At 47.7% G+C, this 140,777-nt stretch overlaps 6 protein-coding genes and 1 long non-coding RNA gene across 11 annotated transcripts in view; 3 read left to right on the top strand and 4 right to left on the bottom strand.

The window, feature by feature from the left end:
• The first annotated feature begins 30,265 nt into the window (after nt 1-30,265).
• On the top strand, nt 30,266-58,258 carry Pmfbp1 (polyamine modulated factor 1 binding protein 1). Its single transcript, XM_055621320.1, has 20 exons — nt 30,266-30,356; nt 33,059-33,280; nt 39,371-39,541; nt 40,213-40,323; nt 44,371-44,497; nt 44,583-44,740; nt 46,111-46,336; nt 48,650-48,839; nt 48,980-49,133; nt 49,442-49,455; nt 50,073-50,217; nt 50,422-50,559; nt 52,902-53,066; nt 53,533-53,700; nt 53,991-54,158; nt 54,788-54,891; nt 55,316-55,390; nt 56,841-56,851; nt 57,213-57,497; nt 58,025-58,258. Exons 1-20 carry the CDS (start codon nt 30,318-30,320, stop codon nt 58,039-58,041), a joined length of 2,688 nt encoding a protein of 895 aa, XP_055477295.1. The 5' UTR covers nt 30,266-30,317; the 3' UTR covers nt 58,042-58,258.
• A 3,140-nt stretch (nt 58,259-61,398) lies between these two features.
• On the bottom strand, nt 61,399-79,783 carry Dhx38 (DEAH-box helicase 38). 2 transcript variants are annotated; one of them, XM_055621277.1, is made up of 27 exons: nt 79,546-79,783; nt 76,499-76,835; nt 76,007-76,194; nt 75,290-75,394; nt 74,378-74,525; nt 74,146-74,264; nt 73,922-73,998; nt 73,317-73,472; nt 72,701-72,862; nt 72,411-72,518; nt 71,944-72,056; nt 70,602-70,739; nt 70,064-70,250; nt 69,738-69,923; nt 69,340-69,480; nt 68,915-69,025; nt 68,709-68,825; nt 68,436-68,543; nt 67,947-68,059; nt 67,098-67,306; nt 66,855-67,009; nt 66,084-66,239; nt 65,814-65,948; nt 65,549-65,674; nt 65,031-65,126; nt 63,134-63,255; nt 61,399-61,921 (listed from the first exon to the last, which is right to left on the bottom strand). In XM_055621277.1, the coding sequence occupies exons 2-27, from the start codon at nt 76,819-76,821 to the stop codon at nt 61,837-61,839; spliced, it is 3,684 nt and encodes a 1,227-aa protein (XP_055477252.1). In that variant the 5' UTR covers nt 76,822-76,835; nt 79,546-79,783; the 3' UTR covers nt 61,399-61,836. The 2 variants fall into 2 exon arrangements, with proteins under 2 accessions (XP_055477252.1, XP_055477251.1); XM_055621276.1 differs by having other exon boundaries at nt 61,400-61,921; nt 76,499-76,840.
• A 170-nt stretch (nt 79,784-79,953) lies between these two features.
• Txnl4b (thioredoxin like 4B) lies at nt 79,954-88,227 on the top strand. 4 transcript variants are annotated; one of them, XM_055621575.1, is made up of 4 exons: nt 79,954-80,083; nt 82,916-83,123; nt 85,405-85,556; nt 86,895-88,227. In XM_055621575.1, the coding sequence occupies exons 2-4, from the start codon at nt 82,992-82,994 to the stop codon at nt 87,058-87,060; spliced, it is 450 nt and encodes a 149-aa protein (XP_055477550.1). In that variant the 5' UTR covers nt 79,954-80,083; nt 82,916-82,991; the 3' UTR covers nt 87,061-88,227. The 4 variants fall into 4 exon arrangements, with proteins under 4 accessions (XP_055477550.1, XP_055477551.1, XP_055477552.1 ...); XM_055621576.1 differs by lacking the exon at nt 79,954-80,083 and adding an exon at nt 80,119-80,238; XM_055621577.1 differs by lacking the exon at nt 79,954-80,083 and adding an exon at nt 80,263-80,405.
• Nucleotides 88,228-89,518: 1,291 nt separating this feature from the next.
• On the bottom strand, nt 89,519-94,783 carry LOC129687189 (haptoglobin). The gene is made up of 5 exons (XM_055621514.1): nt 94,690-94,783; nt 92,141-92,220; nt 91,798-91,899; nt 91,255-91,329; nt 89,519-90,447 (listed from the first exon to the last, which is right to left on the bottom strand). Exons 1-5 carry the CDS (start codon nt 94,692-94,694, stop codon nt 89,669-89,671), a joined length of 1,041 nt encoding a protein of 346 aa, XP_055477489.1. The 5' UTR covers nt 94,695-94,783; the 3' UTR covers nt 89,519-89,668.
• A 19,507-nt stretch (nt 94,784-114,290) lies between these two features.
• Dhodh (dihydroorotate dehydrogenase (quinone)) lies at nt 114,291-127,682 on the bottom strand. The gene is made up of 9 exons (XM_055621515.1): nt 127,361-127,682; nt 125,548-125,760; nt 123,317-123,516; nt 121,437-121,519; nt 116,688-116,875; nt 116,142-116,255; nt 115,355-115,508; nt 115,102-115,261; nt 114,291-114,654 (listed from the first exon to the last, which is right to left on the bottom strand). Exons 1-9 carry the CDS (start codon nt 127,379-127,381, stop codon nt 114,600-114,602), a joined length of 1,188 nt encoding a protein of 395 aa, XP_055477490.1. The 5' UTR covers nt 127,382-127,682; the 3' UTR covers nt 114,291-114,599.
• A 2,801-nt stretch (nt 127,683-130,483) lies between these two features.
• Nucleotides 130,484-133,703, bottom strand: LOC129687194 (uncharacterized). Its single transcript, XR_008721740.1, has 2 exons — nt 133,638-133,703; nt 130,484-130,671 (listed from the first exon to the last, which is right to left on the bottom strand). It is a non-coding gene; the product is annotated as an uncharacterized LOC129687194 (long non-coding RNA).
• Nucleotides 133,640-140,777, top strand: part of Pkd1l3 (polycystin 1 like 3, transient receptor potential channel interacting) — a 52,295-nt gene continuing 45,157 nt past the window's right edge. Inside the window, exons 1-3 of the mRNA XM_055621517.1 lie at nt 133,640-133,952; nt 135,469-135,591; nt 138,080-138,181. Of these exons, the coding sequence (XP_055477492.1) occupies nt 133,652-133,952; nt 135,469-135,591; nt 138,080-138,181 (526 nt within the window). The 5' untranslated portion in view covers nt 133,640-133,651. The remainder of the gene's footprint in view (nt 133,953-135,468; nt 135,592-138,079; nt 138,182-140,777) is intronic.

The following is a 140,777-nucleotide window of genomic DNA, read 5'->3' on the forward strand; positions in this document are numbered from 1 at the left end:
GTGTGTGTGTGTGTGTGTGTGTGTGTGTGTGTGTGTGTGTGTGTGTGTGAGACAGAGTCACGTATGATTCCTCGGGCACCATCCACCTGGTCTTTCATCGGTGTGGTACTCACTCATCAGGTGGACAATGCTGGCTGGCCAGTGAGCCCCCATGGACCCACCATGCTCAGCCTCCCAGCATTTGTACAAAGTTTCTGGGGATCAAACTCAGGCCTTCGTGGCTTCCACAGCGAGCACCATCTTCAGCCCCTCTGAAGATTATTGAAAGAATTAGTAAGCTAATATTGGTGAGGTTTATCCCTCATTGTGAGTGCACTGTGTGTTCAAAGAAAAAGATGGAGTCTGCCTGTCACCGGGCCCCTTTACTGGAAATGTCACCATGTCCCCAGGACACTCTGATCCATTGTTCAGGAATCCTGTCCCACTCATCTGGGTCCCAGTCTGGCGCAGGACAGCTCTCAGCAAATGTTTGTTAAATGAGTGGGGGATCATTAAGGGTGGATTTTTCCATGGCAAATTAGAGATCGTGGGCCTAGAATTTCCTCGGAGGTATTCTGGCGGGGAGTGGGGTTGGGGTTGGGGTTCTGTTAGGCAGCAGCACTTTCCACTCCCCTGATTTCTCCAGTTCTGTAAACTGATCAGGTGACAAGAACCCTACCGGTGCCAAGCCCAATTAATGCAAACCAGGCCAGCTCACGCTGTACCTTTCTGTATCCCATCAGTGGCGCTTTCTTTTCCATCCCTCATACCTGTTTCCTTCTCTGTGCCTAATGAGCTTCATATTTAAAACATGAAAAGCCAATAAAACACGAAACCCACACATCAACAGCGCTTTGTTCGAGGACGTCCTGTTTAATCAAGAGATGGTCTCAAGTAACACACTCAGTTTACTGACCGGGGGGGCCAGGTGGCAGGAGCCACTCTAGAGAGATGGGAGCCAGGTGACAGTGGGGCTAGACAGCACAGAAGATGAGAAAGCTGTGCTCTCTGCCCTGGAGGACTCACAGTGACAAACATGCTTAGGACACGTCATCCCTCCAAGGCGGGCAGCCCTAGAAATCAAAACCCACTGTTCATTAATGCATCTGTGTCTTTAATTAGCCCAGCTGAGCATAGAACTCAGTGAAATTTCTCACCTCTTTTGCTCCTTTCAACTAATCTCCGAACACTTCATTTTCTCATAAGCTTTCGCCGCATAACAAGCATTAATGAAATGACCAATATTAACCCATTGTTAGGTTAAACAGAGCCTGCCATTGGCTGATGACGTTCTGTATGATTGGGGTTTGAAAGCGGGTCCTAGCCTATGATGAAAACATTTAGTATCTGCCTAATGAGACCATTCTTGTACCTACCAAAAAAAAAAGACATTCTATTAAAATACTGCATGTTAATGACGACGGCATGTTCAGCACCTTCCACTCGCGGCCACATCTGTGGGTTAGGCAGGCTTCTCCATATTAAATGCTGCAGTTGGGGCCCCCCATTCATTGGCTACTCCCCAAATATAACTTAAATTGGCTTAAAATAGAACAATCACATGCTAACCCAGTAGCATTAGCAACTCTATTAACAGCCAATTTCACATCCACACCAGAGGGAGTAAAAGGTAATTTGCTCATTACCAACACCCTCCGGCAGTGGAAGGAAATGACTGTTCATCAAAAAAAAGTATTTTCCAATGTAACAATAGCCGCACCCACATGTAACCACCCCAACTCTCCCTTCCCAACCAGGACAAGATCCTCAGGAACAGCTACAAGAAAAGACTTGGAAATGCAAATGGGTTGCTATGATGGGCTGCTTGCCTATCCAAGATCCAAAATCCTCCCTCCCTTCATCTCACCTTTAACCTTTGTGGTTGCAAAAGAAAATGTTGATGAATCATCCTAAAGGTACAGGTGAATCCTGGTACCACAGGGATTGTTTAAAACAGAAACATTTCCAAGTTCCTGACACACAACTGGTACCTCTATACTGCTCTAAGCCAACAAGATGAAGGTAGATAATTCCTGGAGACCACTGAAGACCTGCTCCAGCCACACACCTAGTTAGTAAAGAAAATGAGCCATTCCAAAGGTGGTACTGTCCCTTTTAAATCTCACCCACCACCAGTCTTCATTTAGTAAGGATCCCTCCAGATACTAAGTATCTTTGTCTGCTTTTAATCAGTGCTTAAAAAACTTCTCTACAGGATGTACTTACATATTTGAATAAACTATTATACTATAACACTAGCCAAAAAAAAAAAGATTTCTTGGCTATTGTTGGCTCAGTTGGCTGTTTTTCTTTGAGAAAAGTCGTCTTCTAAGTCCTTAGGTCTTCCCCTTTTCTTCCTCATTCTGATTGCCCTGTCTCTTATACATGAGAATCGGGGCTAATCTGACTAAAGCAATTTTTTCTCATATGTATCTATATGTGATGTGTGTAGGTGTATGCATGGGGATGTTTGTTTCTGTAGAAATTTGAGGAAGTGTGTGTGTGTGTGTGTGTGTGTGTGTGTGTGTGTGTGTGTGTACACGCTCTTATGGAAGCCTGAGGTTTAAGTTGAAAGTTTGCCTTGGTAACTCTTCACCTTGTTCACTGAGGCTGGGTCTCTCTATTATCTCTCATGATTCACTGAGACAAGGTCTCCAGAGGGAACCCAAAGTTCACACACAGTTAATCTGACTAGACAGTTTGTTCTGAGGATCCTGTCTCTGTCTTTGGAGTGCTGGGATTACAGGCAAGCTGCCATGCCCTCCTGGCATTCAGGTGGGTTCTGGGTATCTGCTCATACTACATGGTGAGTGCTTTAACCATCTCTCCAGCCCTAAAGCAGATGTTGATGCCATTCCCAGGTTCAGACAGCTGCCAACACTCCCTGTTTCCTCTAGACAAATCCGAGACTCCAGATCCTAACATCTGGAACTCTCTATGCCCCTATTTCGCCTGCTCTGGTTGGAAATTATTTCTCCTCCATATCCTAGAATACAGCCCATCACCATTCATCAGAATCAAGAGCAAAACCAAAAGCAGCTTTCGCCACAAAAATCTTGCTTGATTTGTGATCCATTGTGCCTCTGAACAGCAATAGGCCTGCAACTTCAAAGGAATTTAGGAAGAGGGAGGCATCCCCTAGAATGTAAAATAAGAGAGACTGTTTGGGGAGAGCTAACGCATGACAAATTTGCTCAGGGTCAGAAGACCCTGGATGGATTAGAGTAAACAACAGAAGGGGAAAACCTAACGGTTTTGTGATAGAGAGGAAAAACAAAGTCACAGAGAGAATGGCACCTAGAGCCCCTCTAGAAATGTCCAGAAGAGAGAGTTTGGCATCAGCACCATTGTAAAGATCTTTACTATCTGAGACACTTAAGTGATTCTGTCTTAACCAGTGGCCATTCAAGTGGATTATTTCATGATCTTTTGCTTTGTCATCTCACAAACATCAGCTTCTATGTCAGTCTACCCCCAAGGAAAGAGAACGTAGACAGAGAATGCCAGTCTCTGAGATGGGGAATTCCTTCCAGCCACCAGTCCACTGGTGTCAGTTCTTTCGGCCAATATGATTCAGCATCAGCTGTATGACAGGTACTGTCTATTTGCTGGAGACAAGATGATAAACAAGGAACGCACAGTCCCTTGGTCTTCTCTCTAGAGGAAGATGCAGACAAGTATACCTGTGGTTCTGATGCAGTATGATGACTGTTTCGGTCAAGGGATCAGGGATCAGGATGGGAGCACATTTTTGGAGGAAGACCCAAGTCTTGGGAACCATAAAAGGCTTTACATTAAAAAATATACTTACCCTGAGTCCTGAGGGATCAAATGGACCCTTAGCACTAGCCTAGGCATGGTGGAAAGAGGGAGCAGGGCTGTTTGCGTAGCATAAGAAGCATGGGGCAAACGCACACTTCAGAAGAGACATGGGGGAGAGAAGTTATGGAAGGATGGTCAGAAACATGGCACAGATCAAGGAAGCCTTCCAAAGCCATTTGACCTAAACTTTACCATGACGTTAATAGAGAATGATTGAAAGGCTTCAAACAAATCAATGACCAGTTCATATCTAGTTTCTGGAATGAATACAGCCTTTGGATGAGTATAAATGAAGTGACAAAGGCTTTATTTAGAAAGTATGGTGGGAAGGACTTTGTAAGATATGGACTGAGAGAGAGAGAGAATGAGAATGAACATCAAGATGGTTCTGGGTTCCTGGACTTGAACAAATGAAGCAGGTGGTGGTTCTTTTTGCTGAGGCAGCATACAAGGCGTGGTGGTGAGTGCCAGCCTCTCAGAGTTGAGCTAACTGGGTTCCAAGCTCTGCTTTATCAAATATTACCATGTCATGGACAAGCTCTTTTACCTTCCTTGCCTCCATTTTTCAACAGAGATGAAAGTAATCACAGAACCTAGTTCACGGATTACATGGTTTAAGAGCAAAGTCTTTATTTGGAATATTATAGTAGGATGCGATGCACAGTACTCACAGAAGACACACGTGTAGGAACATGTGTGTGTGCTAATGTCTACATCTGTCCACATCACATTCAGTTTTCATGTTTTAATCCACTATGACAGGACCGATACATATTGTTTGTGGAATCGGTGTGTTGAATGTGCTGGTTTGACTCATTAAATGCCCAAATCCAAAATTAAATAGTTTGGCATTTGACAAAGGAAGACAGAGCAGAGGGGAGCCGTTCTGCTTCTGCGTAGCAGCTGCAGAGAAGTGTCTTTAGATCTCACTGGCACAAGTGCAGTGAGACTCCAGGAGCTCTCGCCGAACTGTGACGTCATCAGCTGCTGGTCTTCTCTCTTTCTTATATAATGTGTATTCCATAATATGTGTATATAATGTTAACATCACACTTAGAGGAACACTTATTAGACTTAGTACTGATGTTCCCTGTCTATTTTTTGATTCTTTTTTGTTAGTTACCTATCGTAGCTAGTTCTTTCAAAGTCTATAAACAAAGTATGTAAACAATCATACTACAGGTCTAAAAAGGATAAAGTTCATGTTGTCACTGTAAAAAAAAAAAAAAGGAGCAAATTCTTAGAACAGTGCACAGCACACAGTGTTATCCATATGTCAGATAAACAATTGGCACAAGGGAGAGGGCTTTGGAGTAGGGTTTCCTGGTAGAGCTGTTGAATTATAACAACAGCCAGGGTAGCTTCAACCGCCTAGAAGACAGAATCTCAAGCTCAAGAGCAAAGTCATGCCGGAGACTGTATGCTGGAGCAATTCTGATATGAATGGTAACTGACGTCAAGATGGCAGAAAGGTCTTTAGATGGTACAGAATGAGAAAGGAGGGGATGAGAGAGAATCGTGGAGACCAGTTGAGGCGCAGGCAAGAGGAGTATGTGCCAAGGACTCCAAGGACCCCAGAAAACTCGAGTTAACCTGGGACACGGTCGCAGAAACCAAAAATAGAAAGTGACCAGGGGATACTCTAGAAGTAACCTCTGCTGTCAAGTTGATCAAATGCAATAAGGACCATTTATTCAACAAGGCACGTGACGCACGGTCAGAAGGAGAAATGGGGACAGACTGGGGAAGGTCAAAAGAGATATGTTTTCTTTTTGTACAGTGGAAGATACCCAAACATACTTCACTGCTTGAATTAAGGTATGTCCTACCCACACCCCAAATTCATATGTGTAGTCCCAGGACCTGAAAATGTGACCTTATTCAGAATGGGGTAACTGAAGTAATAATTAGTTAAGATGAGGTCATACCAAGTGGCTTCAAGCTGTAATATACTTTTTTTTAAAAAAGCTGTAATATACTCTCACCACATTAGAGAAAAAATATTTAAGGTCAAGGTATCAGCGAGGTTGGTTCTTTCTGATGCCTGTGTGGAGAATCTGTTCCAGGCTCGACAAGATTTTCCACCATTTTCCCCTTATTAGTGAGCATAAGAGCAGGGGCCAATGGCACACATGAGCAGAATAACCCATGCAGTATCTCACAGAGATGTGGCTGTGGTGTAAGGAAGCTACAAAGTGCCACGAAGGTTGCCCAGAGAAGGTTGACCACACCCACACCTCAAAAGCCAAAGGAGGGAGCAGAGCTGAAATGGTCAAAAGGGCAACTGCATGGAAGGAGCCTAAGAGCTGGCATCTCCGTCACTCACTCGTGGGGACCTGCCAGAGCAGGAGCCGAAGGCCACATGCATTGTGCATAGTGCTCCTCCTCTCTGGCCTGCTGCTGCTGCTCAGCATTGGCCAAGCCAGACAGAGGCCAGGGTCCGGAGAACAAGGGTGCTCCATAAAGGTAAAGAGCTGAGACAGGAGAGCGACTGGAAAGCCCCCCCCCAAGGCCTTTCCACATTTCAGAGCCCTGTACCACAGTCTGTTTAAACTTTCAGAATGCTAATGCTGAGGAGGTAGCGCAGTCCGAAAAGCGCTTACTGTGGAAAAAGTGAAGGCCTAAATTCTAGCTCCAGAACCCACGTTTTAAGAAGTCAGGTATGTGCTCAGTGTCGCAGCCCCAAGGGTGTAGAGACACCCTGGACAGACAGCCCAGATGAAGCAGCAAGCCGTAGCCCGGTGAGACTCTGTCTTAGAAACCAGGCAATGACACTGATGGTGGTCTAGGCACACTAGCGTGAACACACATACACAAACACACACAGGGGCAGGGAGGGGGAGGCGGGGGATAAAAGGAACCAGAGAAAGATTCTAGCAGTTACGACGAGGTGCTCTGTGGGGCTGCCCTGCAGGAGGGACACGGGCTCTTTTTCTCTCTGAGTCGTATCTGTTACCGTACCTCTCCATGTCACCTGATACGTCCTGGGTCCTCAGAACTTCCAAACTGCTGAATGAACTGATAGTCTAGCCTGATTCTCTGACTTCCGTTTGTTTGTCATTTGGCTTGGTTCAGTTTGATACCGGGCCTTGCTGTAACCCGCCGTGACCTTGACCTCACAGTCTCGTTTCACCCTCCCGGGGTCACCACACCCGGTTAGCTTCCCTTGTTCCATCTTTAGGAACAACCCCAAAGGAAAACGTTTCCCCGCTAGCACTGCCTAATGTCTTGGCCTTTGAAGTAACTGGGTTGTAGCTCTTTGGATATGTGCCAGAACCCCTATGGAGAACAAGTCTGTGACATGAGGACTCATAGCAGAAAGTGAGTCTAAGCTTCGGTCAACGGCACAGCTGGTGAGAAAAATTCCTTTTCTTCATGATTATATGCAAATATTTAACTAAAGCTACTCAGAGAAACTATATTGTCAAAACTAATAACACGCTGGTCTTGGCGTGGGGGTGTCAGTGGCAAAGCACCTGCTTAGCATGTGTTTTAGTCAGGGTTCCTGTTGCTGTGAGGAGACACCATGACCACGGTAAGTTTTAGAAAGGAAAACATTGAACCAGGGCTGGCTTACGGTTTCAGACGTTTAGTCTGTTAGTGTCATGGCGATGTGCAGGCAGGCATGGTGCAGGAGAAGGAGCTGAGAGTTGTACATCTTCATCTGCAGGCAGCTAAGGGGGCCAGGTGCCATACTGGGCCTACCTTGAGCATAGGAGACTTCAAAGCCCACCCCCACAGTGACACACTTCCTCCAACAAGGACACACCTCCTAATAGTGCCACTGCCTATGGTCCACACATTCAAACACAGGAGTCTATGGGGGTCATCATGTTCAAACCACTACATTGCATGTGAAACCATGGGTTCAATCGCCAGCAACCCTTCCATATGAAGACTGCCACTCTCGTGTTCACAGCGACCACCTCTGAGGTTTACAACTTGGAAAAGCTGTGTGTGTGTGTGTGTGTGTGTGTGTGTGTGTGTGTGTGTTTCCTGGTTTTTTTATTTTGTTGTTGCTGTTGTTTTGTTTTTCACGAAAGAGGCCCAGCTATGTGGAAGTCTCTGTCTCTCTGGATTCGTTTTTTCCAAGTGAAAGTAAGGATTTGTTTTCAGTCATGGTCCACCTCAGAAATCTTCAGCCTCCCAGAAGTCCCATAGTTAGGGTTCTAAGCCATGGGTTCCCCAGTTATTGAAACTGAAAGATCAAATTTAATTAGACTTCAGCCTAACTCGTGTGAGTGCGTATCTAGGCACTGCATTATTCTTTAGTTGGGGAGAAAGGAGGGTGCAATAAAATATAGACATCGTCAACTGGAAAAGGCTGCTCATGGGCAAACCATCTGAGGAAAATCAGAACTGAGCTTTGACCAAATTTCTCTCTCCCATGAATAACAGGATTAAAAAGATGAGGGGAAAACGGGCCCCAGAGGACATCGGTGATGACAAACGGGGAAACCGGGTATGTGAGTGAGAGCCACCATCGGCGAAACAGAAATGCAGTACCGCGAGTCTGCTGGGGGAGACAGGTGAAAAAATCGACAGCGTCACGGAAAGAGCCCAGCAGGGACAGCGGGGTAAGAGGCAGGCAGCCAGCCTGGAAGCTTAGAAGCGCGAAGGGTAGGAAGAAGAGGAAGTGTCCGGTCCTTGCAGCGCGCTGCCAGCTCTTTAAGACCTCTTACCCAAGTGCTGTGACGCACAGGAGACTTTTCATTCCTTCCAGCCGGTCTGGGTGCAGGAATTCCCTTGGAGGCCTCCCTGTTGCTGGAACCCCGTCACCAGCCGTGTGTTGATGCGCTCTTGGTTACAAGGCGCGGGCCCGGACCCGGACCGTCGCCGCCCTCAGTCAATCGCTTTAGCCGAAGGCCTCTGATTTGTTCGCATTTACTACAACACATACAGAGGGCTGCAAGATTTTTTTTTTTTTTTTTTTTTTTTTTTTTTTTTTTTTTTTACTATTGATCTGGTGCTTTAAGAGGGGAAAAAATCTCCTTGGCTGTCTAAACACTATCGATCCCTGCTTGGGAGTCGCAGCAGAAGTGTAGAAAGGGCGTGGATGAATTGAAATTTCATTTCCGACAACTTGTTCCTGTTATTTTTACCCTTTTGGATGGGGAGAAACGCGCTGCCGCGGCTTCAGTCAATGTGGTCGATAGCTCCACTGAGAAACTCAACACCGCTTCTGCCAGGGGTTTGCCAATGAGACGCGATGTCGGATTTCAAACGTGTGAAACTGGAGGACGGTGGTAAAAGGCTTTCGGTCTCTTACCTACGCCAGACACACGCCAAGCATGTGGCTCTAAACGACCCGCCGGAGCTGAGTCTTCGGAGAGGAGGATTCTGGACGCTAACAACACTCCCATCCGTGGAGGGCCTCTATGACCATCGAAGGAGACATCCCGTTACACCCGCTAAGTTTTGGGCTCTGTATGTTGAGTCCTTACAGCAGGTCCCTCTGACATATGTGGGGAAGTACCTGACACTAGAGCTGCGGGCCTGGCACAAGCTAGTGGACGCTGCTGGCGAGCCTCGGGAGGCACCACCGGCCCCTGAGCACACCAGCGGGAAGGTGAGCTGCGTGCCAGCTGCACCAGCTTTGTTCTTTTATTAGATGTTCAAAGAATCCAGGAGAGGACCAGGCCCCTCTTCCTACTGGCAACATCTGGCGTTTATGTAGCTCTGCCCCTTTGATCTTTGCGGAGCCCAAAGCCCTTCGCAACTCACTGCATTGCCAATGGCCACAGCAACCACTTCTTAGGAAACCTGGCCAGACACCCCACCTCCCCCAGACCACCCCCTCTTTTCCATGCTGCAAGTCGCAATATGCAGACAAGTCTGGGTTCTGAGAGGAAAGGTTCCAGTGTGGATCTCACATCTCTATCTATCTATCTATCTATCTATCTATCTATCTATCTCCTCTTTCTTTTTTGTTTGTTCGATCCTGCCTTTTTAAAAGACTAAATGTACTCTGTAACAACTTCTTAATAAGCAGTACTTCATTTATGTCTCCAGTTCTTTTATAAGCCCGTTTCTGTCCCCCAGCCCCAGCCTTCTCATTGCAGAGAAATATGAAAACTCTCTCTCTCTCTCCTGGGAGCCAAGAATCTGCATTGCCGATGAGGTTGCAAATTCAGACACAATAAACAGAATTAAGAAAAACCGAGCTGGCATTTGACAGAAATTGTAAAATGACACTCAGAAATGTTGCTCTTGTGGAAATTACTGATATTAAAATATAAATCAGTGTCTTGTGCTTGCCATAGCACGGGGGCTCTCTATTAGGTTATGCGGTTTGATTGCTGAGCTGAACCTAAGAGACTTGGCAGCTCAGAGCTGAAGTTATCACAAAGTATTTAACCCTTCCCTGCCAGAGAGCAAGCGAGGAGCTCCGGGAGAGTGCCGGTTGGTGCTCCGACACCTGTTCCCACCACCAGCCTTGTCTCTTTTTTCCATGAGCTGTTTGAAAACCAGAAGCTAGAGGAGGGCTAAGATGAGAAGAAAAAAAGAGGAGGATTTGGAAAATCCTTTCTCAGGGTAGGAATCTTGTGTAACACCAGGCTGAAGGCCGGTGAAGGCAACACAAGAAACGAATTCTACCCTCATGAAGGCAAAAAGGAAAGAAAGAAAAGGGCGGAGGAAAAACATTCAAAACTTTAAGGTTTAACACCAGTCAGACGTGCGTTTCTTGTCGTTCTGGTCCCATCCTGGAAGGTGATCGTTGCCGTTCCAGTGGTCTCCGAGCAGGGATGCTGAGAGGTGAAGGGAGTTCATGAGGCTGCTGTTCACGTGAACTGAGTGAACATGCCTGACTCCAGGCAGAAGTAAGTGGGAGAAGGGGACAGGAAAATGCAACATAAGGCCGGAGCGTGCATACCGTGGCCCTAGAAATTAAGGATGTGCTACAGGAACGACGGGGCTTATTGAAAGGCTAACAGCCAATGTATAAGAAGTTTCAACGGTTGAAGCAAGAACAGTTGGGCAACAACATTAATAGTATTAGATTATATCTCATCAGCGCTTATACCAATGTAAATAAACAATTAAACAGGGATAAGGAGCAAACCAATAAGTAAATGTAAAAGGAATGAGGGAAACAGAAAGTCGATGTTACAATACCACAGTAATGGGGCTGGAGTGATGGCCCATGGGGAAAACACTTGCCAGGATCCACACAAAAGCTGTGCAGGCATGGCAGCCTTCTGTAATGCCAGCACTCCGCAGACAAGAACGGGGCAGCCACAGGGAAAGTGTCTAATTGGTGAGCCCTGGGCTCAGCAAGCCATCCTGCCTCAGTAGGTAAAAGTGGACAGCAATCAAGGAAAACATTCAACGTCAACCTCTGGCCTCCACAGGCACCCACACACGTGTGTCTCCACTCCTGAAAACACACATGTGCATTAGAGAGAGAGAGAGAGAGAGAGAATAATATAGTGATCATTGTTGTAAGAGAAATCTATCTTGCTAAAAAGAAAAATGGCGGATATAGTTTGAGGACAAGCACAATATTTGTGTCTCCCCAGATACACATTCATCAAAATGAGTTTACGGTAAAGAAAACCAGAAGAACCGCGTCACCCGGGGTTAAGACCATCAGGATGATCTTAACGTCATGAATATCTGCTCAGACGTGGCCAGGAGGCAGCTCAGTCTCCATGTGGCTCCCGCAGTAAGTGGAGCAGGGGCTGCCTCTGACATGGACTCTGTGTCCCACATTTTAATCACCTCCCCCTGGTGGGGGGTCCTCACCAAGGCCACAGAGGAAGAGGATCCAGGCAGTCCTAATGAGACTTGATAGGCTGGGGTCAGATGGTAGGGGAGGAGGCCTTCCCCTTCCTGAGGACTAAGGGAGGCCCATGGGGGAGGGGAGGGTAGGACTGGGAGGAGATGAGGGAGGAGGCTACAGTCTGGTTGTAAAGTGAATAAGTTATAAAAACTAAATTTAAATTTTAAAAAAAATGTCTATTCCAGTACTCTCTCCCTCCATTCTCCCTACCTGGTCTCTCCTGTTCTCATCCCCCACTCCCTGTCCACCCACGATGTCTTATTCTAGTTCCCCTTCTCAGTGAGAGTCATGCATCCGCCACCCCTTGAGCCCTCCTTGTTACCTAGCTTCTCTGGGTCTGTGGTTTGTAGCAGCATCGTTATCTTTTACTTTACGAGCTAATGTCTACTTATAAGTAAGTACACACCATGTTTGTCTTTCTGGTTCTGGGTTACCTCACTCAGGATGATATCTTTTCTAGATCCATCATTTAACTGCAATTTTTATGATGTTATTTTTTTTTTACCAGCACAGCAATACTCCGTTGTGTAAATGTACCACGTTTTCTGTATCCATTCTTCAGTTGAGGGACATCTAGCTTGTTTCCAGTTGCTGACTATTGAATAATGTTGCTATGAACATAGTTGAGCAAGTGTCCTTGTAATCTGATGGAGCATCCTTTGGGTGTATGCCCAGGAGTGGTATAGCTGGATCTTGAGGTAGATCAATTCCCAATTTTCTGAGAAACTTCCATATTGATTTCCAAAGTGGCTGTACAAGTTTGCACTCCCATCAGCAGTGGAGTAGCGTTCCCCTTGTTCCACAGCCTCACCAGCATGTGCTGTCACTTGAGTTTTTTATCTTAGCCATCTGACAGGTATATAGTCATTTTGACTTGCGTTTCCCTGGCGGCTAAGGATGTTGAACATTTCTTTAAGTTCTTCTTGGCCATTTGAGATTCCTCTGTTGAGAATTCTGTTTAGATCTGGACCCCATGTTTCGATTGGATTGTTTGGTTTCCTGATGTCTAGTTTCTTGAGTTCTTTACATATTTTGGAAATTAGCCCTCTGTCAGATGTGGGGTTGGCAAAGATCTTTTCCCATTCTGTAGGCTGCTGTTTTGTCCTATTGATGGTGTCCTCTGCCTTAGAGAAGCTTTTCAGTTTCTTGAGGGCATCTCAGGGATGAGCCCTACAAACCGAGGGCAATGAAAACTCCCAGGAACCTACAACGGTAGCCGTAGCTTAGACTCCTAGCAGTGGGGGGTATGGAGCCTGAACTGGCCATCTCCTGTAGCCACGCAAGAGTTCCCGTGGAGGGGCTGGAACGCCAACCCACCCACAAAACCTTCGACCTACAATTGGTCCTGCCTACAAGCTGTGCGGTGGTAAAGCTGGCACAGCTTTAGGAGTGGCCGACCAATGACTGGTCCAGCTTGCGACCCAGGCCACTAGAGGGAGCCCACCCCAGACGCCTGGAGGGCCAGGACCCAGGGGCTGGATAGCCCAGAGGCCTAGGATAGAACCAAACACAGAAGTCAATGAAGCGATTCCTAATGATAGTCTGCTGTACTCATAGCTCGGTGCCTAGCCCAAATGTCATCACAGAGGCTTCGCCCAGCAGCTGATGGGAACAGACCCACAACCAAAGATTAGGTGGAGCTCCAGGAATCCTGCAAAAGAGGAGCAAGGATTGTAGGAGCCAGAGGGGTCAAGGACCCAAGAAAACCCACTTGGCTCATAAGAGCCCACAGAGACTGAACTGACAACCAGGAAGCCCACATGGGACTGACCTAGGCTCTCACACATATCTTACAGGTTTATAGTTTCGTCTTCTTTTGGGACTCCTAACAGAGGGAGCAGGGGCTGTCTCTGACTTTTATTTTAGGTGTATGCCTATCTGCTAGTATGATTTTTTTTTTTCACCATATGCATGCAGTACAACCAGAAGCCAGAAGAGGGCACTGGAACCCCTGGAGCTTGAGCTACTTCGTACATTCTAAGACCAGAACCCAGGTCCCCTGCAGTCCTCCTACCTGCTGAACAGTCTCTCCAGCACCCAGCCCAGAATGCAGTCTAGAGCTAAAAACAGAGTGGATTGTTGGAGAGGTCTCTCCAAGAGGAACATGAACAAGGGTTGTTTTGTCCGTTCACATTAAATTCAATAGCATGAAACACTAAAAAGGATAGCAATTACTTAAGTGACCAAAATTGCTCTGGCAGGGACATTCTACTTCACTAAGGGCCTAGGCTTCATCTCTGTGAACATCTCATGTTCCAAATGGCTGCTGGAGAGCCAGGCATTGAGGAAGCAACCCAGGCGATTGGAAATGGGGAGAAGAAACAGAGTTATGCACTTCTTCTGTTTAAGATGTCCTGGAAGTTGTCATAATGCTAGCCTCTTGTCAGCCAAAAACTAAATACAGAGCTGTACCTACCCGGGAGACAGGCTGGGAGCTGCAGTTCTCTAGAAAGTACATAGACACACATTCTAATAAAATCAGGGCTCTGTTACTGAGGGAGATAAGAGTGGATATTGGGACAGGCGATTAACAGCCTTTGTGAAACATACCAAAAGAAACAAGAGGTTTTAACCTAGGAGACAAAGCCCTGACAGATCTTAGAGCAGTCGGTTTCTGTTTCAGACGCCCCCTCTCTTCTCTCATCCCAACGTCTCTTTCTGGAAAGAGTTACCAGGCTTTGTTATCACAGGCCCCCCTCTTCCCTAAGTTACAGGACCTCACACCCTAGCAAAACCAACTTCCGTGTCAGCTGCCGCTGAGACTCCACTCCCGCCCCCATAGACAGGCCCTCCAAGACCAAGGATTTTCTTGTTTTATCACTGGGTTTAAACCCAAAGAATGAAGCTCTTCATAGCATGACTCCTTCCATACATTTTGGGCAGAAAAAGAAAATGATTGCACAAGGGATATCTCTGGCCATGTATGGTGGTCACATTTTTCTAAAGTCAAGAAAGCTTTGAACATCCAGTTATCATTCCAGTAATCAATGTCTCTGGGATTTATCATACTGATTTCACTGTTAGGACATACACTGTTGAAAAAAAAATTTAAGACCCAGTATGAATAGCTGGAGCTGAGCGTAGGTAAATCTAATTCTGATTAACCCCGGAAGCTTGATTTCACTTTAAGTTAAGTAGCACCTATTGCTCTAAAAAATCCAAAAATACATCTTAGTTGTGGAAAAATAAGTCCTTGATCTATTCTATCCAGGTCAAAAAGAACGAGCTTTGTGGTCATGCCTGCCTGTAATGCTAGCACTCATAGGTAGAGGCTGCATGATTACATTCATGGCCTGCCCAGATGGCATGGGGAGTTCAAAGCCTTCCAGATACATACCTGTGTTTTTACTGAACTTGTTCATCTGTTCACTTTTTCCTCCCTCTTCCCAGAACTACACAATGGCCTCTGAGCTAAGAAAAACAATGGCTACTTGGGTCAGAACAAAGACAAGATTATTAGATCCTAGTAAGAGATACAAGATGAGGCAAAAGTGGATGAGAACAATGGATGAGATGATCCTCCAAGGGTGAGACAGTACCAAGTGACTCAAAGACCCTAGGAAAGGAAGATACGGTATATGTACCCTGTTGCCCAGGGCCAAGACATCAGAGCACACTAGCCAGGGAAGATGCCTGTGGCCATGGACCAGAAGCCCCACCCCCATGATTCCAGGACCCAAGAAGTTAAGCACACTCTAAAGTGACTTTAAAAGGGTTTTTTAAATAACCTGATTTAATTTTTTTACCTGATAACAATGATGCTTTCTTAGAAATAACTAAGTTTCTGTTATGTGGTAGAAATGAGCATAGTAAAAAGTCTGAGTAATAAAAACTAGATGTTTTTTTTTTTCCTTGTATACCTGAGTTCCTAGCTGGCCCCCAGGTGGAAGGCAATATTGTTTCTTGCACGTATATATCAGTGCTCTGAGAAAGGGCCAAGGGGGAGCAAAAGCATCATTAGAATCTCTGATTTTTTTTAATTTTGTGTGCATGCCTGTGTGTGAGTGTGTGTGTGTGTGTGTGTGTGTGTGTGTGTGTGTGTGTGTGATATGGACAGAGAACATCCTCAGTTTGGGATAAGGTCTCACCTTCCACTTGTTGAGAAAGGGTTTCCCTGTGTCTTCCATGTAGTGTACTCCAGTCTAGCTGCCCCAGAAGCTGCCAACCGATTTTCCTGTCCCTGCCTCTCACCGAGCCATAGGATTGCTGGGATTAAAGATGTGCGCCACCATATCCAGCTGCCTTCTTTCTTGACGTGGGTTCCGGGGACCAGTCATCGGCTTGCGTGGCAACTTCTTTTACCTACTAGTCCCTCTCCATGGACCTATAAGCTTTTATTTAGACTATTAATCATTTTTCCCCCTGGGCACAACTGTCACCAAGAAAAAATACTGTTTAAAAAAAACAGATGGCAATACTTTGAAAATGAGAAAACAGTTCCCTGGGTGAGTGCGACAGATGAGGCATGAAGAAGCAATGAACTCAGCAGAGATGCAAGAGGTAAAGATGCCAAGCTTGAAAGGAGATAACATTAAAGAAGTCTCAGGTCCAAAAGAGCAGTAAACAGGCTTCTGGTAGATGACCCCACCCCCTCGGGGAGGAGTTTCCATCTGCATGAAATGCTTGTCTGTCATTCTCCTAAAGAGCATCGTGAGGGCTCCAGATGATTATTTATGAAGTATGGAACCTCCCTCTATGCTCTCCTTTGTAACCCACCTGGCAAGCAATACTGCCAAGTGCCTCTAAAGCCCTTCTTTCTTTTTCAGCCATAAGCGCTTCCAAATTGCCCACCTCTGTTATTGCTAATAACTCACAAGAGAGTCCTGTGTCTTCCCACAGGACAAAATTCCATTATTTTTTCCTCTTAGTTTTCACTTGCTATAGTCCAGTATATTTCATGTAAATAATGAAGTCGGCGCCTTCTAATTTTTCTTTGAAATACTCTTTGCAACCCACACAATCTAAAAAATTATTTTTTGCAGGTTTTTTCCCCCTGCCTTCTAGATAAGATTTTGAGACTCATCTGCCGATGACCCCGTGGACACCCCTGGAGAGAAACGTCAGTCTCAAAAACACATTTCTAGTGTGTGATGTGCAGGCCGAGTTTATAGCTCTTAGCAAATAGAGATGTCTCTCAAGGCAGAACACCACAGTGAGGCAGAGAGTTAGGACAGGTCGGGAAGGTCACTCGCTACAGCCTCTTCATCCCCAGAGGCAGAGCTGAGGGCTCAAGGAGGCCTTCCCATAGGACATGATTCGCGAGGTAGGTTTCAAAGCCTTGGTAGCCCACAGCCCTGATGGTTATCCTTGGGTTCCATGCTACTTTTAACCTTTTTGGCTTGCCTAGTGTGGAAATTATTGATGGTCTCTAATATTCCCACTGGAGAACAAAGGAAAGCTAGGTGTGGGCCTGTAATTTGTTGGGACCACTGAAACATGAGCAGAAGTGGAGCGCTTTCTCTTCCACTTTGTGAACCAGTATGTACTTCTCCATGCTCCCTGTCTGCTGTCATGGCAACAGACCACATCCTAGATAATAGAGGTTCCACTGACCAAGGAAAACAAGAAGCCCGGGGAGGACAATGCGGAGCATGGCTCCAGAGGATTCACCAAGGACATGTGGCCTGAGTGGAAAGTAACCCTTCCCGTTTTAAGCCTCTGAGATTTGTTAGTGTGAAATCACCCAACCCAGCCCTACCAGGTAAGGCTGAGTGATGTCATCGATCCCACGATGCATTTCTGTGCGTGAAGATGTAAGAGGACCCAGAACGCAGGAAATCAGAATACAACTCCATAAGACATTCCAAATTCCACGCATCACAACCATTCTTTCTTCTTGGCTTATATTAGGAATGGGGGATGTAGCTTATTACAAAGAATGAAAGTTGGGTGGCTTCTCTTTTTTGGAACCATTCTGCAGGTGAGTGCTTGGTGGAGATTCCCTCTGGCCCTATAGTTAGGAACATAATGAATTGGATTATTTTAGTTCAGTGCATTATGACATCAAATGCATCATCCTGTGGTTACACACCATTACCTGTGCAGCCAGCTTTGGTTTCATTGGAAGCTTTTTAATCCAGATAATTCTCTGCACATTACAAGATTTCTAACTTTACAGTCCCTACCATGGCAAGTTGATGCTTCAAAAAGACCCTCTCGTTGGACATTTCACATTTGTAGTGATAAAAATGAGTGGGCAAGCTTCATGAAGTGGTAAGAGAGCATTGTGACCTTGGGTAAGCTGCTTAACCTCTTTGGGCCTCAGATTTCCTCCTCTAGGTGATGGGGATATTAGTAGTTCTGGCATCCCACACCCAGAGTTATTGTGGGAATAAGTCACATACACCCTGTCTGGTTCATTAAAAAAAAAAAAGCAAAGTCTTAACTATATCTGAACCACAGAAGTCTGAAAAGAAAGCTCCACTTGGACCTTTTTATTCCCTAGCAGAGTGAATTTAGAAACTCTCTTGGTCTATCACATAGTGGCTTTCTGGGAAAGATGTAAAACTGTGGTCCTGCCTCCCTCCTCCCTAGCAAAGGTTTCAACACACGTGAAAACACAAACAGATGGGGTAGGAAAGTAGAGTATCGTAGGAGATTTTTTTCCCAACTCCCCTGCTGAGGGCACAGACCCAGCTGGGAAAATCTTTAAAGGGCTGGACTCATTTCTACTTTTTCCATTTTACACACTTGGATTTTTTCAGGTCTATGACAAAGCTCACAAAAATGCTAAAGCTTAAAGGACTGTCGCAAACTGCCAAGGAACTGAAAGATGAGGTAAGGCTCCCAATGTCCTGCATGTGTGAATGTGAACCTTGGTGGAAGGAGATTTTTTTTTCAAGCTCCATGCCTCCAAATTCCAGGTATACGCATCATAAAATACCAAGGACAGAGCAGGCATCAGAGAAAACATTTAAGAGCCCAGATTCAAACCTCAGCAGCTCTGGGTCCACATCCAACAGGTGGGTTACCTGGACCATGTTACTCATACTCTCTGAGCATCCCTTGCGTCACCTAAGAAGTACAAAAGCATTCCAAATGCTTGCTAGGTAGATTATCAGGTGCTATGTGCAAAAAGCACCTAACTGACTTTTCCTATTGTTGCCAGAATTTCTTTTGACCTGGTAGGATACATAAATGGAGTTTTATGCTTTTTATAATAAAAGAGTTGGCCAACTTCTATGCATCTATCCCTTCATTGTTCCACAAAGGATGTAAAAGGTCTGTTGGGATAAGCGTAGAGATGTCTCATGTGGTGTGTGCTTCCGTCAAGAAGTAAGCTGCTTCTAAAACAAGCATCTCCGCTGCTTTCCTGCTGGTCACTGCTGCTATATAAGAACTGCTGTAGGACAAATTTTTAGGCTATTTTTTTTTCATTTAACTTATGCCTTTGGAACATCTTCAGCGTGCCAGGCATTGTTCTAGGAGATGGAGGCTCCATAAGTAGATGGAATAGAGATCCCTTTTCTCCTGGAGACTACCCTCTTACAGAACATCTCCTCAGGACATAATGGCCCAAAATATAAAGGAGCCACTGAAGGGCCAACAAAAGGCAGCTGCATTCCATCGGTAGCCAATAGCTGCCATGTACCATGTGTCTTAAAATACCTACTTGCCCAGTGTGGTAATGTCGCTGGATTTAGAACACGCTATGCGAGGAGAGCTGTTTCTAAAATTTGTGCTCACAAGGCAAAACCTTAAATGACTGCCCACTAATTTCCATTAAAAGTAAATGCAAAAACTGCAGTGTCTCTATAAAAGTAAACTTGGGACCTTAGTCCCAAGTCAGCAATATCAGTGCTAGTGTTTGGAATTGCTGTAGATAACTGCAACCTCAATTATCACAAGTAAAATGTAAAAATTCTTGAAGCAACATTAGTTTTTGAGGCTTCCTGATTTTGTAAAATCTTATTACATTTATCTATTTATAGAGGCAAGGTGGAGCGCAGAAAATAGCTTCCACCATGTGCGTTCCTGATCTCAAACTCAGCTCATGAGGCTCAGTGGCCAGTATCATAACCTCACCAGTCCAAGCTTTCTGCATCCAAAAGTAGAACTCTCGCCATAACCTACTATCTATCCAGTGGCGGCTATAGTACTGGTGAAGGTTAAGAGTGGTTTTCCATTTTTTTTGTCGAAGTTTTATCTTTATCTGTGGACAAGTAATTTCCCGGAGACAGTTAACTGGGTTACCATTTAACTCCAAAGTTACCTTAAAAACTACAACTCCAGTTTTTCCAAGCCTCCTTATTGAAGTCCCCAAAGCCTGAGAGTGCCACCACTTTGAATATCACATGTTCTCAGCTATCCAAGTGCTGCTGAGTCATAAGCTTAAGTCTGACTCAGCTCTCCCCAGGAATAACCATGAACTGTCAGTGCTTTAAAACTCAGAGCAAACTGTCTTCCCTCTTGAAATCTATGTTTAAGAAGGCATAGTAACTGACAAAAGGCTCATTTAATCAATACAGAATCCCCTCTCATTAAATAGCTTATTTTCCAATAACTACCGTGCTTGTGACAGTAACTGAAGTGTTAGCACTCACTCTTTTGCCTATGGATCGGTAGCTTGGCCAGCATCGTGTGCTTCTGGGCAGAGTAGCCAGGTTCGAATCTTCTGTCAGAAAAACTGGGTAACTGCCTATTGAAACGAAACCTCACTTAAGCATCAGTGCTTTGCTGTTCCAGCCATCACTAACAACTTCAGATCCAGGATGGTATCACTACAGCTCTTGGTTCATCTCCTACCCCTGGTACTGGTTATGGGGCTGTGATTGATGAAATGTCAGATTAAATCTATGCGTAATGCATATTGATACTCTAAAGGCATCTGCCTGGAATTCATTCTCCATAAAGTACATTGGCTTATAAATAGTTCACAGCTAATGTCTTGGGCAAGGTATTAGAAAGAAATTAGATTTACTAGGACCTCAGGAAAACTTGCCTTTTCTGAGTTTCTGACACAGCCTCCTCTCACGGCTAACAGCAATAAAAATGGATGCTGGGGAGCATCTCATTGCTCCTCACGCGCCTTCACTCTTCCTCTGATACCTCAAAACTGCGATGATTTGCTGTTTAGGAATGAATGGCTACATTTTTATTTTAGAGGCAAATTTCATCTGACATCTAGCAAAACACATTTGTTATTTAACTGGTTTAGAGAACCTTCAAAGGAAAATGATTTATCCCAGGCCTCTTGTTTTATGAATGAAGACATTTCCTCAGAGACTCCAAGCTGATCCTAAAGCTCCAAATTAGATGACATTGAAGGCCCGGCCCAGAAGTCCCGGTGGTAGAAAAGAAAGAGGTAACATTAGGCTTCCTACTCAGACAGGAGCCCAACCTAGAGAGAGAGGGTATGTCCACCAGCTTGAGGGGGTGCATTCAAATGTTAACTTGAGAAAGTCCAAACACTGTCTCAGTGGCTTTGTCATCATGAGCCCTCAGTGGACATGGCTCCTTTCAGGGACTGTGGCCCTCCTCACCTTAAAACAAGATGAGCGTCAAGACAGGCAGACAGAGCGTTCTCAGACTCTCCTGCCAGGCAAGGATGGCAAGGTCACCTACCTCACAGATGATACAAATGATCCGGCATCCAGAGAAGGAGGGGATCCGGAGTGTCCAGCACCCCCGGCACCCCTCCCTTGTACTGCAGCCAATAGAAAAGACATCTAAAGGAGCAGCGTGAAGCAGAGGCTCCCTACTGGGATCGTGGATTTTTGTTTTCAAGTTAGAAATCAGTGACTACACGTCAATTTTTTAAACCACTCTACACGCGGTCTCTTAAGAGAGTCCCTGGTAATTGTCTTAATGGTAATTACACGCATGGCGCAGTTGACACCCACTGTTATTTTTCTGAAAGTGAGGAGTGAGGGGACAGGAGCTAGAAAGGAGGAGGGAGAGTTTTGAGATAATGAAATCCTTTTAATGACAGCACCATGCCGTTAACCTAATTAAACCGTAAAGTGGGAAGGGAAAAAAAAAAAAAAAAACTACAGGTACTAAATGGAAATGAAGAAGTGAATCAGCTGAGACAGCAGTGCTTCTGGGAACCGTGTGGATTCCGGGTACTCTGACATTGTGGTTCGGGTTCCCACACTGTCCTCTGGCCCACCTTGGTCTTGTTCAAAGGTCTCCTAAATGGACCTGTCCACTAATGCCTGATTTACTATGTCCATCCCCAGTCTCTGGTTCCCATGGGAATGTGTCTTGTGTGGCTTCTGTGTTTCAGAAGCCAAGTCAGTGTGAAAAGGTGGCAGAACCCTGACTCTATGGTCACGGCGACCAGTGTGAGCTCCGGCTCTCCTCCTCACTGAGACTTTGGAAAGGTAGCTCAGCTCCCTCCCTGAATTTCTCTTAATACAGTTGCTTTAAGGCCACTGAGGTCACTTCACCTACAAAAACAGAAGGCTGGGAGCTCACATCCCCTGGTGCAGTCCTTGGCTACCGCGTCACTGAAGTGGAGCTTGGGCAGCTTGGCTTTCCTTCCCACTAACCAAGATCGACTCAGATGTAATTATACTCTGCAGTCTCCTGTAGGATCAAGCTAAACGTCAGCAACCGAGAGACCTTTGTGTGAATGGAGCCTGCCGCCTTGCTGGTTTGCTTGGGAGAGGCCGCCCCCGCTTCTTCCTTCTTTCCTCGTGAATGTGACAAAGAGCTGTACAGTGATAGGAATGAAGCCCACAGAGGTTCACAGAGCGCTTCCTGTAAACCCCCGCTCACATTACCACTGCTGGAAATGCGGCATCAGGAGGTGATGGAAAGCCCACCCATCTGCCCATTGCTTTGCACCCAGCCCCCTCCCCACCCAAGTTGCTACACTCTACACAATTTGTTTTGATCTCAATCACTACTTTCCATTCTGACCTAGCAACAATTAGCTAACCCTTCTAACACCTAATCAAAGACAGGGGATATTACTGATCAGGCCAGGGCTTTCTCTCTTGCTCCCATTGGTGAACCCCTGTAAAGAAAAGCACTGGGTTTACAGGCAAGAGGGGAGTTGGTTAATGGATAAAGAGAAAGTTAAGAGACTCTAGAGTCCCTCGTCAACTCTATCACTAATTCACTGTAGTCTTGACAAGTTCATTTGACATCTCGATATGTTTATTTCATCAGTGGCAGAGCCATTAATATTTATAGACAGTTCTCTGGGTGCCTGGAATCATTCTAGCCACTGACTTCCTCTTGAAAAACAGGGGACTTGTCTGATGCACCCACAGCAGCGTGGCAAAGATTAATTAATATAAATAAGTAATTGTCTGAATAAAGCAGGACGCACAGACACCTCACAAATGGATCCTGTGTAAATGTTACCCAAGATGAGTAATAACTGCCGAAGCTCAATGCACAAATTTCCAGCAACTTCAGCTCCCTGTCAACCCGTTAAGTGAAGGAAAGCAAGCGTTTTCTCAATCATTCCTAATTGATGCTTTTTTTATTTTTTTTTTCTGGCTGCCTAGGCTGGGGAGAGAGACAGAGATGTGAACACCCTAAACAGCAAGCTCTTGAACCTGCAGCTTGACATCAAGAATCTCCATGATGTCTGCAAGAGGCAAGGGAAAACCTTGCAAGAAAACCAGCTGTGCGTAGAGGAAGCTATGACCAACAAGAGCCATGTAAGGCACAGGGCAGTGACGCCTGCCCCTGCTCCCTTCACCACTGTCACTGTCCTATGGGAACATGGAACAGGCCCACTGTGGGTCACACTCTGACACAAAGAGAGATTGTCCTCTCTTTGAGGTTTTTCAGTCTAGCTATTTCCAACATTCCCAGGATACTGGGTGTTAGCTCTATTCTTACCTGGATTTAGCTGGTCCTGAAAATACTACATCACAGGGGTATAAGGATGAGTCTCAGACAAACTTCCAAGTTAGCCATGGCAAGGAGAGCCACTGCACCTGCTGTGCTAGAGTATGCCAGGCGCTCTTAAAGCCATGCCTGTGCCTCACTGAGAGCCGTTCTTCTGAAGGCTGGAATCCAGTCACTCCGTAGGCTAAAGCGCCAGAGGGTCCTCAGCCAAAAATAAATAGGGAGAAGATTGATCAAATCACCACATCCCTTTCCCCTAAGTCCAAGTTAACTCAAGGCTGGCTCTTTGCTCTCTCCCAGAATTCCTCAACGGGACCGAGCCCAGTGGCGCAGGCATAACCAGCTTTATCTGCTTCTCACCCTTCCTTGTGTCAGTGCCCCAACTTGTCTGAGTTTTCTACAACCCTGTCCACTTACACGACCTGACACTCAGAGCCTTGTCACAGGGCCTGATTTCTCAGCCCAAGCAAGTCACTCGGTGGTCCTATTGGAGTGCGGAAAGGGCGGACCTCGCAGCATGACCGGCTCTCTCACAACTGACTTTGACTTAACACTAACCTATAGGTCGGGGCCATTCACCAATGGAACAATTCCACTTCAACCTAAGGTTCTCTTTCTCTTAAAGAACGCTAAGCCTGAAGTGTTTAAACCAACCTTTACGTTTAAATTGGGGAACCAGATGGAATGGGTTTTTGGAGAGTTCCTTACAAAAAGTTCCTTTGGCCGCCTTCTCTGTTTATAAACTGAGTTGCATGTAAACAGGAAGTAGTTACTGGTTGCACAGGCCCTTGTTGATTCCCTGGGTTAGACCCTCAGTGGCTGCATAGGTGCCCAAGGACCTGGCCTCTCCTCACTGTGTCTGTTAGCATGCCCCCGGCACTCACCATTGGACAATATAAACCACATTGCATTCTCTGCAGCTGCCCAAATACGCTACCAACGAAGCGGTTCCACTGGGTCTTGCTGACCTTGCCACAGGAAAAAAAAAAAAAAAAAAAAAGCCACTGGTTTCCCTAAATCAGTCTCAGGAAGATGATCGTAATTTATTTCTTCCTAAATATTAACATTTTAGGATATTTCCACTGCAGCCATCCTGAGTTTACTTATCGCCCCCATCAGAGAAGGCCATGTGGTTTATAAATGTATCAGGCAACTTAGAAGGAGAAAGGCATTAAATTGCATTTTATTATTCTAATTGCCCAGAAGAAGGTCTAACAGCTTGAGACAAGCTTTAAAACAAGTTCTTTTTTTTTCCCTAGCACTTAGCGCAAATTTAAATTGCAGACTATGCATACAAATACACAATTACACTCAAACCTACACTCATCTCCTCAAAACCCCTTTAAGACCTGCCTTCCATGGGGAATGTACTATGATGACAAAGGAGAAACTCCAGGCTTTCTGGAATTTTGACTCACACTGATGAGGAGCTGGGGAAATAGGCAGGTCATGATTGAAGACCACATTTAAGGGGGAAAAGTAAAATATTATATCAGATGTTATGTGTAACAAAAGAAAACGGACGGAGTGAAATGGGTGGTGGAAGAGAAAAGTACATGGCCCTGTAAATCAAAGGATACAGATTCTAAAACAACCCAGGAACAAGCAGAGACTGTGGCAAAGAGAATGAGGTTCTGGGGCCGGAGAGGTGACTCAGCCATTAAGAGCGTACACACAGTCAGACATACATATACACAAAATTACAACGTAAAATAAAGTATTTTTTAAGATAAGGAATTATTTTAAAGTAGGGTTCCCAGGGTGCAGAACTTACGGGCACTTCACCCTTTGGGTACCAGCCTGCACCTGCCTGACCATAAGACGGAGTACCTCCTTCAGTGTATGCCTGATGCCCCCTCACTGTAGTCAAAGAGTGACTCAAAGTGAATGAAGAAAAACGAACAACAGACATATTAAAATAACATGATCAAAGACTGGGTATTGTGGTACACACCTGAAATCCCAGAGCTAGGAAGCTTGAGGCAGGGGAATTACCAGCCTCAGACCATCCTGGCCTGTGTAGCAAGTTCTAGGCTAGCCTGAATTACACAGCAAGACCCATCTCTAAAGACAAGTCAGAAGCTGGAGAAACAGTTTACGAGGTAAAGTGCTTGATACAAAGTATGATGGCCTGCGTCTGGATCCTTGGAACTCATAAAAATCATGGCATATAAAAAGGACTCGGACAAAACGCTGTGGCAATGAGTGCCTACATCACAGCACAGGGGACCCCGAGCCTTGCTAGCCAGCCAGTCAAGCTGAATAGGAAAGCTACACATTAGTGAAAGCCCATTTCTCAAAAACTAAGGTGGAGAGCAATTGAGGAAGTTGCCTGACATTGATGCCTAGAGCCTCCACACCAGTGCACGCAGACACGACTACCCAGAGACGTACACGCCTGCACGGCTGAAACCAAATAAATAATATTGAGCCAGAAAAGGCGGGGCCTTAAAAGCAACTTACCCAGGCTTTATTCATTGGTGGGGGCTCAGGGAGCATCCTATCGTTGCTTCTATTGTTGAACTGATTTTGGACATGTATGGAGGGCACCATTTTTAGCATAAAAACATACAAAGCAAATGTTATCCTTTCAGGTAAGGGTAATTAGTTGACTATCTGAAGATTAGTAGAAGCCTGGTGGGCATTATCATCAGACATCGTTTTGAACCATCTAGGTAATGAAGGCAGCTTTAATGAATTTGCTAAATGTAGTGGTCCTGAATTGGACCCTAGAACAGAATTAAAACTAAAAATACATGTTAAATTAAAAAAAAAAAAACAGAATCTAGTTTCATTCCTAATAACCTACCAGCATTAATCTCTTAGTTCGGTTGTCCTGTTTTTGAATTTGCCTGTGAATAGAAAATCGTTCCAAATGGATTTTTTAAATGGGTCCCCTGTAAGCAGAGGTCTGGCGAGAAGAATGTCTAAACCACAAACATTCATTTTAATAAAATGCCTGTGGCTGAGCACGCAGCTCTTCTGTAGTCAACAAGGAGAAGTGCACACGGCTTACAGGTGACACAGGAAGTAGCGGACAAGCCTCTCTAGTGATGGAGTTAACCTGGAGCTCCAAGGGAGTATCTCACTCAACACCTCAAAGACAGGAAGAGAAGTTCATGGCGATGACTGGGGAGAAGATGAGGAGACTCAAAGTTCTTAAATGGATAAAGGAAACTCATCAGGGACACAGTTATCAGAACAATGCCAACCTTTGACAGGAGAACATGCAAGCCTGAAGAGGGAATAAATGGTTAAAAGGTATTTTGAAAAGCTGGCTTTAGGCAAATCAGCGGGGCCCGACGACATTCTTCTAAGAGTGCTTAAGGAATTGGCAGGTGTTATTACACAGCTGCTGGTGATTATTTTTGAGAGCTCAAGAGGATAAAGAAAGTCCCTGTAGACTGAAAAAGGGTAAATGAAGTGCTCATCTTTTTTAAAAGGGAGAAAGGACAATCCTGGTAATTATAGGCCTGTCAGCTTCACTTCAATATCAGGGAAAATATAGAACTTAACATCAATCAATTAGCATCAACTTCAAAAGCACAAAGTGTTGGGTGGAAACCAATGTGACTTTTCAAAAAATGAATCACGCCAGGCCAATTAATTTCCTTCTGTGATCAAGTGGCCGCATAGGCAAGGAAGGAGCAATAGCTATAATCTCTTTGACCACAGTGGGGCTGAAAGGTTGACTAAATACGGGAACAGGTACCTCTGGGCAGCTAGAGAGCTCCAGCTTTTCATGTGGCTGATAGCGGGCCGGAAACCCAGCTGAGAAACCTGGCAGAGCAGGGAGCTGGCCTCCGGCGTCACATCCGACGCTGGAAGGTTGCCTGGAGAGCTAGTGTCGCCATTGTAAGACCACTTCCTCCTCGCTTGCTTTTCCATATCTCAAACTGGAAGTCAAGGAGGAGTATAATGTGTTTCTTCACTAGGGGGAAAAAAACATTTAAGGAAGGAAGATGGGGCCAGGGAGGTGGCTCAGGGAATAACGTGCCAGCAGGAGGACCCGAATTCATCTCCCGGCACCCATGTGGCGTGGGGGCACACGTCTGTGGGCCTAGCCCAGCGTGGGGGAGGGGATGGCAAAGTCCCGAAGCTCAGAGCTAGCTTAGTCGAAATGGCAAGCTCCAGATCCAATAAGAGACCCTGTTTCAAAAGACTGAGGTGGAGAGCAATCAAGGAAGACACCTGACATCAACCTCCGGCCCCACGTGTGCACACACCCACAGGCGAGCGCACAAACACAGGTCTGTCGGCATACAATGGAAAGTGTGGTGGTGAGTTTCTGAACTTGTCCTTTGGCACACGCCTAAGTAGAGTGTGATTTTAACCTTATTGTTATTGTACATTTATCAAGAGTTAAGAAAAATAAACATTTAAGTATATAAGGCAAGTAAGTAGAAATTTAGTAGGTAGGTCCGAACTAATTTTAAACATTTCTCATAGTCTTTAAAACTTGGCTTTTCCAAACCCATAGGTATCAATAATACACAAATATCTGGAATTCCCATCCCATAAAAATCCCGTCTTCTCTGTGGATTCAAGCACCTCTTGGACCTTCTTAATCAGCTACATCAGTCCAGGTGCAAGAGTTCAAAACACCCCCCATTATCTGTCTGCTCTGTCCTGTTATCTCAAACTAAAGTAAAACCCAGAACGATTCCACGTGACCTGTGAGGAAGAGAAATGCCTCACAGTTCATTAGTATGGCTGCCAGGGCACGGAGCTTCATACACAGAACTCAGGAAAAGACATTCTATACCAACAGAAAGCTTCAAAGCTGGCGAGCAATTCTGAATTCTCCCAGCATCCCCAGGTACGGGGAAGAAAAGCCTGAAAGACAATTTTGCTTCTTTCAAACGGAGAATGTTTTTCTCATCCTTTTGGACAATGGAAAGTGGAGACATAAGAAAGGGAAGTGCAATGAAGGAATATGCACGCAGAGACGGCAGCTAGCTTCCAGCTGGGGCCTCCATGTCCAGCAGCAGAGAGGCCAATCCAAACCTGGTTACACACTGCACCCAAGCCTTTAAGCCTCAGCAATCAGTTGGCCTTCAAAAGAGTGAGGCTAAAAAAACAGATGATCTGGGCAAGAGGAACAGGAGACTTGGGGGTATTTTCTTCACGGAAGCAAGTCCCTCAAAATCAACACCAAAGTGTTCACACCTCCCTTTAGTTCAGTCCACATTAAGTTTTTAGCTGCGATAAGTTTTTTTTTTCCAATATTGCTCACACACACACACACACACACACACGCATGCTCAACTCCATCTTCTCCAAACCTCACTTACAGATGAGTCATGAGTACAGCAAATCCTTAGCCTGGGAAGACTGAAATCACCTAACAATATTTCAGACATACATAGACAATTATCAGCTACATGCTCTAAATACAAAATTCATCTCATCGCCTTCCCCGGAGCTGCATTCATGAGTTCCAAGGTCCAAACATTGAACTCGTCTTCGCTGAACATTTCTGTCACTGGGGATAACAGAGGTCCATTGCTTGTCCGTCTTCTCGGTTCTGAGGCGTGTGGGTGAGAGAGATGTCACGCGGTCAGCATTTGTGTTTCTGGCTCTCAGCTAGACTGTCTTTATAGACCACTGCCCTTCTCGCTTAGGCTTTCTTTCCTCAGGATCTCAGCTAGGTTTCAGTAAAACTCCATCCCTCCAGTGACTCGAGCTAACCCCTTAAGATCACTGTCTTGGATGGCTATGATTCCTACACAGTCCAACCCTAACTCAGCAGTGAATTCTGGAGGCTCTCTTTTCAGAACAGATCTAGAACCAATTTCTCCTAACTTCCATTGCTACAATCTTGTCTCATACCTCTCTCTCTCTCTCTCTCACACACACACACACACACACAGTCACCTCCTGTGTGCTGTCTCTACTCCTGTCTTACAGCTGTAACTTTGTAGAGCATGCCATGTCTCCTTTGTAAAATCCTTAAGAGTTTCATGGCACTTTCTTGAAAGGAGCTAAGGACTTCAAGATGGCCTCTTTACCTAAGGACTTCAAGATGGCCTCCTTACCTAAGGACTTCAAGATGGTCTCCTTACCCTACAGGTCCTTGTTTCCCTTTTCTCAGCCTACCTAGCACCACCCCTCTGCCTTCACTTTCTCTCTTTCAAGGAAGTACAGTGGCGGCAGCTTCCCCAGGCATCTCAAATAGCACCAGGCAGATTTGCAACTTCTTCTTTGTCTATGAACTTGCTATAATCTGTCTCTGGAACATCGCTGCTGCTTGCTTCCATCAATCTCCTTTCCATCTCCACTTAACCATCTTATCTATGAACTGGGGGGAGGGGGGCAGCTTTCTTCAAGACAACCAGAAGGTCACAAGGAGTGAACACTGTCTCTGCCTTCCATGCTCCAGCATCCCAGACCCCCAGAATCTAGCCATTTTGATGCTCTGTTACCTGGTTACTTATAATAACTAAATTCAGCTCATGAAGCATTGGCCAAGATGGATTTCCTCCTAGGCCAAGCTTGGCGATTTTCTATACATAGGTAACACACAAGCAGGACTTCAGGAGAGCAGTAAAATGTCTAGAAATCTCTCGGTTGGTAAAAACATCAAAGGGTGGAGGGCTGAGTGTAAATGGTTGAACACATGAAAAAAAAATGACACAAACAAAACAAAAAGCCAAAGGATGACTGCGTCCTCCGTGGCTTTCTAACCCCATTCTGTACATCTGTGCCACAGAACAAGACACAAACCGAGACAGTGGTGTTCAAGGAGATGGCGACGGACTGCAATCCCAATAAGCAGTGTCACCTGAGGCAGCTTCAGCAACTGAAGAAGAAGCTGCTGAGCCTTCAGCAGGAGCTGGAGTTCCGCACCCAGGAGCTGCAGGCTTCCTACTGCTCCCTCCTGCAGTACCAGTCCATCCTGGAGAAGCAGACGTCTGACCTCATGCTTTTCCACCACCACTGCAAACTTAAGGAGGATGAGGTAGCGTGCCATTATCTAACCTCTGACACTTCCCAGGCACCCTCGAGCCTCCAGCCCTCAGGGGCCGCACTGCCTTCCGGAGCAGGGGCTTTGCACCACCTTGAGGAGGCTCAAGAGCCTTCCCTCTTTAGATCATGACCCCCGACCCGTCGGAAGGTTAGCAAAAGGAGACTCGGTGGACCAGGGTGGCCAGGTTGAAAGAACCAGTGTTGATGCGTGCGGGGTGTGGGGGTTCTTGTGTACACATGTTTGGTGTGAAAGGACAGCCTCTCCGTATTGTTAGGGCTGTTAAAATACAAGAGACCCCAGGTCTCTCAGAGTTTAAAAAAAAAAAAAAAAAAAGGTAAAAGGCCCATTGAATCCCATATTTTCAGGAAAGTCGGCTCCCCCGGCACCTGCACAGCTGGTAGGATGCTCAACCCTTGGTTCCGAGGGGTCACCAAGTTCCATATTGTTTCTTCAGGCCGGGGTTTTAGAGCCGAGAGACTTAGTTTTAAGTGCATTCTGGACATTCACTTATATTGATGCTCTGGAGATACATATATATTAAGCAAAGAACGGCATGCCTATGAAATCCCAAGGAAATTCCAAAGACCCACAGAACTAAGACGGGTTTGGCAGGAGGGACACAGACAGCCTTAGCACCGTGGTTCTACGAAATAGGGCAGGCGGACTGATGGGCGTGCCTTCCCCTGACAGTTTCTCCTTTCAGACATAAGGAAAACTCCGAGGAGTATTGTAGATGGTGTTTTCAGTTAAAGACTAACTCCAGGGACTTTAAAGGGGGCCTTAGAGAGCATAGAAAATTCTTTAAAGGGCACAGTATGGCCTAGAAAGAGTCTGCAGAAAATGACTGGGAAAGGAAGGAAGAAAGGTTATCCCACAAAAATGTCATCTGGGGAGAATCTGTGAGCTTCAGCTGTGGTTTAATAGAGCGCTTAAGTGTTCAAACTGCCTGTTCACTACACACCCTCAACCGGAGTCCGGCTTAGATGAAGGAGCCCTGGAGTTCGCTGGGAGGCCACTTAGAAATCAGGGCCTGAAAGAGCTATTATTAATGATAGTCAGAGACAGGTGATGTGTTGCTGTGATGGCAACTCCATGTGTCAACAGGAACCAGGAACCCGAAGTCTGGCTTTTCGCTCTAGCACCACACCTGCTCAAGACAGCCATTCCCTGGGTCGCCTGAGGTGGCTGTCAGAGCTCCAGCAATCACATCCTTATACCAAACAACCCGAGTGAAAGGGAAGACAGGAAGAAAGTACATGCTTCCCTATTAAGGACGATTGCCAAAAGTTACACACACACACACACACACACACACACACACACACACGACTCCAGCTAGTTCCTAGGAAGCCAAGAAATGTCATGCTTAAGGAGCCATATTACTGCCCCCAGTCAAAATCAAATAGATGTCTGGTTGCTAAGGAGGAGGAGGCTAGGTATGGGATCCGGCAAGCAACTGTCACCGCCAGACCTCAGTCTGGGAAAGTGTTGTAAATTTTATTCTAAACATTCTGCCCACCTCTCTCGATGCCATCAACACAGAAGTATCACACAGCCCTACAGAGGGTTGGCTTCCACCAACAGCAGACCCTGAGATGAGCAGCTGAGCACCGTCAGGTACTGAACCCAGGAAGTGACTCTAAGAAACCCTCGGAGGTGTGGTCACAGAAGGGCAAATACCTAATGGAGTAGCTTACTTGCTCTAGGCAGTGGGGCTTCAAGCCCTGGGGCGAGCATATGGGCATGTGTGTGTGTGTGTGTGTGTGCGTGCGTGCGTGTGTGTGTGTGTGTGTGTGTGTGTTTATGTAACACACATACACACATTTAAAAATAGTGAGTGCTACAGGAATGTAAGTAGGATCAACTCCTTCTGCTATAACACATGAATAGCAAATACCTCTCTCTCCTCTCTCCCTCAGAGACACCTTAAACTAAATGATCCTCTCCTCAGAGGAATGTCACACGAGGCAGTTTAGTTCAGCCAGCTTAATTAATGGGCCAATCTCTGTCAGATTTGGACAGTTTGAAACAACATGAAGCCCGGCACGGTGGCTCTCCTCTTGACTCCTTGATCACGTATAACTCGACATGCCACCTAGCACACTCAACTACATGAAATCAGTTGCCAATTTCACCTCGGCCTTACGAGAGATGTGAAGCCGTGCCCCCTGTATGTATAGCTGAATCTCGCCCAGCCTGATGCATCCTAGAGATACCTGTGTCAGTGGTCACAGATTAGAAAAATAACTTACATAAGAATCGTGCAAATCTCAGGCAAACCTCGGATATATGGCCCCTCCCTTTCCCTTGGGTACTTGCTGGCCGAAAACTGCGTGCAGACGGGACTCTATGCTTTCCAAGTGAGATCTCTAGAGAGGGCCCGGGAAGGAAAGGACTTGGGCATTCCAAGTCCTTTCGGGAAAGCTCAGACTCATTTTTAGTCATCATTAGGTGTTTATTCTGTGCCTAGTAAATGTCAGAGAGACTGGGAGAAGACCCAGAAGGCACTAAGTGAGAAGTCAGCCTGCTCAGTCCTTCAGTCACACACAATTTATCCTAAACACTGCAGCCTTTAGACCCGTGCCTACCCTGTTCATCTAGGCATACGGTTTAGACGCTATGGGCTCTCGTGCTCTCATCCTTCTCTTTCCTGTTGGCGTGGGTTCAGTGTGGCTCCCCTCCTCCACTAACAGGTCACTCTCTTCGAAGAGGAAATGGGGAAACACGACAAGAACATGGGGGAAAAACTCCATCTGGCTCAAGAGCAGCTTGCCTTGGCAGGGGACAAGATCCTCTCCCTCGAAAGGAGCTTAAACCACTACCGGGACAAGTACCAGACGTCCCTGAGCAACATCGAGTTGCTAGAGTGCCAAGTGAAGATGCTGGAGGGGGAACTCAGCGGAATTCTCAATAAGGTAAGACCGAAGCCAATCCCTAACCCTGGAACCCTGGCGGGCGGACATTTCACCGGGTTCCCTCCACTGGTCCTAGCTTCTTCCACCCGAGACTCAAACCTCCCACCAAATGAGTTTCCCTGACCCCGAATATTGTACCACTCAGTTTTTTATTAACTTCCAGCTTTTATATCTCCTTTAAGATGACTCCTAACCAGGGATTGGGGTAAGGTGGGTGTTGGCTCTCAGTTGATAGAGTTCTTGCCTAGTCTATACAAAAACCATGGCACTACAGAACGCCCGTTTATCCCTAACATTACATAATGAGTTCAAGGCAGCTTCATTAGTCCCCATCTCAAAAAAAGGGAGGAGGAGAGAGGAGAGAGAGAGAGAGAGAGCCATTATTACGGAGACTGCTACATCAAAAGATGTGCTCGTTTGGAGTGATTGCCATGCAAACCAAAATGGTTCTATCATTTTACACCTTTATCAGCAATAATTAAAAGAAGCTTTATAATATATTTTATACCCTTCTAAGTTGTATTAAACTAAAGAGTAGGGCAAGAAAAATTTCCTCAATACAATCCTCATTTCCTTTAATCTTAATAGAAGCCAATTGGGTTCTCCAGAGGGGGAAAAAAACAAGCCTCGATGGATTTGCACCCAAGTGTCTGTAGGCAGAGATCTTGGCATAACCACGCTCAGGAGAAGGAGGAGCAGAGCTGGGCTAGACAAAGAGGAAAAGAGCTTTCCAGGCAGTCTCCCAAAGGCCTTGGATTACTCCAGGGGACACTATGGAGCAGCATGGACCTCCAGAGCAGGAGCTGAGGGAAAGATTGTCAGTTTTCTTCAAGCCAGGCAAGGCCCTTAGAGGGCCTGCAGCTAACAGCAGCCCTTGCAGCAGCTGGACAGGAAGCCCCAGGAAGCTGCTCACTACCAAAAATGGACCCAGCTTCCACCGAATTATAGTTTTAATTCTTCCCTTTAAAACACACACACACACAAAACCAAGCCTGTGTCGTTATTTTTGTATTGATTTATGGAAGCTGCTTAATAGCTGTAATAATAATGCCTTGCTATGCTGCAAGTAGTCTCCGCTGCCCGTACCATTTCACTTAACTTTATTATGACATCTTTACCACGTACAAGCTTTAAATATTTGCAAAGTCAAAGCCTCACGCCCCTATAGATTGCACGCTTTACACCTTGCCGTGGACGCTCATAGAAGTTTATCTCTTTTGTTATTTTTTAGCAGTTTTGTAAGTTTTCGTTTTTACGTCATTAGTACTCAGTCCATATGTGCATAGGAAATAAGATGCGGATTTAATTTTGCACTTACCTAAGTGATTCTCCAGTGGTCCCCCAACCATTCACTGACCATCCCAACCCTCCTGCAGTAACTCAGGCGCCTACCTGCCGGAGCACAGCCTCCGTACACAAGGCTGCCAGGACCCACGCTTCTGATGGGCTTTCCTTCCGCCAGTGTCAGCTGGGCTCCTGTGACTGACAGCCCGTCTGACAACACCTCATGGTCCCTCCCCCTTCACTGTTTGGATAGCTCACACGGTTCCCAACCATTCTTAGACTTCTTAATGAAATTCACACTTACGCTGGCTAACATATTCTATGTTATTGTGGAAGATTAGCAAGCCCTCTGGAAGATGATGTGTTATGATTTCATTCATTTGCTCTCATTAAGGGTTTACACTTCCCTTTATAGGCACATATTTTTTTTTCCTGAGTTTATTCCCGGGGATATCACAGCGGTTCCTGGTTTTACGAACTGGAGTTCTTTGGGTTTTGAGATATGGTCTCCTTATGTAGTGCTGGCTAGCCTTTCTATGCATAAAGGCCCTGAACTAAGTGCTGACAAATATGAATGCTCCAATGTCCAGCCTGAAGAGAAGCTTCTATACATTTAATCTCAAGGATTATAGGGGCTGGAGAGGCGGTTCAACAATTAAGAGCACTAACACTGGCTGCTCTTCCAGAGGACCCAGATTGATTCCCACCACCCTCATGGCAGCTTGCAACTGTCTGTAACTCCTTTTCCAGGGGATCTGATGCCCTCTTCTGTCCTCACTGGGAACTGCACACAACTGTGCACAGATACACTTGCAAGCTAAACATGCCTATACACTTTTTAAAAAGAATTATTACTGGTGTGCAAGAGAATTTATCCCTTACCAGACACTTTATTGAGCTTTCTTGCTAGATTTGCAACTGAATACCTGGATTTTCTAAACCTCACACTTTCACCTTCATATGTTACTCAAGCTAGGCACAGTGACATAATCCTTTAATCCCAGCACTTTGGAGACAGAGGCAGGTGGATCTCTGTGAGTTGGAGTCCAGCATGGTCTCTGTAGTGAGTTCCAGGACAGCCAAGGCTACATAGTGAGACTCTGTCTCAAAAAAGAGAGAGAGGGAGAGAGAGAGAAAATGGGAAAGAGGGATTGATGAGCTTGTGTTTGTGTTTCATCTCATCGGACTGAGCTACCTGTCAGAGCATCTTTGTTCCTAGATCTTACCATTAAGCACAAAGCTGTTCTCAGCAGCTTGCTAATCACCTTTCCTCAAGTTGAAGGTATGTCTGTTTATGTTGCTGCCAGACATGGTAGCACATGCTTATACTCTCAATACCTGAGAGGCTGAGGCAGGAGGATTGCAAATTCAAGGTCAGCCAGGGATAAAAAGAAAATTCAAAGCCAGCTTGGGCTAGACTTGTCCTTTAACAAAATAGGTAATATTTCTTCATATTAATAAATTTCAATACATAGAATAATCCTGTGTTCCTGGAATAAATTGTGCTTGACTAAGTTGTCACTTTTACAACTTTTTTATTATTAAATTTAAAGACACAGATTAGTTTGACAGTTTAAATTTCTTTCTATCTTATCTAGCTATGTGACAAATATAAATATAAATAGACATATTTATATGACTATATGACTATCTCTGTATATCACTATATGGCTATCTGTCTTAACTATTGATGTGATTATCTATTTATATGACTATTATAATATTGACTAGCACTCTCTCTCTCTCTCTCTCTCTATATATATATATATATAGCTATATGACTGACTATCTATATTTTTTACTGGGAATCAAACCCAGGACTTTGCACATACTAGGCAAGAGCTCTACACTTGACCTATGACCTCAGCCCCTTGTGTTCTCATCTCGTACTGGCATCTGACCTATGCCAGTTGTCCTAAGATGAATGAGGGTGCTTCCTGGATTTTTCTAAAGCTTTGGAACAGTCCCTATCACCTAGGAAATGGCTGTTTCTTTAAGACGACAAAATGACTCCAATGTTTGCGCGTCATTGTGCCTAGTCATGTACTTCACCTATTCTCCATTCAAAGACTTTCCTTTCTTTTGTTTTTGTTTTTCAAGACAGGGTTTCTCTGTGTAACCCTGGCTGTCCTGGACTCGACTTGTAGACCAGGCTGGCGTTGAACTTACAGAGATCCACCTGCCTCTGCCTCCCTGAGTGCTGGGGTTAAATGCGTATGCATACGCCACACCCGGCTGACTTTCCTTTCTTTCTCTAATAATCTCTTAATTCTTTCAAAAATGGCTATGAATGGCAAGCTTTTTCTCATCTGCCCAAAGACTGTTTGGACATAAACTCAAATGCTGGTCAGCTGGATGTGCAAGCTGACCAAGTCATCTTCGCTGGGGTCGCAGAGGGCCTTGCTGCATGATTTTGTGCTGCTTGGGACCAAAACCCAACCAGTGACGTCAACCCCTAGCTTGTGTTTCATAGGCCATAGGTCTTCTCTTTGCCCTGACCCTGGGGGCAGGACAGGCTAAAGATGTTTTGATTTAGTCTTTATTATTAAGCACTTCTCAATGCTTAACGAACTTTTCATCTGAAGATCTATGTTCAGGAAAATTTTCTTTTATGACTTAAATCAATTTCCTTTTTTTTTTTTTTTTTGTTCTACAGCATTAAGATGATATTAGATCCTGTAGGAATTTTCTTGCTGTCCTCACTTTGCTCTTATGTATCCCTGTATGGTAAATTCTTTACATGAGCATCATAAATCATCAATTTGGGATTTCTGGCTTTACCTTTCTCCAGCCTCACTCGGGGGCAGCTTTCATATCCAACGAACATAAGCTACTTCTAACTCTGTCTAAAGTTAGAGTGCTTCAGGAGTTAGGGAGAAGACGCGTTTAATGGAGACAAGCTCTGCCTGCACCCTGAGCTATTTTAACTGTGTGCCTCAGTTCCCCCGTTCCTACTGTGGACTGATGATAGGATGAGCAGTAAACTCCACACATGATCTCAGCTGTCTAAGGAAAAAATTTCATTGTAGCGGAGCTGAGGAGGTGGCTCAGTCAGGAAAGCCCTTCCTGGCACAGGGACCTGAGTCTGGATGCCCCAGAACTGATGGAGAAGTGTTGTGTGTGGTGGAGCATGTTTGTCATCCCAGCTTAGGGAACCAGAGATGGGAAGATCCCCACAGCTCACTGGCCAGCCACTCTAGCCTAACTGCAGGACAGTGAGAGACCCTGCTCAAAGGAGGTGGGAAGGGTTTCTAAAGATAACGCCTGAAGATTTCCCCTGGCCTCCACACACACCTGCACGCAACACACACTAAAAAACTAAAAAACATCTTGGCAAATAGTCCTATTGATCAGAGTGACGAGTGTCGTAGGCTCCTCAGAGGACAGTTATGTAAGTATCTTGGTTTCGGTTTGGGCCATAAACAACAGTCCCAATTCTAGGAATTGAATCTACACACCCACCAAAAAGTACTCGAAGGTACTCAAAAGACTGATGTGCAGTTCGGCTTCAAATTGCATTTTAAAGCAATTTGAAAGGACAGGATAGAAAAGGGATTTGAAAAGACAGGATAGCACATATGCCATGAGTAAGTCTCCAGGACAGCTTAAGTTTCAAGACTCCATTTTTATGTTTTACGAATCCAGCACAATCCATTATCCTATAGATTCAATACAATGTAAGAGTAGAGATAAAAGTTCTGGAAGGATGTGCCCTGTTTGTGCTCTCTGGAAACTGGAGAGGGTACAGGACATAGGCAAAGAGAAATAAATGCTTGCCCAAAGTGTCACAGGGTTTTCTTAAAAAGGAGACAGACACAAATATTTGTTGAATTTGACATTAGTTTTAAGAAAATAGACTGGGAGGCGACGGCTCAGTGATGTACTTACCCTGCAGTCATGGTGACCCAGGCTTAATTTCCCAGAGCCACGTAAAAAAGTCAAGCTTGAGAGTACTCTGGTACTTTTTATTTATTTATTTGGTTGGTTGGTTGGTTGGTTGGTTGGTTGGTTGGTTGGTTTTTTTGAGACAAGGTTTCTTTGTGTATCCTTGGTTGTCTTGGAACTCACTTTGAAGACACGGCTGGCCTCCAATTCACAGAGATCCTCCCGATTCTGCCTCCCAAGTGCTGGGATTAAAACCCTGTGCCACCATGCCCAGCATGAGAGTGCTCTTGTAATCCAATATTGAGGAGATAAGAGACCGAAGAATCCATAGGGCTTGCCGGCCAGCCAGTCCAGCCAGATCAGTGAGTGGCAGGTTTAGTAGGAAATTCTGTCTCAAAAGATAAACCAGAGACGGATAGAGGACGGCACGCACTAGTGACCTCTGGCCTCTACACACGTGAGCACACACGGGCATGTGTGTGCATGCATACAGAGAGAGAGAATACAACAGATCTACAGACAACAGCATGGAAAATATCCTCAACAAATTGTCAGGTGAGGACAGCCCTCACGACAGCATGCAGTGGCAGCCTCAGCTGTAACTTACGTAACTGTCCAGATGTGCACACAGATATGCCTAGAACATCACTTCACAGCTAAGAAAAGCACTGGCAACACAGGGTGTCACAGGGTCGGGGGGAGGGACGCGAGCCACAGAAGACACAGAACGTCCGGCCTTGAGAACTGTCGGGGACTTTCAGCTTGAGTCCCCTCTCTGGCTGGCATTTTTTTTTTCCTTTTGTTGAGGACGCCGTGCTAACCGGAGGCGAACCCATGCTTTTAGAACACGAGTCTAGTAGGACCCGGGAGTTGACTCACGACTTCCAAACAAAACCAATTCGTTGTCTCACAATGTCCCAGGAGCCCGAGAACAAGGGCGACCATCCGAAGGTGGGCTGCTACACGTCTCCCTGCACGGCTCGGGAGCACCAGGAGACCCTGAAGCGGCTGTCTCAAGTCTGGCAAAAGGTTTCCGAGCAGGATGACCTCATCCAGGAGCTCCGGAATAAACTGGCCTACAGCAACGCTTTGGTAGGCGCCTGACTTTAGAACACTGTCCTACCAGACTCCCCCTAGAGCCGGAAGAAAGGAAGAGAGGGAGCCGCCTAAGCTAACCTCTTTAACCGAGACTCCTCAAATACCGTGTAAATTTGCTCCCACCTCTTGCCCGTATTTTCTGTGGCGTGTGTGTCCTCATCATGTTCAATATTCTAATGAATCCAATATTCTGTGAGTTCAAAGACAGACTGGTCTACAAAGCGAGTCCAGGACAGCCAAAGCTACACAGAGAAACCCTGTCTTGAAAAAAACCAGAGAGAGAGAGAGGGACAGCAAACACAAATTGCAAGTTCTTCACAATCTTTAAAGTATCCATACTTTCACCCACTCCACAAGAAACTTCCTTAGCAAGAAAACCCTGACTGTGGCCTCTGAAAGATGAGGCACTTTCCCCCATAGCCTACCAAAGCCTGCTTCATAAAGCATGGGATCTCAGAAAGGGTCCAAAATGAGGCCACTGATAGACATGAGGCAAAGCACTCTGCCCGACATAAGACTGAGAGCACAACTCCTTTTCCATCCTACAGGATGGCACCGTGAATTCCATAACCCTACCACAAGTCTATGCTGCAGAGACGAACCCACCGCAAACACAGGGCCAGGAAAGCATGTGTGTTTCCCTGACCGGCCGTGTTCTGTTACAGGTTCTGGAGCGTGAGGAGACTCTGGTAAAATTACAAGCCGACTTCACTTCCTACACGGCCACCCACAGGGATCTCTCTGCCTCCTCGGATGAGTGTGATGACATCAAAAAGGTGGGGCTCCTTTGCTTCTCTGCGGGAGCAGATGGAGGGACATCGCTTCCGGTTTTCCCTGGTTGTTCTGTTTGTTTGTTTGTTTGTTTGTTTGTTTGTTTGTTTTTGATGCTGTAGTTTGCAAGTGTTCTGCACGTATGTAACCTTGGTCAGCCTTGCCAAACTGAAACTGGGCACAATGTACCCGACCCCAGAGACCGTGACGACGTCAGGTAGATTGTGAAATTCACACACCTCTTAAATCCACTTCTCAAGTCACATCCAAGCGAGACAGTACTCCTGTCGGCTTGACAGACTCAGAAAGACGTTACAGACTTCTAGAATCTGCCTAGAGTTGAAAAAAAAATATGGAAAAAATTATCAGTACAAACTCATTAGTCTTTTTCTTTCCAATTCTGATTTCTGTAACTTCAAAGCAGCATGAAAACTTGGCCTAAAGAAATGACTCAGCAGTTAGGAGCACTCAAGTTGCAAAGGACCCAAGTTGAGTTCTCAGCACCCACATCAGATGGTTCAATACCTCCAGTAACCTCCAGTACCTTCAGATACAGAACTATAACCTCCACAGGCACTAGCTCTGGCACACACAAGCACTTACCGACACACAAAATCACATGCAGACATGTGAAATATTTTTAAAGCAGTATCACAAGTTGATTCTATATTAAACAAGCAGTTAAGCCATATCAACAAACAGCAAGCTTTGATGAACCAGTAGTCAAAAATCATAGCTCCCATAGGCGAGCTCTTAAGTCTATCATGCTTAAACATGAGGTCCATGTTAACCTCAGGTTAACCAGCATGGATAACATACTGTAGAGAGTTAACGCAAGCCTGCATGGGCCTGGGTAGAGATGGGGTAAGCTATAGGAGCGAGAAGGAGCTAAGAAAGGAAACAACACACAAGTTCTCCAAGATGGCCTCTAGTGGACTCTTCAAGACTTTCCAATTCCAGAAAGTCAGATGACTGTGGCATGAAAACTGAACTCTGAAGGGCATCCTTGGAACTTTGAAGGTCAACCCCAGGTAGGGAAACAATGACGAAAAAACACAGACACTACCAAAGTCCAACTTAGTAAACAGATGAGTTTTATTGAGGTTACTTACAAGAATATGGGTGAGGGGTTATTTACTGGAGCATAAATAACTCAAAGATAGATGCACCATCAAAGCCTACCCCAGTATGGGTAACAACTCACAAAAGCTGGGTACCTGAGCACGCTGCACAGCCTGTAAGCAGCTCAACAGGTTGGATAGTGTCCTTTCCAGGTGACTCATTTGGTCTAACCATCCTCCAGATAACTTGGCAGGCTTCTGCTTCTTCCAGGCCTAGCCTCGGGGTCTTCTTTGCAGGTTGGCTTATCTAAAAGTCTTGTCTAAGACTCTCAGCTGACAACGAGGGGCCTAGTGAATCTGGTCAGTTTCAGGGACTTCCTGCAGCTATTTTGAATTGTTTACCTTCTGTCTTAAGAAACGTCTTGCATCCCTGCAGGATGAAATGTTTCGATCCTGGAGGAAACAGTTACACAATAACATCTCATCAATAGCTACTTTCTCATGACAGTGACCAAATGCCTGGGAAGACCTACCTTAAGGGAGGAAGGTTTATTTTGTCTCACAGTTTGAGGATACAACCATGTATCCTCACAGCAATGAAGTTATTGTGGCAGGAACAAGGCACGGCTTGGTCACACTTGAATCCATAGTCAGGAAGCAGAGAGAGAAGAATGCTGGTCCTCAGCTCACTTTCTCCTTTTCATTTAGACCAGGACCCCTGCCCAACATTCACAGTGGGTCTTCCATCTAAGCTGAACATTTCTGACTCTCATAAACATACCCAGGTTTGTAAGTCTTGTCACACTGACGTAAAGATTGGCCATCACAGCCTGTCTCCCACAATTTCATATTCCTACCCAAAGTTTTCACCTGTCAAGATGTGCTGCCCACAAAATCAGCTTCTCTCAGAAACCTCCCCTTCCCACGGTTGGCAGAGGCTGCAGTGAGCCTTTGAACCCTCACAGTGCCCACACAGGGTCACTGAGACTGTCCTGCATTTCTCCAGCTGTCACCTCTGTCTTTATGCTGCAGCTCTCCTTCCTGCTGACTTCAAAATCGAAAATCCCTCGGCACCCTGGATGCCAGGCAGTTCATCTCTGTGCCTCAACCCTGTGCCCTGCTTCCTCGGCACTGGGAAGACACTGCTTTCTTCAGAGTTGAAGGAAGTATTTGAACAAACTCTGAGCCTGACGCAACCGGATGAGCCAGAGTTCTTCATCTGCTCCCACTCTCCCCTCCCTTTTCCTGTTCTGGCCCCTGTGTTGTTCAACACAGAGCCTCTGTGTTGTTCCTTGTCCATGGCCAGTAGTCAATCTCTCTCTGTGTCAAGGCTCTCCCATAGAAGGGGCTGGAGAGATGGCTCAGAGGTTAAGAGCACTGGCTGTTCTTCCAACGGCTCTATATTCAATTCTGAGCAACTACATGGCAGCTCATAACCATCTGTAATGAGATAGGATGCCCTCTTCTGACATGCAGGCAGAATACTATATAAATAATAAATAAATCTTTAAAAAAAAACCTCTCCCATAGATATTCAGCATGCCTTCCCCAACCCTTCTCCAGTAAGTCTATACAGGGGTCCCTCCCAGTGAGGTCAACCCACCATCCTACTTACAATAGCAGCGCACACTCTGCCCGGCACAGCCTGTGTCCTCTCCTTCCATGTTCACTTTGCTCTGATGTGCCTTTCATAGCCTCACCAACCTCTGGCCACTTCTGGAGTCATTATCGTTATCAGGGTCTCACTCTGCTGATGACCAGCTTCACAAGGATTTGTGTCTGTGGTCTGCGCACCACTGCCCCTAGTGTTAAGGTCTGGAGCTCGGTGAAGAACTCGAGAGTATGCAGACACCAAAGATCGTTCTATTCTGCAGAAATCCAACATGTAATCATCACCATTCAGGCAAAATGGCAGCCCCTGGATGGGGTCACAGTGCCAATATAAAGCCAGTTAGAGAGTTTCCAAAGATAGTTAGGTCATCTTTATTCTGATTGGTGTAGGTTAGGAGCTTGGGTACGGGTGTTTTGGGGGGATAGGATTGAGCCAGGTCAGGAGGTTTGGGGGGATATGTTTGAACCAGGTCAGGAGTCAGTCATATGTTGGGGGCGTGCAAAACCAGCACTGAGCCACCTTAGTTCTCTCTGGCCAGATGTCCTGCATTCTTTGTGGTCATTCTTGTGACTGGAATTCCCATTTCTGAGAAATGGAAACTTGGGCCTACTCTGCCTTAGTAAAAGAATGAGGCCTGTCATGGGGGTCAGCCAGGCATATTTAACTGGGCCCTCTTACCAGTACCTGGGATGGTTCCTCGCTAAAAACTCCATTAGATATTGTTGCGGGGAGGACATTCTATTCGAACATGAGAAGCCTTTCATTTCCTCTTAAAACTATTTCTTTCAAAACATCTGTCAGATTGAGATGTAATTGATAAACCACAAATTTCACCAGTGGGTGTTGGTATATTCACAAGGTTGATCGTCATTGGCCCTGACCATCTCAAACCACTAGCAGTCTTTCCTCCTACCCTCACTGGCCAATTGGTACCCTCTTCTGTGCTGTCTGTCTCCAGGACATTTTGCCTTTAAGAAAGCACCTTTCCCAGGGTTACGGAGGTGGCTGAGTCAGTAAAATGCTTGCTATGCAAACATGGGCCCTTGAATTTGTAGCCCAGCACTCACATGGAGTTACAATGTCTGATCCCAGAGCTGGAGAAGCAGAGACAGATCCTGGGAACCAGACTAGCCAAGTAGGTGAGAGTCAGTGAGAGATCCTGTCTCAAAAAAACATAAGGTGGGAGAATGGTTGAGGAAGACACCCGAAATCAACCTCTGGCGCACACGCACACACACCACACGTGCAAACTCCTGCCTGTACGCACTTACATAGTACACTGAATAAGTAGAAAAGGAAGGGAGAGGTGGAGAAAGGTTGGGAGGGAAGGAGGTTGGTTCCTTGGTTCTCACCCTTCTCTGCTTCCATCCAACGCTTAGCTTCTGAAGCACCTGCAGGAACAGAAAGACAGCCAGTGCCTGCACATTGAGGAGTACCAGAACCTTGTGAAGGGCCTGAGCCTGGAGCTGGAAGCTGTGTCAGACCAGAAGAAAAACATCATGCAGGGTAAAACGGGACTGTGGGCCACGGCCGGGGAGTGGGAGGGCACCCGGCCTCCGATGGGTGAGGTGTGTTGTCCTGCCCAAACCAGACATGATGAAGCTGGAGCTGGAACTACACACACTGCGGGAGGAGGCAGCAGCCCATGTTGAGAAGAAGGACACGGATGTCGCCATCCTGTATCAAAGCCTGCTGGACCTGCAGCAGCAGTGCACAGAGACACAGAAGCTGGCCCTGAAGAAGGACCAGGTGAGCTAGCACCCTCTGGGTCCTGGTGGGAACAGCCAACGGGGCAAGGGTGAAGCCAGGCCTTGGGCAGAAGCTTCTCCGCCTGCTGTCTACTGTGGAAGTCTCACAGTCCTCTCCAATAACACCCACTTGTTTCTAATAACAAGAGAGCTGGGTATAAAGCTGGACACGGTGGAGCATGCCTGTAATCCCAGCACTTGGGAAGCTGGGGAAGGAAGGTTCTGAGGTCAGAACCAGCCTAGGCTCCATGATGATTCCCTGTCTCAAACACACACACTCTCTTGCAAATATCTTTTGAATGTCTAAACCAGAGAGTGCGAAATGTTAGTGCAGCCATCCTGTAGCCTACGAGGTCTATAGTCCCTATCATAACCTTGTTCCTGGGAAAACCTAGAACCAGAGCCAAGAACAGGAAGAATGTGAAACCATTGCTAGCACTGCTGGTCATCACAATCCGAACCTTGTACATTCCTCAGCGCTACTAAAAGTAATACAGTTGGTTTCCAGTCATTAAAACCTCTTGTGTTAAAATAAGGCTGTCAGAATAGAAGCATCTAGAAAAGTGGAGGAAAAAAAAAAAAAGCAAGAAGTCTAGAAATGCCTTCAGCATTCATCCGGCACTCTTGAGTGCCTAGGGTATGCCAAACACCGTTCCGTGCACTGAGACTCGTGCCACAAACATGAAAACGGCCCCGTCCTTGTGATGGATACCAGGCCATGGGTTCAAAGAGAGTAACAAAGTTAATGTGTGATCTTGACAGAGTGGTGGCAGAGCCTGATAAATTTCTGAAACGGCTTTGGTGGCTGTTTTACTGAGTTGTGATGGAGGGCCTCTCTGAGGAGGTGACACTGGGCAGAGATTTGAATGCAGTGGCAGAACTGCCAGGTTGGTCCCATGCTATAATGGCTAACACGGAGAGAGAGCTGAAGGCAGGGATCTTAAGGAAGAACAGTCCAGGCAGAGGGCTCGGCAAGCACAGGGACCCTCCGGGTGCGGGAGGCTAGCTGAAGCTGAGACAGGTTGGAGTTCCTGGACGCCAAGCCAGACAGGCAGCCTAGGTAGAACCAGGTCAGGCGCCTCCTAGAACATGGGTGTAAAGACTTGGGCCTTTTTCTAAGTAAGGCCAAAGCCTGCAGAGGGTTTTGAACTCAGGCAGCTCTGGCTTACAATCTGAAAGGTCCCCTCGGGCTACTGCACTGAGAGTAGCCCGAGGGGACCCAAAATGGTGGCAGGGAGCACAGGTAGAAGGTTCTTGGGATATACTGGCAATGGCATGCTAGTGGCTAGCATGAGGACGCCATACAGTCCTCCAACTGGCCCAATCGCCAGTGCTCAGGCCTCCCTCAGCACCCTTCTTTGATACCATCAGTTGCTCCAAGACAAAGATGAGAGACTACACGAGCTGGAGAAGAAACTGGCAGCAGCACAGAACACCCTCATGGAGAAAGAGATGGAGCAGGAGAGGCTACGGCACATTATAAAAGACCTCCAAACCCAGCTCCAGGGGACGACACCAAAGACATGCAAAGTGGACTGTGAGGCCCAGAAGCTGAAGGAGTGTCTTGAGGAGACCAAGGAGCAGCTGAAGGTGGCAGGTGAGACCCAGGCCCGCACTGCCCCACCACACTTCCAGCCCCGTCTCTCCAAATGGCTGCCATGGCTTCATCTCGTATCGATATCCCGGAAGTTCCCTTAACCGTCCTGAACTCTGGCCTCTAAATTTACAGTCCTCCTGCTCCTATCCTGCCCTCAGCCACCTTCGATGAATGAATGCCCCAGTCCAGTTGGCAGCAGAGACGATAGGCTCGCGCATTTCCTTCCTGATGTAACATTTTGGCTCTGTCTTCTCCAGGCCCTTCACCACACAGTTTCGTTTCTCCCTCCCTGGTTTTCGATCCCACCTCCCCCTCTTCACTTTCAAATATGCTCTGCTCTGTAGCATGTGCTGGGGACCTAGTACTCACCTCTCTGAAGAGACTGCTCTCTCTACTCACCAACCTCTTCTTGCCTTGGGTACAAGGTTTCTTCAGGATGATTACGATGTCTTTGGTTTTGGTTTAGTTTGGTTTGGTTTGGTTTGGTTTGGTTTGGTTTGGTTTGGTTTGGTTTGGTTTGGTTTGGTTTGGCTGTTGCTGTTTTGTTTTTGTTTTTGTTTTTTTCAAGTCAGGGTTTCACTGTGTAACAGCCCTGGCTGTCCTGGAACTCGCTTTGAAGATCAGGCTGGCCTCGAACTCGCAGGGGTCCACCTGCCTCTGCTTCCCTGAGTGCTGGGATTACAGGGGTTCCCAGTGCTGGGATTCCCAGTGCAGGGGTTTGCCTGGCAAAATGACAGTGTTCTTAACTTGATTGATAGTCATACTGCTGAGCTCATTAAACACCCAATGTGTGAGCCACTCTACAGGACAGGAAATGCTTGGTGAATCTGCTCTCGACATAAAAAGATCCGTCTCAACTCCTCTCTCTCCAGCTCTGTCCTGACATTAGCCACCCACACTCAGCCCTCAGTCCCACCAAGACCTCACGAGTGTTCCCTTTTCTCCAGGCTCTGACCAGAGACCTCCCTCCCTGAAGGTGCTTCCTGGGCCCTATCTGGTTCTATATCCATTCTTTAACCAGCTTCCTCCTCAGAAACTTTGCAGCTCTGATCAGTCCTGCCATGGAAGGATAGCATCCCATTTCCTCCTCTCAGCTTTTCCAAACTGGGAAATAATCTCATCCATGTTTTTTTGTTGTTTGTTTGTTTTTTAAATCTCCCTGTCTCCCTTTTACAAAAATGTATAATTGCTACTTCTTTCTTCTGGTAGACCAGAACAGGACACTTCAAGGAAGGAATGGGAGAATTGTGTTTAAAGAAGAATAGCTGTAGAGTGAAGGAAACACACTACAAAAAATATATATATATACCAGTGACAACTCAGCAGGACCTCTTCCCCCAGTGGAGGCAGGAAACTGAAAGGATATTGATGGAAGTCTTCTCTAATTGAATGCATTCCTGTTTGTTTGTTTGTTTGTTTGTCTGTCTGTTTGTCTGTTTGTGTTTGTTTGTGTTTGTGTGTTTGTGTTTATTTGAGGCAGAGTCACACTATGTAGCTTTGACTGGTCTGGAATTCCTTATGTAGACCAGGTTGGTCCTGTGGAGCTCTTCCTGCCTCTGCCTCCAAAATACACCACCGTGCCCAGCGGGCACTGTGATTTTCCTAATGTGCTCTTTCCCTTACATAGATCTCCGAGTACAGTGTCAAGTGTAAACATTCCTCTCCTGCTGTTAATCTCCTGATCCCTCTCTGATCCACCTTCTTGCTCAGCTGCAGCCTACCATCCCTCCCAGTTTCCATCCCAGCTCAGCTAGTCATCCTTCACCCACGCACTCTCTCCACATTCCCTTCACCGCAAATTTGTTCCCACAATCCCCTCCTTCTAAGGCTGTGTCATCTTCCTCCCTCATCACAAGTCCATTCACAGCTGTCACAGCTGCGTCTGTGGGCAGTGTGAGTTTTAACACTGCAGAGTTCTTGGGCTAGGAGGTAGCTTGGTGCTAGACTGTTTGGGTCCCCAGCACCCAAAAAATAAGTCAATAAATTTCAGTGTTCCTTATGATGGACAGCCAACAATAGTGCTCACCAGATTAAACCCCTTGAGCCCTGGGATTTGTCCCTAATGACAGAAGGAGTCACACAGGAGATGCTGAACAGTTTTTCTGAATTTGTTTAATTTTAATCAGGAAGGGATCCATGGCCAAAGGGTGGTTGAAGACAGACAATTTAGCAGAACTCCTGATGGCATCAGGAGAGGTGAGGATAGGTTGGCAACTGAAGTATGTCACAGAATAAAAGACTTAGTCTTTAGCGAGTCCTGACTGAGCCTTCTACGTGCTCCCTCTCACATGGAGCCTTCCTTGGCTGCTTCAGATCAGAAGCTAAACCAGTGTAAGGACGAAGCACAGCTGGCCAAAAACAACCTTCAGGACGCTCATCGGAAAATTGAGAATTTCCTTCTCCTGGATAAGGAGAAGACAGATGTCATTGAAGAGCTGCAGAGTCAGGTGCAGAAGCTGAAGAAGGAGCACAAGGCGCATGAAGAGGACCAAGCAGAAAACAGGTACCCCAGCCCCAGCCCCAGCCCACAGGTTGGCAGCTGCTCAGCAGTAAGATAGTGACATGTCAGGACCTAGGGTGGGACCATCGCCACAATCCATCAACACAGGCCCTGAAGCTCCCGCTGTGGTCACCTCATTATAGGAAGCGGCTCGAGGAGCTGGCCTCAGAACTCTGTGAAAGCCAGAGGAAGCTTTCAGTTTCAGACAAGGAAAAGCTGATGCTTCAGAACACCCTGAATGAAGATGAGAGGAAAAGAAACCAGTTGCTTGATGAAGCCAAATGTAACGATCAAAAGGTAAGAGAGAGGCAGGCAGCCACCTCCAGCACCTGCCCTGCCTGAGGCTAAGTGGCTCAGTCTCCACTAACTTCCCAGAATTTGTGTTAAACTGTTTCACCAGCCATTCAGGACTAACAGCGAGCATTTTCAAGGATTATGCTTAGACATCAACGTAACCAGAGGACTGATTGGGGTGTTGTATTGGTTGCTTTTCTGCTGCTGTAACAAAACAGCCTAGCCAAGGAAATTCGGAGAAGAAAAAGTTTATTTGGGCTTACACTGCAGAGCATTCCAGTCCCTCAGGACAGGGGTGGGAAAGGCTGCAGCAGGGTGCTTTGAGGTCTCAACCTGAACCACGAGCACAAAGCAGGGACAGGACAAGGCCTTACATTCCCAAAGCCCATCCCCAATGACATACTTCTTCCAGCAAGGCCACATAGCCTAACACCTAACCCAAACATTGCCCACAACTGGGGACCAGGCTCCTCACGTAGGAGCCGATGAGGGATGTTCTCATTCAAACCAACACAATTGGTTCATTCATTCCTTTGTTTGTAGTAAATGCTCAACCTCCACTGACCTATTTCCACTGCTCTTCTTCTGATGACTGTCCTTGTCCATCAATTGAAAGTCTTTGATCCCTGATCCTTTTGTGCTCTTCTGAGATTCACTTTATTCAAAGAGGTTTTTGTGTAAAGAGTTAGTTAAGTGGGCAAGAAGGTCTGCATTATAGAAACCAGACCCATAAACTGGTTTAGCTAAACAAAGAAAGGTGTCTCAAAACATTAAAGCGAATGTTCCCACCTCATACACAGGGAGGGAGAGCTGAGAAGTCACCCTCAAAGTTGTTTCCACCCTTCCCTGGATTTTTTTTCCCAAATATAATAGTATAGAACTGTCTTCCAGCCTACTCTTCCTCCACCCCTCCCTTCAGCAAAGGGAGCTAACAAATGCCAGAAACAAGCTAGAAGAGGAACTTCTGGAGGTTAAAATATTACTGGAGGAGAAACGGGAGCAGCTGAAAAAGAGCAAAGATCAGGAAAAGTTGCTGGAAGCAGAAATCGAGGCTTTGCAACAGGAAGCGAAAAAGAGGGAGAAGACGGTGAGAGAGAGAGGGAGACCCTGGGAAGACTGGGCTGTGAATTGGGGGCTGAGAGGGTGGGCAGACAGCCAGGAAGCTCAGCAGAGGATGAGAGCCCAGAACAACCAGGGCAGAGGAGGACCAAAGGGATGGCAGTGGGGGGAAGAAGTCTCAGAGTAACCCCTCTCGGGGGGCCCGGGGGTGGTCTTTGCTGTTTACTCTCAGGCGAAGGAGCACCTGAGGAAGCTGGAGGAGGAGAAAGAGAACCTGCAGACGGAGCTCAACAGCTGCTCCTCACACCTGGAAAGCGCTACCAACAAAGTCAGCAACTGCAACAGGGTCATCCAAGAGCTCAACGCAGAGGTGAGCAGAGAGCAACCCCAAAGAAGGGGCCATGCCTCCCCCAACCCGACTTGGCATTTGTCCTCTCCCCGGCTTGGCTGCCTATACCTGCTGAGGCCCTGGCAGCTCATCTCTGTCTTTTAATGGGTGGCAGGTTGCTACAGACCCTGGTATCTGATGGGGGGCGGGGGAGTTCTTCCTTAAGTAACCATACTTGGGGAACCCTGCCCCCACCAAAAAAAAGAGGAACACTGCATTCCAGCTCCAGTTTAAATATGCAGAAGAAAGTCACGGGGCTGTGACATGGTCTAGGAACTACACTGGAACTCAGCCATTCTCTTTACATACCTTCCATCCGCTTCGCTCTCAACAACGTATATACCACTGTGAGCCCCCATTTGCAAAGGAAGGAAAAGCTGAATCCCAGGGCCACTAATTAGTAAGTGATGGGATGAAGCAGTGTTTGAACCTGGATCATCCAGCTCTAACGCCCTCCCTTTTTTCCAGCACACACAGTGATGCTTTCCCACAGCAGAATATATAATATCATCTTTTCTCCTTAACTCAATACTATGGTAAAAAGTAATCAGAATTTTGGCTCATCGTTGTGTTTCTAGTTTGAGTCCTGCTTGTGTGTGTCTCTTTTTTACATGCTTGGAATAATCTAAGAAATGAAATAAGGCCGGTGCAACTAGAAAGTACTGATAAGAGAGACAGGTGTACGACAAGACTGGAAAGATAAGTAGAAACGGACCTCGTGGCCTCTGTTAAGAAATTTTGAGTTGTATTTTAAAAGCAATGAAAATCTATTGGTAGAATTTCCTCAGAGGGACAAAACATATGGAACTCTGACTAATGTGTTGGGGGAGAGGTGAGTGTAGCATTGAGGCAGCCGTTTAGGAGGATGACCAGATTAGGGTGGCCCTAGGGAAGATCACGGACGGGCCAGCCATGGGACAAAGCCAGGAAGCAAGGATAACGTAGGGTCTACACATCCTTAAGGTTTCCCTTCTGCTTCCCGACTTAGAAACACAGCTCTCTGTCCCGGACTTAAAGTCTACAAGGAGGTGACTCACTTTGTTCATAATAATTCACGCCCGTGTGGTCACAGATAGGCTACAAAGCCTTTTTACGTGCGTCGTCCCGGTTGTTCTTCGCAAACACTGTATGAAATCGCTGAAAGGTTCTCAGGCTGTGAAGGAAGGACCGAGGACCTGAGAAATAAGTGATGGGATCTGGACCTAAACCCAGATTGTGTGATTCAACATCTCGACTGCCTTTAACCACTCCGGTGTACTCATTGCCAAGTGTAAAATGTAGGATTGTTTTAAATACAGTTCGGTCAAAGTTGTGTTCGTTGGGCCCCCTTATACCATACAATATTTGAATCTCCAAATAGACAGTATAACTTTCCATTCAACTAAAAAATTGAAGGTTTATTATATGACTGTTGTGTGGCTACTTTGTGTTGTGCTCTAAGGTCCAGCAAGGACGTAGAGACGACTAAAATGCATACAACTAAAATGCTCTATCATCACTATTAGCTTGGTGTTGGAGTCTAGATCTGTGTGTGTGCAGGCGCTCACGGGTATCTGTGAACATGTGTATGTGTGCAAGTGGAGACCAGAGGACAACTTACGGTGTCAATTTCGTGTGTCATCAGTCTTTCTTGTTTTGGGACAGGGTTTCTTGGTGGCCTAGAAATCACCAGATAGGCTAGTCTTCTTGGCCCGCGAATCCCAGGGATCCTCCTGTCTCAACCTCCCCAGCACTGGGATTAGTTATAAGAGCATACTGCCATAACCAGCATCTTTTTTTTTTAAATTTTATGAGTGTGTGTGATTTGTCTACATGTATGTCTGGGTAGAACACAATGCCTGTGGAGGCCAGAGAAGGCCTCAGATCCCCCAGGACTGGAGTTACAGATGTTTGTAAGTCACCATGTGAGTACCAGGAATTGAACTCGGGTCCTCAGTAAGCAATCTCTCCAGCAATCTCAAGACCCATCTTTTTTTAAAGCGGTTCGAGAAAACTAACTTAACTCCTCACAAGCACTGTGCAGTCCGAGCTGTCTCCCCAGACCAGATCGACGTCTTTGTATCTGTGACACATACCCCGTGTACTTAGCATGTCCCGGTGCTGCTTATTATTGGAGATATGGTAGCCATAACGGGTGGCGTGGCTAGAGAGATGCAGGGAAGCTTGGAAAGGGCTCTGTGTTCCATGACAGGGAGATGACAAGATGCGAGCGTGAACGCCAGTCTTCAGCAGTTTATGGCAGAGAACCCAACTCTCGTCTCTCTCCTGCAGTCAGACATCTGTGGCCAGGGACAGCCTTGATAGTGTGTCCTTGTTCCCTAAAGATAGCCCGCCAGAAAGACTCCATCATGAGTCTGCAGACGAAGCTCGACTCAGCTCTACAGAAAGAGAGGAAGTTAATGCAGACCATGGTCAGTAAGGAAGCCTACGAAGAAGCCGTACACAAGTCGGGCATCTGCCAAGATGACCTGACACAAGCTCTGGAGAAGGTGAGGTCACGCTGGTTCTCCACCAAGGGAGAAGTTCAGGAGCTCTGAGTGAGCAGGAGCCAACCACTGACACTCCTCATTGCTTTTCGACTCTTGCCTGGACAGGGCTGTCCTGCCCAACGAAAGCCTGCATTCTCTTAGTTTATATGTTGCGTTTGTCGTGGGGTGGTAGAGACGGTCTTTCTACTCACGGGTGATTCGGGGACAGGGTCTTTCCCAATCTCTGGGGATCATGCCTACAAATCAGTGGATCTGAGTAGAAAGAAAGGAAACAGATGGAGGAGGATAAAAACCAGGGAGGGACATTCAGAAAGCCAAGCACTGTCCTTCCCCACCCCTCTTTAACACTGGCAAGCTGACCGTGGCCAGAGGACAGAGAAAGCCTGGAGCCTTCTGTACTAAAGATTCAGCTCAGAGGGCCAGGGGCCCTGGTGACCACTCTAATCCACTCTATCTTTGCCGGAAGCTCACTCATGCCACCTCTGAGACAAAGAACCTGCAGCACATCCTGCAACAGACCCAAGAGAAGAAAGCTCAGCTGGAAAATGAAATCATAGCTTACGAGGAAAGGATGAGAAAGCTCAACGTGGAGTTAAAAAAATTGCAGGGCTTCCACCAGCAGAGTGAGCTAGAGGTGAGGAGGGGCCGGTGGGGCACTTGGGCTGCCTTCCTCTTAGAGGTTCACAAGGTCACCTTTTGCATGCAGAACTATTTAGCACTCAGCCATACTCTTTGGCTCCTGGGTTCACCCCACCTTCTGGAATGCCAGGCAGGCAGGAAGATCAGAGCAGGGGTGCCCTCTGCTGGTCACTGAAAATAAAAGGCATCTTCCCAAGCCAATCTTCCCAGGTGGAGAGGTCGCCTCGTCTGGTCCCTGCCCCTGCCCACCCCTGCCCACCCCCATCACTTTGCACTCCTGAGCAGGTGCACAACTTTGACAAGAAACTGGAGGAGATGAGCTGCCAGGTGCTGCAGTGGCAGAAGCAGCACCAGAATGACCTCAAGATGCTGGCGGCGAAGGAGACGCAGCTTCGGGAATTCCAGGAGGAAATGGCCACCCTGAAAGAGAACCTCCTTGCGGATGAGAAGGAGGTGGGCCCTGTTTGGATTCTGCAACTTTATTCCAGGCTGCTACCCGTTCTCCTGTGGTTTTGTGTTATAGAGAGATATCGACCAAGACCCTGTCTCAGCAAAGGACAACAGTTAACACTCACAAACCCCCAGTTCCCGTCCTGTCAGGTTTTGCCGCCCAACTGGTTAAGTGGCCTTCTAGATATGGCCCATATCCAAAAGCCAGAGCAGTACCATTCATGGCAGGAGTCCTAGGACATCTTAGAGTGGCCACAGGGCCCTTGTTTAAATGAAAAAGAAGCACCTCTTCTCCCTGGTTCTCTTCCCCCATCTGTTGTGACAGCAGCTCAGCACACCATTGTTTTAGAACAAGTCGCTTCACTGCCATTAGCCTGAGAACCATTGCTGTAAATGGACAGGTCTACTGTGTCTGCCAGGACTGGTGCCTCCTCAGTGGCATCACCACGGTGAAGAATGCAGCTCTCGAGTGTGGCTGCCCTGGCCCCCAGGTTGGGCAGGGTTGGGCTGTTTTGGGGTTTTGTTGTTGTTGTTGTTGTTGTTTTCTCGGAAAGAAAAATCCAGACTGGGGGAGCAGGGTAGCCATCCGCACCCCCATCCCTTACAGTCCCATTCCCTTGTCCCATGCAAAGCCATGCTGCCTGTCCCCGAGGCCGACAACCAAAGACACCTGTAGGATCCACCAGGACAGTGATCAGATTATGTGCAACATGGAGCAGTGGGCAAAGGAGCAGAAGTAAGTGCCTGAGACAAAAGTAGCGCGGCAGGTCCCACGGCCGGGCCAAGCTGAGGACCGCAGGAACCAATCACACATGCCTGCACACAAGGGTTGGCCATCAGACAGAGCGGGGATGGGGGTCTCACCCCTTCAGGCGGGTTTGCAAAGCCTGCAACACAGCAACAGAGTATCAGCGGATGCAAGGCACACCTCCCAGGATGCAAGCTTCCTCTTCCCAACGGGATCCAGGCTCACGAGGATCCCTTGAACCCATTCCCTTTGTGATTTGTCAAGGACTCACAAAGCTCTCCCTCTAGGGACAAGGTGCTGGGGGAGGCAAGGAACCAGCAGAAACCCTGCTGGGAAGATCCAGGCCCATCAGTGAGGTTCTTCTAGCTCATCTAGGGAAGAGCCATTCTTTCCCCCGTGTGTCTTATTACAGGATTGCCAATGAGAAACTTGGAAACAAGCTTCGAGAGCAGGTCAAATATATCGCCAAGCTGACTGGTGAAAAGGAGTAAGTTGTCCTCCCTACATGGTCGCCTCTTAGGACCGCCCCTGGCTGACAGACACCCCTGGCTGACAGATAGGGACCAGCCCCCCCCCAAAAAAAGAAAAGAGAGAGAGAGAGAAAGAGATCCAGATGGACCCTGAGACCTGAAGCAATCCCTTAAGTTGGATAATGAATTGGAAGGGAGAACAGGACCACTATGACACAGAGAATAAGAAGCCAGGGCCACTGAGAGAAGAACAGGACAGAGAGTTAGGGAATGCAGGGCACACCGGACCCTGCCGGGCGGCACATGAGCTAAAGGGCTGCAGAAGACAGACTGTCAAAGAGCAAGTGGACAACGCATGTGACCAGAGAAGAGGCTGAGGATCCGTTCCATCACATTATTACTTCTTAAAAGGACCATGACACTTTCTAATGGGGAAAAAAAAAACATTTTATGAAAAGATTTTAGCTAAAATAGCTGTCATAACCTTACCCAGGGGCAGGGGCCACCATAACTTCAAAGCCTGCCTGGGCTATATATTTAGTTCAAGGCCAGAGTGAGCAATTTAATGAGTCCTTGTCTCAAAAATCATAGATGAGGAAAAGACCTAGGGACATAGTCCAGTGGCAGCACACTTGTATGGTTTGAGCAAGACCCTCGGCTCAGTTCTTAAGACTGCCAAAAAAGATTAGAAAGGAAGAGATAACTCCAGGCTTTTTTATTATTATTATTTACAAAGTTCCAGAAACAGCCACTTCACCATGAACTCATTCTTGAACTTCTTTGGTCTTATTTGAAGGAAAATCATTTTTTAATACTAATAATAGCTCAACTAATATTTATTTAGCATGTGAGAAGCAGTATTCTAACTGTTTCGTACACATTGACCTTTTTAATCTTGCTAAGACCTCATGAGCTGAGAATATAAGCACTCTTTGACTTAGGGTAGGGCTACGTCTCGATAAAATTCATTATAAATTGAAAATACTATTCAGCCAAATATGCATTTAATACCCAAAATTTTTCGCGCAGAGCAGTGGCTGTGGTTGAACTGCAAGCTTCAGCCCATTGCCATTTCCCAGCGTCCCCTAAGACACTGGGCCACATCCTGCCAGTCTGAGAAAAAATATCCAAATTCAATTCCTATTGAGTGATATCATTTTCACGCCATTATGAAGCCAAAAATATTGTAATCTGAAGCATTAGCCAGGGTCTATCTGTAGTGATAGAGCCATTTGTAGAAGAGGAGAGAAATGATCCTGAAAGCTGAATGTCTTCCTCTGTCCCCACAGAGTCTCTGTCATTCCAGTGCTCTCAAGACTTGCTAGGAGAAATCCACAGGTTGATAATAGTTGACATCTGTTAAGCCATAGAGAAGATACTAAATTATCTTTCCTCTGCTCCATATCCTTGCCTCTACCAACACATCTGTAAAATGAGAAGAAAAATCTGGCCATGTTCTCAAAAGAGCCAGGAACCCTGTCCTCTCTCCTCTTCAGAAAGAGGAGCAGAGAAAACTAGGGTGTTGGCTTTGGGTGACGGCATTTCCCAGACAGAGCATCCAAAAAGTGAGAGCTGTCTAGAGTCGCCTTCTGGTTCTTCTCTCAGTTTCCATCATTTGTCAAACTGAGTCTTTCCATGAACCCCAGACAAGGCAGGCTTAATTGTCCCCATCAAAAAATACAGACCAGAGGCCCAGAGCTGGCAGAGGGGATCCTCTTCCTGGATCTTCCTCATGCCCCAGGTTCGGGACACAGGGTGTATGCCGGAACCAAGCTCTGAAAAGGTGGGCCCACCTCACCCCTTTCCTGTGACAGCTTCTGGGTCCTCCCCAACCAGGAGCCAAGCAGACCAAACCTTCCTCCTCCCCTCCCTCTCCCTCCTGCAGCCACCTCCACAATGTAATGCTCCATCTGCAGCAGGAGAACAAAAAGCTGAAGAACGAGATAGAAGAGAGGAAGCTGAAGGCCGGGAATGGGAGGATCTGCAACAAAGTCCTGAGCCCAAGCAAACTGGAGGCCACCACAAAGGCGAAGCCGTGCAGTGCGATGGGCTGGAGAGGAGTAGCCCAGGACCTGCCACGGAAAACAGATGTCACCAAGTACATGGGGATGCCCCACTTTTCGGGTGCGCGTGCTGCATGCTCTTGGCTCCCGTAATGTCTCCTTTCACTTGTCCCATGGACCAAAACTGCGATAATGTGCTGTTTTACTTTAAAGATCACTGGATTAGACTTCCTAAAGGAAGAAGCAAACAGGCTACTAGAGACCTTTGGTCACACATTTAGCTTGCCTTGGACCAGTGACCAATCCTTCCACATCTGTAATGTCCCTCAGATGTGACAGTGTTGGTGATACGCGAGTGCCTCGTATCTCACACCTATCTCTTTCCTGACTCCATCCCATTGTGGGGTGTAGGGAAAAGGAAAAAAAAATAGGCGTCTTCCTTCTTTTATTTGGCTGGAAACCCCACAACAGCACCCCAGCCCTCCACTCAGCCTGGGCCTGTGGTACTGTTCCTACCACCTCTTTATTTCATGAGACCCCAGATGTTACTCCACGACAGAGCTGCCTTAGCCATGAGGCTGGCCCTGAAGAAGTCAGCCATTCATTTCTCCTCAGATTAAAGCTTTCATTTCTTCCCTGCTCCCCCAGGATCCTCATATTCCTAGAATCGGACCATCGCCCTAAGCTCCTTTCTACTCGGTTTCTGAGGACAGTGAGTTTCCATCCCTCTTACTTGACTGGAACCAGCCCCTACGGTCATCTGTCAAGACCCCTGCCTAGTTTGCAAGATGTTCATGATTTATTGAGTTTTGTCTACTTCCTGAAGTAGAGTGAGCTGTGGTATCCCACTCCCCCCACCTCCAGGACAAACTATGAAATAAAGACACAACAACACAGCCTCCATGTCTCTGAGGTGTCTCTGTGCCACCCATCAGCAGCAACCTGCCCATCCCTGCATTCCCCACATGCCAAAACATGCTGGCCTCTCTTTACTTTTGTAGGAGAAATAGTGTTAAGTTATCTGGATTTGATTTTTAAACCAACAAGTGGGAATTAGTGCCTTTTTTGTGTTTTTGTTTTATTTTGTTTTATTTTTTTTTTCCTGTGTGTCTCTGTCTGGAATTTTAAATAGAAAAAAAAAATCTAGAAGCCTTCTTTTTCCCTCCACAAAGGAAAAGAGTTCTAGGACCCAAAAGAAAGTGCTAGAAAAAGGTGATGCATTTTCCAAGTGGGGACAGTTGAGCCCACCATCTGTCTCCTCCCTGGCTGCCATATTACATTCTTCCTTTTAACAAGTTTACTTTTCTCCCCAGCCAGGGCAATACAAGTAAAATTCCATTATAACAAACTCCAAGGACAGCTAAACCACTTTATTGTGGTAGGATTTTGTTAAGCTGAGTACATGTCTGGAATTTATATTTCCATTCCATGAGAAATAGAGACAAATAGCTACCAGGGTAAAAGAAGAGAAAGAAATGGAAGAGCTTGCATTTCTAAAAGGGTGGGAAGATGGAAGAAGCCCGCTGGTGGGCAATGATTCTGCCATACCCTTGCCTCCCTCCACAGCCAAATCAAGGCCAAAAAAACTCGCTGCTAATGGTGATGTTTCAACCTCGCCAGGCTGCAGGAGTCTACGTTCCAGCCAGAACTTCCAGAGGGAAGTGGGGTACTGAGTAGCTTTGGAAACCTTGCCTCGTGTTTGATGTCCATCTCCCCAGCTTGGTTCAGACTAGCGTTTATTTTCTAGAGAAAAGTACGACTGAAAAACACCTGACACCAATGAGACCTACATCATGGCCTTAGATACAGCCCCTTGATTCAAAACCAAGTTTAATATCCTTAAAGTCCACAGTCGGTCTACTAAAAAGGCAGGCAGATCTCCATAATTCATGTATGTTAGCCAAAATGACAACCTTCAGGTACCATGAATGTCACACAGTTATCCTAAGCTGTCTTTCATTTTCTGTGGGGGTTGATTATATCAGATCAAAACAGAAGCAAAGTATGGGAAAGCAAGAAGATAGAAATGTTTTAGTATAACACCCAGTCACCTCACTGTGAAAGCTCAGGCAGGCAGAAGACTGGCAGAGAGAACAGACCTAGGGAAGGAAGGAGAAAGAGGAAGAATCTAAGTGTTCCTTAAGAAATAACCGAAATAACCAAAGTCAGTTTCCATGCCATTTACTATCTGATACTAAAAAGAAATGGTTGTGGCAATACATTTTGCCATTAAAACACACACACATACAACAAAGTGAGGATAGAAGGCAAGTTCATTTGCGTAATAAAAGCTCCGTATGAAAAACCCACAGCTTCATGCTCACACCTAACAGGTTTCCTCTGAGACTAAGAATAAGACAAGGATGCCCACTTTTGCCTCTTCTATTTAAGTACCAGTTATTGTATCCAGAATGCTTGGGGAGGGAAAAGAAAAAATATCCAAATTACCTGAGTGGTGGTGGCGCACCCCTTCGATCCCAGCACTCAAGAGGCAAAGGCAATTGCATCTCTGAAGTAAAGGCCAGCCTGCTCTACAGAGTTTCAGGACAGCCAGGGCTACACAGAGAACCCCTGTCTAGAAACAAATGATATCCCAATTAGAAAAGAGGGCTGGTGCGATGGCTCGGCAGGTGTAGTGGTTTAAATAAGGATGTCCCCCAAAGGCTCAGATATTTGGACACCTGGCCTCTAGTCATTGGCACTGTTTCCAGAGGTTTAGGAGGCAGAGCCTTGCTAGAGAAAGTAGGTCACGTGGGACACCACTTCCTGCCTCAGCTTCCTGCTCCTGCCCCCATACTTTCACCTCACTAAGATGGTCTCCTAACCCTCACACTCTCTCTTCTTTAAGTTGCCTTGGTCGTGGTATTTTATCACAGTAACAGAACAGCAACTAATAGAGCAGGCTAACGGGCTCACTGAGCAAACCTGGATACCTGGATTCCATCCCCCATGTCAAGAAGCTGGATGTGGCACACCTCTAGCCAGCCTGGGGTATGCAGCATGGCCGGAAAAGGACAGCCCTGCCTTAGTAAGGTGGGTGGAGAGAACCGACTTCCAGTTCAACTGTCCAGGCATCTTGTGGCATCTGTATCCTTAGCCAGATGTTCCTTACATTTAAATTAAGTTGCATTAGACCCATAGTTTGCATGACATCCTGTTCTTCTCATCTAAAGGAACGTGTAAAAGGATTTGTGTCCATTGTCTCAGCTTATTAGGTCATGAAACTATTAATTAGAACCTCATTCTTCCTATTCCATTGTCTCCTCAGCCTGAACCTGTAAATTGGTCCTCTGCTAAGCCACCTTCCCTGGGCCATCCAGACACCCTCTCCTAGCCTTGCCACTCAGGGCCAAGATTAGGTTTCCCAAGCAAGCAGCTAGAAGCCTCTTTAAAGAAGCCACACACAAACCCAGGGACAGCTAAACTGAGCCCCTGTTCCCCTCCCTCCCATTAGCAGGCCATCAAAGCCTCACCATTGCCTACCTGCCTCAGAAACAGCTGGTATTCACAGATCTTGGCCTGTCCTGTGCTAGATGCCTGAGCCATTCTGAAATCTCTACACCTAAACTGGGTCCCGTTCACTCAACCCCTCCTCGAGGAATCCCTGCCTAGAGGATAAGAGGGTAGCTCAGACGGTAAAGTACCTGGGTTCAGATTCCCAGCACCATGACAAAATGCAGGCATGGTGGCATCAGTCTCTGTGCAGAGGGCAGAGCCGGTGGGTCCCTGCAGCTTGCTCACCAGCCAGTCCAGCAAAATTGAATTCTAGGCTCAGTGAGAGAAACTATCTCAAAAAAATGAGGTGAAGAGCAACTAAGGAGGACACCTAAGACCACCCTCTGGCCTCTTCCACACATGCCACGTGCACTCACACTCACATATATGCACATAAGCACCTGACCATGTGTAAACACACACTCGGGACCCATCAGCACAATGTACACAGATCAAAGCTAAGGTTCTAGAAAGATCTACCAAAGGACAGACAGACAGAACCAAGAGCTCTGCTTCTCCTGTCTTTATTGTAGGGCTAAGAGCAGTAAAAAGAGGAAGGAAATAAAAGATGCAATCACATTGTACAAATAATATATTTATTTCCAAATCCCAAGTGATAACCAAATTACAAGTGTCTCTGCCTCTATCTTGCTTCTTTATACAAGGATTAAAAAAGTTTCAGTCACAGCAAGCCGCTCATGAGCCAAGTGCCCTGGGCGCAGGTGATACGGCCGTGATGGTCCAGCCACCTGCTACTCAAGCAGTTCCTCAGGCGCTCTGCACTCCGTTCCTGCCAGCCCTGCATGCACCCCAGTGCCTCTTCCTGTGGCCACACCTGGCTCGGCAGGAACTGCCCAGCCTAGATGAACACAGATGAAAGCCTTTGTCCGGGCCCTTAGAGCAATCTGGCTGGAGGTCCTAGAAGTTGGCACCTGGCTGCCATCCTCTCCTGGGACAGCCTCAGCTCACAGTCCAAAGCGGGCTGGTGTGCGGCGAGGCGTCATGGGTTCCCCCTGCTCCTTCCGACCTGGAGTGTAGATCTTTGTGGACCTGGACACATAAAGAGGAGGTCAGAAACAATGTTTCCCTCTGAGCAGGGACCCAACAAGACCAAGGGCCTCTAGGTCTTGCTGTTTCTGACCCAATGCACAGCATCTCCAAGGCTGAAGGACCTCACCCCCGCCCCCCCGCACACTACCTCCCTCCAATGAGATAAAGGAAGTCACTCTGACATCAATTAAGGAGCTAACAATGGATTTTTAGACTACTCCTTTGTGGCCCCTAGAGAAGCAGATCACCACTTTAGCTGTGTGACAAAGCACTGCACTTGCCTTTGTAGGACTCAGTCGAGAGGCTGGGGCCTCTGAGAACACTCTTGCTGGGTCATGCCCACCTTGAGTGAGGTGGAGCTGGCTGGCCTGGCCAAAGAGACCAATCATGTGCTGAGAACAGGGGCTCTGGGCCATGTGCTATCAACAGCCGAACCCATGAAGGGAGGGGATGGGGAGAGGACCAGAGGCTGTGTTCAAACACCAAGGCAATGATTCAGTCACCCACATCAATGTACCATGACACTTAACTCAGTTAAAAGCTGTGCGTATCAAAGCTTACTGGAGTGTGCGTGACTGGCAAAACCTATGAGTATACACTGTCACAGATCAGTGTGCCAGGGTAACGGCCCCAAGGCCAGATGAATTTTCACATCCAGGATCCACGCATCCTCCTCCTACGCACCTCTCCTTTGGGTTCCTTTGCAGTAGTAAAACTATTAACTAAACTCTGTCCTGGGTTCCTGAATCACACCAGAACCCAGACTGAGTCTGTGGAAATCCCCAAACGTAAAGAGATAATCTTTACACACACCTGCTGGTGTGAGAAGTGAGGACAGGCCCACGGAGGACTATGCCCTAGTTGTCACACTCAGCCTGACGCTATCCACTACACCAGCACAGGCGCAGAAACCCAAGGCTCTCTTCTGTCTGGTGGTTTTGGTTTTGGCGTTTCGTTTTGTTTTGTTTTTCCTAACCCCCTTGCCTAACAATAAAGCTGTAAGACCCACACCAAGACTCCAAGCCTACTTCAGGCTGATGACCAAGAGCTGCAGCAGACATCTATGCCTCCCAGTTGTCCAGCTGCCACCTCCACGTGTCCACCCAGCACAAAGCCACCTCTCCTCCAATTTCCCCTTGAAACTGCCAATGCCTCTTAAACCCTGACCTAGCACTGACCTGGCCCTGGGTTTTCCCCAGAGCAGAGCCTCACCTGACACTGCCCAGTGGACTGCGCTTCTCCTGTTCCTGCCGCCGGGCACGCAGCTGCTCCTCAGCCAGGGCCATCTCCTCCTCCATGGCAGACGCTTCTTCTTTAGCCCGGCGACGATTCTCCTAGAGAAAAGCAGAGGGGACCGGCTGCAGAGGCTGTGTCTGTGCTGGGGCCAGCTCTATGAACCCAGGCCAGTGGGGCTCTATATCCCAGCACCAAGGGCACCTTTCCTTCTGCAGCTCGGGACTCTTTGTAAAATATTCGAGATAGACACTAGGTAATTTAGTGTAAGCCAGTCACCCTTTAGCACTCCATGTATCTGTGCATGTGTGCATGCGTATGTGCATGCGTGTGTATCTATGCATGTGTGTGTGTGTGCATGCACGTGTGGGTGTGTATCTGTGTGTGTTGGGGGGGGGGGCAGATGAGCCCATACACAAGCCAGAGGGAGGATGGTGCTCATCGGTTATTCTTACTCCCTTCAAACAGGGTCCGTGGCTGGACCTGAAGTTCACCTAGGCTCCCCTTCAGCTAGGCTGGCTGTTGGGCTTCTAGGACCCACCTGTCTCTGACCCCAATGATGGGGTTACACATGCATGGTCATTCCCAGCTGTTCTTATAGGGGTCCTGGGGATTTGAGCATCAGTCATTGTGACTACACAGCAAGCACTCTCACCCACCGAGCCATCACCCCAAACCCAAGAACTGTCAAGGCAACCTCAAGTCAAGGTTTCACTTTTCCTCCTGGCGATACTGGAGACTAAACTCATGCTAGTGGACCACAACCACAGCCCAGTACACGCGCTCTTCTAATCAGGTTCACAACCACGCCAGGAGGTACACAGAAATCATGAAGACACTGCCATGTGGCTGGAAAGGAACCCGTGTTTGTCCCAGTGTGGAGAGACTTATATGAAAAAGTGAGAATACAAAAGCAGGGCCACATTTTGTACCCTTAAATAACAGATTAAAGGGGGTTCTTTAGTAGACACCAAGTCTGTGGGATGGGGTCATTGGTAGAGGAAGCAGAAGAGAGGCAAGCTGACACCACCAGAACCACAAATACACCTGAGCTTCCCAAAGCTGTGGCTATGTACTCAGATTGTCACAGCACGACTGAACCAGAACCTAGCAACCTTTAGTTACTGAAGTGCACGTGACAGAGACACAAGTTAGCCACCGCTAAAGAAAGTAATCAGCCAAATGCACACTGAAACAGTATATAGGACAGATGACAATTGCTCCAATAAATCAATGTCATAGAGAGAGAAAGCAGATCCTGCCCCGGAACGCAGGTATTAACACTCAACCACCACAGCAATGTCCCATCCTAATTCAAGTAAATCAATCGTGAGATGTTATCTCTGAGATAAACGGAAAACTATGGATAGGAACTAGACACTAGCTGACACAAAAGGTTAACTGTTAGGAGTGACAGTGGCATAGAAGCCATGTTGAAATAAGTCCTAGTTGCAAGTACTTCAGGATAAAATAACAATCTTGGGAGGCACACTTAAAAATGTTCTGGGAGGACAAGGATGAGTGGGAGGTGGGTAAAAAAATAAAAAAGACTAATATCAATTACATTGGATAAGAGATTAGTTAATCACAGTGGCTTCTTTATAGTATTGTCTAGTTTTATAAGTATTTGAAGTTTCAGTCAAGTCTAAAGAGCAAAAAGGCCCAGGCAGCCCGCCAGCCAGAGCCGTGCAGGGCATCAGAGAGGCCCAGGCAGCACGCCAGCCAGAGCCATGCAGGGCATCAGAGAGGCAGGCTGGCACGGTGCAGCATTCACATTTGGAGAGAAGTGAGGAATCGGAGGAGCCTTTTTTAGCAGGTGGAAGGAAAATCTTGCCCACAGGCAAACGGCATCTCCCCACAAGCAAAGGACCCTGACCTGCCGAGACTTGCCAGCCTGTTTCACACTGTAGAACATCGGGCCCAGCTCCGCCAGCCACTCTCCATCCACGGCGGTCACACACTGCATGTATTCCTGTGGGCACAAGGCGACAAGGTGGAGGTCGTGAGGGATGAGCTCACGGCGAGGAGCCACATGAGAAGGGTTCTACTGCTAGCCTGAGGCTGGAAAATGCAAGGCACACTACAATTGTCATCCCTGCTCCATCCACATTCTGCCATGTGTGAGGAAACCGCACCCAGCATTCAAGAGGAAAGCCCTGCCATATAGAAGCAGGGGCCGCTCTCCACAGCAGCCAGCAGGGAACAATCCTTTGGCACGGGTGAGGCCACTGTGCTTACAAGTTAACTCGATACTCTCCCCACACAAAACTGAAAGCAGCCTCAAAGGCCCTGCAGAAAGAACAGGTGCCTCGGGTCTCCGGATCTCTAAACAAGGCATAGATGGCACAAAGGCCTGCTCCAGCCAGTGCTCCAGGATGAGGGGACCAGACTCACCTTGGTGGTCATGACCAGCTCGTGATACACAATGTAGTCGGGGGTATAGCCCATTCCAAAGAGGGAGCTGGTGGGGTGTAAGTGGCAGGGCATCCCTGTGCGGATGTTCACATACTCCCCAATGCCCTAGAGGGAAAAGCAGGTGGCCACATCATCCACAGTCCTGACACAAGTTTAGGGGAAGCCCAGATCTACATGAGAAAGATGCATGAGAAAGGAGGTATCAAGAAGAAAAGGGCCAGAGCTCTGTGGCTCCCGGGCTCACCTTGAGCTTGGCTGCCTGGTGGAAATAGGCAGCACAGATACACTTTCTAACAATGTCCCAGTCAGTGCCACACGAGGCCAGGCTCATCCGCTGTTGCACCATGATATCCTTGAGCTGGGCCCGTACCTCCCGAACCTAGAACAGGATACAGTCAGGCTTGCGCCCTCCCATCTCCCACACCACCCCTCCTCCAGACTGTGGCCCTCTGGAGCCCTCCCATCCCACACACCACTCCTCCTCCAGACTGTGGCCCTCTGGGCTGCCACCCACCTTCCGCATGGCCTTGGCGTGGATGAAATGGTCATTGCACCATATGGTAGAGTAATTATTGTTCTTCCACTGCAGGTAGACATTCAGGTAGGTCAGGTGATCACTCTCAGGGACGGCAAACTTCTCCCGGATTTGATCACTTTCTTCTTCTCTGCCCTAGAAAAAGAAACAGGGATTTTTAAATACAGACATGGGAGCTGGGAGTAATGGTGCACGCCTCCAATCCCAGTACTCTGGGAGGTAGAGGCAGGTGGATTGCTGTGAGTTCAAGGCCAGCCTGATCTACAAAGTGAGTCCAGGATAGCCAGGACTATTACTAGGAGAAAACCTGTGGGGAGAGGAGGGTGGGGAGGGGAGGGAGGGAGGGAAGGGAGGGGGGGGGGGGGGGGGGGGGGAGGGGGAGGGAGAGAGGGGAGGGGAGGGGAGGGGAGGGGGAGACCAGACCCATAGGGCATATCCCAAGGATTCTCACACTACACCTGCCCACACGTCAATATGCACAACAATACAGAAAAGAAATAATTTATAATAAAATAGGTTAAAACAGTAGGTCTCAGGCAGAACCATACTACGATATCAAAGATGGTCTTGCAAATTTCCAAAACACTGTGAGGACCACTGACCTAGTCCTCCACCTCCCTCAACCAGCCTATGAGAAGACAGCAAAGACAGAATCTCCACCCATGCCCATAACGCAGAGGACGGAGCCACTCCCCTGCCAATGAGCCCTCCAGTCCTCTGGGAAGGGAGAAGGCGGCGCTGCCTCCCTACCTTGGGCCTGTAGAAGATGGCGGGGACAGAAAGCATGGAGACAATGAGCAGGATCTCGGAGCTGCAGCCCATGTCACAAGACACGATGAGCATCTTGGAGAGCGCTGGGTCCAGTGGGAACTCCACCATCAGCCGCCCCGTGGAAGTGAGGCCTCCTAGGAGGGGAGAAAAAGCCAGCAATGCAGTGACCAGTGGGCGGAGACGAGAGAGGTGCCAGGCAGTGGAGCCCACCAGTGCTGGCACCTGTGTTATCCAGGGCCCCCAGGATCCAGAGCTGATACATGGAGTTGAGCATGTTGTCCTCTGGGGGCGGGTCCATGAAGTGGAACTGCAGCAGGTCCTGCACCCCCAGGGACTTGAGCAGCAGCACCACATTGGCGAGGTTGGTCCTCTGGATCTCTGGCACGGTGGTGGTCAGGAGCTCGTTCTTGTAGGCGCTCTGTGTGTAGAGTCTGCCAGGGAGAAGCCAATGACTGGGCTGCACCTGCCTGCACTGGCCTGCCGGCCCCTCACGTGGATTAGCTACACTCGGGGACCACGCGACAGAATGTCAGCAGAAACTACTCAAGAGTCTCGGAAGCATGACCCTCAACAGCCAACGCGTCCTACAAACAGGGACTGTCCACCCACTTCTCAGGCACCCACTTCTATCTGCTCAACCCCTTCTTCTATCCATGGCTCTTCTGCTGGAGCCTTCTATATGGCTGTGGGCGCCAAAATGCCTGCGACGAGAATTACAGCATGTACTTGCTGAGTTTCTAATGAATGAATTATTTTTTTAATCAGACAAGCAGGAGGAAAAATAATTGCACAAGTGAAAAAGCGTCACCATTTCACTCAGAACCCCCCTGCAGACGGCGGCCTGCCATCCTTGCTGCCGTTCACTGAAGGTCCCTTTCTACAGAGCTGCCTCAGGGCTCAGAGCTCCCGGGAAAGATGACTCCATCCACCCATCAGCACCACCAAGAGGCAGCCTTCAGCAGCGCCCAGCCTTGGGATGGACTCTAAGGACGGCCCGCAGCAGAGACTCCCCCAGTTGTGGTCAGTGGTCCCAGCACTGCCCTGAGAAGCAGGCTAGCACAGGGCTCCTACCTGAAACACTGACCTGGGCCCGTCCTGCCAGCTCTCCCTGACCTCTGGTTGGCATTGGCCTGGCTAATGGGGTAAATCTGCAGAGCATCCATGCCAATCCTGGGGTTGAAGACCTAGTGGGGACACAAAGGACTGATGAAGGACGGAGTGATGGGACAGGAAAAGAACCCTGAGACAAAAGCAAACCCACCACAGAGGAAGTGATTTAGCAACACAGGTGGCCAGGAGACTCAAGAAAGTCTCAAAGGTTTCTCTCTCAATACCAGTTCTGTGACCACTAGAGAGTTACTTGAATTAGCTAGACCATCAAGCTACCACCAGAATTGGCTGAACCAAACACATGGCAAAGTCACTACTCACTAAATGTTAGCATCCCTCTCTGCCACTCTCTCGCACCTACCAGAGTGGACCAGGGCCTGACTTAGAGCCTCTATGCTGAATTCACTTTGGATGAAGACCCAGAATCCTGCCTCCTGTATCATCCCTTACCTTTAACTTGCAGTAGCCAGAATCGATAACAAACATGATGCCATCAACAGTCAGAGATGTCTCAGCAATGTTGGTAGCAACGATACACTTCCGGACACCATCTGGGGCCTAGGCCCAATCAGGACAAGCAGAAGGAAAGGGTAAGTTTTTGGGAGAGAAAGACTGGCAAGAAGACCCCACTTTCCACCTGCTCTTCCAAGAAAGAAATATCCCTCTTCCTGCCCACTTTGTGGAATACCAGGAGACACCCAAACCTAAGTGCCCCCATCGCACCTTCTGGAAGATTTTGGCCTGGAGGTCAGATGGCAACTGGGAGTAGATGGGCAGCACAGCCAAGGCGGGTGCATTCTCTAGCTCCTCCAGGTGTTCCACAATCTGGTCAGAGGTCACCTACGGCAGAGGAAGGAGTCATGAGACCTTGGAGCCCCAAACTCATGCAGTGTTCACCCACCCACCCCAGTGGTGACTGAAGCACGCACCTCAATGTCCTCTTGGCCAGGCATGAAGATCAGGATGTCCCCGGGGGCCCCAGACAGGTGTACCTGCAAGGACTGTTTCACCGCGGCCTCCACGTAATCCTCCTGTGGGGTCTGCAGCAGCAGAGGGCAGTGAGGAGGGTGCAGCGGCAGCACAGGTCAGCGTCCCCCAGAGGACACACAGCTTTGTCACCTGTCTGAGCTGCAGCACTGGACTGATGATGACCTTAAGGTAGGCCTGATTGCTGAGGCCTTTACAATTAGAGTGGGTATCTCCCCACAGAACAAGGACACAAACCCTTCCAGAGAGCCATTCTAGGTCCACCTGACTCAGGAGCTGCAGACTGCCACACCCGATTCACAGCACTGACTGAATCTTCCCCAGCTGACTCTTCAACAGAGAGTGTAAAGGACGGAGGCTTCTGTACCTTGCTGAAGAGGATGTCAACAGGAAAGGTACGTCCAGGGATGTGAAAGATGGGTACATTTCCAAAAAAAGCAGCAAATTTTTCTGCATCCATAGTAGCTGACGTGACAATGAGCTTCAGGTCTGAACGCCGAGCCACAACCTAAAAGAAGGGGTCAACAGAGGTTCCTGTGGGCTTGGGACCTCCAGCCTTGGCTCATTATTACACAAAGCAGCTGGCACAGCTGGCAACCAGGTGTACTGGGCTTATCAGTGCCAAAGACTGAGTAATAGAGCTACAGCATGAACCACAGTCACCCAGCTGAGTAGGAAGACACCAGCAGGGCTGACCAGGCGAGCTGGGAACTTTGGAGGAGGACTCAGCGGAGCACCTGAGCCACACAAGGAATAGAGCCTCACCTCCCGGAGCAGCCCGAAGAGCACGTCAGTGTTGAGGGAGCGCTCGTGGGCCTCATCCATGATGATGGCACTGTAGTGGTCCAGGTCAGCCTCCCGGAGGGACTCCCGGAGCAGGATCCCATCAGTCATGTATTTGATCAAGGTGTTCTCAGAAGTGCAGTCTTCAAAACGAATGGCGTAACCCACCTGGAGGTCAGAGACGTGGCTCAGGGGGGCGCTACTGTCGGCCCCACAGATGGGTCCAGCTCACACAGACTACAGCCTGTAGCACAAATGGCAGAAGCCGTCAGGACAAAGCTACGTGGCTTAGACCTATGCCCACTCACCTCTTCGCCAAGGTTTCCCCCCATCTCTTCGCTGACTCTCTTGGCCACTGACATGGCAGCCACACGCCGGGGCTGGGTGCACCCGATCATCCCATAGTCCGTGTAACCATCTTCATGCAAGTACTGGGTCAGCTGAGTGGTCTTGCCGCTCCCTGTCTCCCCAACCACGATCACAATGCTGTTATCTCTGCAAGGAAGAGCACGCAAAGCACGGAGCACCCTGAGTGGAAAGCCAATCTTGAGGCAACTCCCCAGGAAGCCTTAAGAAGCCTTGGTGCCTCTGGCATGGTCTAGCGCTCCGAGAAGCATGCTTGACCAGAGAGGAGTTCACCAGAAACCAGCCTTGTAAGGAGCTCCCACATGAAATGTCAGGCACACAGTCAAGGTGAGCCTGACCACTAAAGGAAGTAATGTTATCTTACTTCACGCAGGCACCCTAAGCCAATCCACTAGGGAAAAAACCCTTTCCCTTCCCCATTAGATATGATGCACAAACAGGAGACGGCCTCCGCACTGGGCCACGGGGCCTGGGACCTACCTGATGATGGTGAGAAGCTCCTGCTGCACAGCGAAGATGGGCAGGTACTGCCTCTGCTCCAGGATTGACTTCTTCTTCGCAAACTCACTGCTGGCCTCACTCTTCTCCTTCATGTGATCTGCAAACTTCTGCTCTGTCCTGGGAAACACCACAGCATGCGGCACCTCCCACACTGTCCCTCCTAAGAATGTGAACAACTTCGGCAAGAAGCACCGAAGGTGTCAACCTCCTGGACACCAAAACAGCCTGAGCATCCAAGACTCTATCGATGGCATCAGGAGCAGCACTAAAGGCACAAGACTCCATCATCCTAAGACACAGTCCAGAGCCCTCAGAGAGCTGCACAGGATCAGACAGAGCGGGCAGAAGAGAAGCTGAAACTAACCAGCAGGTCATTGACTTGGAGAGACGATCCCAGACAATTTCAGTGCCAGACTTAAGAAGGCTCAAAAGCCACAGGGGTCTCCCAAGTTCCACCTACACAGTACAGGACGGGTCAGAATTCCTCCCTCCCCTTGACAGGCCTAAACAGTGCAAAGGCCTCATTTTCAAAGAACTGTAAGAACAGCTCGCTTCTGTTTGCCTTGCTGCACCAGTGTCTAGTACATGGACACATCCCAGGACCCTTCGACCCACCTTCCCCCAGAGGGTCCTTTCCTCCCTCAGATCTGCCCAAAGCTCAAGTTTCTTTTTCTAATCTCACTCAGTCTCCGTGATGATCTGACAAATGAAACCTAAGGGACTAAATTACCCAAAGACCAACAATGGCTGACCAGTAATACCAACCTCAGGCAGAGGTACAAAGAAACTACTAGCTCAGGACAATAGCTCCATGGGACATGACATTATTCAAAGGATGAGAACCGGGAGGGACACTTGAATCTAGCATCTACCCAGTGCGGGGACTCCAATAAGCAGTGACTCAGCAGCTGCATAAACGTCTCTGAACAGGGAAGTTACTAACAAAACAGACAGCCCCTGTACTTTAAAGGCCCTGGGAGAACCAGTTCCTCCTTACCGTAACGTACTGAAACCTGACCAAGGGAAGAAACCCTGTCTTCCCATGTGGATACCTCAAAGAGCAGGGACGCCCCACAACACTGTCTGGGGTTAAACGAGATCACTATTTCCTAGCTCAGTGCCCTCAATCAAATTCCTTAACCTCCCTGAGCCTCAGTCTACACAACCCTCATGGAAGCGGCAATGGTGACAATGGGGACAATCCTCAGGGAAGTCTAAAGTCAGCAGCAAGAGACTCAGAGGAAGGGATCAAAACCAGCAAAGGTTCAGAGTCACAGCCACCAGCTTGGGCGGAAACTTGCGTCTGGCCAAAACTACGCACCTGTAGTCCACTTTCCCGTCTTCCGTCACAGCTTTATCCGGCTCCTCCTCCTTCTTGACCCCCATTATGTCGCCTAGCTTGGTCCCTGCTAGTTCCCAGTGTTTGTGCTGAGCCTGAAGAAGACAAGAGTTAAGTCACTCCATCCTCTGGTGAGACTGCAGGCCATGGGGCCAATTCTGGAGGAAAGCAGGCTTCATCCAGCAGACAGTAAATTCCCACAAGGCCCTGGCTGCACCAAGCCACACATCTCAAGCCTCATGCCCCCAGCGCCCAACACCAGGACCCGTGGTTGCCTTAACTAAGGACTGAGTACTTGGTACTAAGAGAGAACACAGTACTCTCCTTGGGCGGCTGCTTGATCCACGCAAGTCTGTCCTCTGACTGCCGGTGGGCATCTCTGTATGCAGTCTTGGTGTTTTTAACAGGAGTAAGAAAAGAGACCCCAGCCCGAGGAGCAAGGCACCAACCTTTCTCCGCTCCTTTTGTTCCCTGTGCTTGCGGACTGTCTGGCTGCCTTTCCGAGCAATAATGGCCAGGTCTGAGGTGGCATCCTTCACTGGGATCACAGGCTCCGGCTGAAAGAAGGGGAGGAAGAGAAATTCCCCACCGGTCAATAAAGCCACCCAGACGGCCTGTTGTACACGGCCCCTAGCAGAAGAGTCACTACCCGCTGGCACCGACATGTGACTGTTCCCGATCTTCCCTGCCCCTCCTCTTCGGCACTCTCTAGCTTCCGGGTCTCCAGCCGCAGCCTCACCTGCTTGGTGAAGACGATGCGCCCATCCAGGAAGGGAGGCACCAGGTTGTGCACCATCAGATGCACCTTGGCTGCATTGTCCTCTTCGAAGTCCTCGTCCACCTCCAGCCGATGGACCACCCCGCTGGTGAGCATGCGGTTAGTCTCCCAGCGCTCGTTATCCTGTGGGGACACGAGGACAGCCACATTAGCCTGCAACTAAGAGGTGATCCTGAAGGGTCAACAGGCAACTCCGTATGTAACAGAATCACAGCGGGACTCTCCACCCTGCAGCGCCTCACCCAGGAGCCACTGAAGCTGAGGCATTTGCAGTACTTGATCCCAAGAAGCCCCTGGGCAAAGGCCCTACCCCCTCCAGACACAAAACACACACCCAGGAGCAGTATCGCTGGCTGCACCATTCCCCCCGCAGCCCCTCATGGGGCACTGCTGAAGAAAGAAGCAGGAGCCAGGTTTCCTAGGCTTCCCGCTCATGCTCCTGTTTGGCAGAAGCATATCTGACCTGGTCCTGCCTGTCAACAGCCAGCTGTGTTGTGGAACCACTTGGCAAACAGAGACTCCTCCCACATGGCCCAGCCCTGCTCTAAGCCTGTGCCGGCCGCCGCCGCTGCCTCACCTCATTGATCTGCCTGCGCTGTGCTGAGATGCGCTTCTGCTTCTGTTTGTGCAGGTGCTGCTCCCGCCGCCTCACATAGTCCTCAGACGAGTAGGCCAGGGGGTTGTGGAACTCATCGTAGCCCTCATCCATCATGTACCAGTCCCGGTCTGCTTGCTGCAGAGCATAACACAAAGCATGGGAACAGGGACAGGTCACATTCATGCAGGAGATGCAGCCAAAGAAAAGCAAAGCAGGTATCTGGTAAGAGTCCAAAACTACCAGACACGCCCTGGTGATCAGTGTGAGACCTGGAGAAGGGCAGGAGGACTTTACGCAGCTTTGACCTCACATGCGGGCTGCCAAATCACTTCTACCTTTACCACACACAGGCACCCCAGGCCGGAGTCAAGTCTGGCCGGCCACATCAGTACAAAAGCCTCACGGTACAGCCTGTATCGCTCAAAAGGTTCCAGGGCTCTGGACAGAACAGCAGTAACGCCGTCCTCAAAGCCCAGTCCTGCTGGAGGGCCCCTCAGAGCCCAGGGCTCTAACGCCTCCTTTCACCCGCATCTGCAGGGAGAGCCACCATCTCCTGTCCAGCCCCTCAAAGATGTTGCCCTTACGCGCTGGTCATCCTCCCACTGCTGCCGCTCCTCTTCCGTGTCAAATGAAATCCCTTCCTCGCCATCCTCGCGTCTTCCTGAAGGAAAGCGGATGGCAGAGGTCAGTCCACACCACTCCAGCTGACGCCCGGGACAAGAGCTGTACAGATTCTTGAGTATGGCCTCCACTCGGCCCCACCTGGACCAGCCAAACCACTGTCTGTCTCCTGTCCCTCAGGCCTTACCTCGACCCCTGGACAGACGTGGGGTGGACCCCAAGTGTCTTCTGTCATCAGCCCACTCGTTGTACTTGTAGGAAGGGGTTGGCAGTGGTGTGTCATCTGAGTACTTGCTCCTCACAGACCTGGGAAACAACAAGATCAGCTATCACAGTTGTCCCCCAGCTGCCAGCAACTCTCCCTGCCCACATCCCTCGTCCACCTGCCCAAGACCCTGGCTGCCCCACCCATCCGTCACCTGTCTCGATCTCGAGTGGACGGCCGATGGCTCCGATCAGAGTCCCGATAGGAAGGTGTCGGGGAGGGCGATTCCCACTGGGAGCGCCTTGAAGAGCCATAGCCACTGTCCTCCTCCTCCCAGGTGGACCTTGAAGGGGTAGCTGCATCTGGGACCACAGGAAGCATCCGATGTCACCGAGCCGTGCTTCCGACAGCATCTCTCTATGCAGCTGACACCTTTGCCTCAGCTCCCAAAGCGCTGGGTTACAGGCATGCGCCAGCACACCTAGTTTCTCAACTCATTAGTTACATGTACTTATTTAACTGTGTTTGTGTGCATACACGTGCCACAGCGCAAACGCAGAGGTCAAATGACAGCTCTCAGGAGTCGGCTCTCCTTCCACCATGGGGACCCCGGTGACTAAACTCAGATCTTGAGGCCTGGCAGCAAGTGCCTCCACCGGGTGAGTCCCAGCCCCACCTTACTTATTCCGTTTCACAACCTTGTACTTACCTGTTACAAATCAGATAGTGCTGAGGCTCTTCACAGACTAAATAGTCCAGCTTTCACTGTTTAAAACTATACTGAAGGAATCAATTTCTCTCTGCTAACCTTCTCATCTTAAAACAAATAGTTCTTTTTCAGGAAATTCTTCTTGATCCACCACATCTCTAGTTCCCTTCCATTTGAAAACCCTGCTTTGCGGCAAACTGCCTACATCCTAAGGAAGCAGCCAAGTGCCTACCCTCAGGAAGTACATCCACCTCAAAAGAGAGGGGCAGGGCCACCCCCAGCTGGCTCAGGGCCCAGAACTGCAGAGGGTTACAGTAGACTTAGAACTTCTGCATGGCAGTACAGCTGACTACTGCTCCCTCTGCTTCTCGGGCGCCTGAGCCCCCCACCCCACCCCCAGAGGAGAGCTGAGAATACCTTTTGGCCGATGTCGAGGACTCTCTGGTTCATTTCTTCTGCTGCTGCGCTCTGAGCCTCCGTCTCGCTCTGACCTGCTGCTGTGCCTACTTCTGTCCCGCTCATCTGTGAGAGTCACACACACGGGGCTTAAAACTGGGTCCTTGTGCTACCAAACACCCACACGCACTGAGCAGAAAGCACAGCCTCTCTACTCACGCCCTCCCATGACCCGGGGGCTTAAATCACACACTCGGATTTTCCCAATGGATACAAAGGGCCACACAATAGCTATTTTCCAGTAAGAATCAGAAGTGAACAGTTACAGGTCTACCATGAAGAGTTGTGGTACAGCAGACCTCTAAGCTACAGATGACACTGAGCGAGGCCAGTGCTGGACTCTGTCTCACCTTGTTCCACAGCACTGTCCTTTCTCCACCATCAATGCTACTGTAAACTCTGGTTTCTTAAACAGATTACCCATCATTCCCTTTATCACCAGTTTTCACAATAAAACAACTCAAGCATGCAACTGTACTATAAGCAAGATATCTTTCCTTAAATTTCTTTCTAATTCTGTTCTCAAAGGGTCAAGTCAAACTCACTGGATCAGACAGAATACAAACCAAACTGTCCAATTAATGAGTATTACCATAAAAGTTCTTGCAAGAAAGAGGAAAAGAACAGCTTGCTGGTTGAAATGCTAACAGACACCAGGACAGGTGCCAGGCAGTTTACCTCTGTCTCTCTTGCGGTCGTAGTCTCGATCCCGGGACTTCTCCTTCTTCCGATCCTTTTCTTCTTTGGATGAGGCATAGACCCCATGCTCCCTCCGATCCCGCTCTCTCTGCCGACTGCGTTCCCAAAACTCTTCACTCACACCCCCAGGGTGTGACGGCGTCTCTACCCGAGCAGCTCGGTAATGCCTGAAACAGGGGGATGAGCTGGGAGAAGCATTTCCCTCTACCTCTGGCTATGCCAGCATGCGATAGGCCCTCTCCATCGCATCGCCCTGGTGACAAAGGCCTGTCCAAGGCAAGAACCCCGGCACTTAAGCTCCATCATCCATCTTAGCTGCCTTTGAAATCTCCCCACGAATCTTTACCAATTCCTACCCGCTGCCAGTATTACAGAATCACAATAAAACCATAAAGCTCTTAGGTGTCCAACAGGAACCTGAGATGAACCTGGGCTAGTATATTTGACCACCAATTTTGACTCTTTCCTTACCTGTCTTTGCGGCTACTTCGGCCAGCCTGCTCATCTCCTTCCTCCTCAGCATCCTTCTGCTCATCCTTACTCTCCTCCCAGTCTTTATAAGAAGAGATTCTGGACTTTTTCTTATCGTCCCCATCATCCTTCTCCTCTCGCTCCCTCCGTTTCAGGGAAGCCAGTAAGTCCAGTCCCAGCAATGAAGGGCGGGGAGCAGGAGCTTTGAAGACATGCTGCTCGCTGGCTGCACTTTTGGTCTTGCAAATAAGACCACCAACCTGAGAGTCCAGATTTGTGCCTTCCAACCGATGGATGGAAGCATCCTCACCAGTGTCCTCCATCACAGCTCTTATGTCTTCCCTGGAAGGGAGGCAAACCATTAGAATTGGACATAAGAAAACTCAACTTTACTGTGTCCCAGAATAACGAGTACTTAAGTGGTTGTCCCTACCTCCCTACGCTAAACCCAGGTCATCTGCTAGCTAGCTGGTGCTTACGTGCATGCATGCATTTGTGCGTGCGTGTGTGTGTGTGTGTGTGTGTGTGTGTGTGTGTGTGTGTTCATGCGGGAGCACATGCACTGTGTGCACAGGAGGCCAGAGGTCAACGTCAGGTGTTTTTCTCCATTCCTTCCTTATTTACTTTTTGAGACAGGGTCTCTCACTGAACTGGGAGGCAATTTGGCCAAGCCGGCTGGCCAGCAAGCACCTGGGGTCTGCCTGTTTCTGACTCTTCAGCATCCATGGGCCTCTACTCGAGGCTTTTCCATGGGTTCTGGGGACCTAAACTCTGGTCCTCATGCTTGGAAGAAAGCACTTCACCAACAGACATCTCTCCAGCCCCTTTTGTTACTCGTGAAGACTTTCCTACAGACAATGTCAAAAAGCTGGCTGTTCCCACCTTGGCATATACAAAAGACAGAGACACATATACACAGACCAAACACGAAAACCAAGAGGGCATCACCCAGACAAGAATAAGCCTCACTAAGGGCTTCTTACTGGCAAACAACAGTGTTTATAAAGAAAGTATAGGGCGAACTAGATTTAAGTCAGAAATCTCAACTAAATCAAGCTGGAGAAGGTGATACCCACCTGCCTTCTCAGCACATGGGAGGCTGACTTATCAGAGGATGGCAAGTTTGAAGCTAGCCTGGGCTACACAGTGAATTTCATACGGGCTAAGCTATTTAATAAGATTTCATTCATTCATTCATTCATTCATTCATTCATTCATTCATATTCTCTCTTCTTCCCTTCCTCCCTCCCTCCCTTTCCCCCCTCTCCCTCATGTACTTGCTCTTAAATTTGTTCCCCTACCCGTCATCTAATTTATTCTCCTATAATTTCATCCTTCTACAGAATATAGTTTCTCCCACTTAAGAGCCAGAATAATCATCTCTACAAGGCCCCATTAGCTCTCTGCCTCCAAACACCAGTCAAAATACTCACCTTTTTCATGTAAACTGCAGCAGCACAGGCCCCTTCTCTAGTGACAGACACACATACACACACATACACACACACACAGAAATCCAGGCTCTTGGCGTTTTCTGCTTCTGTGACAGTAAGCAGCTGCTTGGTTAGCTATTACTGCTCTCTCTGTAAAACAGACATCACTTTTGCTTTACAATCCACAGAACCACTGTGAGAATCAAGCAACTGCATGTGAACCATGGTTGGAACACCAATGTAATTGTTATATATCTGGTTATCATGCTCCTGAATACTGACTAGCTTCCTTACTAATTTTTTTATATACACTCTTCTACCCACCCATCCCACCTCCTTTAAACCACAAATTTCACAGAGCAGAGATCTCAGCACGTAATTTTACCATCCACATTCTACATACTTTGTGATTTTTGTTGTGGATCAGTTGTGTCTAGTGGGAAAAGGAAAAAAATGCACTCCATAGCGGGTAAAATCTCTTGAATTACAATGCGCTCATCAAAATTACTTAAGGGAAATACTAAGTTAGGAAATGGCATTTCAGGAAAGTGTTCAAGAGAGTGCAAGATGCCCTGGGGGCTCAGCTGATAACAAGCGCATCTTCACCTGACACTATCCACTTATGAGCATGAACCTATGCTGGACACACAGACAGCTATTCTCATTCCAATGTGTTGGTAAAGCATGAGAACTGCACCTCTGGGATCGAGACTTCTTTTGACATGTTCTAATTGACATGCACAGCTTTAACAAGGAATGCTGCACCCATAATGTGAAGAAAAAGGAGTTTCGTTTGGAAATTTCATCAAATGGAACAGAAAAAAAAAAAAGTTGCATATGAGGAGATCTAGGCAAGAAGCTGAGATACACAGCCTCTCGGCAGTTACCTGAATAATGACTTATGGCTTAAAATGTCATTTGTCTACAAGCAAGAGGCTCCTGTCTGTCTTGTTGATTCCTATAGCCCAATAAATGGCAAAATAAAAATCTGATTAAATATAACCTATTAAAAGGGATTAAGTCAAACATTTCTCTGGACAGCGAGGAGTTCTCCACAACACAGAACAAGGAAGGACTTAATTACAGCAATTAAGGAGTTCCAGGGTCTGATGGGGGAAGCTCAGCAGCAAAAAAAAAATCACAAAGGACCTCTTGGGCCAGCAATTGCTTATTACATGTGTCCTTGGGCCAACTGTCAACAATACCGAAAGGAAAAATAAACTCCCTATTTCTTGGGGTAAACATTCTATTTCTAGATTACTTGCCAGATCTGGTGGAGACACTTCTGTGAGAAAGAAGGAAGGCACCAGGAGCCCTACCCAGGCTCTCCAACTAGCCGGTAACAGGTTAGGGTGCCGTCCTAAACAAGGACGCAGGGAGGATCCCTGGATCTCCGTGGGGCCGTTCCCAAACACCGGGATGTGACCAGAACAACGACAAGTCCGGAGTAGGTTGAATGGACACAAGACTGCTCAAGAGAATAGAGAAAGTTGGGGAACAAGGTCTAGAGAACTCTCCAACCAGGGCCCAAGCCTAAACCGCGAACCCATCCCGGCCGCCTGGAGCAGCCATGGCTGCTGAAAGACGGGTCTGGAAAGAGGAAGAGACACTCACCTCCCTCAGCAGGACTCTCGGGACCTTCTGTCCCTGAGATGGGGGCGCCAGCGCGGCCACTGTTCGATCAGAGTGTCTCAAACAGGCAAATTCCGCTGTTTGGAAGCGGCCATCATGGTCCCATAATGCCCTGCGTGCGGCCCTCTATCCGCCAAATATACCATCGAGAGCAGCCCAGAAATCGAGGGTTCCTGGACCGCCGAGCGAAACAGCGTGAACCGACCTTCTGAGCCGCAAAGTCTTCTTCTTCGTCTCCGAGTCTCCTTGCGACCAATCGCGCTTGGCGTAGGAGTTGATACCCCGCCTCTGGCCTGTGGGTGTGAACAGGAGGGCAGAACGAGGTCGGCCATGTTTACTAAGGGCGGAAATGACATTGCTTCCGGTTTGGGCTGTGCAAAGTGGGCAAGGACTAATATCGTTCTGCTTATTGGACTGTTGCGCGGGGCGCGCGACGACACGCTCATTTTCTGCGTCCGTGTTTCTCACTTCCGCTCGTAAGGTTCAGGTCCGAGGAAGCTTTTTCTAAGCGACAGCCCAGGTTAGTTGGGGCAAAGGTCCTTTCCCGGGTTCTGAGGAAGGAGGCATTTGTGCGTAGGCCATCCGGTGGAGGGATACCAGACAGGCAGTTTGAAGTGTCCTTCCTGGCACCTGTGGACCAGGACTAACCCAACCACAGCACCTTGTAAAACGCAAGTGCGGGATAATTTGTAAAGTAGACACGTCTGCCCTGACGGAAATAAAAGTCATCTACCCGGTGTGGTGACACACGTCTGTAGTCCCCGCAGTTAGGAGGCAGGGGCAGGAAGATTGCCAAAAGCTGGAGGCCAAGCTGGGCTACTGAGACCTTTAGTCGGATAATGGTAGAATGAAATCACCCGTCAGTTCATATTCAAATATTCCCTTTGCCGATATCTTGGGATGTGTATTTCCTTTTTCCTCTGTAAATAATATACATTAAGTTTCTACCAAAAAAAAAAAAGGAATCAGACTTTACATACAGCTTCATAACCTTTTCTCAGTGTATAAGATAGATCGCTGGACTATTATCAGTGTCCTGTTAGGTTGTTTGAGGTTTTCGCCATGACAAATGAGTTGACTAGCCTGTGAACATAAGTCTTTGTGTCTTTATTCATATTGTAGAAAATAGAGTTGTTGTGTAAAGACTCTTATCAGTTTCTTTCCAAACTGATTTCGTCTCTGAATTCCAACAAAGTAGGCATTTCTGCATGGCCCTTCCTTTGCTCTCTTGCCATTCTGCGTATTATGTCCTTATTTAATGTTTGTCAATGTGTGTGTGTGTGTGTGTGTGTGTGTGTGTGTGTGTGTGTGTGTGTATTAACTTGCTGTTGTCTACTTACAAAACTGGGCTTTCCGCAGGTATTCAGTGTTCATTTCTTTTATGATTCTCCATTCCTATACTTCATGTGGACATTGTCTTGGATATGCTCTTAGTTTCCCACTCCTTCCAGCAATTGTCCAGTACCCTACAGGGTTCTCTGTTGACCACACACCCTCCTGTTCGTCTTTGCATTAGTAGCACAGACATTTGTTTGCTTGAATCCTGGTGGTGAGACTGTTTCAAATTCTCTGTTTCTCTTTCATCAGTAATTTGTTCTGCACTCACAGATGAAATCCCTCCAGGCAGTCAGCTTCTCTATTTAAAGTGTGGCCGAGGGGCTGGAGAGATGGTTCAGAGGTTAAGACCACTGGCTGCTCTTCCAGATGACCTGGGGTTCAATTCTGAGCCCCCAGTTGTCACCTCATACCTGTCTGTAACTCCAGTTCTAAGGAATCTGATGCCCTCCTCTGGCCTTTGCTGGCACCAGCACACAAGTACTGCACAGACATGGAGGCAAGACATGCACGTAAAAATGTTTAAATAAATTGTGACGTATAGCTGGAACGATTTTGTCTTGTGTAAATCTTATTCAAATCTTGTGTGTGTGCATGTTCATGTATGTGCATGTTTGTATGTACACCTGTCCATGCAATTTTGTACACCCAGGGCAATCTGGGGTATCATGCCTTGGGTGCCATCACTCTGGTAGGTTGAAGTTTTTTTTCTTGTTTTGTTTTTGAGACAAGGTCTCAGGTTGGCCTGCAGCTCACTGACTAGGCTGGGCTCGCTTACCATCACACCCCAGGGATCCGCCCTGCCGCACCTCCCAGCCCTGAGATTATAAGGATTCTCTTGAATACCACACTTTTTTGAACATGGATTCCAGGGCTTAACCTTCGTCCACACACTTGCCAGGCAAGCACTTTACCAACTGAGCTATCTTCCTAGCCCAAGTTCTTGAAATATAATTTTTGATAAAGGAAAAAAAAATCACATCTCATAGCATTAGTAAACCTTGAAACTAAATTCAGAGGATCTAATCTCCCAGTCATGTCTTCTGTGGATACCCTCAATAGCGGCTCTTCAATCGGGGGGCGGCGGGGGGGGGGGGCGGTCTCTCACATATGGAATTTCTTGCCAAAAAAAAATCAGCAATTTTGGAGCACAAATTCTAGTCTTTGTTTTAGACCTAGAAGTGTAACAGAGCAAACTACAGAATGAGAAGCCCAGCACCCAAAGGAGACAAAGAGGAAACCAGATTAGACCCCGCTACCTCAGGGTCTCCTGATTTGTGTATTTAATTGTGATTTTCACACACTCTTAATTGGTCTGCTTGCCATGTGATAAAATGCTTCTAGGAAGACTCCTTAAGCCAGAGTTAAGAAAAATACGAATGTCCATCAACAGAGGACCAATGAAGTAGGGGCCACATGGGAAATGGTATGCTACTGTGATCGGATCTGGAAGTTTTCTGTGTAGGGATATGGGAATCTCATTAAATGTTAGATTTAAAACAGTGCAGAGTGCAGAAAGGTGGGAGGATTAGGTACTGAGCCTCTGCTACCCCCGAGCCTCATAGCTGCGCTTCCTCCCACCTTAGACTTGCGGAGATCAGCAACTCTGTCTGCCTCAGCACCTCCCATAAGTTCTGGTTCCATCTGAAGTCTGGCAGTGGTTTTAGTGGGGGGCGGGGGGTAGCAGCATCCTCTAATTGCAGGCCAACATCTCTTTGTGCTGCTGTCTCTCTGCTCAGCCACCTGTGGCTCTACCCGGCCTATTGGTTGGGAACAGCATTCTGCAGTTTTTAGGCTTTGCCTTGTCTTCCTGTTCCATTCTAATTTAAATCTTCAATTCTCAGATTGGAGGGTGTCATCTCTTCCTTGCTGGGTCAGGCTGGCACGTGAAGTTCTGGAAGTTTGGCCCAAGGATGGCAAGAGAGGCGGAGCCTCTTCACAGTACAGGCTTCCCGGAAAGTCACCTGAGTACAAGGCCAGTATGTGCTAAGTGGTGCTGTTTTGTTCTTTACATCAGGGCTCACACACTTCGTCCAGACAGCTCTGAGACATTGCAGAATGGATAGCGCAAACTAGCACGGGGTTGTCTCAAGATGAGCTTCCTGTTGCCCAAACTGACCAGCAAGAAAGAAGTGGACCAGGCAATCAAGGGCACTGCGGAGAGGGTGTTGGTTCTCAGGTTTGGGAGAGATGAAGACCCCGTCTGCCTGCAGCTGGATGATATTGTAAGTGAGGTGTTTTTTTTGTTTTGTTTTGGGTTTGTGTGTGTGTGTGTGTGTGTGTGTGTTTGGTTTTTTGTTTTTTGGGTTTTTTTTTTTTTTTTTGGCAGTTTTAGTTGAAAACTCATCTGTTGTCACTCAGCATCTTAAAAAGGAACAGGCCTGGTATGGATTAGCAAGCCTTCTCTAAGGGCTGATCCAGTGCCTTTCCTGATCAGAGGCCCAAATGGACGGTGAGGTCTGTCCTGACCCTCCCCCACTAGCACCTGTCAAAGCTCACTTCACCGGCCACGCAGCAGAAGAACAGGAAGCGCCAATACCAGCTACCTGAGCACTATCCTTTCAACATTCACAACAACAGTCACAGACTGAGTGCAGAAAGTTCTAGAGAGGTCTAGGAGGAGGAACCCCTCCAAGGTATACAGGTTGCAAAGTGGGGCGCTGAACTATTCTCTAGCTGCCAGTACTCTTCTTGTTTGCTGGTGGAGACATCAAATTTCATAGCACCTCTTCACACTCAAATTAGTGAAGAGGAGAAATTGTGAGATAGAGTTCCTGTGCTTTTTCTCTTGTCCCTACTTACCATGGAGATTGAACGAAGGATAAACATCTCTCCCCACCCATCTCTGTTGCTACAGTCAACTGTGGGGACCAAATGTAAGGAGTCATTATGCTGTTAAAGATGAATGTGGAGGCTGGCTCAGCAGGTAAAGCACTTGCTAGACAAGACTTCCAACCTGAGTTCAGTCTCTGGAGCCCAAAGTGGAAGGAGAGAACTGAAACCTGGAAGTCGTCCTCTAACTTCCATGTGCACTCACACGTCATACATACACCCGGTCAATAAGTAAGAATGATATATTAACCTAGAGAACATGATCAGAAATTTATACTTTTAGCTATGGGAAAGAGTATAGATTCTAGGCTGGAAGTGTAGCTCAGCTGCAGAACAGTTGCCTTTTATATATGAGGCCCTGAGTTCAACTCCCAAAGGCCAACAAAACAATTATATTGATGTGGAAACCACGAGTCCAAAGTTCAAATGCCAGCCCTACTGCTTAGGAGCTGTGTGTCCTGGAACAAACAAGTTCCTCCTGTGCCTCCGCTTTGTCCTCTAAGAGGGTGATGCTAAGCAGCCATAGCCCATGGGGTACACTAACTGTTAAATGGGTTAACAGGTGCGAAGCACTGAGGACAGTTAGCCAGTGGGGGGTGGCATCAGGCTTGCCTCTGCTTTTCATTTCCAGGAGGAAAGCACCTGCGGAAAGTCGGCATCTGTGTGGATATTTCTAAGTTGTTATGGCAGGTTCTCAGGATCTGCAGTTAGTTTTGAAATACTGAGCGTTGACACTAGACCTCATGCTCTACCACTGAGCTATGCTCCGAGCTCGCTTTAAACGAGCATCAATAATCCACATGGGCCCACAAGATGGCTCAGCAAGTAAGGACTCTTGCCATTAAGAAGGAGAGACCTGACCTCAGCAAGCTGTCCTCTGGCTCCTGCTTATGCACTATGCCCACATGTGCCCATCTTATCCCCATCCCCCGCACACACACAAATAAATAAAACTTAAAAAAAAAAAAACAAAACTTAATTTCAAAAAGAAAGAATCAAACATCAACAAAACAAAAGAAAAATATTTTCCCCAACGTGTCTTAGTTACTTTCCCATTGCTGTGATAAAACCATAACCAAGGCGACTTACACAGGAAAGTTTATCTGGGGCTTACGGTTTCAGAGGGTTAGACTCCATGACCGTCATTGCAGGGCCTGGCAGGCGTGGTGCTGGAGAAGGAGCTGAGAAAACATCTTGACACAAACAAATTGGAAATGGTATGGGCTTATGAGACCTCAGAACCTGCCCATAATGACCCACTCTAATTCTTCTCAAACAGTTCCACCAGCTAGGACCCAGCCATTCAGACAGATGAGCCCACGGGGGCGAGTCTCATACAAACAAGCACACGGTGCCTTCTGACCTACCACCCTCCCACCAGTGATGCAGCCTCCAAAGAGGAATGTTGTGTCCAGCCGGGCACAGTGTACACTTTTAATCCCAGCCCTTGGGAGGCAGGCAGGCAGACCTCTGTGAGTTCAAGGCCAGCCTGGTCTACATATCGAGTTCTGGAATTCAAATGGGATTCTTCGTTAGGTATTTTTTCCAACACAATTTTTCTCAAAAATACTATACTAAGTTTCATATAGTGTATGTTTATGGTATGTTTCACAAAAGAAGCGTTACGCGTTTGACATAGTATAGTGTAACCTCTATGCATCTTGTCGTTCACAGCTTTCGAAGACATCGGCTGACTTAAGTAAAATGGCTGCCATTTACCTGGTGGATGTGGACCACACTCCAGTTTATACACAGTATTTTGACATCAGTTACATTCCCTCTACTGTATTTTTCTTCAATGGGCAGCACATGAAAGTAGATTATGGGTGAGTTAAGGTGACTGTACATTCATTCTGGAAAGTTTTTTTGTTTGGTTGGTTGGTTTTTTTTCCAGGGCAGGTTGGGTAGCTCACTACCTTGTATGCTATTGGCCCCCTGAGCCTGGCTAAGTGAATGTTGTCTACTTATTTGATGTTCTCTATTTTTCATGGTAAACTTTAGTATAAAACGAGAGTGTTTCAAGTATGATTGGCAAATTTTAATTTTCAACTAAATATGAAAAAAATATATAGCTTTTGAAGGACTGACCAGCTGTCCTTAAGTATAGACAGTATAGAATAGCTATATTAACTGAGCATAGAATATAAAATTTTACCAAAAAAAGAAAAAATCTGTTGCAACAAAATACTTAGAGGGGGGAAGGGGATGGTATTTGGCATCGACAAAAGAAGCATACCGGAAAGACACAGTTCTCTCTAGCCGGCTGTCTGTTGCCCCTCAGAGAATTTTGAAGTCGTTCTTCAATGACGCCTGTCAAAATAAGTCACATGGTGCTTTCTGTAACGTCCTGCTCTCCATCCTGTTGACACCGCAGTATGAGTTGGCTGTGTCCAGGAGTCACCTCTTGCTGCCGGACAGATGTGTCTGCCTTCTGGTAACCTGATGGAGATGTGTTTAACACTGTTGGTTTGGAGCTGCTTATCCTAGGACTCCGCCACTGTACCAGTTTAGTACAGACTTCTCGTGTGGAATTCAGGACACAGTATCAAACACTTTTGTACTTAATCTTTTAACCCAGTAATTACATTTCCAGGAGTTTAATAATATGTTGTAGATGCATACTTTATAACGCTGAGGCAAATGCTACCTGTAAAATCACATTGCTTAGTAGTTTGTGATGTGATTCTTATTATCTTTAAAAAGAAAAAGGATACACACCCCCACACAGGACTGCAAGGATATGCATCAAAAGGTGACTCTGGCCTCACAGCTGATTTTATTTCTCTTTAAAAACTTCCTACAACTGGTATACCTGATGTTTAAAATAATTTGTAAGATTGTTTATTAATACCCACAACTCAGAAGGGTTAGTGCTGAGAACTTGAGAGACTGTGAAAGTTAATGGGCTTCTTTCAGAGACACTGGGCAAGCTCTGCCCACTCAGTCCTCAGAGCGCGCTGCATGATACCGATGTGGAAAGTGATAGAAAGGCGGGATCTCTCCCACATCTGGACTTTGATGTGAGTGGCTCACAGCCCTAGATACAGTCCTGAGTCCTGTGCCTGGGAAAAAGGCGGCACTCACACATGGAGAGCCTCCCAGACAGGGAGGGAGAAAGAGGCCACCGGTTGCTGCTGACGCGGTTATTTCCCTCTGTGCTGCAGGTCTCCGGATCACACTAAATTCGTAGGAAGCTTCAAAACCAAACAAGACTTCATAGATTTGATTGAAGTCATCTACCGGGGAGCAATGAGGGGAAAACTTATCGTCCAGAGTCCTATTGACCCCAAGAACATCCCCAAATATGACCTCCTCTATCAGGACATTTAGCACACTCGCTGCGGTTGCAGATGAGAGAGGCACGGGTTGGAACAGGCCGAACCCTGAGGGCCTGTGGTCTGCAGTCCCTCAGAGACACATTCTCTGCCTCAGCAAAGAGGTCTGATATGTCTGAAGCCAACGGCCTCAGGGCAGAAGCCCCTGCACTGCAAGAATCCAGATGCCTGAGTGTCCACTCCCTGAGAGCCTCAGAGCAATGCTGCAACAGTGTTCGGGTGGGCTTTGTAACCCCCCTTTATCTGGACTTCCCTTTAGCCCTGAGGCTCACGCATCCTCCCTGACACCGAGAACACTTTGATCAGCCACGTTTATGCTCATGCATACACCCTCCGCCCTGTGCCTCCATTCACTTGCCCCTTGTGCTCCCTCCGATCCCAGCTTCTCTTGAAATAATCAACACTATATTAGTTGTAGGTGAGTTCATCGTTTCTGACACAGACTGAAAGGGCTACTGTGGTCCACTCCTTTACGGCTGGCAGGTTATTAAATTGCCAAGAGCAGTGTGGCCCTTGACCGTCCTCTACAGTTAAAGCTAACCAAGGTAGCTGGTCTTGGGAAGTAAAGGATGGCAGACCTCCCCAGAAAGCCGTGCCACCACCCCTTGTATGAAGGACTTAAGACCAAAAAGATATCAGAATTGTTAGCAGGGAAACGTCTTGTACTATTTGCTAATTCCAGAGGCATTTGAAGAATATCTGACGTGCCATGGTCCCATCAGGAAACTCTGTTTCTCTTACACCCCATAGTGGTTATTGTCCCTGACACTCTGGAATGAGGAGTAGATACAGAGCTGGGGGGTTATGGCCAGGCAGCGCTGTCACCATGGTGCTGTCATCAGCTGCTTTGTAAGCTTGTCCTTCAGGGAAAAGTGAAGTGGGACCTGGTTCTGATAGATGGGGCACAGAAAGAAGGTTGTTTGGGCTTTCTGTGTCCTCTGCTTAAAGCTGAGAGCTGCTTCAGAGATGGGGAAAGAGCCCTTCAGGGATGGGAAAATATCCTCCTTATGATGCATATGGCTATGATAGCCACCCTAGACCTGTGGGATGAAAAATTAACATGCAGACATGAAAGAGTCAGGTTCCTAATGTTACTGAAGTCCTAGGCGAACATTCAACTTTTTTCCATATCCCTATGAAAGAATAAAATGTCTTTGTCCAACTCACTGTCAGCCGGGTCTTTTGTCCGTCAGCCTAAATGCTCAGGTGCCAGCAAAGTCTCCGAACTTGCCCAGGAAAAATACTATCATCTTTCTTCCTGAAGGCTTGGATGAGGGCAGAGGGAGGCCCGGCAGTCTGGATTTATGTTTTAGACCCTAACTTGGCTGCTTCCCCTCCACAGGTATTTATTAAGCACGTGTTGTATGCCCTGTCCAGTGCCAGATTCCATGTAACTATGAATGACTCCTCTGAGGGGAGAAGAGGAAGCCCTTGTGCAGGAAGGGAGAAGCACTGGTGAAGAGCAAGCAGGAGGCCCGCTAGGGAGGGAAGCAGAGTAAAGGAGGAGGGTCCAGAAGGTGTCCTCCTTCTCTCTAGGTAGCGGCCCGCCGCCTGTTGTCAGCTGCCGTGTGAGTATGTGACTGTGAGGTTTCGTTCTCTGGCTGTTTCCTCCCGGGTTCTGGAATGCTTGTCCCCGTCTCCTTGATCCCATAGCTCTACCCCAAGGAGATGCACCAGTGACTCTGAAGCTGAGGGGCACGTCCCTGGGAGCCTGGCACCCCAGGAAGAGAGGCCATGTTTGGAGGAGCACCGACCTGAAGACTTGGGGTAAGGAAGTATTGAGAGAGAAGAGAGCTTCCTGATGAATCTCCCCAGACTCCTTGATCTTGAAGGTGAAAGGGCACTTGACTTAACCTCCCAGAACAGGCAGGGTTTCTCTACTGTGGAAGAAGAGCCACTGAGGGAGAGACCCAGCTCTGCCAAGTCCCAGAGCATTCCAGCCAGGGGACTCCAGAGAGACCCTAGTGTCCATCCCTAGTGGAAAAAATCTGGAGACAAGCAATAACCAGAGAGCATAAGCCACTGAGGGAATCTGTGGGCTGGGCTGTGTGTCAAGTCCCTAGCTGGCCTGCATGTGCCTGTTTCAGTTTCTGGGGCACTGGCAGGTGCACAGACCCAAGGGCTTCTATCACAACCCTCCTTGTCCCACGCTGAACTCGCACTCCTCACGGGCTCACAGTAGGCCCAGGGTCAAGCGCATCTCTGCGGCCAAGTAGCTGGTGACCTTGATCAAAACACTTCTCCAAGTCTTTTCCCTTGGCTGAAAATCAAGGGTCACAGGGATCTCGAGACCTGACTCTCATAAGCATGACTATCCAAGGCAGTCAGCAGCACCCTGGGGATTTCCTGGCACCTTGGGATGGGGGTCCTCATGTTTTTCAGTAGACCATGCTTCTTGGCTACCCAGCACTGTAAATGAGAATAAAAGCCACAGACTACAAGGAGCCCAGAAATGGGTCAGAAGCAAGTTCTTTATTATCGGCTGACACCCCACAGATTGTGTCCCCAACCCCTCCACTTCCCCATCCTCCATGGTCAACTGGGCTCTCAGACAGTGACTCCCAACCTGGGCTGCCGAGCATAGCCTTCCAGTCAGCCCTGCACTACTCCTTGGCCATGGTTTCCCGAATCCAGTCCAGGATGTCAGCCACCTTCATGTACACGCCATACTCGGCCACACCACAGCTCTTGTCAAAGCTCAGGATCCCTGCTGCATACCACGTGTCCTCCTCCACGTCGTGAACGGCAAAGGCGCTGCCAGCGTCACCATAGCACGTGTCTTCCTGGAACTTGGTCAAGCCAGCACAGAAAGTGTGCTCATTCAAGATGGGCTGTACCCCAACAGGACTCTTGGGGGCTTTCTTCTCAGGCACTGTGCTGTTCTCATAATGCCGCACACAGCTCTCCTGGTCGGCCACAGGCAGCATGACATACTTGAGGCGATCAGTAAACCTGAAGTTGGCGTTCCTCCCCCAGCCGGACACATAGCCCATGCGGCCCGGTGCCACATAGTCTTTGGAAGGCAGGCAGATGGGCATCACCCTCTCGTTGACAGGCACCTTCTGCTTGAGCTTGATTAGCCCGATGTCCACCACAGAACGGTTGGGGTGGAGAACCACCTTGTCAATATCCACCAGCTGCTTTCTCCCCACATAGAGTTTCAAGGTAGGGGCAATGTCCTTGGCAGACGCATCCTCACTGTGATTCAGGTAGAGGTTCTTGGCTGTAGTCAGCAGCCACTGGTCGCTGATCAGCGTGGCCCCCGTGGTGAGTTCATGGCGGGAGACCATCTTGGCCTGCCAGGGAAAGCTGCCTTTGGCATCCATAGAACCACCGATGATGCGCTGCACCTGCTCCACGGGATGCTTGGGCTTCCCACACACTGTGGAGGGAGGGAGGGAGGGAGGGATGTGAGCAGCAGAATGGAGCTGGCCCCATCTTCAGAGGCCCCGGAAGCATCAGCTGCTGCTGCTTCCACACCCAGCAATAAGCAAACACTCCCTTGCCACCTGCTCCTCTCCTTTCTAGTGTTTACATATCAAGAGACTTATTGTTTTTAACCCTGGCTGATAAACTACTATATAAATACATATACCTATCTGCATACATATATAAACATCACACACACACATTCCACAGTTCTCTGGAAGGGCTGGAAGCTCTGTGTACATTTCATTCTCAGACAAAGATGGCCCGGTAGCAGCATTAGCAGGAACACAGGTTATTCAGATGTTGAAGCTGAACACAAAGCGGTTCCCACCACCGATAGCAGCAGGGTTGGGCAGAATTCTTATTTAGGCAGTAGAGAGAACTACATAATGCAGGGGTCCCAGCTGCCTCAGATCCTTCCCTATCCCTTGTGGGCTCAGCTTATGTTATTTCCTCCCTGGCCCAGTCCTTCCTGGGGAGTTCACGTCACCTTTGGCCAAGGCTCTGAAAGCAGAAGGCATCTGTTCTGTACAGAGGCGTCTCAGTGGGAAGCAATGTAGACGGTTGATTCAGCAAAGCACTTAGGCCTAAGGAGCAGGCCACTCAGCTCCCTGGGAGCAATATTGCCCCTGCTTTGCCAGCTGTGGTTCTCTCTGACCCCTGTCTTGGTTCTCACATCTTCAGGCCACACAAGAGGAACATGGCTCTGCCACATTTTAGCCCCAATCCCTGCCCGTGCTTTAAAGCCCTCATCACCCACCTGCCTCACACTCGGGGAGTCTGTCTCCAGCAGCTGTGTTTACCCATTGCTTCTCACTGTTTAAGGTATACACTCCTGAAACAAAACAGGAAGGTGAACTCACAGAAAGCGAATCTGCCCCACCCTCACCCCATGTAGCATGAGATGTCTAACAAGAAAGGTTAAAGAGCTGGAGGAAAGGGAGAAAAGGACAATGCCAGGAAGGAAGGCTGGAAGTGCCGTGACCTCTGCCTCGGGTCACGTTCTGTCTGACAGGAGTCAATCGTGGCAGATGGCAGCATAAGACAGGAAGAAGTCAGGATTCAGATCCTGACTCTGACTCTCACAAGCTACCTCAGCCTCTGTACCTTGGTTTCCTTGTTGAAAAAAATGAAACTAAGAGTGTCTCTCCAAAAAAAAAAAAAAAAGGGCTATGAGAACCACAGGAACTTTAAAGATACCGTGAAGCTCTTAGAAACTGTCAGGAACATGGCTGCCCAGTGTTATAGGTAACAACAGGCAGGACCAGGGGTGTGAAGGGAGGGACGCTTGTCCAGGCCTTACCATCTCCTTTGGTCCGTAGTCTGTAGAACTGTCGGCAGCGATAGCGAACCAAATGCTCCACGTAACCATTTGCAATCTCCGGGGGCTTTGGGCAGCTGTCATCTGCCAAGAAGAAGAAGGCAGAAAAGGCCGTGGTGGCTCAGATGGCTCCTCATGAAAAGTCGACAGAGACGGAGCCGCCCAGCACACCAGACTCCCTTGCACTCTAGTGGAAGCTGAGGAAGGGAGGCCCCGAAGTCTTCCCTGACACAGTGCAGGTCTGATGGGGCCAGACTAGGGCACCCATCAGAGTGCTCCAAAGCGGAGCTGGGGTGCACAGCCCCGGGAAACCCCAGAACCTCACCTTCAAAATCCATGGCATCATTTCCCAAGTCAGCAAAAAGCTGTCCCCAGAGCAGGAGGGTGACAACAGCTCCCAGGGCTCTGTAGAGAGGTGGCAAGGAAGGAGTCGAGTTAGTCTTCCTGCATGTGTGGTCTTCTTGCATGTACCCATCACACACACACACACACACACACACACACACACACACACTTTCCATTAAGCAGATGGTAGAGAAAGAGAATGAAATGCTAAAACCAAAGGGCTGTGTCCCACCCCCACCCCCACCCCCAGGCTTCAGCAAACTCCAGACACACAGCAAGCTCTGTGTCACTGGGAACTCTGCACAAGCTTCAGAACGGGACCACCATGACAGAAGAAAGAAGACACCAGTGTGGTAGCATGTATGCCATCCCAGACCTCTGAGGCAGAGGGTGGGGCTGGAGGATTGAGAATTTGAAGCGCCTCTCTGAGAAAAGCTGAGAGATGTGGGGAGTGAGAAAAGAGAACTCTGGTGATGATCCGTGGTGTCTAGAAAGAAGCCTCTGCCACACATCTGTGAAGTGAGACACTGTTAGAACATTGTAGCTAAGCTAACTTAAAGAAGATGGCTACAGTTTATTTTGCTATTCTCACTACTTTTGATATGTCCCATGTAAAAGAATGTTAATTCAGAAATGTGGTTGTTCTGGGAAGAGATCACATCCAAAGACCTTCCAGGTCTATGTGATCCAGCTGGAATACACACATGCACGCCGTTAATCCAGGAGAAAGAGGCAAAGAGATCTGGGTTCAAGGCTGGCCTGGTTTAGAGCAAGAAACGCTTAGATGCAGGCCTGGTGGTATGTGCCTTTAATCCCAAACAATGAAAGTAAAATTAGTTTGTAGAAGGAAGCACCCATGTTGGAAAGTGACCGTCAGAAAAAAGTGAGGAATCTGAGAAAGACTTGACAGGATAGGATATGCCCAACCCTCAGGAGAAGAGAGAGGAAAGGGAAGCTACCTAAGGGGCAATGCAGAGAGGAAGAAAGGAGGAAGTTTTACCAGGAGAAGTTTTACCACAGTGGTGGATTACCCCCAGAGGTGGGAAAGGGAGCAGAAGCTGACAATCTGACACTTTGTGTGTGTGTGTGGGGGGGGGGGTTAGACATTTCTTTGAGTCATTTCTGTAAAAAAAAGAGAGAGAGAGAGAAGAGAGAGAGGTTGAACGTGAGAACAAGCTAGACACAGGTGGAGAGAGAATGAGCCAGAGAATGAGAAGATGTCAGAAGACTTCTAGATTGCTGGAGTTAGTTTGAGGCCAAGCGGAGCAATTCTGGGCCCAAGAGAGAAGCCAGATTGAATAAGTCAGCTAGGAGAGGGTTTTGAGCCAGAACAGCTGAGTTGAACCAGCCAGCCCAGAGCTCAGAAAGAACAAGAAAGGGTGAGCTTATTAAGCAGTAAGTCTCAGAGGCTGAAAACATTCTGGGCCTAGATTAGATTGTATGGAGGCTAGAAGCTTCCAGGATTAGGCCTAGGTTAGCAGAAGGAGGCAAGAAGAAGCCTCCAAGACAGCAATTACCTCAGGAGAATAAAAGTTCCTTTTACAATCCCATAATGAAAAGGTTGTTTTAGTGTCTTCTTCTTGTCCTTAAGGTCTCTTTGCCCAGGCTGAACTCCTGGGCTCAGCTTACCTCAGCTTCTAGAGTCTCCACGCATGCACCCTCACCCCTAATGCATATATGGTTGTTCCTATTATTTTGTGAGTATTTGCCTCTAAAGGATGGCGTGTCAAACCCAAGAATGCCAGAGGTTACCTGGAGAACACCGGCTCCCTAAAGGCATGACTCTGGCCATCACTGGTGCACAGGCCACACTTAAAGGTAGCCAACTTCCAACCGACGTTGGCCAGTCAGGAATTTCTATAGGGTGACACTATGCTTCTAGTCTTTTTTCAGCCTTCAAAGTCTTTCTATTTTGATTTAAGAAAAAAATGGGTGCCTTGACTGTATCGGTAAGATGGATGACTACTGCCTTTCTTTCGTTAAAAGCAGGAGGTCATTTGATAGCACAGCTAGTATTCCAGGAAGCTGCTGCATGCTGATGAAAACAAGGCATCTCAAGGGGAAAGATCCTCCTCAGAGTCACAGCCCCACCTGAAGGCCCACCTCCTGTGGGTGCAGGAGGAAGGGGCTTAGTCACCGGCCCTTCCCTCCCTGAGGCTCTAGGCACATCCTGCCATTGACATTTCAGCATGACGTTGTCACCTACAAAATTCACACTCAAGCTGCAGGACCAAGTTTTTTTTAAAAAAAAAAAAAAAGAAAGAAAGAAAGAAAGAAAGAAAGAAAGAAAGAAAGAAAAAGAAAGAGAAAAAACGCTCCTAACACTGTAGGTAAGTTTACAGTTTTGTGTCGATCTGCATTCACAGCTGTCCTCAGCCACATGTGACATGTGACCTGCGGGCCAGGGGCTAGAGCCCCCTAGAACCTTAGCCCGTTGGCCCCATTCCTGCACCCCATTCTTGCACTTCTCCCCTAGGCTTCTACACTGTCCTCAAAGCATGAAGTGTGAAGCATGCACTGTGGACTCACCTCATCTTGGCCTCTCTTGCCTCTCTCTGGAAGGGCTGTGCCGCCGTGACTCCTGCCAATGCTTTTATGCTTCAGGATCTGACCCCACCTCCTCCTCTTCCAATTCTGTGTTTGCACAATGTCGGCCTTGCTAAGGTCACTCTTGTTGTTCCAGGAACTAAACCCCTGTCAAGAGCTAAGCTCTTGCTTCATTCACTCTTGGCTCCCACTGTGGTGTTATTTTACAAATCATGAAGAAATCTAGTAACTTCGTGACCCTCCCACCCACCACAGAGGTGGATAACCCCCAGAGGTTGGGATGGGGAGCAGGGACTGTCAATCTGACACTTTACTGTGTGTTTGGGGTGGGGGGCTGGTTAGACCTCTCTTTGAGTTATTTCAGAGTCCTTTTAGACACCCTTGTGACCTGGCCTATCTGGGACTATAAAGAAAGTGTTTCCTTTTCTCAATCAGGCCGCCTAAGTGTGGACATCTCCTGACTGTGCAAAGCTCTGGAGCTCGCAATCAGTAGGCTGGGCTGATTGGGTCTTGGTCTGCTGCTCTTTAATCTCCAGAGTACAGAGCTGTAGTATAGTGTGGAGCTATAGTATGGACTGACACGGGACCCTTGGGCTGCCTCTTCACTCTGGACTTTCAAGTACTCAAAAAAGTTCATCCTGAAATCGTTTCAAATCCAGTGCAGAAATTCCTGCAGTCTCGCTCAGGAAGAACAATGAAGAAGGCATTTCCATTTCACAGTTTCCTCTCCCCCACCCGTGTGGACATCTTCCTGTTTTCAAAAGGGTTCCAACTCGAAACCAGTGAAATGAGCCTTCTGTGTCTCCTCTGATTGTTCTTAGCAGAAAACCACACACCCCACATAGTTAGCGTAGACACAGAGCAAACCCAACAGCAGGACTTTCCACAGCTTCTTAGTCCAGTGGCTAGTCCAAATGGGCAGCTGAGAAAAATCAATGTTTCAGTCAAATACCTTTTCTGGTGTGCTGTTCGCTCAAATGTAGCAACCCCATCTGAATGGCTTCACTCATTTAAAAAAAAAAAAAGAAGCTGTTTTTAAATTAGATTGTACCAAAGAATCACTTGGACTGTTAATAATGACGTTGATGTGATACCAGAATAAGTAGGAAGAGCACAGATACCTTTCAACAGGAGACTGGTAACTACTGTGTGGTGTGGTTACACAATGGAATATTATACAGCCATGAAAATGCTTGGACAACAGAAAATAGACATACTCTTACAATTTTGAAAAAAAAAGCACAAAGTAGCAGAAGATTGCATTGGGAATAATACTGCTTTTATAGAGCTCAAAACCAAGCATAGTTTGGCAAAGGATTCTTAAATATAACACCCAAATCAAAACAATATCCAGAAAGTGAAAAGACAGGGTTGGAGCCATGGCTCAGTAGTTAAGAGCACTTACTGTTCTTCCAAAGGTCCTGAGTTCAGTTCCCAGCGTCAGATGGCTTATAACAGCCTGTGATTTCAGCTCTAGGTCATCAAGTGCCTTTGAACTCAGAAGCAAGGCACACAGCCACACACCTACACAGAATTTACAAACAAAAAAATCCACAGAAAAGGAGAAGATGTTTGCAGATACTCTGCCTGATAAAGGCATAATATCCAAAATATGTGAAGGTCTCCTACAGCAAAATAACAAAAAGAGAAATGACCCATTAAAGCAGGGGCGAAGATCACAGCACTGAGGAGCCGAGGCCCAGGCTGTACAGCGAGAGCCTGGCAAGGAAGGCAAAGTATAAATACAGGTTTCGAACAAATGGCCAAAGAACAGGTGGAAAGATGCTCACGATTATGGAGTCACCCAACCTCTCCCTCTGGCCTGCGCACACGTACACACTTATACATGCACACATACACACACTCACATGCCTGCCTATGTGCTCGCATACATACATGGACACACAAACACATGTACTCACACACATGTGTACGTACCTGTACACGCACACACCTAAAATCAAGAAAGAAAATTTACTCAGGAGCATTGAAAAAAAAAAGTCTCATTAGCAAGCTACTATAATCCCATTTACCAGACATGGTCATAAATTGTGGGGGTTGGGGTGTACATGTGTGCAAAACAGGCCCTGGGGAAGATGTGGAGCAATCAGAATCCTCACGCACCGTGGGAGGAATGGGGAACGGTGCATGGTCCACAGCACAGCCCCTTGGTCTGCCCAAAAGCCAATCAGAGAACCACAGCGTGCCCCCGCCATCCCACCTGCGGTGTATTGCACAACGCTTTCCTCCCAGAGTGAAACATCCCATACTGCAGGGAAGCCAAACACCTCAAAACAGCTTCAGGAAGTTCCTGAAACTGACCAGATTCGAGAGGCCTCTCCCTCCCAGTGTAAGCACTAATGCTACAAAGGAGACTCAGGCAACACAAGCTGCAAAAAAAAGACCCTGGGCCCAGAGCAGTTGCCTGGGAGAGGTTAAAGATCAGGGTCACTTGGAAAAGTCACTCTGCAACCTGCCGGGCTGCCTGTTGTCACTCATGCTGGGGTGGCCTGGGATGACATGGCTGTCTTTGGGGCATTGCTGCTGCTATAAGTAACTCCTCACCCACATTCCTGTAAGTAATCCCAATAAAACTCACTGCTTCACCAAGTTGGACTTTGGTAGTATCTGTACTTTGGTCTGTTGTGGGATGCAGGGAAAATTTTGTCACCCAACGAGGTGTCCACCCAAAGGAGCTGAAACGAGACTTTGTGGCAGTGTCCACCACAGCGTCTTCACACTGGTCCGAAGGTGGAAACAGCCCGGGGCCCATTAACAGGAGAATGAACGTGCAAGATAATGTTATTCACCTACAGAAAAGGATGGAGCTGCCCGATGCCTCCGATAGTGTAAACAAGCCTTGGGAACACACTAGATGGAGGGAGCCGGAAGAGGCAGTCAGAGAGGCACAAAGTAGATCAGAAGCCCTCAGAGGAGGGGGCTGGCCAGACAGGTCACTTGCTGCCAAGAGTCCCGGAGACTACATGGTGGAGCAAGTCACCTGTTTGCACGCACGCGCACACACACAAATATTTTTAAAAAGTAAGAAACTTCCAGAAGCTGGGAGAAGGGAGAGTCGTTGCTTAATATTTGTGTAGTTTCTGGTTGGGTGATGAAAATGTTTTGGGAACAGTGGTAACAGTTGCACAACGCTGCTGATGCGGTCCACGCAGCTGAAGTGAAAGTGGAGAGTGGCCAAAGTCAAGCCGTACATTATATGTGTTTATGTATGTTATATGTGTATGTGTGTGTATGTAATAAAAACAGTCCAGAAATGAATAGTAAGTGAACTTCACCGCATGGGGGGGAAAGCAAGCAAAATTCAGCAATAAATTGTATAGCCATACACTCCAGCGATATAAAAACCTTATTCTTCAAGTTCTCAAGGGAACGGAAAACCCAGAATCTAAAGTGTGACCTGTCCTGAGGGAGTGGAAAGAAACCACTAGAGAAAGCACCTGGGAAATATGAAAATAACTGAGTGACTGTGGGTGGCCCAGCTGTTGGCCGGGGTGGTGAGTCTGTGGATGTGTATTTTACTGCGCCTATCGTCTGTCCATGTGCATGCCCACATACAGTGTTTTTAGATTATTAAGTATTTGTATTTTCAAATAGAGTGGAGGAGGAAGTCCCTGGGAAACTCACCGAGCCCTCTCTCTCACAGAGCTGGCCATCGGAGAGCCAGGGCCTGACCTATGCAGTGCTTGCATGCAGTGAATTCAGACACCACTTTCCCATTAGTAAGGGGACCTTGTTTCCCTATTCTTTGAGTCTGGCTATGGCTGTGTGACTATTTGAAATAGTGCAAATATAACTCAAGGATAGACCTGAAATACAGATGGCTTGTTGAGGCCCGTGTGGGTTACAGCGAACTTTGAGTTTGTTTTAGAACTGAAGGAATGTGGCCCGAGTCATCACGACCACGATGGGTGTGACTCAGAGAGGCGGAGCCTCTAGGACTGCGTGTCCTGACGACGCCATGCTGTTATGGGGCATCACTCGGCTTGCCGCCCTGGGCCGTCTTTGCTTCCTTCTTAATTTAGGGATTGTGTGAAAACTCTAAGGGGCTTCTAGCCCCCCACTGGGCAGTATCCTTGGCCCTCACAGTAATAGTGCTTGGCCTTCTCCAAGCGTTGCTGCTCGAGCAGATTAACCTATTCACCACCCTCAGAAAGAACCTAGAGATGTAGACTGACCACCACCCTTAGAAAGAATTTGGAGAAGCAGATTGTTAGTAAGGTTTTTTGTTTTGTTTTGTTAGTGGCCCCATTGTAGAAAATCTTAGGGAACAATCTGAAGTCCAGGAAAGCACGCTCTTAATAGTTGAGCTAGGGACTTTTTGAGGTCAGGGAACAAGAGTAACAGCAATGGCTGATATGACTCTCTTGCTAAAGCCGGGCTGGTCATCAAGATGATGATCGATTTTCTGTACCCATTTTGCCTCCGCTTCCTGATATGATTTAATAAAAAATACCATTTATTTAATAATAAATAGATGTGTACCTTGAGGATTTAAAGTAGAAATGGTTGATTGTTTTTATATAAAAGTTTAGATTTGGATTCTTTAAGATTTATATAAGATCACTTTTTAAGACAATTGATCCTTTCTTTGTAACCACAAATTGCAGCCTGCCACTAAGGAGAAACTAGCTGAGAAAATTACCTTGCTTGCTTACATTCTCTTAATCTAAAACAGGTTGCTTAGCTACAAATGTATGTGGGTGCGTGGAAATAATTTGTTTTCTTCATCTGTAATAATGAAAATGATTTTCATGAAAAGGTATCGGGAAACATATTGTCTTTTCGTGATCGTTCACTAGAAGAAAAATAGTGTAATCGCATTGTAATTTCTATCCTGCTTGAGAGATTTTGCTGGGACATATAAGCTATGGGAGAAAAAAAAAATAAAGTTGTAGGACCTTTGCTCCATCCACCAAATGTATGTATGCGAATGTATGTATATATGTAAAATGGTTGAAGTCTGTCTTGCTTCATCCATCAAGGGTGCATGTGTGTGTGTGTGTGGGGGGGGGTCTTTCTCCCTTTTCTTTTTTCATTTTGACGGCCAGTAAATCAAAAGAGTTTCTCATTGGCCACAGAGAGTACAAAAGAGTACCAGCCCTAGAATCAAGCTCTATTCCCTCCAAGAAAAGTCTGCTGAGTGATCAGTGGCTGACGCTACACCCTGCCTTAGTTTACCCTGATCTGTCGAAGCTGGCCTTCATCCTGGCACCTGAACTTGCCTTCCCTTTACCAAACATGGAACCCAGAGGCCACTGTGCAGAGGGACCTGAGCCATTCCCCTACTGTAGGAGACTTGAGGAGGACACGGGAATCCCGGCCAGCCAGCCCCTCTTTTCAGAAGCCCTCTACATGGTAAGCATGGGTAAGTGCTTGACCCAGCTGAGACCTGCACAGACCACACTGCAGCTCAGCACAGACCAACGGTTGCTCCTCAGAATCATTAGCTGAGAAGGCCTGCTGTGGTCACTAGCCAGCCTGGAGAAGGCTTGTTAGGCAGCTAGCATCCGAGGAGCAGGGAAGGCCAATTGCTGCTGCCTCCAGCCCCTGGAGCAGGGACCTGCTTCCCAGTGCATTGCAGAGGCTTGTCAAAGAGAAGGCTCACTGCAGACTGAAGGTGTCCCTGAGCTGGCAATCTTCCTTCTGGAGGCACCATCCCTTTCTGCCTCCCCCCTCACACACACACACATACAGACACACACAGAGAGAGACAATCCACCAGCCCTCCCTTCCAGAAATCATCACACCTCAGTCTCTGGACACCTCCAGTCTTACAAGTGTCACCACTCCGTGGTGTTTCTTGTCCTTCATTCCTGGGCCTCTGTGGGACCCAGCGCAGTATGGAGAGCCCAGCCTTTGGAGACTTCCTCTCTAGATGCACATGATATCCTAAGAGGGTGTCTAATCGGAGAGCCACCATGCTGCCCTTCCTATCTCCTGAGCCTGTTACCCTGACCGCTCCTCCCCGGCCCCACAGCCCCCCTGATCTGGGTGTCCTTCATGAAGGTGACATAAAAAGGATTCATCCCGGAGGCTGTGTTCTCCATCAGGACAGACAAAAATGGAGGGGGCGGGTGAGAAGATTCCCAGGCACAGGTGTGGGGCCTGCGTGCATGGGTGCGTGCTGGCATTAAAAGCCAGGCCCACCATGGCCTGGCAAGAAAGCTATTTTTAAAGGTTCGTCAGAAAGGATTCTAATTACTGCCCATCCTGCTGCCCCTTGCCATGAACGCAGTCACCGTTCTCCAAAAGAAGGCTCATCTCAGCCAGACAAAGCGGCCACACCTATAATCCCAGCATGCACTAGGCCTGGAAATGGGATTTCAAGCCTATTCTAGGCTACGTAGGGCACTCGAGACCAGCCTGGACTACATTCCAGGACAGCCTGGGCTACAGGCACAACAAGAACATGTCTCAAAACAAAGTTCACTTGGTCACAAAATTCTTGAGATTTTTGCCCACTACAGAAAAAAAAAAAAAAAAAAAAACCAAAACATAAATTTATTATTATATTATCCTATTATTTTACCACCCCAAGGTAACTAATAACTGAGGCTACTTAACTACTTTTTTTTTTATTTGTGTATGGGCACAAGCATGTGTGTGTGTGTGCAGACATGCATCTATGCCTCTATCCAGGAGCTGGCTCAGTGGCTCCTTCCTTGGACTTCTTGTATTGTCTCTCTTCCATGTCAGCTTCTCCTGTTGTTTTGTTTGTTTGTTTGGTTGGTTGGTTTGGTTTGGCTTGACTTGCTCATTTGGCTTTGCTTTCATTTTTATTTGTGTGTGTGCGTGTGTGTGTGTGTGTGCATGTGTGTGCCCACAGGCAGGTGCCCACAGAAGCCAGAAGAGGGTGTCAGAGCTGCTGGGGTTATTGTAACAGTCAGGCAGGAACCGCCTGCCGTGGGGTCACATGGGCCCTGGGAGCTGAATGTAGGTCCCCTGCCACAGTACTGAGCATTCGGAACTGCTGAGCTGTCCCTCCAAACCCTGGTGGTTTTTGGTTTTTGAAGCAGGGTCTCGTGTAGTCTGGGTGTTCTCAAACTTGCTTTGTAACCAAGGCTGGCCTTAAACTTCTGCCTCTACTTTCCAAGTGCCGAGACCACAGGTGTGTACCACCACACCCATCCTAATGGCTCCCATTTTCTCTGCCTTCTCCTGCCCCCTCTTTTCAAGGTGTGGTTCATTTTCTGGTTTTTTTTACACCGAAGTAAGCGTTTCACGTATGGTACATACATGTAGAGGCCCACCACCCCCGGAAGCCTTTTACTGCGTCCTGTGTTTTCATGTGCTTTACTCAACCACTGAAACACATTTTGCACTTTTCATTTTGGGTCAGGTTTGCTCCGTACCTTATTTGGTTCACGCCTTTTTCCTCACGTGGATGTATGTGCATACGGCATGGTGGTGAACTCGCAAACATGGGAGTTGTCATGATTTCCCCCTGCTGACTTCAGCTCCAGCAGTGCTCACCACAAGTAACTTCAAAAACTGGCTTGTCTTTTTTTTCCTCTCAAGTTATATTATTAGGTGCAGTCAACTTTAGACTTACCACATCTTCCGTGGAATTGATCACTTCTTATGAAATGCCCTTACTTCTAGCACGTCTTCTCACCTTGAGTCTCCCAGGATGCTAGAACTTTCTTCTGACGAGTGTCTCTGTACGTCGCCTTGTCAGTTTACCTTCGCCTCTCAACTAGTATATTTGCTTTATTTATATTTCATGTAATTACAGGTAGGGTTACTTTTAAATGTACCATTGCTCTAATTTGTTTTTAATCCGCAAGTTCCATTTTCTTTATTTCTCTGTTCCTACCTTTATTACACTACTCAGTTTTTATTGGTTTGAGCGGGGTTTTGGTGAAGGTATTTTTGTATGTTTGAAATAGAATCTCGGTAGCTCAGGTTGCCTGAATTCATTAATAACCCATTAAGTAGTGACCATCCTCCTGCCTCAGCTCTCAAGTTTGGGGACTACAGGCATGAGCCATCACACCTGTCTGTATTGCTCAGTTTCTGTATTCCTTGGTTCCTGTTTCATTTTGCTTTGTCAGGTTTTTTCGGAGGGGGTATCAGGGTCACGTTTGTCAACTTTTATTTCATTTAATATGTGTGGGCTGGGGAGGTCTGTGCATGCACACAGCTATGCCACAGTGCATACTTGGAGGTCAGAGGATAACGCTGGGAGTCGGTCCCTGCCTTCCACCACGGGTGCCAGGGATTGAGCTGGGGTTCATCAGGCTGGCATGGCAAGTGCCTTTTACCACTGAAATATCTTACTGGCCTGTGCTCAGTCTTTAAAAAGATTTTACGGAAGGATTTGTGAAGACAGATTTGTGAATAAAATGCTTGTGACAGAAGCTTGAAGACCACAGTAGGAACTCTACCACCCCCATTAATGCCTGAGGTCAAACCTCCCCTTCCCCCCCATAATCTTGACCCTCAGGAGGCAGAGACAGATGGTCCATGGAACAAGGTGGATAGCTAGACCAGCTGGAAATGGCAAGCTCCCGGTTCCACCAGAGAGGACTGCAATGGAGACTCCAAAATGTAAGAGCTGTCAGAGATATGAGACTTCTGCCAAGGAGAGCTACAGAGAGGGGGTGGCGCCAGTCAGAGAGAGGGAGGGTACGTTTGTATGCTTCAGACAACAAAGCAGGAAGAATGGAGCTTCTAAGCCCCATGATGCTGAAGTCAAGGTACCAGACTTGGAGCTACAAAAGTTGACGTGTGCCCTGCTGGGCTTTGGTCTTTCCCTGGTCCAATATTCTTCACTATGGCCCCATCCCTCCCTTTTGGAATGGGAATGTATATTCTGTACAATTTTATGTTGGGGTGTGTAGTTTGTATTTTATCTTACAGGGCTTTACAACTAAGAGATTGCCTTGAGTCTCAGAACAGACTTTGGGCTCTTACATGGTGTTGAACTTTGAAGACCACGAGGACCTTTGAAGTCAAGTTAGATGTCTTTCGTGTTATGATATGGCCATAGGTCTATGGGGGACAGGGAAGAGTGCTGTACTTTGAGTAGGAACGTTCCCTTATAGACTAGGATATCTGAATACTTGTTGGCACTTTGGGGCAGGTTAGAGAACCTTTAGGGTGTGCCAGCCTTGCTTCGGGAAGCACACGCCTGGAGGAGAGCTTTGAGACTTCTAGCCCTGCCCCTCTTCCTGCCTGCTCCCTCTGCTTCCTGTGTATTTGAAATGTGCTCATCCATTTCCTGCTCTTGACACCTGCTACTGTGTTTTCCTTCCATTATGGACTCCCCCTGTGGAACCATAAGCCAAAATAAACTTTCTCCCTTAGTGGTATTATTTGGGGGCGCCGGGGGTGGAACCCTGGGCGCTATGTGTGCTAGGCGAGCACACACGCTACATTAAGCTAGCTCCTTGGCCCTCTTTCATTTTCTGTTTAGAGACAGGGCCACTTTCAAATACCCAAGCTGGCTTTTAGCTTGTCAGCCTTCTGTGTGGCTGACTTTACAGACCTCTGCCCAGCCCCAAACACTTTCTAAAACAGTTAGTCCCTATCCAGTCAGAGAAGAAGAGGAGGAGGAGGAGGAGAAGAGGAGGAGGAGGAGGAGGAGGAGGAGGAGGAGGAGGAGGAGGAAAAGGCTTGAAATGCAAGTAAATTAGGACAGATTTACTATTGGAGAATTTAAAAAGAAAGGGAAAACCCAAGACTTTGTAAACAAGTTATAAAGTAGAGCAACAGTGGACAGGAGAAAAGAAGGGCGTGCCTCACAGCTGAGAGGAAGCTAGGGCTATGGGTTGGTGGAGACACACTGACTCTGGCCCTAAAGGCAGCGCAGTGCAGCCCCAGCACTCAGAAGACTAGTGAAAGGGAAAGTTTGGAAAGCAATGGACAGAGCAGAAAACACTTTGGTTGGAAAGTGGGTGAGGGGCGAGTTTACCAGGAGGCTGAAAACAAAAGAGGCATGCATGTATTGGCTAAGTGTTGATCTGGTGTCTTTAGTGTGCCTGGGTGTTTTAGGTGGCGAGTCGGCAGCAGAGACTAGCTCAGACAAATGCCTTGCCGTCCAAGAGCCAACATTCTCGTGGGAATTTAAGGATGACTAATGCATGGAGGTGAGTGAGGAGTGGAGATAGAGAAATGCAAGATATATAATAAGCAGAACTAGAAGGGGCTGCCATGAGAACTATGAACAAAAAACAGTTACAGCAGAAAAACTGTATTTCAGCAGCTTACACTTATCTATTTTCCTTCAAGATAGTTTTTTTTTTTTTTCAAGTCCCAACACCAAGGGCACCCTATCGCTGTTATGTCTGATTGGGAGAGGTGGGCCCCCAGCAACAGACTTTTTTGAGGGTGGTGTTTTTGTTGGCGGTGGTGGCGATGGTGTGTGTGTACGTGTGTGAGATACTTCTCAGTCTCTGAGACATTAAACTCAGATAGACAATCAGCATCTCAGACTGGTGGAATAGGGAAGACAAGGGTGTGGGCAGCATGGACAGAGACCCCCATGGTTTCCTGGGGTGCACATGGCGTCCCAGCAGGATCAGAAGAGGAGCGCTGGAAGCCAGAGCATGCTGCTCAAACTTGCAACTTGTCTCAGTAAGCAAATGGGACAGACACTCCTGTTATGACACCCCTTCCTTGAACATTGCAATCAGCTCCAGGGACTTCAAGGTACTGCCTTGCCGGGAACACAGGCTCTGCTTCCAACTGTGTGCAACTCTGTTCTCAAAACTGGACCACTGGCAGATTCGCCAGTGTTTGCACCATACGCATCAAAGTTTCAAGCATTTAGAAACACTTCTCCAAAGATCAACCTGCTCCCAAAAGTCATCAACCCAAACATTGTAAAAAGGAGGAATTTCCATGATGCTGGCTGCCAAACTACACACGATCCTTGAGCCAACCCCTTCCAGCAAGGACAGATAAGCAGACTCGGAAACCCTCAAAGTCTGTCACAACTTTCAGTAAAATCTGCCTCTTTCCCAGTAAGAAAAAGGTTAAACAAAGGCAAGAGAGTGTTACTATAACTCTAGTGACTGACTGCATCCAAAGTCACACTGACTTGGCCCGCTTTCTTCACTCTGCATTTGTGGGACAGAGGGCCTGCTGGGGCCTGGATAACCAGTATGAGCCTGTTGATGTTTGTTTATTCTCGGCCATCAGTGTCTCCAGCGATGGCAGCACACAACTCGGCTCTATTTGCTGAACTAAATGGAAGGTAAACAGAACCTCTGCTCTCAAAGTTTGGGGAGAAAGCAGAAATGATGCAACACCAGGAGCCAGGACTCCCTGCTCTCTGTCTGGTAGAATGGCTGGTCCTTGCGAACCACCCTCTAAGCCTGTTACCGAGAAGGCAGCCATCACACAGCCAAGGACAGGCCACCTGTGAGAGTCTTTGCCATGGGCCAGGCACTATTCTGCATGGATTCTAGCACTGACTGATCGGATTCTTCGAATCCCCAAGGTAGAGAAGACAAGCCTGAGACATAGGCCAAGCCCAAGACCACCCTCGGGCCCTGATCTGCTTGCTGATCCTTCCGGGATTAGGGTTCCTTCACTGGCTCCGGTTCCCACCAGGTCCCCACCAGCATCGCCTTTCAGAGTCAACCATCAACACGTCCTTTAATCCTGGGTTACGGCCTGCCTTACCCAGAAGTGCTTCCCACAATGGCCAGGCTCACATCATCTCTCAGTAGCTATGGTGGCCTTGAGAAAATCTGAATATCAGATTTAAAATGTGAACATGGCAGTAGCACCGGGCAAAATGGGAGAAAGGCCTTAAGACACTGCCCCTCCCCCAAAAGCTGGGGAATCCAATGCTTTGAAGAGAGTGAAGCTCTGTGCCAGCCAGGGCTTCTGGGCCCAGGCCTCCAGAGACATCTAAGGACACTACAGCAGAAAGGTCCTGAGGAGCCAGCACAAACCGTGTAGACCGTGGCTGGGAAGTCCATTATTAGGCAACAGCCCATGGAAATGCCTCATTGCATTCAGGCAACAGAGTCCCAGCCAGATGCGGGGAGGAGCCACAGAGCCCAATCCCTTGACAGATATCTCTAGAGGGTGTAGAATTAAAACTTTTGAAGTCAGCCCAAGGAATCAGGCACTGTAAATACCTCCCAACCCAGAAGGGACTTACCTCCCACTGTAGAGTTCCTTTTCCTGCTGTGGATTCGGTCCCTTGTGTTCGTGTGTGGCTTCCCAGAGAGAAAGAGCAGCAAATGCATGGTTAGTCCATCCCCAACACGTAGCCCAGCCACTGACAAGCAGGGTCCCAACGACAGATGACGAAAGAATGCAGGGGCTCCACTCCCTTTATGCACAGGTTTGGGTTCACTTTTTAAGGTTTAGAGACTCACCTAAAATTGAAATTCTGATCTCACCAGTCTGATATATTTTGGGTCCCAAGACTCAGGATCCACACCAGACTGTTAAGAACTGTAAAGACTGAAGGGAGGCAGAGACAGGCAGATCTCTATGAGTTCAGCACCAGTCTGATCTACACAGATTCAGGCCAGCTGAGGCTACACAGTGAGAGCCTGTCTCAAAAAACAAAAAGAGCTAAGAAAAGAAAGGAAATGTTCATTTTCATGTTGTGGTGGTGCACGCCTTTAATCCCAGCATTGGAGAGGCAGAGGTAGGCAGATCTCTGTGAGTTTGAGGCCAGCCTGGTCTACAGATGGAGTTCCAGGACAGCCAGGGCTACACAGAGAAACAACAACAGCAACAACCAGACTCCACATCCAGAATAACTGAAATCGGCCCTACCAGGGCGCTGTTCAGTGACTGTCTAGGGCAGGAGGAGCTGGTGTTACTCCTGGACCCAAGCCAGCTGATTGACAGGCCAAAGGTGGGGCAGTGGCTCGGCCTTCACCCTCTGTCCCTTCTTTTCTTTCCTGTAGGGTACAGGAAAATTTACTTTTCCACTCTCACAAACCTCCCCCGGGTCATCTGAGGAATGCGAGTAGCTAAGCTCCCCCTTCTCCCGAAGGTTCAGTCCTTTGGAGAGCTGGCCCTGATGCCAGTTCCCAGGTCCTTCACAACCCTGCTGAGAGGTCGCTTTTGTGTGTTAATTCCCAACCTTTCACCACCCAACCAGGTGCCCCATCAGGTCATTCCCACTCTGCTCCTGCTCAGACACCACTCAGCCACGTCTCCTGGTGTCCACTCTTCATTTCCCTCCTGTAGGGAATGTCACCCGACTGCCAAGACTCACTCAACACAATGGAAGTCAAGACTAGGCGTCCATCAAATTCTTCAGGTGCGCTGACCAAGATCTGTACCTGAGAAGGAGCCTGAATGAAGCACCTCTGGGCAGAAAGCAGGTAACAGCTCTTCCAGGCCAATCCGACATTTGGGAGGCCTCAACCCCTCTCCTACCTAAACGGGGTTATGTTTGGCTGCAGATGAAAGAAAATGGTCTAGAATACAGCATTAAAGAGGTGAGTGGAGAGGAGGCTGCAGAGATGGATCAGAGGTTAAGAGCACTGGCTCTTTTACCAAAGGTCCTGAGTTCAATTCCCAGCAAACCATGATGGCTCACAACCATCTGTAATGAGACCTAGTGTCTTCTTCTAGTGTACAGGAACACATGCAGGCAAAACACTATAGAAATAATAAACAAATAAATCTTAAAAAAAGAGGTAAAGTGAGGAGGTAGGGTAGGCAGAGCTCTTACTGGTCATTCCTGGCCACCATCATCTCTGGGAGGGTGACCCTTCTCCCCAGGGCTAAAGTAGATGCCAGAGCTGCAGCTATCATACTCAGGTTTTAGCAGAAGACCTCCCAGAAGGACCTCCCAGTGCTTTCACACTGAATAGAGGGGGTCATATGACCAAACACAGATATACCAGAGATTGGGGAAATGTAGTCTTTAACCCAAGAATCCGGAATGTAGATTCCAGGACAACTGATCTCTCTTCAGGGATAACTACTCCAGACTCAAGGAAACCAGAGAGCAGGGCTGGAGAGATGGCTCAGACTGGCTGTTCTTCCAAAGGTCCTAAGTCCCATTCCCAGCAACCACACAGTGGCTCACAACCATCTATGATGAGATCTGGTGCCCTCTTCTGGCCTGCAGGCACACATGCATACTGAACATTATGTCAATAATAAATAAAAATAAAATTAAAAAAAAAAAAATAGGAAACTAGAGGGCACCCAGGTGAAACTTGACTGGCTGTGAAAGGAAAGTGGGATGCAATATATATATATACATATATATATACATATATTTATAATATATATATATATCTTAAGTGTCTAGAAATAAATCAAAATACAGTCTATAAATAGGTTTTTAAAAAATGGACAGATTAAACTTACATAAGACAGAATTCCCAAGTCTAAATCGAAGACTATGGTTATTAACCTACTTGTTTAGATGTTCTGCATGTTTAAAATGTTTTACTAATCAGGGGCAGTCATTCTACATTTGGTTTGGCCATTCCCAGGCTTTGTCGTGTGAGGCTGACAGGATCCTGGTGATAGCAAGTCAATGACATGGATCCCTAAAGTCCTTAGCCACAGCACATTGCACGGCTACTGGGTGTGAGAGAGAACATTGCACCTTGGACCTCAGAGTCTCCAGAGGTTCTTCCTCTACTCAGATGCAGCAAGCAGCAGGATCCTGTTGCCAGTTAGAATGACATCACAAATGCAAGATATCTTGCACAGCAGTTGGTAGTAGCCCAGGACACTGCTGTATAGAGTGGAGCAAACACTGGACTTGGGAGGATTAGAAGTCATCCTCCATCACTTCTGCCCACATCACTGTAGAACAGTCATTTTAAATCCATCTGCACAATAGGAATAATCACCAGCCTAATTGGGTTAAGGACTCATGGGTAGTTCTCTATCAGTGTTCAAGATGACGGGGAAGATGACCCTGCTTGTCCCAGTGAGACTGTTTGGTCCTGTTAGGCTCCCACCCACTTGTCCACAGATGCCAGAGCTAAATGAGCTTCTCCAAAATCACCTGCTTGTGGTGATCAAAGGAGATGGCCAAAATGAGCCAGGTGCAGTGATACACACTTTCAATTCTTCCTGCAGAGGCAGGCGGATCTTTATGCATTCAAGGCCAGCCTGGTCTACTTAGGTGGTTCCAGGATAGCCAGGGCTACCTAGTGAGATCCTGTCTTAAAAGCAAAAAAAAAAAAAAAAAAAAAATTGAAGAAAATGTCTAAAATGCAGGACCAGGACATAGAAGGTGGGGGTGTCTATGTGGCCGATAAAGGGGAGGGAAACAAGAAGGGGAGGAAAAAGGGGCGGTGAGGAAGGTCTGATAACTGACGTGGGGCCTTGGGTGTAAGTGTTGGTAGGTGCTTCCCTAGTGTGCACTTAGCCCTGCGTTGGATCCTTAGAGTAGGGCGGTACATACCTGTAATCCCAGCACTCAGGAGATGGAGGCAGGAAAGCCTGAAGGTCAGGGTCATCCTCAGCTGCTTACTGAGTTTGAGGGCAGCTTGACCTACATGAGACTCAAATGTGCCTCAGGAGTACATACATGTACCTACATAGGAAAACGTTACGATGCTCATTTTCTGTGCTAAAAAACAGCACGGTAGTGCGGATAATAAAGAAAATCACCAACTCTTTAATGTCCCGCTCGCCAGAAGAAAATAGAGCTGGGTGTGGTGGCACATGCCTATAATCTCAGCACTGGGCATGTAGGCAGGAGGATGGTAACTTCAAGGCCAGCCTGGGCTGCATAAAGAGTGCCCAGTCCACCTTGGCTGTGCAAGAACCTGTCTGCATACGGTAACTAACTCCCTCGAGTGGTGGGTTAGTCTAAGTGGCTCCTTTCCAACTGCAGTTGCCAGGTAGAATATATGACGCTCGGCTGAATTAGAATTGTAGGTAAAGAGCCATGAACTTCACTCTAATACATCCTGCATGTAGTATCATAGACCTAAACGTCCATCTGTCATTCAAATGTAATTGTGCATCCTGCTATTTGGAGCTGAAACTGGCAACCCTGCCATGAATGTGGCTCGGCAACTGTGTAACTTCCAAGCCTGAGTCATGTAAGGTATCCAAAGCCTCAGTCTGCTCTCTAGTAGCCTACCACTGTGGAGAAGACAGATTCGATATTATGAAGACACTAACCACAGGCTCTGAGGAAATCTTCCTGCTCCAGGCCCACACCACCTCCCAAGTTAGAAGAGGAAGTACCTTTTTGATGTTTTTTGTTTCTTTGTTTGTTGGATTTTGTTTTTGTGGGGGGGTTTTGTTGTTGTTTTTTGTTTGTTTGGTTTTTTTTTTTTTTTTGGTTGTTTGTTTTCAAGACAGAGTTTCTCTGTTTAACAGCCCTGGCCGGCCTTGAAATCACAGCCGCCTGCCTCTGCCTGAGTGCTGGGATTACCATGCCCAGACCCCGTTTGCTTGTTTTTTAAGTAGTGGTAGAAGTAGGGTTGAAACTCAGTAGCAGAGCACTTGCCTCCCATGCTCACAGTCTTGGAGTTGATCCCAAGCTCTGAGAAGAAAACATCAGACTTGGTTGGAGCCTGTCTCTTCAGTGTGCTTGTTCGACTGTGTGTGGCGGCCAGAGGACCACTTTGCATGTTGGTCACAGGCACTGTCCCTCTTTAAATTTCAGGCAGGCGCTCACACTGGCGGGGAACCCTCCAAGGGGGCTAGACTAGGCGGTCAGTGAGCCCCAGGGATCTGCTTGTCTGTACCGTGCACACCCAGCTGGGTTCAGAGGATCATCTCAGGTCCTCTCGCTTTTAACCTGGGCCCCGGCTCTTCTGGACTAGTTCTTAGTTATCCCTCAAAAGCCCTGCCCCCTCTCCCCCTGGCACACTAATACAGGACTCTGGTGATGAGTAGTATCAAAACTAGCAGCCAATGTTGGTTAGTTTGGGATGTACCAAGGGATGTTATAAAGATGTTTAAGGACAATAGTCCATAATAGCTCCTTTGAGATGGGTACTGTCCTTACCCTCTCTTTACAAATTTGTAAAATATGCAATGTCCACAGCTGATGAGAACATAATGCCTGGCACTTTGTGGGCATCTTTCAGAAGTTGCTCCGGCACCCTTTAATCCAAAGCAGCCCTGACAGAGGAAATGAGCTGCAAGTGAAGTAACTTCCCAGGACTGCTCATCTCTCTCTCCACTTGAGTGATGCAATGAGTCAGCTGAGGACCTCCTGCTCCGAGCTGGGGTCGTTCTGATGTACCTATTAGTGCCTGGGGCTCCTGGCTCTTCACGGCCAAGAGTAGGTATTGACCTAGACTAGAAGCCGAAATTCACATCTAGCCAGCAAGCCAGTTCCAATAGTTAGCACACCGGCTCATACTGCACAGACTGGAGACACATCAGGCGTGAAAATTCCAGCCTTCTCTTACCAAGCTGGAAGGCTGGGCAGAAGGCCGACAGCTAGAAGCAAGGTCCTTTCCCAGCACAGCCTCTGGCTGAAGCTGATCCCCACAGAGTAGAGCCCAAAGCACTCACACTGGCTAGCTGTGTCATGCGGCCCAGGACAACACCATCAGTGACCTGCTGTGCTCTCCAGGTTAGATCCCAAGCTGCTCCATGCCATGTCACTTTCCGCTTGTCTAGGTGGATGGTGCTATGGGTTTGGGAAAGGCTGCACACTGACCACTGGGACACCGCACTCAGACTGATGGACATTTATCATACACTGAACACAAACTGACCAGTCGGGGCCATAATCTGGACTCAAGAGCCAGACTATGATGCTGGTTTGTTTGTGTTGTTTTTTTAATACAAAACAAAAAACAAAACAAAAAAAAAACCCATAACCAGGTAACAACCAGGTAGCCAGATGTAGGAAGGGGGGGGCCAGTGTTACATCATTTTGATTAGGTAAACATCATCGATTTTGTTCCAAGTTTATTGTGTTGTATCTAGGTAGTTAGACAAAGCACTGAGCCGACTGGCTGGGATTTAAGCTCTTGGAGGCTTTCCAGCTTTCTGGGAATAAGGAACATGGCAGGATGTTTCGATCTTTAACTCAAGCAAAACAAGCCTTTATCTAAGCAGCAAGTACTGAACTACTGACTGTATCCTGGTCTCAGGCACATAGACCTGAGAACTTAAACTTAATTTCACCTTATGATCAAAATGGAGACTTGGAGGCAAAATGGCTTCTGATATGCTAAAGGCTACAACAGGTGTTAACAGAGGAGCCATAGTTAGGTTAAGAATTAAAGTAGGTCTCAACAGAGGGTCTATAGACTTAGAACAGTTTACAACAGATGGCATGTTTTCTTGTTCAGGCCTTCATGGGCAACTAGACAGAAAAATGTACTGGCTACAGAACCGACCTCAGAAGCAGACCATCAGGGAAATAAATGGCTGGGCCAGGTGACTTTGACCAAGTGTGAAACACACCAGTGCTGGCCAACCATGACAACTCTCAGAAGCAGCTCCACTTAACACCCAAGCAGGGCCTAGTACAAGCCAGGGTGTCCGCTGGGGCTCCAGGAGACGGCAAATACGAAGTCATCTTGTGATCACAAGAGAAGACTGGCTAAATACATCTTACTGACAGAGACAGGCCAGACTGGCAGGAAGCAATGGTGCCACCTCCCAACAGTGAAGAACTGCAGAACTGTCCTGTGTTGTTTGCATGAAATGCTGCACAGCTATAAACACGGACAGGGCGGACACACCACAGTGGGCACAGTGTGACTACTTCCAGGCATGGGGGCCTCAAAAGCCATGCCACAAACAGAAGCCACTCAGCAGCAAGGTTTGGAGGAACAGGAACTTCTACAAATTTGCCGGTACTGTCCATTTTCATCTTTAGTGTGCTGGCTAGCTTTTAGGTCACCTTGACACAGGCTAGAATCATCAGAAGAGAAAATGCCCCACCAGACTGGCCTGTGGGCAAGCCTGTGATGCATCGTGATGCATTTTCTTGATTCATGATTGGTATGGGAGGGCCCAGACCACGGCGGGCGGTGCCACCATTGGGCAGGTGGTCCTGGGTGCTATAGAACAGGCTGGGCAAGCACGAGGAGCAAGCCAGTAGACAGCACTCCTCTGCATCATTTCCTGCCCTGCCTGAGCTCTTGCCCTGACTTCCCTTAGATGGAGGGTGACCCAGAAGTATACGAGGACATAAACCCTTTCCTCCCCAAGGTGGTAATGTGGTGTTCTTGGAGAAGTATGCTGAAGCGCTCATGGAGGAGAGTCGTGATGAGAGCTGACTTTCAAACGCTGCAGCGAACTGCAGGGCGTGGTGGTGCACACCTTTATTCCCTGCCTTCAGGAGGCAGAGTCAGGTGGATCTCTCTGAACTTGAGGCCAGCCTGGTCTACAAAGCAAGTTCTGGAACAGCCAGGGCTGTTACACAGAAAAGCCCTTGCCCTAGGGCGGCGGGGAGGGAGGGGGGAGTCTTAGCAATAATAGTATATAGTAGCAATCTTCTATTTATGTGTGTGTATATAAAACCAGTGTGATGAATGCTGACCCCTGGTGGATAAAATGAAAGGCACATAGACTTCGCCTGTACAACTGAAAGTCAAGAGTCCTGGGAGCCCCTGCACCATGGAGGCTCAGGAGGACCTTCAGCATCCAGGCAGAGACCTGGCCCCCAAGGAGGGACAGGATTTAAAACAGGTTTAAATGGCTTTATTTTCTTCATGATGTCTCCTCCCAAAGAGCCAATGTCCTTATGATACTGAGGGACCCCAGGATTCAGATCCAGAAAATGACAGTAGAGTTTATACATGGTCTCCTCAAGGGATCAGAGAAATCCTTCACTGACTAGTGATGTCTGTGACTGGCCTGTGCAGCCCAGCTAGGCCTCAGTTCAAGGGACATGGCTTGAGACAGATCCTCCTCTCATGATGCAGCCACAGGGCTTGCTCGAGTGGGTGCGTTCTGGGCACCCACTGGGCACGTTCTGGTAGGTACCATCACCTCCGGTGATCTGCTCCAATGGCTTCTGTGACTGTGTTAAAACCCCGCTCTCTGGAAAGAAAAGCAGCCTGTGTCCGAAGGGGCCCACACTCGCCGTGAGCACACTGCTGACTACACCATCCCACCCAGCACACCTTGTGATGACCGCTGCGCCCTCACCAAGGTAGCTGCACACATGCCGAGGTCTTTTGTGCACAAAGGGACATGACTTTGTATCGCACCTCCCGGACACTACGTCAAAAATTCATTACCTGCTTTGTTCTGCTAGGACTCCTCTGTGCCCAGTCCCTGAGCAAGTGGCAAGCCTTGAAACAACACTGCCTCAGAATCACTCTGAATTCCCTTGGTACTATTTGTCCTTGGGCAGAGGGACAGCAAAGAAATCTTCCCACCCTGCCATCAGTGTTTCCCTCCAGCCCTTTGGGGGCACACAACAGTTCAACGACAACTGTCACTTTCTAATTTAAGTCCTCTGACCAACTTCCCTGCCCCACTCACTTCAGAAGTGCCTCCAGCTCACGCTTGACCCTGACCACGACCGGTGGCCCCAGGAAGGTGAGGGATGTGTACAGCTGGACCAGGGAGGCTCCCGCCTGGATCTTCTCCAGGGCATCCTGCCCACTGCTCACACCACCAACACCGATAATGGGAATCCTGCCTGCACACAAGCACACGGCAACGGTGTAAGAACCCAGCCAACACAGCGACGAGAGAAGATCCAGCTTCTCACACGTGTGTAAAGAAGCCTTGCCTTGGGTGAGGGCGTACATCTCCCGGATGGTCTGGGTCGACAGATCTCGGAGTGGCTTCCCACTCAGTCCCCCCGTCTCAGAGCGCAGGGCACCCTGGAGGCCAGTAGGGCGACTCACTGTGGTGTTGCTGACAATCAGTCCATCGATGCCCAGCTGCAGTGTGTGACAGAGAAAGAGCCCTAAGCCATGGGTCTGAAGGACTCCAAGAAACTTTTTTCCCTTCTGAGGATTGAAGCAGTTGCCAGGCCAGGGGCCAGTTCTGTGGAGCAAGACTCACACAGGCCTCACCTGTATCTTGCCTGGAGAAGCTATCGGAACGAGCCTCTCCATAGTCTCCCACTGAGCCCATCACAGTGCCTAAGCAGGGTTGGACCTTTTGAGCAAGCTGTCTGGGAGAACCGTATCGGAGGCCCTCAGGGAGTACACAGGAGGAGCAGGATCTAGGTCCAGGACTGCTCGGCTCATGGTTTCCCACTTCCCGTCTTACAGAGGCCTGGTGTTCAGACCGGCTAGAAAGCAGACAGACAATATTCTATCTACCTGAGACTGGCGGGGAGGCTAACACAACCTTTCTGGATGAAGATAGATCAGGAGCAAGAAAAAGGCTCATCAAACAGGTTTTCAAACCCACTGTCTGTCACCAGCTGAACTATACAATGACAGACAGACAAACAGCATTGCACTTCATATAAAGGAAGTCAGCAGCCATTTCATGCTGGGTAGCTTCGGCAGGCAGGGGACAATGAAGGAGGCCCCTACCCAGCCCTGAACCACCCTGACTCAGACCTCTCTTGCCACACTGGCTATGTCCTCCTTGTCCTGGGTGGTGAGGTCAGGGGCAATCTTCACCAGCACTGCCGGCTTCCGTGTTCCCTTCAAGGCGTCCCTCTCTTGCAGCACCTAGGTTGACAAGCCAGAGACGGGGACCTCAGACCACAGCCCAGAAGTGCAGATCAATATTTCACATAGTCAAGTAAAGGACAAGCAGTTTCTTCCTCAGGGATAGCTGCTTAAGGGTTTTGATTTTTGTTCTTTAAAACAAGGAAGGAAGTGTGCCACAAGTACTGGGCGGTGAGAAGTCATCTGTTCACACACAGTGCTGGGGACACAGTGACACTTAAGCCATGTGCCTGCTCTGGCTGACCAGTGGTTTTACAGCCGTTAACTGCCTACTGCATGTGACTGAGGACGGGAGAGACCTGAGGGTGAATGGGAAAGGGTGGTGAGGGTTCCTACCGGTGTGAGGAACAGCTTCAAATCAGTGCTTCACCTGAGGAATGAAAAGGAGTGAGGACAGGCTGGAGGACAGCACGTGATGGTGTAATGACACACCTTGGCCAGCAGGCGGCGCAGCTCAGCCTTTCCCTGTAGGTTCCGCAGACCAGCAGTGTTGGGACTGGACACGTTGACCACCAGGTAGTCAGCCAAGGGGCCCAGGACGCGAACACCCTGTGCATAGTCTGCAGCAGCATCCACCGAAGTCTTATTCTTCCCCAGGTTTATTCCCAGAGGCAGCCCGTCTGTAAAAATCAACAGTATGCCCCCAGTTTCCCAGGCAACATTCTGAGTACAGGTTGGATGGCCCCAAATCTGAACCATCCTGAACCAGCTGACAGAGACAGTAAACCATTCACGCCTGGTGACTGAGAACCAGCTCATCATCTCCATGTGGCAAGTGTGTGCTCCTACAAGGATGCATCAGGCGCACTGAGTCTTTTCTCCCTTAAAATTTAAATGGAGAAATTAGAACCCTAAATACTAGAAATGACAGAAAAACAATAGGAAGCTGGGCATGGTGGGCAATTGTAATCCCAGTTTTGGGGAGGTGTAGGTGTGAAAATCAGGAGTTCAAAGTCATCCTCAGCAACCTAATAAGTTCAAGGCCAACCTGGGTTACATGAGTCCCAGTCTCAAAACAACAACAAAAAGCTGGGTTATGGAGACAGCATCTCAGTGGTAGAGCACATGTTTACCACACACAAGGCCCTGAACAGCAAACCCAACACCAAGAAAGTAGCTTCAAAAACTTAGTAAGGTCCCCATTCCCAGGAGAGCACACAGATCTTCTCCTACAGGCTTCCTCGAGCACCCCATCCCTTTGTCTCAGCTGCAGCTCCAGGAGACACTCCCTGGAAAACCTCCAGCCCACTGGCCGGGGACCAGGTAGGAGATCTTCACTCTCCCGCCTCCCCTCCAACTCCAATTCCCCAGTCTCATCCCCAGCCCTGCAGAAGACCACCTGCTGTGGCCTCCCCTTCCTCTCTGTCCCCATTCCCAGGGTTCTATGCAGACCCAGTGATACACCCATCCTTCCTCCCTCCCGTGGACCCTCTCATCCCTTTCCCTACTCCCTAGTGTCAGCTGCCAATACCCAGAAACACTTTCTACCGGGACTACCAATGGCCACAAGGATACCACAAGCATCCCTACCGGGAACCCACAACCACCACACTCTCCTGGGAGCCCCAGAAACCAAGGAACAGAACCAATCCAACAAAGACAAGACCAGAGATCAGCACCTAGAACTACAATCTTCTCAAACCCAGATACCTAGACACCAGCAGAAAAACACAACCACAGGCAGGACGGCATGTCTCCACTAGAGGCCAGCAACCCTTCCACACGAGGTCCTGAGAAACGCAAAGCAGGGAAGCACAAGACAAGGGTGTCAGAATAGCTATTATGAATATGCTCAAGGTCCTTAAAGAGATATGAATAAACCCGTGAATAAAGACACAGATAATGGAATGAAATGAAGAAAGCAGTTCACGACATGAAAGAGTAGATGAAATCACTACAGGAAACCCAAACAGGTGAAGCTGGAAATGAAAACCTTTTAGGAACTGGAACAGAAACCTCAAAAGCAAGCCTCACCAACATAATACAAGAGATGAAAGAGAGAATCCCAAGCATTGAAGACTAGACAGAAGAAATGTATGCCTCAGTCAAACAAAATGTTACATCTAAAAAAAGTCAGGTACAAAAGATGCAGCAAATCTATGACACTATGAAAAGACCAAAACTGTGAATAACAGGGCTAGCAAAAGAAGACGAAGGCACAGAAAATATTTTCAACAAAATTAGAGAATAAAATTTATTTAACCTAAGGGAGCATGTTTTATAAAGAAAAGGAAATGCCAAAACCCTGTTAAAAGTTTTTCCATTGTAGAGAAGGAGGAGGAGGAGGAGGAAGAGGAAGAAGAAGAGGAAGAAGGAGAGGAAGAAGAGGAAGAAGAAGAAAGAAGAAGGAAGAAAGAAGAAGAAAAAAAGAAGAAAGAAGAAGAAAGAAGAAGAAAGAAGGAGGAGGAGGAGGAAGAAGAAGAGGAAGAGGAAGATTTGTTTCTCAGACACTTGGATCAGGCAAGTAGAAACAGTTTCCTTTTCAATAGAGACTCTTAAAATCCAGAATGGCCTGGACTGATGCTCTACAAACCCTAAGAGAGCACAGATGCCAGCCCAGGTTACTATTCCCACCAGAACTTTTAATCACAGCAGATGAAGAAAGAAAGATACTATACTATAAAACCAAATTTAAGCAGTACCTATGTACAAATGCAGCTCTAGAGAAGATGCTAGAAAGAGAACTTCAGACTGAAGAGGCTAACCACACCCAAGAAAACACAAATAAATAACCTCACACCAGGAAATCAGAGGGGAGGTATCTCACACCACCACAACAAAATAATGGGAATCATTGGTAACTCTCACCATTAATGGTTTCAATTTCTCCATTAAACACACACACGCTAATGGACTGAATTCAAAACCAGAATCCATCCTTCTGCTGCATCCAAGAAACATACTTTAATATCAAAGATAGATATCACCTCAGACTAAAAGGATGGGAAATTATAGTCCAAGCAAATAGAAGCGTGTGGGTATAGACATTTTAATATACAAGATGGACCTCACACCAAAATGGATCAAAAGGCATAGTAAAGAACACTACATACTCACTGAAGGGAAAATTTACCAAGAGCATACTGCAATTCTAAACATCTATACACCAAACACCCAAATTCATAAAAGAAACACTACTGTACATTAAATCACATATTGGCGCCTCACACACTCATAGTGGGAGACTTTAATGCTGTACTGTTCCCAATAGACATGACATCCAGAAAAAAAGGATCCAGAAAAAAAAAAAAAGAGAAATGGACCTAATGGATATTCACAGAACATTTCACCTAAAAACAAAAGAATATACTTTCTCAGCAACTCATGGAACTTTCTCCAAAATTGATCACACACTTGGACACAAAGAAAGTCTCAACAGATACCAGAAAATTAAAATAATACCATGCATCCTAACGGATCATCATTAAAGCTGGATAGCAACAACAGAAAGTTCACATTCACTGAAACTGACTAACTCACTACAGAATGAAAAATGGGTCAAGACAAAAATTTTAAACTTTATAGAATGGAATGAAAATGAAAATATTAATATACCCAATCTTATGGGACATAGTGAAGGTGGTTCTAAGAGGCAAATTCATAGCACCAAGTGCCTATATATAAAAAATTGGAGAGAGCTCACATTAGCAACTTAACAGCACACCTGAAAGCTCTAAAACAAAAGAAAGAAATCAGACCCAAAAGGTGCAGATGGCCATCACAGTTATTCTTGGTCATCAGCCTAAAAGTAAGATTTGTGTAACTAGTTTCCTAAGTGAGATGGGGCAGGAGATTGGCCTAAATTTTATAGAACAAGGTCTGAAAGTTTTAACAAGAGTAGCCTGGACTGACAGTATGGCTTTCATGAGGTAGGTGGACCTTCCATTAGTGGTCACCTGTGCGCACTGACAAGGCTCTGGGGTCAGGAAAGGCTGGCCTACTCTTTACCATCTCTTCTGTCAACCCCTGTTCCTAGGCATGGTGCTGGCAAAGCGCTTCCACGAGGCTGCCAGCTGCCACAGAGACACGGGCAGAGCACAGACACAGGACTTGGCCTCGGACTTGTCCATGTGAGGACACAGACTGTGGGTGAGAGGCGGACACGGGAGAATGGGCGACAAAGCCAGCAGACAGAGCACCACGGGCATTAAAACGAAGAAATGGAAGGCAGGTGGCAGGAGACCCCACAAACCATGAAGATCAGCTTGAGACCTCCAAGCTTCTGCAGAGCTGGCAGGGTCTGGTTCTGTCAATGCCAGGGGTTTAAACACTGCCGTTTTCTGCTCCTACCATCTGAACTTGCCAACTGTCCTTTCACCCTTAGCAACTCAAACAAATGCAGAAGCCCCTGGCTTCCTTGTCATGTTACAAGGCCTCTCAATGAGACTGAGATCCCTGAAAGAGATTCCAGAGGCAAACAAAGGGAAAAGCCCCCATGGATTGCAGGGGGAGCCACAGGTAGGGGGCTACCATCCAGGGCTTTGACCCCAAAATGCACCTCAGAGAGCAAAGCAGACCACAGAAAACAAACTGCAGCATCTCATAAAAACCATCAAAAGTTTATTTTCTTTCCTTTTCTGTTTTTTGTTTTGTTTTGGTTTGGTTTGGTTTGGTTTGGTTTGGTTTTTGAGACAGGGTTTCTCTGTGTAGCTTTCGCTGCCCTGGATTCTCTCTGTAGTCCAGGCTGGCCTTGAACTCTGAGTTCCCTCTGCCTCTGCCTCTGCCTCCCCGAGTGCTGGGATCACAGGCATGCGCCCCCAGCAGAGGCTGTTTCTTAAGTGAGTCCTCAGGACTGATGGCTGGTTCCTTGAATGGAGGAGTAGGAGAACCCTTCTGTCTTTAGCTCTCTGGATGAAAGGGCAGCAGGGTGGGACGCAGGAAGATGGCACTTAGGTCCTGTACCCATCTTGGCTCGCACTTGCTCTCTGCTGACCTCCAAGCCAAGTTAGGACACAATCCAGGTTCCACGGGGGTCAGAGAGCAGCAAGGCTCTGCTGAACTGTGGCATTCAGTCAGGGCCTTTGAGCTGTGGTGGAGGGCAGATAATCCCTCAATGGGAGGCGCCTGAGCTGCTCTGTGTGGTCTTTTTCTTTCCTATTGCTGAAGCTCATGCCCTCTCCATACTTTCCCCCATTTCTTTCAAATAGAGGAAGAAAGACCCTCCCACAACAGCTGACTTACCTGCTGTGAGCTTGGCTTGCTTCTGCTGTCTGGCCCTCAGCCGGTGTTCCACTACGGAGAGCCCATGGCTGTTGAATCCATACCTGGTGCACATAAACCCACCGAGGAAGGGCAGAGTTAGGAGGTGACAGCTTAGAAAAGGCACAGAGACCATTTCCACGCTCTCACCAATGGTACTCTTCACTGTCAACCAGATCTGATTTAGAATCACCATGGAAACGCACCCCTGGTGTGTCTGGGGGACTGTTTTCAGAAAGGTTTAATGGAGCAGGAAAGACCCGCCATTGACGTGGCATGGGCTAATGTCCCAATCTGTGTAGGAAGGGGAAAGTGACCAGCATTGCTCGCCCTCTGCTTCCTCATTGTAGTTGCAAAGTGACCCACTGCCACGGGCTCCGTCACCACGAGGGCTTGTACCCTCCAACTGTGAGCCAAATAAACCCTCGATGCTTTAAGCTACTTTTTACTGGTATTTTGTTCCAGTGACAAGAATGATAACTAACGGGGTCTGGATACATCGCTTTGTTGCTTGCAGCCAGAACAACACAGTGTGGACAGTGGCTGGCATCGGGAACACTCGCCCATCCCTTCAGCAGGCCTCTACTGAACACATACCATGCGCATGAGCAAGAAGGCAAAGTGTGCAGGTGTCCAAGAGCACAGCTGCCTATCCCTTGATACTCCCCGTCCCATAGGGCTCTACCAAGTACCACCACCCTAGGACCTGAAGTCACCTGTAACAGCCAATCAGAAACATATGTATTTTGCCTGGCCAGTCCTAAAGACATCCATCCCTGCCTGTAATGCAACAGAAAAGCCAGTAACTTGCAGAAACAAGTTCCTACTGAAACAAGCAGTAGGAAGCATGGCCACAGGCCAGCCAAAATCCCCACAAGGAGGCTCTGCAAAAATCCCTTAGCAACAAGAAACAAAGGTCTTCCCTTTGTCACTATGGTAAGGACACAGAACAAAAATGGGCAAGGCTTTACGCATCTAGGAGTCCTGCTAAGAACAGCTGTACACACTAAACACTGCATCCTTGTTCACTGAATGCAGGGTTATCTGGGCAGGACCAAGGCTGCTGACAGTATGTGGCCACCAGCCCTGGCAAACGAGAAGAGATGAAAAGTCAAAGGTAAGTGGGTCCTGGAGGGGCACAGGACATTTAAAAAAAAAAGGGGGAGGTGGGATAGTAACATTGACTGCATGTTAAAATGATTTTGGAATAAATTGTGTATAATTAAATTATAATAATTTCAAATATATTATCAACTCTTTTTCCAGTTTTTAATGTAGCCATTAAAGTATTTGAAATGGCATGTGCGATCATTGTATTTTCATAGGCCAGGGCTGGGCATAGTCAAGGAGTGTAGGAAGGCACACACTATAAAGCCTGCTGGCCCAGGCCTTCCCACGCTGCCCTCTGCGACCAGCACCAGCCCTCAGAGCCCAAGTGGGAACACCTGGTAAAACCAGAAGCACTGTTTCCCACGGCTGGGATGAGATCCCTGCCTGGTACACAGCAGATGTGCAAAGGGGCTCCTGAATATTCCAAATGAGAGCATGTCCAGCTACCACAGAGGTTCTCAACCTGTGGGTCACGCCCCCCTGGGATAACCCTTTCACAGGGATGACATATCAGATATCCTGCATATCAGATATTTACATAATAGCAGCAAAACTACAATTATGAAGTAGCAACAAAAATAATTTTATGGCTGGGGGTCTCTTTAACATGAGGAACTGGATTAAAGGGCTGCAGCATTAGGAGGGTCGAGAACCATTGCTCTGTCCTCTGAGGAAAACCACAGGGCAGGTCTTCCATCTCAGAGATCCTGGCAGCGGAGAAGAGACCCCTGTGACACTGAGCCACCACCTACCTGTTAATGACAGCGTGGTCCTCGGGGAGGCGGAATACTCTGGGCCTGGGGTTTCCTTCCTGAGGCTGGGGAGTCACACTTCCTACCTCAACAAAACCGAAGCCCAGCTTATAGAGTCCATCCACAGCTTCCCCGTGCTTGTCAAACCCTGCAGCAATCCCTACTGGATTTCGGAATTTATGGCCCAGGACTCTCACTTCCTGGGAAGGAGACAAAGTCAGAGGTGTACACAGCTACATGGAATGGTTCTCACAGCAGGGCTGCCAGTGTCCCACATCAGATTCCCCTGCTGCTTGCTGAGCATCGCGGGGCCCAAGGACTAGGGATCTCCGGGAGGAAGGACACTCTGGGGATACCTATCTGTATCAGCGTTCCGCAGGGGTTCTGGAGCTACTGGAGTCTGACACCATAAGAGCTCAAGGCTGGGGGAGAGGCAGTGTCCTGTTCAAGTGAACAGGAGCCGGGTGCGACCTTGTGCAATCACAGGGTGCCTTCTCATCTACTCAACCTGGGCAGGAGAAGGGGTCCTGGGTGTCATTCTACTTGGACACCAGTGAGTTCCAAGCAACAAAGCCTATAACCAGCCTACCATACAAGCCCCAGCTGACCCTTCCTCTACAGCTGACAAGAAGCCAGCCTGTGGGTACCATGGAGAGTTGGAGGGAAGATATCTGCAGGCACGGGTGCTGGCTCCAGCGAGCTCCTAGAAGTCAGGTAAGTGTGCCCAAAGGAGAAGCCACATGGTCCTGAAGGCAGGCGATGAGGAAGACCCCCAAGGAAAAGTAAGAGTGTGCACACAGCACTTCAGAACCGAGAGGCAGGAAGTACAGCTACAAGGGGACCTGCTTGAGGGTTGCAGTTCTCAACCCTGGCTGCATGACTCTCTGAGATTACGGTTAAACAGGAGGCCAGGGCAGCCAAGCGTCTCAAAGCATCCCACCCTCCCAGGACAGTCTAGTCTTCAAAGAGAACTGAGGAGTTAAGAAACGGCAAAAAACTCAAGCGAGGAAGGTAAAATGGACTAAGTGTGTCAACCCGCCTGGCTGCGGAGGCGGGAACACTGGGAATAATGGCACATACTGTACGGGGCCGGCTACTGAGGAAGCTGAGGCTCGGAGATCATTTGAGCCCACACATTCAAGACCAACCAGGACAACATGAACCCGTATCAAAAGACAAAAGGCGGAAGGGTCACACTGGCTCTGCCGTAGCTCCGTCACCCAGGCCCACTCTCACCTCCCTCTGACTCCCCTTCACCCTGGTCCCAAGGGTGTCAATCCAGTTTGGCATGAGGAAAGCTTAAGGAAAGAAATGTTCTTTCTGATCCGACAGAAGCGCTTTAGTGTTTGAGGTAAAATGTCACAGCTGCAGGAGACTGTCTGGTGTGGGATGAGAAGAACCCTCAGGTAAGGAAGGGAAACGAAAACAGCAAAGGGCCCTAGATTTTTAACAGTAACTCTTCCCCCAGAGAGGTCTGAGGGCATCTTGTTCGGATTCCATGTTCAAATCACTCCTGTCTCCCATTTGGTAAGAAGTGCCTCAGAACTGGCAAGTGAACATGAGAACCGGGGCTGCAGGCATGTGTGCTTTCCATTTAGACTCCTGCAGCCTCCAGACCACAGTGCCGCTATGATGCCAGGTAGGCCAGGGCAGGTGGCGGCCTAAGACTTACGTCCTCCATGCCCCAGGATGATGACTGCATCTAGGGCCTGCTTCCAGTGGGGAAAAAGGAAGGACCCATCAGGCCAGGCACCCTCCCTCCCTCCCCCTTCACACCTACCCAGACAGGACATAACATCTACAAGTGACAACCCTTCCCTGCTAATGCTGTCCCCCTGCATCCATCAGCTGTTTAATGATGCCAGAAGGTGTCCCAGATCATCAGAGGGAGCTCAGCAAGGTGGGACAGTGGCCAAGGCTGGTCACTAGAGTCAGAAGCCATGGGTTTGAATCCTGGTCCTGCCAACTCCTAGCCAAATCACTTAGTCCGTACCTCAGTTTCCTGATCTGTAGGTGGAGATAAGAGAAGGACCTACATCAAAGATTAGTTCTGACGACCAAAGACCTAAGCATGAGCAACACAAGGAGTGCTGTTCCCCAGGTGCAGGTGTAACACATAGTAAAAGACAGTGCTCACACTGGGCTCCCGCAGCAAAGAAGTGTAGAGGCGCTGAAGAATGTGACTCCTCCAGGTACCTAAGGGAAACACAGGGTGATCCGGGGGAACCTACCAGCATATCGGAGTCCTGAAATGTAGCTCGAGGAAGGAGCCCCAGGGAGGTGATGCGCACAGCTAGCCGGTGGGCTGACTCTGGATCAAGCAGCCTCTGCAGGGCTGGCATCAGGTATTCAGCATAGAAATGGTCATCCCCCTTGGCTGTCAGGTAAGAGGTGAAGAAAATTCCTCCACCCCCGAGGATGATGACTGCATCCAGCACCCGTTTCTAGTGGGGGGAAAGAAAGGACCCATGAGGACCCCCATCAGGCCAGGCTGCGGCACCCTTCCTGGCCCTTATTAAAACTATCCACAAGACATCTACATGAAATGACAGCCCTTCTCTGCTTACACTGCCTCCTTCCATTTTCTGCCCACTCACACACCAGCCTTTGAAGAGGCTGTATCTACCATTACTGCTTTCACAGGTTTGAGCCCTGATTATTTTCAAGGGACCAGCCAGGGAAATTTTAAGACAATACCTACAACCTATACAAAACATTACCAAGAACCATTCCTAAAACTTCACCAGAATAGCTGTACTCCTCTGCTTGTATAGCAGTGCACATCTGTGGCACTCGGATCTAAGGAGAGGCTTAAACATTTGACCATCTATTTAGGTGAGTTGTGTTCTGACTGCTACACAGTAAAATGCACGTTTTCATATCTCCTTGACACTGTGGTTAGGACCTGGTGTTTGTTTATATTTTAAAATTGTACCTAGAAAGGTAACTGGACTGAAACATCCTATGTGTGTAATATAAAGGGGCTGCAATAGAAACACAGCTTCAGTCTTCTTGGGTGGCAAGCCACTACCCCACCCAAAAGTGGTTCACAACGCTTTCTGATAATTACCACTGCCAAATGCTAAGTGGCTAGCTAACACATTCATTCCATCCTTTACCAAAGGCAAACAAACCAGACCCTGTCCTTCAGGAGAGTGTAATTCAGGATTAGAGACAAACTAATGGCCAAGAAAAGTCCAAGCCAAGACAGCTGACATGAAGGGCTACATAATGGAAGGATTTTGAGGAAGCTAACTTTCAAAGGATCCAAAAGCTAAAGAGGAGAGGGCAGCTGGAGAAAGGATCTCTAGGTGGCTGAAGCCAATGAGAAGGGCCGGAGTATGGAGTAGGAGACAGGAGAAGCGAGTGGGGTGCGGGTCAAAAGACAGATTTGGGGGCCTGGAGATGGCTGAGTGGCTAAGTGCACTTGCTGCTCCGCCAGCTCCCACGTCAGGCGGCTCACCATAACCATCTATAACTTGAGCTTTAGGGGATCCAACACATCTGCTCTCACATGCATATACTTACGCGCGCCCGCGCGCGCCCACACATATTTTTTTTTTTCTTTAATGACATTTGTCCACTAAACAAGGAAGTAGCGGATGTGATCTAATTTGCCTGCAACGAAAACCAAGTATTCATTCTCCCTCCTCCGGGAGGTTGCAGACATGCCTCAAGCACCAATACCTGAGCCAAGCAGCAATACCTGAGCACTTTCTCCAAACCAGGGACATAACTAAGGGCTCTTCACACAGAGCTCCCATTCTAACGACACTTGATCTAGAAGGGTGTCCGGATGTCTTACTTCATTCCGCCTGGGGTCCTAGGCGAACATGTACTCATAGCAGCCCGACACTAGCTCAATTTAAAAACAAACAAACAAACCTGCTCCCACCCTTCACGCTCAGCCCAGCCTCTTCCTGCACGTCCCTAGCTGCGCACACGTGCAGGCCATACTGCAGGGGCCCCAGGCTTTCACTCTCCCTGTCCCCCCTTCCCTGCCCGTGACCCCCACCACGCGCGAGCCTCCCCAGGCACACTCACCCGCAGATGCGTCCACGCCATGCTCCTTCTGCAAGCAGGCCCGCCTCTGCCTCGGTTCCACTGGAGAATGTGGGTTCGGCTCTACCAATCACCCAAGCCCCGCCACCGGCCCCGCCCCGGACCTAGGTGTTGACTGGACGGTCGCGCGCGTGCGCTCTGGCGGGAGTCACGCTCGTTCCTCCCAGCAGGCGTTTATTACGTTCGCTTTTGCTACTTCTGTGCCTTCTAAGAAACTCGGCCCTGAAATCCCGCGCCCTCCCTCTGGGCGTCAGTGAGGAAAAGGCGACCAGAGCCTCGGGAGGGGCGCACACTCCTCCGACGTCGGCGGGCTCTAACCCCAGCGCCCGGCGGTGTGCACGATCCTAATGCTTCCCTGTCCTTAGGGAGGAAACAAAGGGCGCTGACGCTCGGAGGTTCCGCAAGCTTCCTGGGCCCCTTCCTGAAACAGAAAGTTTACGGAGCCTGTTTTACAGAGCACGTTCACGTCGGCACGTTGTGAAACATAAATAAATAAACATTTAAGTGCCGACTTAAAAAGTGAGCTGCTGTGTTAATACGCACGGCTCTTATTTTGTCTTTGAGGCAGTATTAAGGGGTAGCACCGGTTTCTCGAAAAGTAACAATCTTGCCCAGGCACCCACGTGCCTGGGTGTCCACAGAGGCCCGCAGAAAGCACTGAGTCCCCCGGAACTGGAGTTACACATGGTTGGGGGCACTGTACTCATTTGCACGTACCCACATGCAGATATACCTACACATAATTTAAAATGATAAAAATAGATCTTTTTAAAGGGAAAAAAAAACATATTTGGCTTTCTGAGATTGGCCTGCTTCACTTAACGGTATCTCTAGTCCCATGCGTGGGACTAGACCATTTCTGTAAATGATCTTATTTCATTCTTCTTAATGGCCGGATACTGTTCCATACCATAGGTATATCTTGTTATCTCCATCTGTTTATTCGTTACTGATTCCATAACTTGGCTGTTGTGAATAGTGCTGGAAAAACCAGAGATGTCCAAGTTCCTCTGTTGTATGCAACTTGGATTCCTTTGGGAATATACCTAGAAGGGGCCTATCTAAGATGTTTGGTGGTGATTCAGTGTTTGTTTCTTTTAAACTCGTGTTCTGTGTGTGAGAGTTCCGGCACCAACCTGCTAGGGCAGACATGTGGAGGCTGGAGGACAAGTTTCAGGAGCAGGTTCTTGAACCAGGGCCTCTCGCTGCAGCACTACTTGTGGCTAGCTAGACTTCAAGCTTCCAGGCAGTCCGTCTCTATCTCCCATCTCTCTGTAGGAGCGCTGCGATTTCAGGTGCTTGCCACTGTATCCCATAGGTTCTGGGGTCTGAACTCAGGTTATCAGGCTTCCACATGTAATGAATGGGACAGTTAACGGTGTCTAAGGTTTAGGGCAGTGTTTACGGTTTTCCTTTTGGCTGGATCCTTGTCAACACTGTGGAAACTGGACGTCAATTTTACTATGATTTGCATGTCCATGAGAGCTAAGGATGCTGGACATTTCTTCGTAAGATTCATTGGCCATTCGTGTGATTCTAGAAACCTGTCTGCTCATTTCATCTGCCCGTTTATTAATCAGATTTATTGCTTAGATTGGTATTTGTTTAGTCTTTAGTAGTAGTAGTATTTGTTTTGTTTTGTTGGGTTTTTTTTTTGTTGTTATTGTTTTGTTTTTCAAAACAGGGTTTCTTTCTGTAGCATTGGCTGTCCTGGACTCACTTTATAGACCAAGCTGGCTTCGAACTCACAGAAATACACCTGCCTCAGCTTCCCTGAGTGCTAGGATTAAAGGCATGCGCCACCACACCCAGCTCTATCTAGTCTTTTTTATATGCCGGCTATTAGTCCACTGTCCGGTAAATAGCTGGCAAAGCTTTTCTTCCATTCTGTGGTCTCTTTCTTAGTCTGGAAACTGTTTCCTTTGCTGCAGACATTTTTAATTTCGTGTTTTTAAGTTTCTTCCAGTTGCTAAATTTTGATATTTCCTAGGTAGGTTATTGGAGTCCTTGCCTCTGCCAGGATCCTGAAGGGTTTTTTTCCACATATTTTCTTCTATTAGTATCTAAGTTTCAGGTCTTCGATCAATTTTTCAGTTGTTTTGGGCAGAGTGAGAGACTGTGATGTAGTTTTATTCTTCCACATGCGGGTATCCAGGTTTCCCAGCACCATTTGTTACACATTTGAGCATCTTTGTCAAAAACCAGGAGACATTTGCTGTGGGGGTTTATTTCTGGGTTCTCTAATATGTCCTGGGGGTCTTTGAGTCTGCCTTTGGGCCAGAACCAAGCTATTAGTTAATGTGGCTGTATATTACAGCTTAACCCCATGCTGTGGTACTTTCAGCAATGCTCTTTCTGCTCAGGATTCTTTTGTGCCCCCAATATCCATTAGGATTGTGGGGGGGGGTTGTTGTTTGTTTCTTTGTTTTTTTGTTTTCTTTTGGGGTTTTCGAGACAAGGTTTCTCTGTGTAGTATCAGCTGTCCTAGATTTGCTTTGTAGACCAGGCTGGTCCAAACTCACAAAGATCTGCCTGCTTCTTGCTTCCCCGACAGGATTGTTTTTATATGTCTGTAAAGAATGTCAGTGCAGAATGTCTGAGAATTGGATTGATCCAGTAGACCATTTTCAATAGGGTAGCCATTTCTAGAGTAACCTGCCAATCCATGAACATGGGATGTCTGTCTTCTAGCGTGGCCTCCCATTTCTTCTTCAGTGGTTTAGAATTTATATTCAGGAGGCCCTTTGTTACCTCAGTTAGGCTTATTCTTGGGTGTTTGTGTGTGTGTGTGTGTGTGTGTGTGTGTGTGTGTGTGGTGTCTTGTGTTATTTGTTGTTAATGAGATTGTTTCCCAGAAATCTTTCTCTGCATTTTATCTACTAAACACAAGAAAAACAAAATAAGTAAGCTAATGGTATTTTGTAGCTGGTTTGGTTTTTGTTTTAATTTTATTTATTTGTTTGTTTGTGTGTGTGTGTGTGTGTTTACCTTGGTACACATATGGAAATCAGAGCACAACTTGCAGGAATCGGCTCTGTCTTTTCATCACATGGTTCTGGGGATTGAATTTAGGCTGCCAGGCCTGGCAGCAAGCACCTTTGACCACTGAGCCATCTCACTGCTCCCCCAGTGGTTCTGGTATATTGATTTTTGTAACATGTTATTTTCCTGAAAGTTTTTATCATCTAGAAGAGTATTCTGGTGGAATCTTCAAGGTCTTTTAAGTATAGGCTCAAATTGTCTGCAACGGGGATAATTTGAGTTCTCCCTTCCCTTATAGATCTCTTAGGTTGCTGTAAATAAAAAAAAAAAAAATGAGGTTGGACTATATAATGTTTATTGTTATCCCTAAGATTATCATGGCAGTATTTTCTAACCCCCTATCACAAATAATAAGACAACAGACACCTGTTAGATTTTCTAATTGCCTTATTTACCTTGGGCCGGACTGAGATTCCTACCAATGCTGTCTGAATATCCTCACCATCCATCTCCCAGCCCCCATCCAATGCCATCCACCTTAATCCTCCTCATGTGGTCTACCTTCCACCCATAATCCTATGGTACTTGCTTGTAGTCTTCATCTGGGCCTTTTTGCGCCATTATTGGAGTCCTTCCTCTCAGTCCACACAGTTTTTTTTTTTCTCCACATTAACCCATCATGGTATCCTCCTTCCTCCTCTCTTCCTATCTGTCTGTCTCCCATGATTCTCCTGTCATCTCCAAGCCTGGGAACCTTAGCCATGCCTATCCCATTCTGCCCTGCCCAGGTATAGGCTGTTTAATCAACCAATCAGGTATGTCTAGGCAGGTTTACAAAACAAGGACAGGTGAAACCAGATCTTGAGGGCATCAGACAAACCTCCAACACTTTTATTTCCTCTTGCCTCATTGCCCTAGTGAATAATCCCACTGCTATACTAAATAAAGCTAAAGTGGACACCTTTTTATTCATTCCTGATTTTAGAGGAAATGCTTTCAGTTTTCCCCACTTAGAATAACACTGGATATAAGTTTATCATAGACAGCATTTTTTTTTTTTTTTAGAAAACCACGAGTGTTTATAGAATCTTGTCATCACCTTCTGCAGTGCTGGTTCTGTGGTTGTGAATCATTTAAGTACATTTGTTCTGTAAGCGTCTCACAGCTCCTTCAGCATGGGCAGAAAACATCGCTGGGTCTGGTCATCTTGACTGTCAGACATTTGCTCTAAGGATTATGTTGCATCATTCCATGCCTGTCTGGTTTGAGGGTTCCTCTGTTTAGTCTGGGCATTCTGAGTTTGTCTTTGTGAGTGAGATGGCCTTCCACTCCAGGTTCAATTCACATGTGCTACTCAGCGGACCCTCTTCCGCTCAAGCTGTCTCTCTGTGGTGACACTTTTTTTTCTCTCATTATTAAGAACAATTATCTCATTTCTTCCCTATCTAGACCTTTCAAAGCGTGGGTCATACTACGACCTTCAAGAGCACACTGCAGCATTTTCAAACTGAGGGGATACGTCCTCAGATCCTGTACTTGAGAGGATGTTCAGTTTTGATGTCTGCTTCTGCAATGGTTTTCAAAACTCATTAGGGCATTAAGAGCTGAGGATGTAGCCCAGTGGTAGAGCTCATGCAGGGGGCCCTGAATTCAGTTCCAGTGACGCACACACCAAACACAGCTGGGGAGAAAAATAAGCTTTATCTGGGCAGCTTAGATAACCATCTTAACCCTGAAAGCGGCCATGCATTTTCAGTACCGCATTTGCTTGCATTCCTGGCGCAAAAGAAGAGAACCAGCTGTACAGATCAATGAAAGGAGAGCAGCAGGTGAAAAACCACGTGTTAAGCTCTGTAAACAAAGGTTTTTGGCAAAACAATAACCAAAAAACGTGAGAGAACTGAAAATTCAGTGGCGTGAAGCACCGTGCCTATCACAGTCAAAGAAGGCCGTGTGGTTGCAGGCCAGCACCACACAGATTTGCTGTTCGGTTCAGACAAGTGTGGGCTTTGTTGGTTTCCGGTATTGTTCATATTTAATTTGTATTCATCCTTTCATCAACTGTTCATCCGTCTTTTCTGACTGGGTAAGATCTTTAAAATACAGTTGATGCGTGGTTTTGGCATCGTGCGCTTAAGAAACACAATGCAGCCGTCTGAACCAATCCCAGTGGCCGAAAATATGAAGGACACACAGGCCTAGAGATTTATCGGCAACAGTCTTCCTGTTTTTACACGTTAAAATCCTGCTGGGAAAGGGATTCCTGCTGCATGAGCAGATTTCAACTGTTCTGTCACAAAAGCGTTTTCAAGCATAGCTCTGTGATGACAGACATGTTAATTTACCGCATCACAGTCCCTAGTCTGTCCTGTAACACACTATGCTCCTTTATACAACGTGCATTATGAAATACACGTTCTTTGTATAACTTATTTTCGAATACTACATATTGATGTCATATTAATGAGCGTCACGGCAGCTATAGCGTTTCCTCTACTGGTTTCAGACTGCCTTTAAATTCTAGCCTCGACCGATGAAAGGACCCGTGTGATCACGGGTCTCTTGCGTCTCACTCATTGTTGTTTAACATGAAAACCTCCAGTTCCAGCCAACAACGTATAAGAGCAACTTTCCCGGATTTTAATGATGGTCATTTGGGGAGGGGTGTGGGGAGATGAAACCTCAGTGTAGCTTTGGATTGCATTTCCCTGGTTGCTAAGGACGAAGGACTAACGACCTAAAAGCATCAAGTGACTGAGAAGCTCTGGGCAGGAAGTCAATGGACTGATGATACCTTTGGAAGCCCCTGATCCATACACAAAACCTGCTGCTACCTACCACTTCTAGACTACGGCAGAAATGACCTGCAGATGGACCAGACTCTTCTGTCCCCGAAGTTCCCTCTTTCCACATTTTATAAAACCTGTGCTGCAAAAGCTGAGATCAGCAAGTCTAGGAGCACCGACATTGATATCCGCCAGCCTCTCCCTGCTGACAGGTAGACTTGGCTTCCTAATGGACCTTTATTTGTTAAAGGTACATCTGCTTATGTGGACACAGATGGAGGCATTGGTGACTCGGCTCTAAAATCTTGTTTGCTGTTTATTTGCAGCCGGTAGGCACTCTGTCTGGGCTCAAACAAAGCAAAACCTTTCATCTCCTTGGCAGGTTGTTCCCAACGCACAAAAAGAACAGTAGAAATGATTATGACAAAGGCACTGCGCCGTATTTAAAAGGCCAGGCAGCTACCCAGCCGTCATACATTTTTCTTACTCACAGTGCAGAGGTAAAATGCTCTTCCAAAGATGGTCCTGGCTCTTGCTGTATGTGAGAGTTGGTATCGTTCTGGGACCTGAACCGAGCGACCCTGAGCAACATGGGAAAAGTCATTGCTATCAGCTTCACAAACTTAACTGCAACTTCGCTGAAGCAGAGCGGTTCTGCCGCAACCTGAGAGGACACCTGGCCCACACTTGGAACCCAAAGCTTCAGGCCGTCATCCAAAAGTTCCTGAAAAAAGAAACAATAATATGGTGGGTGGGGGAAAACCTAAACCAACTGAGGAAGCCTCCTCCCGGGATAACCCAGCCAGGTAGGGCTCTGGTGTGGTGTTGAGGAAACAAACCTCCTTGTGTTTTGTTCTAGGGAGAAAGAAGGTGACCTTTAATCTTTCCGCTTTTATATTCAGAAAAAGGGCTGACTTGACAATCCTCTCTCTCTCTCTCTGCAGGTTTTCCACTCTCGTGCAACCGCCTTCATTTGTCTCTATAGCAAAGGCAATGGGTCGCCCCCCCCCACCCCCAGACACTGTTTCTCTATGTAGCCCTGGCTGTCCTGAAACTCATTTTGTAGACCAGGCTGGCCTTGAACTCACAAGGCTTGTGCCACCACCGCTGGGTGGCAATAGGCTTTTGTTTTGTTTTGTATTTGAGACAGTTTTGCTTTGTTTTGCAGGATGTCCTGAAACTTGGAATTTAGCCCAGACTGGCCTCCAACTCTCAATCCCCCATCTCAGCCTCTTGGTTTTTGTCTTTCCAGGTATACAACTAGCTCAAGATCCTAGAGAGGAAAATCTTCTACAGTGACTTTCTTTGTTTTTTATTATTATTAATTAATTCAATTTACATCTCGGGCATAGGTCCCTCCCTCCTCTCCTCCCAGACCACCCACTCTCCCGCATCCCCCCCCCATTTCCTCAGAATAGGGGAACCCTCCTATCCAGACAGTCCCATGGTAGGGGGAGTGATCAAAATAACATAGTCCATATCAGAGATATCCCATACTTCTCTGACTATTGGGCCCACATGGAGCCTAAAATGCCCATCGGTTATTTATAAGTAGGGGAGCTAGTTCCATACCATGCATTGTCCTTGGTTGGTGCTTCAGACTCCATGGGCCCCTCTAGGCCCGAGTTGATTGGCTCTGATGGTCCTTGTTCCCACTCTTCCACCATTCTTTGTTATCCTTGCCTCCAAATTTCCCAAAACACAAGCCAGGAAAGAAATTACCCATTTGTTGTCTTTCTTACAAAATTAGGTACCATAATCTCGCAGTTTTAGAGAGAAAAAAAAAAAAATCCAAGAATTTATTATATCATCATTTCTCTGTTCATGTCTAGGTAATTAATTCTAAGCTCTGTGATTAAAAACATATAAATATTAAAGAGTAACCAATAATATGTAGGGAGAAGTCATAAATTTGCATTTGCTGGAAGGGGGATAAATGGGGCTTTCTTTCATAGGGAGTACGTGTGTGTGTCACACTGGTGCCACGGTGTGTGTGTGTGTGTGTGTGTGTGTGTGTGTGGAGGCTAGGGATCAGCCTCACTTATTTGTTCTCACCTTCACTTGGTAGGAGACAAGGTCAGTGTTGTTGTCTACCCCAGGCAAGCTGCCCCACGGGTCTCCGGGACTCTCTTTTCTCCGCCTCCCATCTCACCTAGGAGCGCTGGGGTTACAGACACACAGGCTGCCGTGCCTGGCTCCCCCTGGGCTCTGGGGATTTGAACTCAGATCCTCACACTTGTCCGGCAAGTGCCTTGCCCCCTGAGTTGTCTCCCCTGCCTGACTTTGAAGAATGAGGCTTAACTGAGTCTGGTGCCCCTCCAGGAGGTGTCGCTGACTTCAGGGCCCCGAAGGTTGACATGTGCAAGTCCGTGGTCACAGGCCCTGACAATATCTACCAACTGTGGGACCATTGCAAAAAGAAGCACCATTTCATCTGCCAGACTGGTGAGTGACAAAGCCACAGCAATCTCAGCTTCGAGACTGATTTTAGATAAGGAATGCACGGGAGAGGATTTAGTTTAGCTTAGTTTGTTATTTTGTTTTGGTTCTTTCGAGACAGGGTTTCTCTGTGTAGCCTTGGCTGTCCTGGGCTTGCTTTGCAGAGGATTTATTTCAAATAGTCAGTAATGGACCATAGGGCAGATACATGAATTTCTCATTTTTTGTATCTGAGTTACATTTTTTAACTTGTTTTGTGTGCCTGGGGTAGGGGTACACGTGTCTAGTGAACATATGGAGGTCAGAGGGCATCTTGAAGGCGTCAGTTCTCTCCTTCCACCATGTGAGTTCTGGGGTTTAAACTAAGGTCATCAGGCTTGGTGGCAAACGCCTTTTCTCTTCGAGCTGTCTCTCCAGCCTGCAATTTTTATTCTCATGACACCGATCATCATAAGACGCTGCCTCCCAAAAGCGAGTGGTGCCTTCACACATCCCACTGTGCTAGTTGCTGGTTGAAGTCCTCTTGTGGTTGACTTGGTTGAAGTGCAGGAGAAATTGAGTTAGGAGCTTTCACTTGCTGCATGTGAGCCCCTAGTCTGGTCAGCCCTGGACTGTGGAGACAAAAATGGGAAGGCAGACAGAATGTGGTATAGGAAAGTGAAAAGACAAAAGAGGCCATGATCTCTTGGCAGTGTGCTTCCCTGGAGCAGGAAGATCAGAAAGTGTGCAGCATTGTCTGTGTGTGTATGTGTGTCTGTCATTTTGCGCACATGAATTCAGGTTCCTGTAGGGGCCAGAAGGCAGAGGCATTGGAACTCCCCCTCCCCCAACGCGGGGTGGGGGTGGATGGAGTTATAGGCAGATATGAGCTTCCTGACATGGATACTAGGAATCAAACTCAGGTCCTCTGAAAGAGCAGTGTGCGTGCTTATCCACATTTTTAATAAGTGACGTTCCTGGCAGCAGCATCTGCTTTCATAAAGCACTTAGTCTTGGCCCAGTAGATTCTCAAAGTCCCTACAATATCTCAGACAATCTGGACAAAAATTTCATTCCACTTTTTTGAGGGGAAAGGTAGGCAGGGGGAAAAAAAAAGTCCCTTTGTTTGTAGCTCTGGCTGTCCTGGAACTAGGCTGGTCTCAAACTCAGTAAGATTCTTCCTGCCTCTGCTCCCGGAGTGTTGGGATTAAAGGTGTGTGCCACCATGCCCAGCCACTTCATTCTGCTTTTCAAATTTACAAATGTATTCTTGTTAACACATGAGGTGTCTGTGGCTAACGCCGAAACAGAACCCATTGCAGTATCTCTCTCTCTGTCCCAATAGAAAGATCATCTTCCTGAAGTAACAGCAGTGAAAGCACTCATTGCCTCAATTTAGTAAATGGCTAGCTTCAAGCCCCTCGTTCTTCACCATGCCGGGTTCCTTGTGTTCACTCCTCCTTTGCCATCACAGCTTGCTGCTATTGATGAGGCCAAGGTAGTAAGGCTGAATCCCTCACAAGTCAGCAGCCATTTTTTCCTCCTCACAAACTGCCTCCAGCTGTATTACCATTGTGAGTCATCTGGGTCCTTACAGAAGGTTGTTTGTCTGTCACAGCCCACCTCCATGTTTAAAAAAAGCAATTTAAATTAATGTAGCCTACCTGATGGCATGGGCACCAGTTTTGAATGAGAGTTGAATGTTTGGGCACTCTCAAGAATTCTTGGCTTTGGACTCTACAAACACAGTCCTCCCCACCCCTGTGTGGTCTCCAGCTTTGTTACGTGTCCAAAGATGACCTTGAACTTCTGGCTCTCCTGCTCCTACTTTCCCTTGCCAGAATAACAGGCCTACGCCACCACGCCCAGCCTGATGCCTAAACTTCTGTGCTTAGACATGCACAGCTCTGGAAATTGCAACGGAATTATCTCTGCAAATGGCATATAGTCTCTCTACTGGTGAATGAAGCAAAAATGAAGAACATGTACAGAGTGCTAGTCTTAAAAGATAGCATGAGAGTGTGTGTATGTGTCTAGAGTGATGGCTGGACCAGCAACGTCACTGTTGGGCTGAGGGTGTGACTCTGTGGTGCGGTGCTACTGCCTGGACCACCGCCAAAGCCGCTCCTGCCATTTCCGGACCCTGAGCTCAACCAACCAGAGTTACAAAACCACAAAGGAAAATGTGTTGTTCAGCATGTCCTTTCGTACAAGTATTTTAATCCTCTATTGCTTGCTCGTTGGCCCAACGAGACCCAGTTTTACGTTCCCTGAGTATACAGTCAGATGCGGCTATGGTCAGAGTGAAGGGGGTACTTCAGAATCTCCATATTGTCATTTAGATGAAAAGACTAAAAATCTTTGTGTTTCCCTGATTGTCACTCGAGTACATGCATGCGTGTGTGTGCGTGTGTGCGTGTGTGCGTGTGTGTGTGTGTGTCTGTGTGACGACCATTTGTGAACTTAGAGATGACATCATAACCAACAGATAAACTTCTGTGTTGGCTCCACACAGCTGCCTTTCCTCAGCACAGTGCAAGCAGTGAGAGAACTAAGCGTGGTCCGAGGAGACAAAAGAGAAAAAGAGGAGCACAGCCAGAGAGAAATATGTTCCCAGGTAACGTGTTCCTTCTCCAAATGTGTGACCCAATCCTCCCTGGAGGTTCCTGGAGCAGAGGTAAATCTGAATGACTTACTGCACCAGGAGCCAAGGCAGCGCCTGATTCTGTCTGTGTATCTGATTTCAATACTGAAGTCTGGACACCTTTTGTTCTTTGTGGTGCTGGCTATCAAACCCAAGGCTCTGTGCATAGGCAAGCACTCTATTGCCAAGCCACAGCCCAACTGCTATGTGTTCTCTCTCTCTCTCTCTCTCTCTCATGCTAATTGGGGAAGGTGCTTTTGTCTGAAAACACTTCAGTCTTATCCACGTTGGCTGATTAGAGAGCGCACCAGACAAAGGGTAAAAATGAGACAGATTTACGGTGGATGAGAGAAAGAATCTTGTGAGAACATGTGTACATGAACACACACACTCACTACCAAGTGAAGGACACAGGTGAGATGGCTCAGCAGGTAAAGGCATGTGCCATGCCAGCTTGGTAACTTGAGTTCAATCCCTAAAACCCATGAAAGACTGAATGAAGAGAACAAACCCCACAAAGCTGGGCCCCACACATGTGCTAACATGGCACACTAATAACGAATTAGGATTTTTTTAACTTCTTAATATGGTTAATGTACCTCTTTAACCCCACACCCAAGATTTTCTTAGTCTAATCTGAGGGATATTATTCAACTCATACTTTTTCCCCTGGCAGTAATGGAGATTGAATCTAGGGTCTCACCCATACTGGGCAAGTGCTCAGCTACTCAGCTAAAAGCCCAGCCCTCTAAAATAGCACTTTTTTCATGACTTTTTAAAAACTGTATTTTATTAATTCCCTGAGAATTTCATACAGTGTATTTTGATCATAGTCATTCTCCTCTCTTCCCTCTAACTCCTCCCAGATGGATTCCTACTTCTTTAAGTACCCCCAACTTCATTCCTTTTAGATTTTTTTGTTGTTGTTTTGTTTTGTTTTTGTTTTTCGAGTCAGGGTTTCTCTGTGTAGCCTTTGGCTGTTCTGGACTCCCTTTGTAAACCAGCCTGGCCTCTAACTCACAGAGATCCTCCTACCTCTGCCTCCCAAGTGCTGGGATTAAATGCACGCACCACCACCGCCCAGCTGTTTTGTTTTTTCTTAGCAATCAAGTCCTAGTTGTGCGCCCCTGTTTTCCTGGGGACCTACACTGGTGCTTGGCTGACTTACTGGGGGCCACACTCTTAAAGAAGATCGACTCTCAGAGCTGACTTCTCCCCCAGAATAGCCACTGCTTATAGCTGCCCGGCTAAGGAGAAGGGATTATAAATGCCTTCTGCCTCCACGCTAGAATGTTGAACATTTGACCTTGAGCGGGTCTTGCACCAGCAACCACAGCTCATGAGTGCAGCGGTCCAGTTGTTTCCTGAAGACACTGTTTCACTCTAGTCACCCCTGTCCTCTGGTTCTCGCCATCTCTCTGCCTCCTCTTTCTGGATGCTGCCTGATCTTTGCTGGGTGGTGAGTTACACAGGCGCTCCGTTCGAGGCTGAACACCCCTCGGTCACTTACTGGCTGCACAGGGATCAGTTGTGAGCATCTGAATTGACCACCATGCTCTACAGAAAGACACCTCTCTGACGAAGTCCTTTCATTGTGTGTGTTTCGCCTGCTTGTATGGCTATGCCCCATGTGCATGCGTGGTGCCCATGGAAGGTGTTGAATCCCTTGAGACTACAGTTACAGATGATAGTGAGCTGCCAATCAGACCCGAATCCCCTGGCAGAGCAACCAGTGCTTCTAAGGGCTGAGCCATTAGGCTCCCTTAATAATCCTTAAAAAAACAAAACAAAACAAAACAAAACAAAAAAAACAAATTCTTTTTTGCTGTTGTTGTTTTTATCAAGACAGGCTTTCTCTGTAACCTTGGCTGTCCTGGACTCAATCTGTAGATGAGGCTGGCCTTGAACTCATAGCGATCTGCCTGCCTTGAGTGCTGGGGTTACAGGCATGCACCACCATGCCTGGCTAAAAAAGCAAAAAGTTTTAAAGATTTATTTATTTATTAGTTTACAGTGCTCTGCCTGCACGCCAGAAGAGGGCACCAGATCTCATTTTAGATGGTTGTGAGCCACCATGTGAATGCTGAGAATTGAACTCAAGACCTCTCTGGAAGAGCAGCCAGTGCTCTTAACTTCTGAGCCATCTCTCCAGCCCCACCAAAAAAAGCAAAATTTTAACTCATTCCATGAGAGACTTCAGCCAGACTCCAAGTGCGGGGCACCTTTCCTTCTTCACATGTCATCATAACTTTCCCTGTCTTTTAACACATCTTCCTGCCAAGATGTTAATCCAGGAAAGCAAGAGGAGAGAGTTTACATTTACTTGGTAACAAGCCAGGAGAAACACACTGAAGACAGAATCTTTGTAGTTCACAAACTCTCTGCAATGGGCAGTCCTCACTGTCAGCCAAACTAGGAGGCTGGTCACCTAGGAGACCAGTGATGGACAGTTCTGGATATGTCTGTCTGTACCAGTGTTCCCACAGAGCATGAAGGCCCACCCAGAATGTGGGGTGACACTGTCCCACGGATGTGGGGCTGCTCATCTGGAGAAAGCCAGAAAGCGCTG

The sequence above is a fragment of the Psammomys obesus genome, unplaced genomic scaffold, assembly GCF_907164565.1.
Source record: "Psammomys obesus unplaced genomic scaffold, mPsaObe1.curated_primary_1811, whole genome shotgun sequence".
NCBI classification, from domain to species: Eukaryota; Metazoa; Chordata; class Mammalia; order Rodentia; family Muridae; genus Psammomys; species Psammomys obesus.

Excerpts from the sequence above, each read along its gene's own strand:
- Pmfbp1 (XM_055621320.1), top strand. The coding sequence starts at position 30,318 with ATGCTTTTCCACCACCACTGCAAACTTAAGGAGGATGAG. Across the intron at positions 50,218-50,421 it reads CGAAAAAGAGGGAGAAGACG|GCGAAGGAGCACCTGAGGAA; the intron begins GTGAGAGAGAGA and ends GTTTACTCTCAG. Across the intron at positions 53,701-53,990 it reads ACCAGCAGAGTGAGCTAGAG|GTGCACAACTTTGACAAGAA; the intron begins GTGAGGAGGGGC and ends ACTCCTGAGCAG.
- Dhx38 (XM_055621277.1), bottom strand. The coding sequence starts at position 76,821 with ATGGAGGACACTGGTGAGGATGCTTCCATCCATCGGTTGGAAGGCACA. Across the intron at positions 74,265-74,377 it reads TCCACTCGAGATCGAGACAG|GTCTGTGAGGAGCAAGTACT; the intron begins GTGACGGATGGG and ends GTTGTTTCCCAG. Across the intron at positions 72,057-72,410 it reads AACAAAAGGAGCGGAGAAAG|GCTCAGCACAAACACTGGGA; the intron begins GTTGGTGCCTTG and ends TGTCTTCTTCAG.
- Txnl4b (XM_055621575.1), top strand. The coding sequence starts at position 82,992 with ATGAGCTTCCTGTTGCCCAAACTGACCAGCAAGAAAGAAGTGGACCAG. Across the intron at positions 83,124-85,404 it reads GCCTGCAGCTGGATGATATT|CTTTCGAAGACATCGGCTGA; the intron begins GTAAGTGAGGTG and ends TGTCGTTCACAG. Across the intron at positions 85,557-86,894 it reads CACATGAAAGTAGATTATGG|GTCTCCGGATCACACTAAAT; the intron begins GTGAGTTAAGGT and ends TCTGTGCTGCAG.
- LOC129687189 (XM_055621514.1), bottom strand. Across the intron at positions 91,900-92,140 it reads TGATGCCATGGATTTTGAAG|ATGACAGCTGCCCAAAGCCC; the intron begins GTGAGGTTCTGG and ends TCTTCTTGGCAG. Across the intron at positions 91,330-91,797 it reads ACTACGGACCAAAGGAGATG|GAGTGTATACCTTAAACAGT; the intron begins GTAAGGCCTGGA and ends GTTTTGTTTCAG.
- Dhodh (XM_055621515.1), bottom strand. The coding sequence starts at position 127,381 with ATGGCGTGGACGCATCTGCGG. Across the intron at positions 115,509-116,141 it reads TAGCCAGTGTGGCAAGAGAG|CTGGGCATCGATGGACTGAT; the intron begins GTCTGAGTCAGG and ends CACACACTGCAG. Across the intron at positions 115,262-115,354 it reads GATGTACGCCCTCACCCAAG|GCAGGATTCCCATTATCGGT; the intron begins GCAAGGCTTCTT and ends GCTTGTGTGCAG.